Source organism: Acomys minous (genome assembly GCF_964271855.1).
Source record: "Acomys minous genome assembly, chromosome: 3".
Taxonomy (NCBI): domain Eukaryota; kingdom Metazoa; phylum Chordata; class Mammalia; order Rodentia; family Muridae; genus Acomys; species Acomys minous.
The window spans coordinates 115,720,417-115,857,053 of NC_140485.1; the positions used below are offsets into that span (position 1 = coordinate 115,720,417).

The window sequence follows — 136,637 nt, forward strand, 5'->3', positions numbered from 1 at the left end:
CTCAGTCCTTACCCAGCCACAATGTTTCCTTACTCAAGGTGAAATTTCAATCGCAGTCTCTAAGGGAAACAGTTATTTAGTTTAGTTTAATTTTTTCCTCAGCTCAAGAGATAGTTTGTTTGTCAGTCCTCTCTGTGCAAGCCTGAGGGAGGACCTGACTTCGAATTCCCAGAGTACACTTAAAACTGAGATGGAATGGTGCACGCTTGTTATCCTAAGGCTGGGGAGACAGAAAGGAGAAGATCCACGAGCTTGCTGGCCTCCTGGTCTAGCCAATCTGTGAGCTCTTGGTTCAGGAGGAACCCTGACATGAAAAATAAAATGGAGAGTAATATGGAGGAAGACACCAGACATTGATCTCTGGCTTCTGTATGCACATACACATGAACACATACACACTTATACGCACACTCTCACACACAAACACAAATAAATAATGTTTTTATGGAACCATTCTATTTTAAAAGTGGCATAGCAAATGATTAGCCAAGGAAACTATGCCTTTAAAGCTGACTTCTCTTATCTATTTAATGTGCGAATGTAGACCGTACGTTATGCAGTCTCATTTCTTGTGTGTTATTTCTAGAAAAGCAGAGCTGGGTCATAGCAGCACAATACTCACTTGGCATGCGTGAGGCCCTCACTTGAAGAAGCTCTCATGAGGCCAGAAAAAAGCAAGGCAAGATCTGGAATGACTTCCGACAAGAGAACTGACTTCCGAAGAAGGGTGAGTTGCCACAAGGAGTGTTTTTGCTTGTGTGTTCATTTGTTTGTTGCTGTTGTTGTTTTGTTTTGTTTTTACAGGTAAGCCATGTATGTGCCAGTATGTGGTAGGTGGCACATGTAATCACAGTAATGGAGAAGATGAGCCCGAAAGATGGAGGCTTAGAGACTAGTGAGGTCCAGGCCAGCCTGGGCAATAGAGTAATGCTGTGTGCCAAGTGTAACAAAACAACAACAACAACAACAACAACAATACAAATTACTGCCATTTAAAAAGAAAAGCATTAGAATATACTTATGTGTTAGACACCCTCACACAGCCCAGGTGAGCTTCAAACTCTCTATGAAGACACTTGACCAGAGTGACCTTGAAATGCTAATCCTCTCACCTCCTGTTAGGATTACAGGTGTCCACCCCTGGGCCTGCTTCATGCAGTGCCACAGGTGACCCAAGGCTTCGCATGTGGTAGGCAAGTGCTCTGCCGACCTAACTATATCCTTAGCCTACTACTGGGAGCCATGTTACATTCCTTGGGAAAACTTCTTGAGTCTTGAGGCAAGGCCCCTGGAGCTTTCCTCCCATTTGGCAAGATCCAGTGGCACTGATATCCAGAATGACTTTTGATAAAAAGACATGAGTCTTCTGGGGGTGATCTCCTTCAGGAAAGGCCCTTCGAGTTCTTCTTCCACTTGGCGAGATCCGGTGGGAGTAATACCCAGAATGACTTAGGTCAACCCTTGAGAGAAGGAGCCATGATCCCTGCTTATGATCCCTGATTGTTTATTAAAGGTCAAGTAAAGACATGATTGGCAAAGACCTTTATAATAGATTCCTTAGTAGATGGTCTTTAATGTTGATAATATACTTGAGGAAGAAGAGGGGGTTGGAAAGGTCAACTACTTCTTCTGAAGACTAAGTATGCTAACGCATCAGAGTGAGAGAAAGGTCAAAACCAAGAGAAGATAGAGTCTGAAGAGATAGGACCTACTGAGATGAGGCCCTAAAGGCCAGTAGTGAAGAGTTCATTATTAGGTCAAGTTAACTTAACTTCAGGACAAGCTAGTTAGTAAAAATTTGTCATGATCTGAAAAGAAATTGGATAGATTCATTCCCGCCTTGGACAAGGAAGAAAATGGATTGGATAATGACAAATGATAACTATTTCTGCTTAATGAGAAAATTGTAATAGAGTAGGATAATATTGTTTCATTACATAAAATGGTTTATAAGATAACTTAATACATATTATGAATATATTGATTCAGATTATAATAAGATGTAAAAGTTATTTTGCTGTTAGAGGCTTATTCTTGGATTTTAATTGTTTTTCCTTTGAAACTGCAATTTTGCTTCCAACCTGTGCACAAACCAAACTGGTTGTGTCTGGCTAGATATACTCATTTGGCTTGCAATACTTAGGTGTATTTAGTTATGACATAATCATTTGGATTGTAATACTATATTGCTTAGATATGGACAAAGGTCAATCACAAACTAGGAGGGAACAAGAGAAACCTAATACACGTTGAGATTTTTGGATAATAATTAAAGGTTAATCTGATATTGTAGATGTGTAATGCTTTAAAATTCTGTAAAATAAAGATGGCTCAAGCTATCGGGGCCACTTGCTCAAACTGCAACAAGTGGTCAGAGTTTTCCTTTTTGCAGACTCCACATCTCCGTCCCAGGTTACTGAACTCACCAAATACAGGCTCTGGTAGCCTACTGTCTTCTTTATTTCTTAGAACTCACTTTCATTACATTTTTAATTGGTGTGCATATGTTTTCTGGGCATGTGCACATCATAGTACATGTGTGTGCCTGTGGGCAACTTATGGAAGTCTGTTCTCTCCACCACATGGGTTCTGTGGTGGGGGTGGGGGTGGGGTCAAACTCAGGGCCTTGAGCCTAGAAGAAGGTGTCTTTACCCGATGAGCCATCTCATTGGCCCGAATTTCTAGTGTATATATTTTGTAAGTCTAAACCAGAGTTAAATGTAGTAAATCTGAACCACACATAAACATATCTGGAAGGGCGCTCAAATTTGAGGGATTGAAACACATGATCAAACAAGGGTAGATAGAGTTCCCAGGCTTGGGAACCTGTAGGGACTGGGATGACTTGCACCTTCGTTTTCTGGATGAGGCTTCTGGAGTCCCATTGTACCCTGACCGGGCCAGCTGGAGAATACGAAGGCCTAGTTAAGAAATAAACACTCGCTTTAAATCTCACCCTACTGCTTCTGAGAACAGGAAACTAACACAAGATCAGGGATATTTTCTGAAGCATCTAACAACGGGTAACGTGTTTAAAAATATATATTATATATCAGACTTTGTCCTCTAGAAAAGCACAGATTTTTGCTGGTGGGCACCCACAGTTTCCTTTCTTGGGATCCATGGCATCCGATCAGAGTCTCCATGACCAGAAGCTGCATGCTGTGGCCCCGTTCTTATTGGCCAGCTCTCCTCGGCCTGCATCTGCCTTCTTTTCCTGTGGAAATCAAACACACAAGCAGGAGAAAGGACATATTTGGTAATGTTACACTCCACGGCTTCCTCCTTGAGGCTGTCTCAGCTGCAAAATGTCAAGAGGAAAAAAAATCTCCCTCCAACTTGGAATGGCTTCCAGGCAGACCCCGATGCCTGCAAAGCTGTCAGAGGGAGCCAAGCGCAGGGGAGCCAAACATGAGGAAAGTTCAATACTCAACTTCAAGAGACGTTCAAGTCATCAGACGCTCTGGTATTTATGATTTCCCGCTTTTCAGATGGCCTGCAGCTTGCAGAGTGCCCCTCCCTGTACCACTGATTCTGAGCTTCCTTTTAAATGAAACCGCACCGGTTATAAAAAGACTCTCCCATTACTTGTAAGCCGCAAGGGCTCCAGGAGACGCTCTGTTCATACAGGCTGTTTAGGGCTGGAGAGCAGCCCCTCCGGATTATTAGTCTAGGGAGGGCAGGCCAGGAAGTCACCTTGACCACGCCACCCGAGTCCTCATCTGGTTCCCAAGCCTGTGCCAAAGCTTGCTGCCGATCACAGCTCTTAACTGTGAAGGTCTTTATTAAAAAGTACTTCTTCCTTTTCGTCAGGAGGGGGTGGGCTCCCCATTGTACCCTGACCCTCCCAGTTGGAGAATACACCTCCAGGAGTGTTTCTGAGGTTCACCTCGGGTAGATCTTCTTCCTCCTGGCACACGGTGTACGTCTGCTCTTTTCAACCATTGCCACATGCTGGCAGAAAAGAACGGAAGCTGGATTTCTGATCCAAACTTTACTAAGTCGCCGCATACACGTTTCCTCCCATTCCTTGGTCTTCATTTCAAAACGCCACAGTGTTTGTTTGTCCTTGGTCACTCTATGTCCTTATTTGGATTCCTCAAGAAGCTTGAAAGCTTCCAAGGATCCGTTTTAGCAACCGGTGGAAGTGTCCACAGGAGGGATGGGAGGCTCTGTCTTCACCTGTGGTCCCCATGAATAAGGGTCCTTTTTCTCTTTTCCTGCGGCGCGCGGCGTCGCTCTGTGCTGGTTTTTGGTCCTTCAACAGTCTGGGGTTTGTGCTACTTCCATGGTGATCCACTGTTGGGTCATAAACATTAGATGTGGCATCATTGAGTGAGCCAGTGGGGGAGGAAGCTGGCTGGAAATGCAGCTGGGAGCCTCTGTTGACAGATAGATGCCTTCTCAATCACAGCCTGCAGAGAGGGGAGCCTTGCCCTGCCCAGTTTTGACACTGATTCACAACCCTGGGCCGACTTTTCTGCAGGAGGCTTGGGGAAGCCCATCTGGGGGAGGGCTCACTACTTTTTTCCTTCCACACCTCTCTCTCACTGGACAGCCATGCTCTAAGAAGAGGTCAAAGTGAACACAGAGGTCTTTCTCACAAGATTTTGAGGACTTGCATATTTTTCAAAACCTTGTCTGTTCCTTCTGAGACAAATGTAAATGACATTTATGTTGTAAACCATTGCTTATAGTGTAACTATATAAAAATAAATTTGCACATAGTATAATTAACTTTGAAAAGTTGCTGTTTAGTTTCTCCATTCCTTATGGAGAAAATGGGTCTAAAAAAGAGTTTACCTTTTGGAAGAAGAGGGTGCTAGTGGATGATTTCATTAAAGTCATCTCATCATGTCTATAGGAAATTGGTTCTGAGACTCTCCAGGGATCAGAAATGCAAGGTGTACTCGTTCCTCATGGAATATTTGCATATAACCTATATACAACACTTCCTATACTTTGAGTAGTCTCTAGATCTGTCACTATCCGGCACAATGTACATGCCATGTCAATAGTTGCTATCTAATACATTTTAGGGAACCTTGACAAGAAAAGTGTTATACCTGTTCAGTATAGACAGGCTCTTTAAAATACTTGCAATTCAGAGTTTGCGAGTCCACAGCTGTAGAGCTGGTATCTGTGGAAAGCCACCCTGTGTCGGTGCCCCTTATCTGTGAGGCCTGAGGCACCAGTGGACTATCATGTATAATAAGGCAAAATTCCCCAAGCCTATGGAGATCTCTAAACTCAGAGAGCATGATGTCACGAGTCAGCACGTGGTAGGTTGTGAGGGGACAAGTCTGTGAGAAACAATGCCCTATCCTGTGGCCAGCATCAAGAAGCACTCAGTGTTTTGGCCAGCAGGTTAGCCTTTATCTTGAAGGCATGCTATACCTGAAAGCGAGCATTCCACGTTGGGATCGATTGCAATCTGTCGTCTCACTGGAATGCGGTGTAAAAAACACAGAAACTTTAGTACAAACACATTTACCATGGCTCAGATTAGTAGAAGATAATACTCAGATGATCTGCCCAGGGCACACTCCCTCTAGGACAAGGGTAGAATAAAGGAAAATAATTTAAAAACCCAATAGAGAGATTCAGGCAAGACACCAAGGAAGAGCTTTTGGCATCGGGTAAAAAGAAGTTGTGAAAATGATCTATGCAGCCCTTAGAGTGGGAGAAAGCTATGTTTTCTTCAAGACTTGAGACTCTGTAAGTCATCAAACAAGCAAGTGTACACTACTCAGGGTATCGTCCATTGGCTGGTGAGATAGCTACTGGCAAAGCGCTTTTCTCAAAAGCATGAGGTCTTGAATTTGACTGCCAGAACTCATGATATGAAACCAAACAAACACTGTGTCACACCTGTTGCCACATGCCACTGCTAGAGCGATCCCTGGAGTTGGCTGGCAAGCCAAGTAGCTTAGCATACCTCGTAAATTTCAGGCCAGTGAGGGTCTATTTCTCAAAGTAAATAAAGATACAATAAAAAAGTGTACTCAAGGAACACCTGAGGTTGGCCTCTGGCCTCCATATTTGTGAGCCTTCATTACACTACACATGAATCTACCTACATGAACACACATGAACACACATGAACACACACACACACACACACACACACACACACACACACACACACACACACAGAGAATTACTCATTATGAGGAGAACACTACTTCCACACAACTAAGTTAACTTCTCCTTCCTGGAGGCTAACTGGGAAGACCTTTATTCCTTCTCTCTTGTTTTATCCAGGAACACATAAAGGCACAGAGAGGTTCTTGAAGGCTGCAAGAGAGTGGAATCCAGAATGCACACAGCCGTGGCTCCCTGTCCTCTGTGCTTTCTGCAGCAGCCTTGCGCTGTTTATAAACCTGTCTGTGACAGAGCCCCCACGTCTGTTTTCACATGTCATTACAGACTGGATTCTAGAAATGCTTTTGTAAGGATTTTGTTTACTAAGTGGGGCAGTACTCAGACAGAAATATGAGGAGCCCTGGGGAGCAGTGTGGCCAAATATGTTTAAAAGAATAGTTTAGACAAAGGGCAGGAGAGGAAATGCTAGTGACATGAGCTCATTTTCTACTCACAAAAGAAGTGAGAGGGCTGCATTTGAGATCTGGCCTCTTTGTCTTTTACTCGGCCCAGCCCTGTCTGCTTGCACAACATCTTCCTATACCCACAGGCACTTCTCTGAGAGGGAAATTTAAGTTTGTTAGCATCTCTTAGAGAGAAAGCTCTAGCTCACATCTCAAATCTACAAATAAAAATTCGTACAGATTTGCAGCTTCACCATCTCTTCTGACTCCCAACATGGGTGACAGTGACTCATCTCAGATGAAAACATCTGTCATAGCCCTCTGTCTGTCTCTTCCTTTCTTTTGCCACAACAAGCTCCCATATGCAGGACCACAAGTAGCTAATAGTCTAGGTGACCTTTGCATTATCTGTATGGCCAGGGGCATCCCCAAGCTCCCACAACCAGGACTGGAGGTGGCCAATAGTTCAAATGACCTCTATGCTATCTGTATGGGGCCCCCCCAGATCCTCCCCCAGGCCTGAGGATGACACAAGCAGCCTATCTCTAGAACCCATCTTCATGGACGAAGTGACACATACCTTAAGAAGAGTTTTGATGTAATTATGCCTCCTTGTGCACAGGGGATTGTATTACAGCAAGATACTTTTTGTTTGCCAAGTTGTACTGCCCTTAAACACACCTACAATAAGTTGCCTGGTGTCAGAATCTAGAGGTTTGAATCAACTCTGGCTAAGTAAGTTTTATTGGCCTAGATTTCCTTGTTGCCTCCCATGGATTGTTGGTCTGCTGGCCCTGACAGGGACTGTTTATTTAGGCATACCTTTTGCTCCTCCCTCAATCCCTCCTCTATTTAGTTACTAATTTTTATTTTCAGTCGATGGCCCTGGCCAGCCTGGAACTCGTTGTATAGTCTAGGCTGAAGTTCATGGCACTTTTCCTACTTCAGCCTCCTAAGTGCTGGAATTAGAGGCATGCCAGAGTTAAGCGCAGTCCAGAGCTCATATCAGCACCGTGAAAGTGAGCACGGGGTCACCAGATTTCTTTATTTGTTCGCCTTCACAGTGCATTTAGTGAAATCTTCTCTCTACTTCTACCCATGCAGTATTGCTTGGCTGGAGTGCTGGGGCCAGTGTCAGAGCTTAGCCAGGGCTCTTTCAGTACAACTTCGGTCATGCTTGCCTGTTAGAGGTGGTGGTGGTGAAGGTGAGGATGTGGCAGTTTCTGAAATCATCTGGAGTGAGAGAAGTTGGGTGATGATGAGACCAAGAGATTAAAAAAAAAAAAGAAAACAAACAGACCCCTTCCTTTAATGTGAGACCGAGAAGGTAGAAGTTATAACTGGATAGCATCTATCCTGGTTCTGTTAAAAAATTATTCGAGACGCATCACAGAGCAGATTCTAATGTCCAGCCCTTTATAAAAACAAAAGAGTGGCTGTAACATCAAAGAACCAAAGAAGGCCTTGTGGCTTACTGTTTACCTGGAAATCCGAAGTCATGTTACCAACAGGACAAACTTGCCTCTTCCATTTTTATCCTACAAAGAACCTGCTGTCTTCTCCTCGTATCTAATGGTGAAGCACAGATATTTCCACTTATTTTTCCCTCCAGTATTATTCTGTTTGTTTGTTACGTTGCCCAGAGCTTGCGTTTTCACTTTATTGCACCTGTTTTCAAGTTCTTGGTGAAGTCACCCATCGTCTCTGGAAGAAAATGACGGAAGGTCATGGAATCCTCCTCAGGATGTGAGAACACAAATAGCTTTCAGGAGGAAAAAAAAAAAAAAGAAGAAGAAGTGGCCACACACAGGTGACTTCTTCACGAGGTGACTTGGTGACATCATAAGATAGGCCCTACTCCACCCATCTGGGATTAGCTTCACTCAGGCTGCTTTTCGGGTGCCTATAATTATAGGACAAGGATGAACTTGCATCGATGAAAGCAAACTTTGTCCAGGTCTCAAAGACTCACTTTGCTTTTCCAAATTACCTCACCTGGGAGAGCATATTAGCAGTCATGGAATGTCTCTGGAAAGATACATAGAAGACCGGGTGACATTGTTTCATCTGGGGTGAGGGCACTGATGCCATGCCAAGGCACCTCAAAGGCTTGTTTCTCCCAGCATGTATATGCCTTTCAACTGTGCAGAATTTGAAAGATCATATGGTATGCACATATTACTTTCTTAAAACTAGCATCTTACATATCTACCTGTGTCCCAGATAATTAATTAGTAAGATAAATCAATAAAGACAGAAGTGCAGAACAGCTGGAGACACCCATCTTTCTGGTTGCTGTTTTGTTAACTTTATTTTTAATCTTTTTTTTTTCTTTTCACAGATATTGAGTACCTAATCGTTTTCCTTTTCTTGCTAGGGGAATATGCCAGGCACATCTTTAGTGAAAGTTCACTGCAAAAACAATTTTTGATGCTTGGGTAAATTTTGTATATTATCTACAGACATGTCTAAATTTATGTCCATTTAAAGTCTGATTTACCCGCCATTTTCTTAACAGGACCTGTTATAACCAAACTGTTTAAATTGCAAGCTTAGATCTTGGAATCACATGCCTGTTTTATGCTTATGAAATCTCTTCTTTTGAAGTTGTTATGTGTGTATGCAGAATATTCTGGTTGCCTGGAGCTGAGCCCACAGGAACAAGGGTGTGAGTTTTTGCTTGTTTTGTTCACTTCTTTTCCTTCACTCCTAAGCACTGCCTGGAATAATTGCTGACAAAAATGAGAGAGGAAATTTCCATTTTGCTTTTTAAAAATAAGAAGATATATTTATTTATATTTTATGTGTATGAATAGTTTGTCTGCATGTACATATGTGCACCACAGGCTTGCAGTGCCCACAGTGGCCAGAAGAGGGCATTGCATATCCTGGAACTGGAATTACCAGAAGTTTATAAACTGCCATGTAGATTCTGATGGTCAAACTCAGGTCAGCTTGTGCAGTAAGCATCTTACCCACTGAGCCATCTCTGCTGCTTGCCCATTTTGCTTTTTTAAATTTGCTATGCTTGGTTTTCTTTTTTTTTTTTTAAACAAGAAAAAAAAATCAAACTCACTAGCCCATCAGTAGTTACTCTTCTTTTTCTTTTCTCAAAAACCTTCTTCAATATAGATGTTTTTTAAAAATTCAAGAATATATTTTCTACAGACAGCCAAGGGGTACATGAAAAAAAAATGTTCAACATCATTGGTGACGAAAGAGATATAAATAAAAAACTACATTGAGATCTGTTAGAATAGCTACAGTTAAAATTAGAATCACTCTGGATGTATAGAAAGGAAAGCCTTTGTTCAGTTTCACTTGAAATGTCAATTATTTAGTTGCTGTGGAAAGCTGATTAAACGTCCTCCTGTGTGATCTGGCAGTCTGCGTCTTGTGGACATGTCTGTTGTGGTTTGAGTATGAAACGTGCTCTTGAGTTCCTATATTTAAACACTTGGCCCCAGGTGGAGGCGCTGGGAAGTTTAGGAGGGAGGTGGAGCTTCACTGGGGGAGCTGAGCCATCGAGGGGCTTTGTAATCACTCCCTGAGATGGTTTGAATAGGCATGGCCCCTTAGAGACTCACACATTTGAAGGCTTGGCCAGTAGGGAGTAGCACTATTAGGAGGTGTGGCCTTGCAGGAGTGGGTGTGGCCTTGTAGAAGTAGGTGTGGCCTTGTAGGAGTAGGCGTGGCCTTGTAGGAGTAGGCGTGGCCTTGTAGGAGTAGGCGTGGCCTTGTAGGAGTAGGTATGGCCTTGTAGGAGTGGGTGTGGCCTTGCTGAAGGAAGTCTGTCAGCTCAGAGGTCTCAGAAGCCCAAGTCAGTACTCTTCTGCTGCCCTCAGATCAAGATGCCGTGCTCTTAGCTCCTTCTCCAGCACCATGTCTGCCTGCATGCAGCCATGTTTCCTGCTATGATGATAGTGGACAAAAGCTCTGAACCCTAACTAAGACAGCGCACTTCCAGTTTATTCATTTTTCCTTAGTGCAGGTATGTTGTGACAGGCTAGCCTCACCCTCCTGACACCATGCCTTTCTTGTCTGTTAGCGTATCTTGTCCTCCATGATGGACTATAGTCTCTGGAACTGTGCTGTGTAACAGTTTCCTCCTAGACTGAAACACTATACTGCAAGGAAGCTCATTAAGCAGGAAGATTACCTGCTCAACATTTCATCAGGAAGTCCCTGAAACCTATCCGATTCACTAGGCCTCGCCTAGCTTTTACTGGGCAGTCAAAGCTGAGTCACTTCGAGAGTAGTGGGACAGAGCAGCAAAGAAAACTCAGAAAAGCTCAGCTGTGAAGACGCTGAGACTAAACCAGCTGCCTAGAAGAAGCAGAGACATCTAAGCTGCCTGGAAGAGGATTAGATCAATGGGGGGCAACTGGAACGAGTGCTCCCCAATCTGTTGAGCTGTCTGGAGGCTATGTACGATGTTTCACATTCCCCAGGTTTGGTGAGCTGTCACCCAGCTTTGGTGGCTTTGGTGATGCCACCCACATCCTCTCACCCACATTCTTGTAAATAGCCTCTAATAAACTTTATCGGTTCACCACATCCGACTTTGGTGGAATCCATCCTTTGGTCTCAAGTGAGCTACCTATCTAGGCATCTTCCCAGGAGAAGTTTTATCACACAAGAAATTGCAAACCCTCCGGGCAGTGATGGCACATGCCTTTAATCCCAGCACTTGGGAGGCAGAGGCCGGTGGATCTTTGTGAGTTTGAGGCCAGCCTGGCCTATAAAGCGAGCCCAGGACAGTCAAGCAGTCAAGGCTACACAGAGAAACCTTGTCTTGGAAAAAAAAAAGAAAGAAAGAAAGAAGGAAAGAAAGAAAGAAAGAAAGAAAGAAAGAAAGAAAGAAACTGCAAACCCAAATAAACCCCATCTCCTTTAAGTTTCCTTTGTCAGGGTATTTTATCACAGCTTCAGAAACATAATTAAGACAATATCCAAAGGAAACAAGTGTCTGCTTGCAGACACATCTACAGTCTCCATTCAGTGAAGCGTTATTTACAGTAGTGACAAATGGATAAAGAAAGTGTGGCACACAATGCATCGCCTAAGAAGAAGGACACGCTGCCATTGACAACAGCAGAAATGAATGGAGAGGCTTTCCATTAAGTGCAGCGAGCCAGGCAAAAAACCATAATTATTACATTGCTTCACTAACATAGAAAGCCCTAAAGCATCAGAATGGTAGTTGACAGGTGCTAGGTGACTAAGGGAGGGATTGGCCAAGGCACAAAATATTTTATACAAGACAGAAAAAAAATCCTAGTCACCTACTATTTAAGTTAATCATACGGAACTGTGTTTGTAGAAGTCGGCAAAGAGAACAGATCTTATGTTATATTTCCCTTATGTAGCCCCCATGATCACCATCACCCTAGATGGACGACACGTCTGCAAGTGACAGGCTTATGGTCCACGTTGCGGCAACGGCTTCACAGAGGCATAGCTATCACCAGCTTGGGTTGTTTACACTAACTATGTGACTCTGACTTCTGTTGTTGTGACAGTGTGTCTCCTGAAGCCTGGGCTGGCGTCTAACTCATTACGTAGCCAAGGATAGCCTTGAACTTCCGGTCCTTCCTTCCACCACCACGTTTTATGTGCCGAGTCTGCAGGCACGTGCCACCATGCCTGTTTTGTATAGCTCCTTTAATGTAAGTTATCTCTTGAGAAAATGGTTGTTTACAAATGGGTGGTTTCTTTATAGCAAAGTATACATTTTCTTAAACTATATGGCAACTCATTTACCCAGCCAAATATTTTAGACTGTTAAAGTTACCTTAAAATCTAACTTATTAAGATGCCATCTTCTTTTTATAAAATGTTACCATCTAATGCTATTAGTAATGCAAATATTTTCCTTGGAAGATTTACCATAATTATGGAAAATTGTCTCTACTTACAAATTTTCAACACTGTCCACCTGACATGGGTTAAATTATCAAGACAAGGGAGGTAGGACTTCGAATAGAAGAAGCTGCAAACAAATTAGGCATGAGAAAGGTCCCTTGGAGGATCATAGATTAGAGAAAGCCACTGGGACCTTAAGGAGCTCATGGAATTTTAAGTATCCCCCAGGAAGCACCATGTTGTTCTCCTGGCCACAGCAACAGATGGAGGACAGGGCAGGCCATTTGCACGAGACTTCCCTGGGCTGCCATGAGCCCCGTGTCTTCTTCAGGGGCAGTCTCCATGGGAACCACCTCCACTGTGGTACAGCAAGGGGAGCTTTTCTGTAGAATTTATCACTCTAGTGTACTTGGATGTATAAATGGAAAAGGACTGCCATTACCATGGCACAGAAGCTATCTGCAGATTTTGCTAAGCCCCGAATCTACCAGAAACAAAAGGCAGAAAATATTGACTCACACATCACAGTGCCAGCGTGATATTTAATTTCTTAAACCCATTGGAAAATTAAAAGTTCTGGCATGAAGGGCGTTAGCCGGTTTGTTTTGATGGCTTCCTTGTATTGAGTTCCACTCACGTGTTCATTCTGGAGGTAAATCCTAGTGAGTGGCTCACGTTGCTGATCGTGACATAATAGTCTAGATAGCCTGTGATGCCTGCAGAACTGAAGGGACCATGGCAGGCACCTGTAGCACTTTGAAGCCCAATGCACACGGTGTACTTGAGCAGTGCTTCAAAAGTGAGCCACAGTTGTTCTTTTAACTTAACCCTCGCCATTATTGCATATAACTTTCTATGTTAGTGGCTGCGTCTATAAATGTAATATATTGTAGTACTCATTTTATAATGCTGTTGGGAAAATTAGAGGAAGTATCCTCTCCCACCCACCCCCACCCCCACCCCTCATTTCTGTTTTCTATCTTTCCCTTCTTCCCTCTCCCTTAAGAGCAATACCTAAACCATTACACATACGTAGTAAGATCTACTATTGTTATTGGCACCAGCATCGGCATGATGCCGGCACTCTCTCCTGGAAAAGTGGGTATGGAGCTGGTTGTACGCTGAATTTCTTTTTTTCCTGCCTTCATATTTTGCTATCTCCATGTGAAGACTGTAGATACGACTGTAGTTCTTACTCGCTGGAATGCAGACTTGGCCTTGCAATTTGTCTCAGACAACAACACAGCAGAAGGAGGGAATCCTAAAACCCTTAAGCTGTGTCCGTTTCCACTTGGACCTGGGCTCCTCTGCCACTGCTGTAAGAAGTGCAATTTCACATTGTTCCAGGCCTAGATTCCCTAAGTCACCCAATGCATGGGCCTACGCTAGAGCTTCTGTGATGAACTCACGGAGCTGCAGTTAGAAGCACGAGCTCCCTACTGAGCCAAAACCCATCCTCCCCACAAAAGGGAGGATTAAACAGTCGCCTTGTGAGGTCCCAAGTTCATTGCGACAACTGCTTGTGCCTTAGCAGTGTATGAATAAGGCCCATGTCTGTCGGATTTGTACTGCTTCCTTCTCTCACTCTACAACAAGCTATCTGACAAGGGCAGCTTAAGGAAAAAGGACTGGGTTTGGCTCAGGCTTTAAGAGGGGATACGGGACTTGGCAGAAGGCATAGAAACAAGACTGTGGGGCAGTGAAGTAGCTCTGCCCACGTTCAGGCGGGGTCTTCTCTCCTCGGTTAAAGCCCTAGGGAAACACCCTCACAGGTGCTCTCAGCTGTGTCTCCTACTTTATTCCAAACCTTTTCAAGCTGACAATGAAGATTAGATGTTTGTCATGCTCTGTAAAAGGTCTCAGTGACATGCCAAGGGATGGAACCTTCTCTCCAGCTGACCTTACTCCATCAATTTTACCCAAATGCTGGCTATGGCTCCCAGTGAGCATGCCCTCGAAAGGCGCTTTCCAGAGTTTGTGTTGGTATGGCGGAAGGTAAGGAATGCTGCCAGTTTCTGCTTTCTGCGTCTTTGCTTCCTTCGACTGCCAGCCAGCTGGTGCAGCTGCGCCCTTTGAACGAACAGTATTCTATCCCAGGCATTAGCCTAAGTGGTACCACACACGCACGAAGCCTCAGCTGCTGTTTGCTGCGCTTCTTGCTGTTCTTGGCTCTGTTGTATCGCCTGAGGGTAGCACAAATTTCCGCACACCAAGCATGGTTTTCCAAGATATGGAGATAGAAGCTTGGTCAATGCAGCTATTAATGAGGATGGTTGTGTATTTGGAAAGTATACTGGGATCATTTTTTTTAATATCTTCAAGTTTTCTTAGAATAAGAATTGTGCAAGTAAATTGATCATGCAAAATTGTATGATATACTGTTATATAATATATTCTTGCAGGGAGAAGTGTAAACCTTGCCCACATTACTACACAGTTTTACAATATTTATAACACAAATATCTACTTACATGATTTATAACACAGATATCCACTTAATGTCCCTGCTTTGCAAAGCAGTGTTCACATATCAGTATAGCGGAGATAAATTAAAAGTGCATTAAACCAGATCTGTGACTAGTACTATGGATAAGAAATGTTGGCTGGAGAGTTGGCTCAGTGGTTAAGAGCACTGTCTGCTCTTCCAGAGGTCCTGAGTTTAATTCCCAGTAACCACATGGTGGCTCACAGCCATCTATAATGTGATCTGAGTCCCCCTTCTGGTGTTCAGGTGTACACGCAGGCAGAATACTATATACACAATGAATGAATTGTTATAAAAAAAAAAGAAATGTCATCCATGGGCTCAGGTATTTGAACACTGGGTCCCCAGTTGATGTCACTGGGGAGGGAGAACCGTGCTGGAAGAAGCGGGTCAATGGAGGTGGCTTGAGAGTCTATAGCTTCACTCCACTTCCTGTTGTCATTCTCTTCCGGTGTATATATGCATGTGACCTCTGTGCTTCTTACTCCTGTTGCCATGGTTTCACGAACATTACAGTCTCCACCCCACTAGAACTGCAAGCCAAACCAAACCCTTTTCTCCTCTCAGTTGCTTTTGATCATACTGTTTGTTTGTTTGTTTGTTTTATCACAACAACAAGAAGGTAACTAAGGCATTAGCTTCCATGCTAAGTGAGGGGTGACTGATTGCTAATCAGGGGTAATTTGTTCTGCAAGCATTTCCTTTAGTACCTGCCACTGGTGATTTTGATAAAATTTAGGGACTTCTGAACTTGGTTTGAACTTGGTTTGAAACCTTCAGGTAAAAAAAAATTGGAAAATATGAATCTAATTTATAGTCTCTGGAAAAAGCATCCTATTTCTAGTCCACCTAAAATAATGGAAAAATGTTCATTTATTGACTACTTTTGCCAAAACTATGGGTATGGCAAAGAAACAAAGGAAGAAAAAAAAATCATACATATGGCCCTGTCACATGGCTTGTAACTTAGTACAATGAAAGAGTAGCCACCCTTCAGAGTTCTTTCAATGAAAATGCAAACAAATAATACATATAAAGTTTTAATTTTGGCACTGGTTACAAATCAAACAGATGAGGAGCTTTTCAAAATTATCAGTTCAAGACTCTATCCCAAACGCTCTAATGTATTTAGTCTCCGGTGGCAGAAATCAGTACGTAAGTATTTGGGAGCTTACAAGTGAGTCTACTGCATGGAGTTACGCTTGGGAGTACATGCTGTTTTGAAGTTGTCTCCATTCCAAAGGGATACTAAAATGCACAAAGCGACTAATTTCATATTTGTTAAGATGGCATTCATGGATAAGTGGAGATTTAATCAGAAGAAAAGAGGCCTAGCGTGACATAGAAGAGTGTGTTTATTTTAAAGTTCATTGGATGGTTGAAGATTTCCAGAGTAGTGTCATTCCTCTCAGTAAAACTTAGATTAATTAATTTGAGAGATGCTCATCTTTGCATAAGTGCTATTAGTGCTTACTTGATGTCAATCCAGATTACTCATCTCTCTCCCTTCTGTAAAATTGTGACTTTGCTTACTCATGTGCTGAAGCAGCTCACGATGATCTCAAAACTTAATTTGCATCCATCAGCAGAGCCAGGGGGTGGACTGAGATTAGACACAATGGAAATGTTTAGACCAAAGAAACTAGCAAAGGCTGAGCACTGGCTTCCTTCTTATCACACAGGTAATTACTAAATGGTTATTTACTGCCACGGAATTTGTTTCCATGGAAGAAAATGATGATGTATGCATTAGCCTTTTGAGAGTCATTTATGTTAGGACAGTTTAAAATTATGTCTTAACTTTCAAATATCTATTATTCTGAGGGAAGTCGAACACATTTCATAAGACTGTGGGCTGAGGCCTTGCTGCAGAATCTTGAAGGACAGAGTTTTTACCCGTAGAATCCATGAATAAGCCATGCAGGCCCCATGGCTGTCTGAAGTCCTGGTGTACGGGGAGGCACTCTTGGGATCCTCGGAGCCGGCTGACTACCTAGACTACAGAGAAGATGAACTCTGGATTTTGTGATAGACCTGCCTCAGTAAATTATGTGGAGAGAGATGAAAGAAGACACCCAAAGGCAAGCCCAGGCCTCCACCTACTGGTACACATGTGCACCCTCACATACTCAAGCATGCAAACACATGTGTGCACATGCATGTACACACATGTGTATATATATATATATATATATATATATATATATATATATATGCAAAAGTAAGACTGTGGCCTCTATGGTTTTGTTTCTTTCTTTTTACTTCTCCTTCTTCATTTTGTCCTCAACCACTCAACACAGACGCTCTCACACATTCTGGGCTCATACCAGGCGTACTTGTTTTGGCTTGAGGATCCCTTTGTATTTTCTCATGCCTGCCTTCACACCACCTCATACCACACAGCTCTCAGTCAATTTAAGCCCGACAGCAGTCTCCTCTCTGTTGGATGAGGAAGGATAACCAACGAAATAAATTAGGAGTCTTGTAACTGACCCTAGTGTTTGTTACTCAAGGGAACCCAAATGAAGCAAACCATCACCATTTTGCCAAGAAAAACACTTTCAAACATTTCAATTACTGTTTTAATTGGATGAGTCTGGCTGCCAGATTATCCTTTAATCTCCACAAGAATGTTATTTGGAAAAAGCTGAAATATGCCCAGCGTGGAAGCCATCCCCCATCCCTTCAGCACATTCTAGTTGGAACAACTTTCTCTCAGCATCCTGGGGATCACATTAGACTCAAGCCGCCAGTTCCTGGAAGATCGTAAGTAGGAGCTTAGCAAAGCCCAGGTTCCTATCAGCATGCTCTCGAAAAGTCTAGGAACTGCAATGCACTGCGATCGGACAGAAAAAGTATTGATGTTGGAGTACTTATATAGTAAATACATCACGTGTGCTCCTGTGTGTGCACGACTGTGCATATGAACATGATGCCGTGTGTGCATTTGTGTGCGTGCGTGCGTGTGAGTGTATTAACACACCAACTGAGTATAGAGAATGACTGAAATTATTAAGATGGATTCATAAAATCCCCTGCATTTCATTATGACTACAGTGATAAATGACACCAGCTGCTTATCAGACTGTGGATTCAGAGCAAGGAAACGACTTTTCTGTCTGTTTTAGTTAAGTATATCTTGAAAACAGTGATAGTAAAATAGAGTGTTTTTCAGATTGCTAGTTTTTGATGTGTTCTCATCTACTTGAGATAAGTAGTTACTGTATAGATCATTAACAACTGTAGTCTGATTCTACTGTAATACTCAAGAAAATCTGTTAAGAAATGTGTGGCTATGACAACTGACTGGTTAGTCTTACCATAGGTTGGCCTCTTTCTTAAATTTGGATTGCTTAGCTCAATATAGGAAATTATAAAATTTAGCATGTCATCAAAGTACCCTAGCATCTCTTTCAAGTGTTGGGATGAGGCCACCAAGAAGAAACACACCTTTAAAAATCTACAAGAGCTGGGTGTGCTGGTACACATCTGTAATGCCAGCACTCAAAGAGGCAGAGACAGGAAGATCTTTGCGAATCTGAGGCCAGCCTGATCTACAAAGAGAGTCAAAAACAGCCAAGGCTACACAGAGAAACCCTGTCTCAAAAGAAGAGAACAAAACAAAACCCCACAAGAGTGTCCCAAGGATGGCCTTTGTAGCATAAGCATATGTCAGTGATCCTTGAGAATCTTGCTTCTCAAAGGATGTGGCAGGAGGCGGCAGCAACAGAAACAGCCCCTGAGAATGCTCTGGAAATATAAAACCTCGGGATCTATTCAGGTGTACTGGATTGAAGTTTGCATCATAAAGAGATATTACTTGAAAACATGAACAATGACACCTGAGAAGTTTGTGTGTAACAGTCTTAAATCTTTGTGTAAGAGTGAATGTATTTAATTAGGGTCTATGCAAGAAATCTACGGAAATGACAACACGGCTGGAATAGTATCAATAGTTCAAAGTCAGATAGAACTTCACTTCCTTTGTGGTAGTTCAATAACTAGTAAAAAAAACACCTTTTATCTATCTGTCTGTCTATCTATCTATCTATCTATCTATCTATCTATCTATCTATCTATCTCTTTGTTCCTTTGTCACTAATACTAACTGCACAGGGTTCATGGCCACTCATGTGCATCAGAACTCTGACATTTGCACAGCTGTAGTTGTAGTTTCTATACTAAACTACTCAGTGATGTCGTAATGCTTATTAATGTCTTACATGACCAAGTTCCTGAGAATGGGGGTCAATTCATATTCTGATCTTTTTTTTTTCATAGAGATCTACATCAGAGAAAGAGTGCCTTAAAAGGTACCTTCTGCATCATTTAATTCTAGAACCACAACCGTAAAAAGCAGACATGGTAGTGCATACCTGGGACCCTCACAGTGAGGAGGCTGGGGCAGGAAGATTGTGAGGTTCAGGCCAGCTGGTGCTGTGGTGTAAGATCTTTTCTAAAGAACCGTGCACGCTTCAACCAAGAAAACCCACAAATGTAATGAATCTCTAGATCTGAAGTTATTGAGAAAGAGGATAGGAATATGGGAGGATATATAAAATGTGTGTGTGAAGGGGGTGTTACATGGAGAAAATGACACAGAACCACAATTTTCTACCTCAGAAGTTTCTTCAGCTAGCACCCAAGTTGGATCCTTAAGTACCGGTGATGAATAACCTGCAGCATTAATGAGACTGCAACTAAAGTTATCAATGTTACCAAATCGTTCTAAGTGCCAGACGGTTGAAAGGGATGTGTTGGATAAAGAGACCACAATGTTTGAGAACTCCCTCCCTTTCTGCTCCCACACTGAGGACAATGAAAGTCTTCTATTTTACATGGAGCTTTCTGAGTTCCGCTTCCTTCCCCTTCATAGTTAACTGTCAGGACAACTTGGAAGGAAATGGAAGCAACAGTGGAAAACTGCCTGGAGCCAGTTCTCTGCTTTCCCGTTCCTCAGCTCTCCGGAGCCAAGGGTCTTGTTTAAGCATGGCTCTCCATTACCTTCCAACATTCTCTCCTATCCTCAAAGGAAGAAGGGGCCTCTCTAAGAAGGGGCCTGAGGACTTCGTGATGTAGCTATTAGGAACTCAGAGCTCTGAAAACAGTAAGGCCGGGCTTTGGGTTCCAGCTTATAGCTCCGTGGCTTTGGCAAAACGGTTCAGGTAAATTCCTTCGTCTGCCCAAATGTGTAGTTTGCAAAATGCCATGGATGCACAGCTCAATTGCGGATGGTGCTTTTAATAACTGCCGATTCTTTCTTCCATCTCACCTCATCTTCTCCAGTCTTCCATCCTGCTCCCCGCCCTCTCTTTCCCCAGGCCCATGCTTTTCCTTTGTTCTCTACACCACAACCTTGTCCTTGTTTCTGTGTTGAGATTCTCAGGCTGCCTTATTATTCAGTGTTAGAGCCTGGCATTGTCTAAGGTGCTCGGTTCTATCCTCAACACTTGCCCTTACAAAAGGACACTGTAAGATGAAACTCAAACGATCAATGTGGGTTATGGTTTTCGAAGGTGGAAACATGGTGGAGCCCTCTTGAATAGGATTTGTGTCCTTATAAATGAATCTAGGGAAAGTCCTGCTTGACCATCATATGAGGATACCTGGCCGAGGAGCAGGCCGTGTGTGAGGTGGGGGGTCAGGCTTTCATAAGTTGCTCAAATCTGATGGCCATTTGACCTTGACCTCCTAGCCTTTGTACTATGTTAAATGAACATATTTTCTTGTAATCTCCCGAGTCTAAGACACTCTGTCATGGTAGCTCAATGTGCTAACGTATGACTCTCTCTCTCTCTCACTGCTTGCTTATTGCATAGAAGAAACAAAGGCAGCTCTTCAGAGTAAGATGGGGACAGTCTGGGAATGGGTGCCACAGTTTATTGCTCTTCGGAGTCAACTTTTTCTCACCCTTCATTTATCTGTGAAATCATGTTAGATGCTGTGAGCCATGTGGTTTTAGCTACATTAGGTTGTTCATGAGAACTACTTCTTTGGATTATAAATTGAGAAGCTAAATGGTACTTTGTAAACAGTGAAACTTTGGCTCTTTCCAGATAAACACTAGGAGAGAGAAAGTTAGAATTTGGAGCATGACAACTAATACTTTAAATCTAGCTCATAACAGTTTTGCGCTTTATATAACATGACATGGTAACTAGTATAGGAAATGCAAAAAAAATATTCATAATCTGTGTGAGCAGTGTTCTCCCAGCAGGAAATGATTATGGTCAGCTAAGTGGGGAGAGTCATCTTGGAGTTAGCTGACCTCAATAGATTAATTTTGCATCTGGCTAATAGAGGTATCCAAAAAATGATACTGGGCGTGCACAGAAGTGTTTGCCAGGTCTGTGACTTGTTAATGAGCAATGGCTGGCAGGACTTCATCAGTGCCCTCAGCAGGACACATTAGAGAGGAAGATTCTGTGCCACCAGAAGAGCTGGGACTGCCCTGGCACGATGGGGAGTGCCATGAGCATCTGTGGTCTGAGCATCCGTGATCTGAGCATCAGTGATTTGAAACAGTCAAATAGGAAAATGGCTTTCAGAGAGGTTCTTAGGGAATGAGAAATTGTTGGTTTGTGATCCATGTTGATATTCTTTAGTCAGACCTGCTCCTGAAAGGAGCAGGGTACACATACAAATCCCATACGGGTCCCACATATCCCTAATTCATGTGGCATCTGAAGGTAAGACTGTGGTGCCTGGTGCATTAATGCCAGTTAGTGTCACATACATGGACTGAGTACAACCTTACCATGGGACAGTGGGATGCATAAAAATTCATGCCTGCATCCATAAGGCTGAATGATTATGGTTTAATGGAAAGGTACTGTTTCACACACACACACACACACACACACACACACACACACACACACACACACGTCATAAACGCAATGCCTACTTACTTCCCCTATATCAATTCTTACAATTCTGCAAACATAAGGGCTGGTGTTTGAATCCCCAGTACCCACATAAAAGTTTAGTGCAGTAGCTCATGCCGATCCATAACTTCCGAGATGAAGGATGGAGGTGAAAGGGCATCAGGGGCCTGCTGGCAGGAAGTCTGTCTGAAGCAAGAGCCTGTCTCACAAAAATAAAGTGGAAAGTGTCAGGAGATGCCCGAAAATTGCCCTTTGACCTCCGTGTGTGTACCTGCACACACATGCAAGCACACAATCAAAAATGGAATTGTGTGTGCTTTGTAAACTAGGCTTGTTTCCTTCCATCTGTCTTTATTTTGTATTCCTACCACAGCCACAGCCACCGAATCTCCATTTGTACTTCTTCAGGCCAACTGAAAGGTTTGCTTTGAAATGTCCAAAGAGCGACTCTGTGTATAGCTTCTGGCGAGCACTTACTTCATTTTCACCTTTCACCTAACACTTCTGGTTTTCTATGTCACCATCATTAATGTGTGCAAGCAAAGGCACAGTATGTCCTCTAAATGTATGTAGAAATCTGGACATATTTGTCACCTCTATGTCCAGCAGGGTTGTCAGTGAAAGAGGCTTTTGCAGGTCTGTAATTTTATTAGTTAGCTTGGCTTTTGTTGTGTGCAAAGAAAAACTCACATTTTGTCAAAATGTGGTATGCATGTTCCAGAGACTGCTGATGTAATTAAGGGCTGGATAAAGAAAATGTAGTGTTTGGAAACTGAACCCAGTACCACAACCCTTCCTTTGTTCAACAGTGTCGCTGGAACCCAAAGTGAGAAAAGTGTCTTAGCTGATGGGCCACAAGGATGGTACTATTTGGTCTACTGAAAATATTGTAAGTAAATTAAATCACCTTGGAAGTTTGCATTATACTGAGTTAAATATTTGATGAAGGGAATCAAATTCATTGCATTAGCCTGACTTATTGACACAGTTAGTTCCACATCAACATGTTTAATTTATCAGTCATAACTAGAGTATGGAATTCTGTTGAAGGTATTGACTTGGGTGATGGCCACTTCTACTGACATATACTATAATTTCCATCCAATGCAAATGATATGAACTGGTTCCTGTTTTAAAAATGCTAAGCTTTAGGATACTGTCATTCTCTTTCAAGTGCTGCCTCACTGTCACATACATTACAGTGTAGTTAAAACCACAGTGACATTATGCAAAAAACGCTTATTTTTTTTTAAGAACCAAAAAATGTGCATTTTAGTTAGGTATGCATTTTCATATTCAACTCAAAATTTCCATAACAAATTACAGCTTGGTTTAACTCTTCCTTTGGAAGAAAAGAAAAACAAACACTGTGCCCAAGTAAGGATGGTTTCATTGACAGATGAGGCCAGATTGGTGTGTCATATAGCATGACTTTGAGCTAACACTTAGATGGCCAGGGCGATGAGACTAAATGCAGTAAATAGTAACGCCTCCTATCAAAGCCATTTTATACCATTACGTTTACTGGAAAGTGTGCACATATTCCGCTGGCAAGCAGTGTAGGCTCTTATCAAGGACATGGAGTCTGGCATTGGACAGGCTGAAATTGTAGTTTCAGTATTTAATAACTGTGTGCCTTTCATAGGGTGATGGTATTTTTAAAAGGGTTTTACTTACTCTTTGAGAATTTTATACATGTATGCAATGTACAGTGGTCTATCCACCCCCAGTTTCCCTTCTCAAGTCTTCCAAAGAGCCCGGATTACATCCATTCCAAATTCATGTCCTCCCTTATAATGTTTTTATATGACATTTTGTTAGTTCTTTGAGTGTTTTGTAGAAGGCATTTGGATCATAGTCACACCAACTCCCCTACACAACCCCTCTCAGGCCCACTCTCACCTTCATGCCCTGATTTAATGCCCCCTTGGCTTTGTTCTGTTTTTTAACAATAACCCACAGAGTCTAATTTTTCCTACATGTATTATCCTGACTGTTATGACAACTTAACACAGTCTAGAGTCACCTTAAGATCAGTCTGTGAGCAAGCCTGAAGTGAATTTTCTTAATCAGTGGTTGACAAGGGAGGGTCCAGCCGATTGCCGTGTACCATCCCTGGGCTGGCGGTCCTGGTGCCCTAAGAAAGCAGGGTGAGTAAGTCATGAGGAGCAAGCCAGTACGCCTCATTCCTCCATTGCTTTTGTGTGACTCCTGTCTACAGGTTCCCACCATGGCTGCCTTTGATGATGAACTGTGATGGGGAAGAGGAAGTGTAACAAACTTTTCCACCCTGAGTTATTCACGGTGTTTCATCACAGCAATAGAAAACATAACTAAGGCAGGCACCATTTACTAGAGTGTGGGTAGCCTACCAGGGGCCAGATCTTTTATATAAAAAGAAAAAAGAAAAAAAGAAAAGGAAAGAAAAGAAAAAGAAAGAAGAAAAAAAAAGAAACACACACATACACATACACACACACACACACACACACACACACACACAGAGAGAGAGAGAGAGAGAGAGAGAGAGAGAGAGAGAGAGAGAGAGAGAGAGAGAGAGAGAGACTGTCCTTTTCCCAGAAGCCATCAACTGCCCGTCACTAGCTCCCCAGTTAGAGTTTAGCGTCCCATGATCCTCTTCCCCTATTGCAAGAATGGCTTGGTCCTGTACAGGCAACCACAGCATCACAAATTCACAGTGAATTTGTGAATCCAATAGTCTTGTAGCATCCAGTAGACACTCTTTCTCTTTGGGCCTGCCTGATTTCTGGCTCATACAATCTTTCTGCCTCACCATCTGCAATGGTTCCTGAGCCATTGGGAGATATGGTATACATGTTCATTTATTTGTAGCTGAGCACCACAGATGCTCATTTTCTATCCATTGTCCACGGGTGTGTGACAATATTAAAACAGACCTCACAAGAGTCCCCTTCATAGAGCTTGTTTCATAAAGCACTGCTTGCCCTAGGGAGACTGGAAAACGGCCTCTGTGTCCAATCCTAGCTGTATTCATCAGCTAAGGCATATAAATGTGTGCACGTGTATGCATGAGCACACGCGAGCGCGCGCGCGCGCACACACACACACACACACACACACACACACACACACACACACACTGTCTTCGAAAACCATGGCTTGTTACAATGAGCACATAGTCTAATTAGCACCCAGGTCTGCAGCTGGGCAGCACAGCTGGGCAGCTCTGCGTTGGTGGGGCTTGGCAGCAAATTGAAATCTGGGTTCAAGTAAGTGCCCCATTGCTGAAAGACAATTGCTACCCAAGAGTGGTCAAGGCACTAGAGCCAAACTAATTAGGACAAGCAAAATTGACATCTCCACAGACTCTGGAACCTTCCATTAGCCAAGTAAGTTCTGTGGCCAAGTTCAACATCAACAGATTGAGAAAGTCTTTCACAGTTAGAAGGGGTGGTAATAAATGTTTGCTATATAATAACATAAGCTTCCTAGTTATCTAGTTGGCAAGTGACTTGGTTATTAACCATCATTAACATAACAAGCTATTTGTCTATTAAGATGTAATAAGAAAAGGTGCTGATAATGATCTACTTTCAAGGAGAAATAATGTAAAGATATGTTGTTTTACTACAATAAATTTAGTAATTTGGATGATATCTCTCAAAGTGGTTCTCTGAACAACCATCCTCTCTTGTATTTTTAGAAAGAAAAAATGTTGAGTCATCTTTTATATTATATGCTGATCTGTCAAGAATAACAGTTGGGTTTATGCCGATCCATGCATTTGTAGTCCTGACACCTAACTAGGCACATGGTCCACAAAAGGAACTAAGAGGAAATTAACAGTGCCGATCACATTATATGTTTGTATGATGTCATTGGAAGCTATAAGCCACTCCAGAAATATAGAAATACAAAAACTACATTCCTGTTTCCTCAAAGAAATGTTTGTGTTTTGCTATGGAGATTTCTAATAGAGGTTGCATAGCCCAGTGAAAGTCATCTGAAAAGTTGTATAAAAAATAATAAATGCACTGCTAACATTGACAATTTATACATAGCTGGTGAGTTTTTTAAAATATGGCAATTTTCAGAGCTGTAATCCATATTAAACCACTACATTTCTATTCCTTGCTTTTAACTTAATCATTCACACCCAAGAAAAAGAGGATCTCCTTACATCTTTATCCCCAACCTTTTTTACACAGAAAAAGCATCTTGCCTTCCGTGTAAATGAGCATTTAAAAGAAAACAGGAAAAACAATTAACAACAGAGACTCCTACATTTTAACATAGAGTCCCAGAGAAAGATCTGATATATTTTCATATATTTTCAATGTTGCTCTGTTGTTTCTGGCTTGTTTATTCTATCAGAACCTTTATACTTTCGTTATCTTAATAGGATATTCTCAATATTCATAACACCAAAAATTTACATAAGTATAAAATTCCATTTGCTTTTTCTGGACTATAAATAGACCTCCTTTTAAACTACACTACTGAAAACTCCTGAGACTGGAGCAGAGGTGTGCAGACATGCACATGTGTGTGCATGTGTGTTGTATCTACTTGTGTGTTTACGCATGCATGCTTGCTTGTTGGTGGCATGTTTATGGTTGGACTGTCTAAAGTGTGCTCCCTCTGTTCTGTGAGAACTTGCATTCCCAGATCCCTTGCCTGGTGCAGTAGTCCTCTGTGGTTTGCTTTTATTGTACATTTGAAAAATAATTTGGGAGAAACAGAAACACAGAATTTGATTTGGCCTTAGTTTTTTTTCTTCATTTCTTCTGAAAAATTGACTAGAGCAGCAACTTCTATATAAGGAGAAAGATTCAAGGGCAAACTAGCCCATGAAAAATGTCAAACTAAAGACTTTTTAAAATCTGATATTTGAGCAAGGCAATCTCTAAGTAACCTAGACTTATTCCCTGGCTCTGAGCATTTCAATGTCCTCGGCCTATCTTCTGCCCATTGTTACCATGTTAATACTTGGTATGGAAGCCTTCTTCTCAACATGACTCTCTAGAAGGGTTGGGTTTCTCTAGAGTGAATACTATAACCCCAAAGTCACAGTAGTACAAGTCGAAATTTCGTTTTCAGGTACCAGTCCAGAATATTGAGGCACAGAGGACTCTGCTCCATGATTAGATTCACATTAATATACATGTGTGGAGCCGGGGAATCTCATCCGATGGCTTGGCACCCAGGCACATTAGCAGGAGTGCTGAAACTGTGAGCTGTGTTTGTCATATAGTTAGTGAGAGACAGAATCTGACCTTATACGATGCCCCTTGGTCTGCTGGACTTCAACCTGCAAGCTGAAATCAACTCCTCCCTCCCCAAGTTGCTTCTGGTCCTATTGTTTATCACACCAACAGAATGCAAACTGGAACAATAAATGTAGGAATAGTCTGGGATTTTCTGTTTGCTTCTTGTAGTCACATTTGTTTTTTCCATTGTGTTATAACATATCTGGCATTAAAGTTGGTTAAAATGTCTAAATAGAAAAAGGAATCCCGAGCAAAAGGAACAAGTCTGTCGGCTTCTGAGTAGTCAGGCCCCAATACGCCATAAAGCCACAGTAAGACAGCAGCATGCTACCTACCTAAAAACTCAACTTGTAGACCAGTGAGACACGAAAGATCTGGGAGGAGATGGGGGAGGAGAGGCCATGGGCAGAATATATTGTACTGTAAGATTTATTTTCAATTAAAAAAGAAGTGGAAATTCCTCTGTCTATTCTGAACACCAATCCTTCATCGAATAAATGGTTATAAGGAACTTTGTTTTGGTCTTTTCATTTTGATGATTGCATTGCTGACAAAATTTTAGAAAATGAAGTCTTAATTTTCTAATTTCTTATTCTGTGGTTTATAGTTTTAATGTTGTGTTTAAGAAATATTGGCTAATAAAACAAAGAAAATTTAAAAGCAATGGTATCGTTATATTTAATTTTCCTTAAACTTGCTTTCACAATCCAATGTAACACGTCTTAAATTCTATGATAATACGCATGCCATTTTATTGATACTACTATTGTAATTGTTCACTCTCCATTATGACATGATCCTGAATAGAATTATCTCTTTCCACCAATACAACAGCTACTGTTTACAAAGAAATATTAGACTCTTAAATAACTGGTCATATTTAAAGATGACTAAGAATTTAAAAAGTATACATTGGAGAAAGGCCAGCCTCTGCTGTGAACGGTATTAAAAACTAGGTCTTCATATACAGACATATTAAATGAAACCTTCATACCTTACATTGTGAAAATAAAACTCAAAGTGTATTAAATACTCAAACGTAAGACTTGATGCAATGAAACCACTAAAAGAAAACATAGGAACAAAGTGCCATAACATTAGTCTTGGTAATGACTTTTGTAAAAAGGACCTTAAAAATGGGCAACAAAATCAAAACTAGACAATCAGGATCACAGCAAACTACACATTTTTGTACGGCAAATGGTATAAACAATAGAGAAGAGATTATTTTCTGAATGGGAGAAAAAAAGGCATGGGGTTGGTGTCCAGGATGTAGAGTGAATCAAAATAAAGAAACAAGCAAAAAGCCAATATAGTTAACAAACATCCAATTTAAAAATGGGTTAAAGATCTGAACAGACATTTTTTAAAAGAAAAAGATGCAGATGGCCAGATTCACAAAAACAAAACAAAAAACCGCCTTGGTATTGCTCATGTCAAGGGAATCCTAACTAAAGCCACAGCGAAATACCATCTCAGCCTTGTTAGAACGGCTATAATCAAACAGACCAAAAGTAACAAATGCTGGTGAGAATCAGAGGAAAACAACCCCATAGTCCACTGCTGAGGATACAAAACAAAACAGTCATGGTGGAAAGCAGTACGGGTGCCTTAGGAAACTGTGACCAGAACCACCACATGACCCAGCTGCTCCCTGTACCTAGGAATTTGATGTCAAGGAGACACCTACAATTCCTTGCTTTGTTTCTACAATGTTGGAGATAAAAAGTTAAGGCTTTTCTTTTTTATTATTATTATTAGTAGTATTTTATTTTATTTATTCAGATTGCATCTGAATAATTGTTATCCCATCCCTTGTATCCTCCTGTTCTTCCTTCCCTCCCACTTTTACTCTATTCCCCTCCCCTATGTCTGTTACTGAGGGGGACCTTCTCCCCCATCATATGGTCACAGCCTTTCAAGTCTCATCTTGGTAGCCTGCTTATCCTTTCTCTGAGTGCCACTAGGCTTTTCATGTGAGAGAAAAGTACTCACCCACCAAGCTATCCCTCAGGCTTTGCACTCTATAAATCTTTATCACATTATCTACAATTGCCATCAACTGAATGGTCCTTTAATTTCTTGACTAGTAGATTTTAAAAGTGTGATAATATACACCCAGCAAAATATTATTAATTTATCTCACACTAGGAATGGTGGCACATACTTAGAAATGCAGCATGCATTTTCAGTCCGGCCTGGGCTATACAGTGAGATCCTGCCTAAAACAAACAACAAATGAATAAAATCTTGTTGCTTGGGTGGAACTAAAGGACTCTGTGCTAAGTGAAAGAAGCCAGATGCTTCATTCTCTCACCAATGGGCAGAAGCTAAAACATCAGCTTTTCAGAAGGTAGAGAATAGACTGTTTGTCACAAGCAAATTAAGAAGGAGAGAGGGAGGAGGAGGAAGAGCGGGAGGTTAGAGTAGGCACCAAACACAGCTAGACTCGAAAAACAATCTCCGGAATTCACAACACAGTAGGACAAAAACTAGTTTAGAGAACCGGAAGACGGGAGTCCTGAGTTCCTCCAACACTTCAAAAGTTGAATAAAACACAAAGAAGTAACCCAGATTTGATCATTATACTTCACCCCCTCGAAAAATGACTTAATCAAAAATAAGAATAATAATATGAGGTAAAGATGACCAAAGGTCCTAGGAATGAATTTTTATGTATTTTGAGGTGATTTATCAGAGAGACACTAACACTCTAAAATTTCCCAGTCAAACAAGAACTCAGAGACATTTTTATGACAAGGCATGAGAAGCCTCCCCAAGGCTGGCATGCGGTTATTGTAAGAGGTCCCTTGGTCGCCATTCTGTCATATAAATTCTGTGAGAGGACTCTTCTTCTTTTCTTTCTTTTTGTTCTTGAGCATCATCAGCTAAAAGGATGGTTGCTCATGGCCTCCATGCCCCTATGTGAGCCCTCCCAAACACAGCGGGCTAGCTGGATTTCTCTTACGATGGCTTGCTTTATATAGAACATAAATAGAGAGCAATCGTTTGGTAGCAGTTAAGCAATCCAGGGGTTATGGGGCTGAATTAGAAACATCTCTTTAAAATGGTCATGATCACAGGGCCCGGTAAGAGTTCAATCAAAATTGTCAGTAAGAGCTGAGAAGATGAAGTAGATGTGCACAGAAGGATTAGTGGAGAGGTTTATAGTGCACAGTTGAAGGTTGTAGCAACAGTTGGTTAGATATGAAATTCAGCAAGGATATTCAATACCTTGAAATATTATCACAATTATAGGGTTGAGTGGAAATTTATAGACTTCAAGAACACAGGGAGACACCATATTCTTTAAGAACCTGTAGAGTACCATGGGCATATTATGGACAATAAAAAAAGTGCAACACACTTAAAGAAGTATTTGTCTACATGGAGCCAGCCCATATACTGCAATAGAAAGATAATAGGAGATTCCTCTAACTGGGTGGAAACTGAACCACTATTTCTAAATGTTCTATGGATGAAAGGAGATTTCTTAAGAAAAAGAAAACATTTACTGAATAGCATTAAATTAAAGCCATACTATATAAAGTGTGTAATGTACCGCTAAACCAGCTCTGGGGGAGGAAATAAAATGCCAAATGCCTATACTCCGATGGTGGAAACAGATCACCAGTAATAACCTCATACCTGAGTATCTAGAAAAAGAAGAGCAAAATCCACTCAAAGCAGCTAGAAAAATGATGATAAGAGCAGAAATCAGTAAAATTTAAAGGAGAAAAGCAAATGAGACAAAAGGCTGAGTCTTTGAACCTCTCGCTCACAAAGTGAACGGCAATTTGGTTGATAGATCCTAACAGCAAGACCAACATTACTGATACTAGAAACAAAACGGACCTACACAATGTCAAAGAGCTCCAAATGGCACATTATGGAGAAGCCTACACCCAACAGTGCGGTAACTTGGAAGTAATATGCAAATCTACACCACAGGCACGTATACAGGATAGAATAGATGACTAGTTCTAAAAGCATCAGCAACTGAACTGATGACTTAAAAATCACGTAGGCAAATGTGTAACAAATTAGCACAACGTCTGTGTTCCCTTTTCCAGGAAATGAATGAGTAGTAGTCATTGGACAGTTCATTTTATAAAGCAAACACTGTCCAGATACTGTCGGGGTTGGGGGATGGGGGTGGGGGGATGGGGATGGATGCAGGGTGAAAGAGACAAAATGCAGACAAATATCTCTCATGAATATAGATGTAAAGCTCCTTTATAAAGGACTAACCAATAGAATGCAGCAAGATATAAAAGGAATTACGCCCCATGACTGAGCATTTTATTTCAGGGGTGCAATTCTAGTGGAACATTAGCAAGCCCGTCAGGGAAATCTACCGTATGAACACCCTGAAAAAGAACAGTCACATGATATCACTGGATGCAGAAACAGAAGATGCCAAAAATTCAGCACCCATTTAAATTCAAATCCCTCTAACATCTGGGACTGCAGCGTCCTCAACTTAAGCAGCATCACAGCTAACATTGTACTTAGTGCCAGAGGCATGAATTCCATCTGCTAACATGAGACATATGCTAGGTATGTGAGCTCTCACAAGTTTTACTCAACCAATGCTGGAAGTCCCTGTTAGTACAATATGAAAAGAAATGGAAATAAAAGCCATACAGATAGTAAGGAAAGATAAAATCATACTTGTACATGACATGATTACCAATATGTAAAACCACAGTGGATCTATAAAAACCTACCAGGTTAAAGCAGGTGTGGTGGTACGTGCCTATAATTGCAGCACTTGAGAGGTCCAGGAAGGGAGACGCAGAGTTTAAAGCTAGTCTGGATTCTATAATAAAAATCTGTCTCTGAAAGTGGTGATAATTGCTGCATTGTAATTGAACGATATTGAATGAACATTCCGTTCATTTTAAACATTTTATAGGTCCCAGACATATGAAGAGACAAGTATAGTTTAATTTGGTGGGAAAAGAGGTGTATACAGAGTAAACATAGATACTAATTAGAAAAGATTATCTAGAAGGAAATTTGACACCAAACATAAAAATATAAAACCTTTTGGCCTGGGAAGATGGCCCAGTTAGTAAACTGCAAACTTGTGACCAGATCAATATATATATGGATGAGTGTGAGTTTCTCTTTGTCATTGTGGCCACCGAGCTTGTGTTATTCATTTAGAAGGATTCTCTAGTGGAAATACTGTGTCACATAGTTTACATCTAACAACTACAAATTTGGTTTATGCATTATGATAACAGTTGGTACAAGAAACTGAATGCAGAACGCCATCTTGGAAGGTTGCTATTGTGAGCACAGAGGGTTGTTTGTTTTTTGTTTGTTTGTTTGTTTGTTTTTGTGTTTGTGTTTTGTTTTGTTTCATTGCTTAATAGCATTGAAAATCCCTGGTGTAGTGATGACTTAGTTGCTCATAGTAATAATACAAAGCCTCTTGAGGAGCTCACAGATGAGACTATTAATAAACCCCTTGATCTTAAAGCAAAGATTCAGTAGCAGCCAATTTCTTCTAGAATCAAAATCACTTAAAATACAAAATTATGTTCCTTTTACAGAATGGCGGAAATAGGACAGATTTTACTCAATTCTCATTTTAAGGAGGATAAAAAAAAAAGGATAAAGAGCTGAAATAGGTAGATAGATAGATAGATAGATAGATAGATAGATAGATAGATAGATAGATAGATTCAAGTTGTATGCATGTATGCACAGGGCTCAGCAAAAGCCATGCCATGGCCTAAGTAAGCAGCACAGCCTGGTGGCCCACACTGCCATGTCACCCCTCACATCTTACTAAGCAGTATCTTTTCGGGAACATTTGCATAGTGCTATAGCGTCTGCTATATCTTCTGTATGAAGAGAGAAAAGGAAAAAAGTCATGTACTACAAGCTGTCCCTTCGGTCTATAGCAAGCTGAATATGAACAGGACTCTCTGTGAGCTCTCTCCATGGTGATCTCTGCATGAGAGAGGTCTCTCTTTAGACAGCACAACTAATTTCTTTTTGTTTAGAAGAAGAGTGATCCATGTCACAAATCCATGAACTGAAAAATAGTTGTGCAAGAGATAGATGGAAAGATTAGGGGCCAGGAGCTCTGAGATCATGGGATGTGGAAGGAGAAAATGGGAGCAGGAATAGAGTGTGAAGATGTTTGTATTTCATGTGCATGTCTAAGGAGGAGCACCAACGCTGGGACTGTCACCAAACAAGAAGTCACTTAGAGAAGACAAGACAAGTAGGCAGTGTCAGCCATCCGCTGACATCAGAGACTCCGATGTTTGAATGGGCACATGAACAGAGTGACCGTGTGTGGGGATGGAGGTTTTGCAGGGGCCCTACCACACAAGCTTCCCTTTACTAAGGCTGCTATAATTTCTATTACTGTCACATACCCAGGATACCAACCAACACTGACACTAAGCCCTCCAAACACAGTGCTATTCCTTCAAGACACCAACCAGACACCTGATAGCCTCTTGAGTGCATTGGTCTCCATCCTGCAAAAGGTTGCAATTGATTTTTAATTGAATTTAAATTGGCAAGTGTCCCATACATGGATTTACTTTTCCTGACCTCAGAACTTGAGACTTTACCATCATCCATGGGAATAAAAATAGTTCATGCCAGCAGCACGGAGTCATAGAGCCACAGAATTGCATCAGAAAGAAGCAAAGGGTCAGGGGCCATTCCAGAACCCTAGATTCTAACCCCCCAGATCCTGCCCATGTCTTCAGACCATGAGAGGATGCTACTGACATCTAGTGGCTAGAGGCCCGGGCTGTTTCCAAGCATCTTCTAACACTGAGATCAGCCTTTGTCAGCAGGAACCTGGATCTAAACATCAATCAATATCTTACTCTTCTAAAACTCTAAAGTATGAGGAATCTCTTCACTGTTTTCTACAAGTCCACATGAATTTTCATCCTCACAAACAATTCCCAAGGGTTTCCTATTCTCCAAAACCCCGTCAACATTTGTCCCTTGGCTTTTGGAAAATGCCTGTCATAACTGGTGTCAGATAATATATCATCATGGTTTCAATTTGCAGTTCCCTGGTCATCAGTGATCATGAACAGTTTTGCACCCCTCTGTTGGCTGTTTGTACACAACTTTCCACAAGTGTTCATTCTGGCCCTCTATTTACTTAAAAAATATTATTTGTTTTCTTGTTATTGAGTTGTTTACCCTGCCACATACTTTGAAAATTAACTCTTTTTTTAGTTATATAATTCATAAATGTTTTCTTTTTCAGGATAGACTGGTTCTTCACGCTGTTGACTATTTCCTTTTCTGTGCAAAAGACTCACTATATAGACGCAGGGCAATAGTAGGCCACTGGCCCCGTAGCATCCCATATTATCCTCAAATAGTCAGCATTAAAGAGCCATAGAACAGCTAAGGAAGGCCTGAGAATGCTGCTGTGTATGTTGCTTTCCTTGTTGCTTGCACTAAGTACCTGACAAGAAGCAACTTCAGGAAGGATTTGGTTTTGTTCAGTCCTATGGATGGGAATCCGTGAGGCTCTGTCCATGATGGTAAGAACATGTCTGCTGATCAAAACACAAGGCCTTAGGTTGGAAATAAGATGGTCATATTGTGTCAGCTCTACACTTGCTAGCTAGACCCCACCTCCTGAAAATTCATAACTTTCTATAGCACTGCCATTGGCTGAGAACCAAGAGGTCAAACACCTGAGCTCGAAGAGGACATTTTTACATCAGAAACTCAAATACTAGGTAAAGTAATCATCCATAACACTACAGATACTGAAATAGATTGTTGCAGCATAGTCTGGAGCTTTGTATTTAACTGCTAATTATTCCGTTCTCTGAGGTTTGCTTGCTGTCTTTCACAAGCAGACTATCGCGTACCTGAAATGATGTTTGTGAACTTTGCCTCCCAAATTATCCCTGATGGGCTAAATAATGTTGCTTACATACCTGGGCAGGGCAGAAGTGAGGTAGGTGGAGCTAAGCTTCAGGGGCTTGAAGGACAGAAGGATTATGGGAGGAGTAGGAGTAGATGAGAGACACACACACACACACACACACACACACACACACACAGAGAGAGAGAGAGAGAGAGAGAGAGAGAGAGAGAGAGAGAGAGAGAAACAGAGAGACAGAGAGACAGAAACAGAGACAGAGACAGAGACAGAGACAGAGACAGAGACAGAAGAGTTGCCACGGGTTAGTGGAGATAGCTTTGAGGATTGGTGATAGTGAGAAGCATGTGCAAATATTTATGGGAATTGTGGATGGGAAATAGCCCAGATGGGAGTAATTAAAGCAAGTGGAATGGGATGTGGGGCCGGGAGGTAAAAGATAGCTTAGGAGGCTATATTCTGCTCAGCTCCAGTGCATAGGCATATTGAAAGCCTAACAGGTGCCAGTGTCTTCTAATGATATAATAGCAGGTCATATAATAACTGCCATACTATGGCCACTGTTTGTTGTAGAAAATTGGCTATTGATATTTATTGTTATTTGTCATAACTATTATGACAGTTTCATTTAACCTGCTATTATATCAATAATAGCTTCAGACTCAACACAAAAACACTCAGTGGACAAAGAGGGGACACCATATTAATGGAAGCAATTGCTCTGATCACCAGAAGAATGGCTATCAGTGTATCAGGGAGAGGGACCAGCACATTTAGCACTTAGCTATCTCCTGGTACTTCCTTGCTCAGTCTTGATAATAAATTAATAAGGAGTAGCCACAGTTGGAGAAGGTGTTCAGGCAGTAGTGACATGTCACCCCACCAGGTAAGTCATCACAAAGGGCTGGCTGTGGGAGATTAGACTAACTCTGACATTAGAGCACTAAGAAAACAAAAGTTTCCAATACCTGTGGCCTCAGGTTCAACCTCAAAGGGAGAGCTATGGTTTACCCCATTTGCCTTCTTTTACTAAGCACACTCCAGGAAATGGAGATGAGGCAAGCTGAACAGGAGCACACAGTACTAGACCCAGTGTTGTTCTGTCCAGCTTGGCCTTCCAGGGAGGAAGGCCGAATTCCCTCAGTTGCTAGGAATATTGCTAACTGGTTACTTTCAGCTTTTAGACCACTCTGGATGTTGTGTCTTCCAACACTCTTGCCCAAGGGTACAAGATGCATCCAAACACAGGCTGGTTTTAGATGCAAGGCTTCAACCTCATTCCCCAGCTGCTGGGTGTATGTAAAGGCTGTCCTGTCCTAGAGCAGCCTTAGGTCATTGTTGCGTTGAGCCTTGCTGTCTCTCTTAGATAAATTCTGCTTTCTTTCCCCACCCCAGTTGCTGATCCCGGCAGCAATTTCTTTCAAAAATTCTCTATCCTAGATCTATATGTCCTAGTCAGTTTTCTAGGAAAACTGATCTTATAAATTAAAGTGTCTATCACAGTCCATTAATGATGTTACTGCTGTCTACTGGACAAAAATCTAGAATCATCTGGGAGAAGCCTCCAGGCAACACCTGTGAGGAAGTGCCTTGATTGTGTTAACTTGTGTAGGAAGACTTATTTTAAGTGTGGACCAGACCATTCCCTGGGTGAGAAACCTTAATTTTATAAATATATGCATGCTTATGCATGCATGCATGAACGCACACACTCTCACACACACACATGTGTGCACATTTGCAAGCACACACACATGCACACATGTTTGCAAGCACTCACACACACACATACACACACAATATGTGTGTATAGAGAGCTGAGTTAGCATTCATTTCTCTCTTCCAACTGAGAACATAGTGTGATCAGCTGCTTCAAGCTCCCGACGCCTTGACTTGTCTAACATGATTGACTGTCTCATGAATTGTAAACCCAAACAAACCTTTCCTCTACCAAGTTACTTTTACCAGAGTATTTTATCAGAGCAATAAGAAGGGATATGAAGATGCTATTCATTCAAAGATCTGTGAAAACATGTTGCTTACACATGACAGATTTTCCCTGTCCTTCTGTCATGTTTTTCAGATAATTGCTCATGGATACGTACCATTCATTTCAATATGCACTCTAACCAAAGTGTCCTGCAGCAATTGTTACAGTAGCGAGAAAACAAGTAACAGGCTGTCTTTTCTTGTTTCTTCCTTTATCTTTATGAAGTATGTTATTATAAAGGACGGATACGAAATGGAATTATCCACCACATATTTGGCCCAAAACATGCTTATATAAAATGCAAGCCACTTTTTTCTTGACTTAAACAGGCTGTGACTTTTTTTTCCTTTCTTCTCCTTTCCAACATGTTGCCTTTATGCATGTTGGCATGGATACTAGTCATGTTTAGGAAGACTGTGACTTTAAGTTATGGAGTTACTAAAGTATGGGCTTTATGCTTTTCATTTCTCTGTGTGTATATCAGTTAATGTCATGGTGACAGTGGCTGAAGCTAATGGCCAGTGTCAAGTGCTAACTAAACGACAAATGAGGACCCTTCACCAAGATTACAGCTTCATTGAAATTATTGATCAGACTCTTTTCTTTATTGGCCATACCTAAGAAAAAACTTTTACACTATATAATAAACTCAAAAAATCCTCTTAAATAAGTGAAAATTCCTGTGGAAAGAAAATGATAAAACAGACCACAGCAAGAATCATTGGAATAAATTCTTCTTTAATTCCTATTAAAAATCTCGACCAGTCAACTAGCAGGCCCATCAGATTCCTTTGGGGAAGGTTTTTAATCACAATTTTATTACATTAATAATACTTCAATTTTTAATTTCATTTTTTAAGTTTAGTTCATGTTTATCAAATTAAAGTTTACCGCTTTAGTATATTTTTCAATTTATTTTCATAAAAATTTAATATTATTCTTTATTGTCCAAGCACACACTCTGTGGCAGAGAAACAACAAGTCAGAAAACAACATTCAAGAATTGGTTATCTTCTTGCACCTTGAGATCTGGAGACCAAACTCCTGTTATGAGGTTTCCACAGACTCCTTTACCTGCTGAGCCCTTCAGCCAATCCTCATTTTATATGTCAGAAGCAAATTTCTAGCTGGTATCAATTTCCCCAGCAGAAAAAGTTTCTAAAACTTCTTGTGGCATATACATGATGATTAATGCTTTGTGAGGTTGACAAATTATTTTTCTTTCATTCATTTGAAGATGTTGTTCTGCTTTCTCCTCATATCCATTATTTCCATTAAGAATTCAACCTACCTTCTTTCTCATCGCTGGTCATATTGAATATGCCCTTCTTCCCTTTGACTCACTGGTGTTCTGTTGTACTTTAGTTTTCAGCAGCTTAGTGTAATGTGCTGGGATTAGCCTTGTATCTTCTTTATATTTTATTTGAGTCTTTCAAATGACGAATAAAGAAAGCTCTGAAATGCTTTATATATTTTTTAACTATTTTTCTACTCTTACCCTTTTTTCTAGCACCTCAATCATACACAAATATCAGCTCATTGCTATTATTCAATGATACTGTCATAGGTTTTTACTTACAAAAGAGTGGGTTTCCTTATGATATTTTCATACATGTATATGTTACTTTGATCTATTCGTAGTGTTGATGACAGATTTACACACAAATGAATAACTGAATTAATGAATAAATAAATGTATGCAATAATAAGAAAAAATAAATACTTTCTGGGAGAAGTCATATGAAAGGCTTGCATGAAACTATTTGTAATTTTCTGAGAAACCACCAGGTTTATTTCCAAAGTGGTTGTACAAGTTTGCACACCCACCAGCAATGGAGGAGTATTCTCTTTGCTCCACATCCTCACCAGCATGTGCTGTCACTTGAGTGTTTGATCGTAGCCATTCTGACAGGTATAAGATGGAATCTCAGATTCACTTTGATTTGTGTTTCCCTTATGACTAAGGATGTTGAACATTTCTTAAGTGTTTCTTGGCCATTTGAGATTCCTCTCTTGAGAATTCTGTTTAGCTCTGTACCCCATTTTTAATTGTATTAAGTGATTTGTTGGTGTTTAATTTCTTGAGTTCTCTTTATAATTTGTAATTAGCCCTCCGTTGGATGTAGGAGTGGTGAAGACATTTTCCCAGTCTGTAGGCTGCCATTTTGTCAAATTACTGTCATTTGAGATGCTTCATTCAGCAGCTAATTAAAACAGATACAAAGACCCACAGCCAAATAGGCTGAGCTTGGGGAGTCTGGTAGAAGAGTGGGAGGAAGGCTTGAGGAAGCCAGAGGGTTCAAGACCACCACAAGATGTAGAGAGTAAACTAACATGGGTCCATGGGGCCTCTCAAAGACTGAATCACCAACTAAAGACCATGTATGGGCTGATTTAGACCCTGTACACATATGTAGCAGATGTGCAGCTTGGTCATCATGTGGGTCCCCTAAACAATTGAAGCAGAGGCTATCTCTGACTCTGTTGCCTGCCTTTGGATCCCTTTTCCTTAGCTGGGCTGCTTTGCCTGGCCTCAGTGGGAAAGGATGCTCTTAGTCCTGCTGAGACTTGATATGCCAGGGTGGGTTGGTACCCATGGCAGGGGAGGGAGGCCCATGTTCTCTGAGATGGGGGAGAGGATATAAGGGTGTGACTGGGAGGAGAGAAGGGAGGAGGTGACATCAGGCAGTAAACTGATTAAATAACCTATAATCTAAAAAAGAAAAAATAATGAAGAATGGCTTGCATGGAAACAGCAATATTTAAACTAGGTTTGAACTTTGGAAAAAATAATGAAAAATTCTAGGCAGGGTCTATTGACTACATATAGTGTCAGGAAGACATAAGCATATTGTAAAATGAGAAGTTATATATTGTGGATTCCCTGGAACAGCAGAGCCAACTTGTAGAAATATGAGATTGGTTTCTGAAGAGAGAAGAAATACTGTATGGTTTTTAGAAGGTGGCTACTGTTGGCATTATGTTTAGGATGAACCCTGGGGGTGGGACACACACACACACACACACACACACACACACACACACACACACACACACACTGAGATGACTGTAAAGGTGAGGAGTTTTCATTGGTGGAGTGAGTCAGAGAGGAACTGGAAGAAGGGACCGAAAGGAAGAAATAGTTTTGGGGACTGCTGAGCTGTATTGCTGTTTACAGATGTTTATACCTGCCTGTGCTTTTCACTAGAAAATCCAGTACCTGTTATTTTGGGTGCCATATTAATATGGTCTTTAACAAGAACATTCTACTGGATAAACAGCCAAAACTCACTATTTTATATAACTGAGCACTGACTCAGTATGAGAATGTTTGTCACCAAAACCAAAAGTAAAAACACAGATGCCCTCGGGAGACAAAAGTTGGTAGTACAAACTTCTTAGAGTAGGATTCTTTCTTTCTCTTTTCTTTCTTTCTTTCTTTCTTTTTCTTTCTTCTTTTCTTTTCTTTCTTTGTGCTGCACAATAGGAAAGTTTGATTCAGGTGTATTTGTTTATTCTGGTAGAAGGAAAAGATCCTTCCGTAGAAACAAAAGTGCCATTATAAAGAGCTAGACAAAATCAACACCACCCTACGCTGCCGTGTCTGGCATGTCACTGAGGGGGTCACACGCAGAGACGTCAGCCTTCCTTTGTCTCCTTTCAGAAAGGCATCTCGCAGATTGTAATACTTCTTCATGTTGTAGAGCACCATTTGTAGAGGCAAGAAGTCGGGTGGGCATCAAGGAATGGATGGAGATCACGTGTCTTCTTACGTGGCCACTCCCACAATCACTTCCTAGTGTCCTCAGCAGCAGGCCTTTCTGCGGGGTCTGGGTTTGTTACCTGTCTCCGTGTTTCCGTTGCAGAGCACGGAGTCACAGGCTGAGTTATCCTCCTGTTTCTCAAAACACTAATGAACGAGCGCAAGACTTACGACGTTGGATCGTACTTTCAGGCAGGAAATGCGAACAAAGCTCGGAGACTGCTTGTTCCTTGACCCCGAATTCATTCCCATGTTGCTATAGCATCGCTCCTGAGAAAATGGGCGGCCCATTCTCCTCCCCATGGACACACTCAATGGGCTTTTGTCAGCTCTTGAATTATAGCATTAAAATTTAAGCACGAGAGATTTAATGGGAGGGGGGGCTATTATGACATGCCGGTGCATTCCTTCGGTTGTCATTAGCAACCACCCCAAGGATGAGAAAGACAGTTCTAAAAGCTGCTATTTAAAAAAAAAATAAGGAAAGAAAAGAAGTAGAAAGGAAAAGAAAGGTGCACCTTCCATTTTTAGAGTTACACACAGGTGTGTGTGTGTGTGTGTGTGTGTGTGTGTGTGTGTGTGTGTGTGTGTGTGTGTGTGTATTAACATGAGCAGAGAACTGACAGAAAAATAACACCAGGCTAGGGATGTGAGGGTTCCTCACCTCATCCCATAGCGGAAACACCCTATAAAAGTAAGTGGATATTTTCATGGGACCCAGAAAGATGAAATTCAACCTGCTGCCCCCAAACACATTCACCACTGTCTGAAGATGCACAATGCCAGTGAAGACACCGAGTTCCCCATCTCAGATCTTTCCACGGGTCCAGCTAAACCTTTAGAGAGAGATGTCTGTCTGTCTGTCTGTCTGTCTGTCTGTCTGTCTGGTATGGTGACGATGGCAGCTATTCCTGAAATCCCATGAATGGGAGGGAGAGCTATTTGACAGAATATTGTTTCTTTATTGGTCACACCATTGTATTTCGGAAGACGTGGGCAACAAAGGCTAAACGGTCCTTGGCTTTTGCTTGATTATATAATCTAAGAAGTTTCTATATATAATTTTGCAACTACATTTATTTTTTTTTCAACCAGAGCTTTAATTTCCTTGTCATACTTAATCTCCGTTCCTGTTCCAAAGCCAGCCCTGCATTTGCCTGCGGGGATCAGGCCTTCCTGTTTATCATCAGATATCACCGTTGCTCTTCCAGCTGCCAAAGAAAATGCAGGCTATCTTCTGGTTTTTGTTTTTTATTGTTTTTTTGTTTTGTTTTGGTTTTGGGGGTTTTTTTTTTTTGGATGGTGCTTTTCAAAATGTTTTTGTTTGTTTGTTTCACGTTTTTAATCACCCTTTGGTGTGAATGCAGTTTCATTGTGGGAATAATAGAAAACGAGCAACAGAAAATAAATCAGTAAATAATTCTGTGAATTTTCACCCCTGAGAGATAATATCTGTTAAGCTAAGTGGGACTTCATATATCACAGTGACAGCAACACATCTTTCACTGACGATGTCCCGGTACCTTTGCCCTTTCTGGAGAGCCAATCCCATTGCCAAGACCTCTGGGTTTTTTGTTTGTTTGTTTGTTTGTTTGTTTGTTTGTTTTTAGTGAATGCCACACATATCTTTATTTGTGCTAAATTTTATGACGTTTTCAGCAGCTTGCTTTCCATATAATCACCAATATTGAAATCAGAATAAGCTGTGACATATGTATTGGGGAAAGTAGGGCTTATGGTCTTGTGAGAGGAGAAATTTGAAGACTTGAGGAAGGAGAATTAAAGGCTTGCCTCAAAGCTGCCTCAAGTGAGGATACGGCTGCTCTGATTTGGATGTGAGTTGTTGGCTAATGAGTGCAAAGGATGAAACACATTTTAACACTCACTTTACAGAATTCTGAGAGAACACCAATTGGCATAAAAACAAAAGTTATTAGTAAAATTTCTGCTTGTCTCGGTTTGGATGGAGCTGCAAATGATTTGCCAAATTCACAAATGAGATGTTTTTAGGGAGTTCCTTCCTTGCTCTTTGCTTCCAAGCAACTTAACAGTATGTTTCTTTGCAATTAAGAGATTGAGACCTCCAGAAGAGCAGCCAGTGGTCTTACATGCTGAGCCGTCTCCCCATTTCCTACTGAGCAGTTTTTATGAGACCTGACAGAGAAGTACTTGGTTTTTCTGTTTACGAAGAGCAGAGGATTCAGAGCAGACCTAATTTTTGAGGAGTTAATGACAAAACCTTTCCAGAACTCATAACTAAATCAATACAAATCAGTAGCATATTTTTATTTATTGATAGAAGAACAAGTAAGTCCATGATTATGTACCTCCTGCTACTTATTAAAGCTTTAGAACTCCAGAGACAGAGAATGCTCTCCATCATAGCAGGAGGGGGAAAGGACAGTTTAGAATGCACAACTTGCCAAATTCTTCTTCAATAACTAGGGTCAGTGAAGATAAGGTGTCCATAAAAACTGAGCACTCCCACCACCAGCAGGCCTGGCTCTAAGGTGTGTTCTTCTGCATGGGAGAAAATAATTCCAAAGGGCAGATCAAAGGTGCATGGGGCATTGAGAAGAATGCATACAAATAGGCAGAGTCCTGGTGAGTTATTAGAGAAAAGTTTAGTGGAGAAATGGCCAAATACAGTTAGGAATAAGATTAAAAACAAACCACATAGCTAATGGCAGAGAACAGATTTTAAAGAGAAACGGCCAAATACAATTAGGAATAAGATTTAAAAATTATTCATAGCTAAAGACAGAGCAGAGATTTTAAAAGTTAGAATACAAGAATTTAAATTTAGATATAGAGAAACTTGAACCTTTTAGAAGAAAACTACCACAAGGAAGGAATGATATTATAATCAATAATACTCTTTAAACCTCAAGTTAAAACATAAGAAAAGAAACACGGGGGGAAAAGCTTCACAAGTATTTGGGGCTGTAGCTCAATTGGCACAGTGCTCGCTTAGCTTGCTGAAGACCCTGTGTTTGATCATTAGAACTTTGCAAACCAGGCACAAAGCTGCACGCTTGTAATCTCAGCACCAGGGAGGTGTAGGCAGAAGGACCTGAAATTCAAGGTTATCCTCAGCTTCAATACAAGTTAGAGGGTCCAGTGTAGGAGACAAGACTATCAAAACCAAACATTTTATAAAGCCAATGGGACACGTGCTATGTCACACACAGTGCTAGAGTTCATGAGTCTGACTCTGGTCTCACCAACATAAGACCAGACAGCAAAACAACTGCCCCACTTTGTTTTTAGAGGCCACTCACCTTCCTTGGATGATTTCTTCTGCCTCCGTCCTCAAAAGCCCACTCTGGTCAACTGAGTCTTCACAGAGCTTCCCTCTGGTTCTCCATATCTGGCATATGGCCTCTGCTTTTTACAATGGCTATAATTAGATTGTGCCAGGCTGCTTCTTCCATGGTCACCTTCCAACCCCACCGTCTTAATTTAGCATTAACAACATCAGCATAGGCCCTTTATCCAAATCCCACCTTCAGGGAATGGCCAACAAGGCAGTCCCCTCAAGTTCCCTAAGTTAAAATCTAATCTGAATTTAGTAGGATCTTCCTGAAAAGAAGCTTGAGAATCTCATCCCAGAATGTATGAAGGAAATAAAAGACTGAAGATCGGTGAAGGTAGGTGAGGAGACTGTGTGAGGGAATTTGTCTCAATGGGCGGAGCTTAGGTGATGGGGGTAGAGTTGGCTCGTGAGCAAACAGAAATGTCCGCAGGAGCTAAGAGAAGCTGACCACACATTAGTGGGAGGAGGAAAGTGTCTGGTAACTAGAAGACAGCCAATGGAACGTGGGATCCGCTCAATTCAGAGTGTCCACGCGATGCGTTGCTCATTTTGAAAAACGTGGAAGTAGGTCACTACCTTCCCCGGTTCTCACACGCAAACTCCAGCCATTTAATCTTTAATATTTGGAAAGGTTTCTTCAACAAAACTTAAAGGGTACAAACTAAGACGAAACATTTGACAACTTTTGCTAATTGAGATAAAATGTTCCTGCCCCGCATAAGGCCCTACAACGATTAGGAATCAACTCCCTAAACTGGAAGATATCAGCCTCCCATGAAACTGAACAGTCATAGCCTTAAAAACTCAAGCGACCATGGAGAAGTGATGAAAATGTGAGTTGCCTGTAAGACCAATGACCCGATGTGGAAAATGACAAAATGCGTACACAGGCATTATTTACATTTAACAGAAGAGAAGGAAATTATATGGCCATGTGTATTTGGTGTGTATTTAAACCATTAGTGAGAAAGGGGCTGCCATTTAATGGTACGACGGAAGATTGTTTTATGGCCACTAGATGTGCAGAACTCAGCTATGAAAACAACTCGCTGTGAAGGGTGTGAGCTATGGAAAGTCACGTAAAGCAATGTGAGGACAGTTAATTGGAGACCAATTTAGTGTTGCAGTTCCTGTAACAGGTGGTTTGCACAGGTCACATGATTTTGTTGCGCCATTCCAGGCTGGCGTCTAAGGAAATCTCACACGTGCTCTGGATCTTGAAGCACGCCCAGCAATTTTCGTAACAGCTTTACCTGCCTAAAGAAAAAAAAGAGAGATCTTTGGACTGAAATGACCCAGTAACAGGAAATACAGTAAGAAAACAAGTGCATAGCTTTGCAATGAGATTTTGTATAGCAGTAAAAACAACAGAGCCTTGAAATGTATGCTTGTGAGAGGGAGTTACGAAAAAAAAATCATGTGATGTATGGCAGTTTTCTAACACAAAGCAAGAAAAACGCAAACTGTACCTGTTGTGCAATATATTTGGGAAGCTTAAAAACAACAGCAAAGGAGCAATAAGCCCAATATCCAGAGCGGCTGGCTCCCTGCAATAGGAAGATGAAACAGAGAGACTATAATGACATGGTCAGCTCCAGATGTTGCCTACAGTGGTTCCTACGTCTGGAAATACGGGCCAGAGTGATGGTTGCTGCCCTGGCAGAGGACCAGAGTCATTCCTTTCACCTGCGAGTGGCCACTCATAACTGCCTGTAATTCCAGCTCCAGGGGGTCTGACACCCTAATCTGTATTCGCAGTCACTAAACTCACCTGTGCATACCCACTCACCAACACAACATACATGTACATAATACATAAGAATCTGGGGATGAATAAATGTGGAAAATTCATTGTTTTATTTTGATTCTTTAAAATGCACATGTGTATCACATGTGTTATACTTACACTGAAGGTAGAAACTTATTTTGTTGCTTTTATTACATATACATACCAAATACACACACACACACACACACACACACACACACACACACACACACACATATATCTGTTATTTTTTTCTAAATAAGTTTTCTAAGTAGATTTTAGTTTTTAGAGATTTTTATCTTTTTACAGGCAAGATTGTGTAAGCATCTCATTCACAGACACTGCATTCTAATCTAGTGCTAGAGAGATGCTCAGTAGTGAAGAGCACTTACCACACTTGCAGAGGATCTGGTTTGGGTTCCCAGTGCTGACAGTGTAGTTCAACACTATCTGTAACTCCAGTTCCAGAAGATCTGACATCCTCTTTTGGCCTCCGCTGGCACAAGATATGCATATAGTGAGTATACATATGTGTAAGCAAAACATTCATACACACAAAATAAAATATTTTTTAAAGATGTATTTATTATGTATACAGTATTCTGCCTGCATGTATGCCTGCCCACCAGAGGAGGGCACCATATCTCACTATACGTGGTTGTGAGCCACCATGTGGTTGCTGGGAATTGAACTCAGGACCTTTGGAAGAACAGTCAGTGCTCTTAACCACTGAGCCATTTCCCCAACCCCTCAAAAAAAATCTTTTTAAAAACTTAAAAAGATATAACTTCTAAAGACTGCACCCACCATTTTTTGTTATTTAAATTGCTCTAGTCCTTATTCTTTAAATCCTTCACAACAATTCCAGTGCTGTACTCATGCTTACTTTGCTAATCCCAATACATAACCTTAATTATCTCCTTGATATAAACTCTAGAAGTGGAACAGAATTAAAGTCGGTGAACCTAGGAGGTCACATTGACCTTCACTTTGACTGCTCCCTTATTTCTGTGGCAGGACTCCTCCTTGCCCACGCATGCAGTTTGGGAAGAATGGAGTGTCTGCCACGAATGATGACCCTAGACAAGGGGAAAGCCACATACGATTTCCTTGTCATTATTATTCACTCTTGTTTCCCATTCATAATCAAAGTCACATAACTGATGGGCCATGTCACCAAGTATTGCAGATAAATAGTAAAAAAAACAGATGGGATGTGATATCTGGGGCCCAAGAAGATAATTCTTATCGAAGATAAGTTTAAAGCAACCATCCTCCATAGGATTCCAGAGAGTATTTTATCAATAAAGCAAAGCATACTAATGCAACAAAAGGAGAAAAGCCAGAGACCAAATGTTACTTGAAATTAAAATGTGCTTCTAGAAATAAAAAAAAAAATATTTTTAAAGAATTGTTTTTATTTTATGTATGCTCTCTTACATGTATGTATGTGTCCCTATTGGCACCAATCTGTGCCAGAGAGGGGGATGGACTCCGAGGAAACACATGGTTGGGTTTACAAGCTGTTGTGCTGGTGCTGGAAATAGCACACGAGCCATCTCCAGCCCAATATTAAGAATACTATAAAACCAGCATTTTGAACATGAACTTATTCACAGAGGGACTGAAAAATGGAATGCTGGTGTAGAAGATCTAGTAGTTGATCTGAAAGAGAGAGTCACATAAGTAATTTCCGGGGCTGGGGAAAAGGTTCAGTGTATAAAGTGTGCAGACATGAGGACCTAAGTACCCCACGTAGAAGCGAGGTACAGCTACACATTTGTACCTCAGTGCTGGGAACTGAAGGTGGGAGGTCCCTGGATTTTCTGGCCAGCCAGTGTAGCTGAAACCACAAGCTTCCAGTTCAGTAAGAAACCACGTCTCAAAAATCAAGGTGGGAAAGTGATTGGTGTCAACTCTGAGCCTCCATACGTGCACACGGGTGAACACACAGCACAGCACACACATACTCATAGCCCTCACTCAACTCTCAAAATAAAAAGTTAAAAATGCAAAGAGGTGAATTTTAGATGATGCAGGTGGCAGTGTTTGGATATTGATATATTATGGAGCACACAATACACTCTACAGTTTTAGATATATAATGCATATCTACGAAATAATAAAATAGTGAAATGCAATATACAGTTGAATGCTTCTAAGTATTTGAGAACAGAAAATCCAAGCAAACATATTTACCTTACACAAATAAACATGTGAGAATATTCATGTATGCATATTACACGTGTGAATATGTTCTGTAATATCATCAAATGTATTTTCTCTTTCATTGGGCATATTTGGACATCATATACTTGTGAGAAATCCCTAGGTGGAATTTCATGCAGGCTGGAAGTGTGGTGAACATGGGGTTCCTCGTATGTTTTGACTCCCATGATTGCGCAAGGGACAGATTATGGTCGTTTGCGAAGCGTGATCAGTTTTTCCAATGTCTTCAACGGTTGATGTGAGTTCAGATTTACAAGGATTCTGCTTAGTTTTCATTTCATCTCAACCCAAAGTCCCTTTTCTGAGGTTTTGAAACTAGAGAGTACACTTTTCCTTCACATGTCAAACTCCCTGGAGTGCTTCTGGGTTTTCATTGTTATGCAACTTGGGTGTCTGCACATGGTTTTGCCTTAAAGACACATGCTTCTCTAAAAAAATGTAAATGCTTAATTGGCAGTCCCGAAGACTCTTAAAATATCACCCCAAGTACCACGGAAACCTCCCAGAAATGCCACAAAGACTGTGGGAAAAACTATTTGGCTAAAGTCTCACTCGTATTGACCAGAAGTCAGGTTGGAGTCACACATCATGGCTGACAAAATCAGGGTTACCCAACGTTTTGACTCCCCAAAATGGGGATTAGGTTATGGAGAAAACAAACATATTAGAGGAAGTGACCCTGATAAATATTGACTTTCTGGCAAGTTTGGATCGCTCTTCATGCTAAATAAAAATATGAGGTTTCTTAGTGACACTTGACCTATGAAGTCATCTCCAATAATATTATAATACCCTGGACAAGAACTGCAAAACACATGAATGCCTGAGTGGAGCCAAGTTATTACAACAGCATTGGACTAATTTTCTCCTTAGTAGATTTTCTTTTGCCAATTACCTCTCACCTCCCCAGCATACAGCTTCTGCTTTATAGGAACTTCAATATGTTCATGCCATGGACTTACAGCATAATGCTTACTGTGAGGAGTAAGTATGAACAAGTTGCAGTAATAGAGCAATATTTGAGTTCAGAGAAGAAGGTGAAGGACAGTACAGAAGGCCTGAGAGTGTGCGAGGAACAAGAGGTGAGTACTCTTGTCTGCAACTCCCTTAAATGCTACTACAAGAATTCGGATTTCTGTGCTTCGACTCAGTTCTGGATTCCTCTAAACAAAAGTCAGAGCCTGAGGCTTCCCTGCTGCTCTTCTCCTTCTAATCTTAATCTGGCCTAAATTCATTGCATCAGTATATTCTGTGGGAGAGGGCAGTTACTACGGAACTGTGCTGAGCACAGGCATGGCTCTAATAAACAACACTACCAATGTATACATTGTTACTGTGTGTAGGGCACAAGAAAAACATCTTTGAGGGGCGGGGGGAGGCACAGAAGAGTCTGGATCCAAGAAGCGCTGTGTGTCTCTGTGCTCAGAGGGATTTGCAGCTCAGTCAAGGAGAACGGCCCTTTTGTGGGACGTGGGTTTAGGACTGCACAAGTAGAGACAGAAGGAGAGAGTGCTGTCTGCTGGTATAGAACTAAATCTCAAAGTTTCTAATGGAATGAACCATTTACAGAGCCCCAGTCTCCATCCAGGATAGGGTATTCTTCCAGACCTGGGAGAACAGGACGCTGAGATAAATGAGCCATGATCCAGTTGATGAAGGATGCCTTGTTGGCGGTGACTTTCAGGAAAATTATCTGTGCATGAAGAAGAGAGCTCAATACAATTTAGAGTTCCTGCCAACTGGATGGGTGTAATACATAGTTCAAAAATGCCATCAACTTCATCTCCATAAAAATTCTCACTTTATCAAATATTGGCCAAATAACTGTTAGGTTTTTTTTTTAATCACTGTGAGGGAGCCCACCACAACCCTTTTCTTCAGATAATTAAGGTGATAAAAATGCTGGTTTGGTTGACCGGACTCACTTTGCAACATTGTGGTTTCATAGAGACATGATTTTGGCTTCAAAAGCCTTCCTTCCTTCTCCCGTTCAGTTGATGATTCATTTTAGGACCCTGAGAAGGCACTAGGCTCAAGCTCCACATGTCAGTGCTGTGTTGTAGCCATAATTCCCATTGGAACTGTGGATGAACTCACTGAACGAACAACTTATAGGCAAGAAGAGAAAGACGTTAAAACCCCAAACAGCCACACAAGTAAGCCTGGGGCCTTATGCCTTCACTGCAGCTTAATATCAAATACTTCAGTGTTAAGAGGAGTGCCTGGTGGTAAGTCCAAATTTCTTTCTTAAAAAATATGTATGTATGTATGTATGTATGTATGTATGTATGTATGTATGTATTCATTCATTTATTAACTTATTCACTTTACATCCTGGTCGAAGCCCCATCTATCCTCACCTTCCAGCCCCACCCTTACTCTCTCCCCCCTCTTTCCCTGCCCTATTTCTCAGAAAAGGGGAGCTCCCTTCGCATCCACCCCAGCTCATCAAGTTGTATCAGGGCTGAGCATGTCCTCTCCCCCTGTGGCCTGGCAAGGCAGCCCCTCCACGGGGGGAAGCAATTGAAAAGCTGGCAAGAGATCCATGTCAGAGACAGCTCCCACTCCTCATACTAGGGGACCCACATGAAGGCAGAGCTGCCCATCTTGCTCCTCTATAGCCAAGTTCAACAATCCTGAAACAACTCTTCTTCCTCTTCCTCTTCCTCTTCCTCTTCTTCTTCTTCTTCTTCTTCTTCTTCTTCTTCTTTTTCTTCTTCTTCTTCTCTTCCTCCTTCTCCTTTTCCTCTTCCCTTTCTCCTCCTCTTATTCTTCCCCCTCCTCCTTTTCCTTTCTCTCCTCCTTCTCATTAAATCTGGAACTCAGGAAAACTTAGATCCTTTCCTTCTCCTACATAACTACATGGTATCCTAGATGTCTCATTTGCTCTATATACCTGAACCTTTAAAAAAACCATGTGGGACTTGACATCTCCAGCCCTTTCTAGCTAAATTTATTTTATCATTGAAAAAAAGAAAAAGAAAAAGAAAAGCCTCCTGATTTGAATACCATGCTGCGGCCTGATGTGAATTAAACTGTCTGGGTTATAAACCGGCTTCGGTCTAAGCTTCCAATGGAAGCAGCCAGTGACCCTTGGCTGCAGCCGCTCTTGCAGTTCCCGCTATAGTATTCAGTTACGGCTCCCCTCCCTGGCCGGCATCTGCCTGTTATATAACTGTGACTGTTGCTGGATTGCCTAATCCCTTTGCCTCACCCTAATTGCATAGAATGCTTGCGGCTTCTGAAATACCTGGTCCTCACCAGCCACACACTCCAAGCATAGATGTGGTTGCCACCGCCAACCCCTGCTCTCGCTGATTTAAAATAACACAGTCATGTGTAACTTGCAAATGCCGCCCTTTGTGGAAGACATTATTTCTGCTTTTCCTTCTGTCTCTTTCTAGCTGGCAAGGAACCCCTGCCCAAAATGACCTAACACTAGGAAAAATTCTGACAAATAATAAAATTGTCCCATCCAGGTAGGTACAGTACATACTGTCCTCTGACTTGCTGCACAGACAAAGTGAGGCAGCAGCTGGAGAAACCCAGGGGAAAGTCACAGCGTGATGATTCACCTTAAATACAAGTCTTACATGGAATTGGGAAGCACAGTTTTTCCAATGTGCACAGCCTGCAAGCCCTTTAGTCCAAGCAAATCCTTCCACTCTACTCATTAGAATAGTAGATCTAGGAGATTAGCAACAATCTACCCATGTATTCCACAAAACGCTGCATTTCAAACTGTACTTCTCAACTTTATTTTATTCTGTTTGCAAAACTGTTGAATTCCTAATTTAAGAGCACAGGAAAGTAGAAAACAAACAAACAAAAAAATAAAAAAAACCCAAATAATCAAAATAGATTAAAAAAAACTTACAATCAACGTTTTTCAATATATACTCATATTCACTCAATAAAATCACATTGATTGTAAGTTTATACATTTTTCATTATTGTCATACCTATATTTTTATTTATGAATATTTTAAATTATATATTAATCATAATTATTCATTCAATCACTGCTTATCTGAAATTTAGATTATATCTATTTTTTTTAGTAGAAAGAATGTTATAAAAACTTTTTTATTTTTGAGATATCATTTCATTATGTAGCTCCGGCTGGCCTGGAACTCGTATGTAGACCAACATGGCCTTGGGCTCACAGAGACTTGCCTGCCTTGGCCTCTGAAGTGATAGGACAAAAGGTTTGCACCACCACACTGGGTACAAAAAAAAAATCTTTTGCAAACCCATTCTCTGAGCTTGTGATAGTTTGTTCCTTAATCTATAATACTAAAGAACCTACATACACACACACACACACACACACACACGTGTGTGTGTGTGGCATGACAACAAACTCTAAAAACTAGCTAAAATTTTAAATTGTGGAAGGAAATCTTAGCAAAGAAGTGATTCTGCATTACAATGGTAAAAATTATACAATGTAGAAATGCTATACAAAGTATTGGTATGTTGTGTTCCTTTTCTTCCCTTTCTATTTTTAACAAGACAAAAGTCTCTTGTTGCCAAGGGTGGCCTCGAACTCCCCTTGTAGTTAACAGTGACCTAGAACTCCTGATCCTCCTGCCTCTACCTCTCAAACGCTGGGATTATGGGCACGTGCCATTATATTTTGTTGAGAGGATGAAGATCAATCCCAAGACTTCATGCAAGCAAGACAAACAGTCTACCAGCTGAGCTACAGCCATGGGCCCCTCTTTTTGTCTGGGGAAATGTGGGGTGGTGAGCAGTCAGAACATCTACACTAAGAGTCACTGGGGCCAAGATTGTCAGTGGCCCTTGGGGCCTCCCAACTGAGTCCAGCTGGTGAAGCTGCTGAGACAATGCCCTGACGCCTTTCTTTCTTGGGAGTCAGTGTGACTGGTCAGAGAGTTCCTAGTGTCAGTTCAACTAAAAGCAGCTGAAGTGGCACATGCCTTTAATCCCAGCACTCGGGAGGCAGAGGCAGACATATCGCTGTGAGTTCCAGGCCAGCCTGGTCTACAAAGTGAGTCCAGGACAGCCAAGGATACATAGAGAAACCCTGTCTTGAAAATCCTATACAAAAAATTAAAAAAAAAAAAGAAAGAAAGAAAGAAAGAAAGAAAGAAAGAAAGAAAGAAAGACCAGGCTTCGCTGTGGTGCTTATGTCAGGTAAGTCTTTGAACCTGATCTATCAAAAAGTTAATTAAATAACAATTGATTTGTAAATATATCTTAGTAAACTTTTCTACAGTTAGGATGCATTCATTCTGTATTTTGCGTTGTTATATTCCCTCATGAACTGTGGTTCTCATGTTTTGTTAACCAGCTGTGCTGGCTAGAATATTATAATCTAAATCCATTTTCAAAGTCCTAGCATTTCATAAATAAAATGGCATGCTTAGAAAATGGGATTAAATATAAAACACTTCTTTCAATTCGCTAGGGGAAAATTGATTATTGAAAGAGAGTAAACAGAACCTATACACGGATCATGATTCATTTCCAACCAAAGGAAGCTGACCTTAATAGGCCTACATGCCTGACAGACTGTTCTGTTTAATCATAGGTGCCTGGTACTAGCATTGGTACTGGTATTGGCATGGATTTCTTTGTTTTATGCCTCATACTTGATTCCAAAGTTTTGGCAGTTGCTACCCATACACTGGCACAGTAAAAGATTCATGGGAAAGAAGCTTCCAGAAAATTTGAAAACTGTATTTTAGAGAAACCTAGACAATCAGTCCTAACAAGGATTCTTCCATCCCACGGCTCCCCTGAGAAGACTGAGTAGGTACTTGGTCATGTTTGACCAAGGCCTATAGTGTGCCTATGACTGACATACACCAAGATATTCCACTTAGACTCTTTTGGGAAGATGAAAACAGATACACAAAGGTGTTGCCTATTCTCCAGCAATGACTATTATCAACAGGATTTGGTCGTTCGCTTTCCTATTGAATGCTATACTGATGTAGCTTTAAGAGAGTTTTTTCTGTGCCTATGTGTTCAGAACTCTCTAGGTTGTATGAATTGCCAGGGAAGCATGAAGAAATTATCTCTTGTGGCAGATTCACTGTGTGTGTGTGTGTGTGTGTGTGTGTGTGTGTGTGTGTGTGTGTGTGTGTGTGAGAGTGCGCACTCTCCATTAGGTGCATGTGTGTGTCAATGGTTCACATTACATAGCTTCCTCTATCATTCATTTTATTTATTTAATTTGCTTATTTATATTTGAGACTGCGTCTGTGGCTGAACCTAGAGCTGACTGTTTTAGCTAGACTGTCTGGCCAGTGACACCCCATCTCCTCTGCCTGTCTCTGGTCACCCAGCACTACAGTTACAGGCACAAACCTCCATGTCCAGCATTTCCATGGCATCTGCAGATCTGAAATCAGGTCCCCACGCATACACAGCAGAGAGTGTGAGCCATTGTGACAAACTCTTCAGTCAGCAGAGAAGCACCCAGCTTTGTACCAAACAGACTTCCTTACTGAGCACGGTTCTGAACATCTGGATGCCCATCCTTGTGCATGTTTATTTGTTTGCTTGTTTGTTTGTTTGTTTTGCTTTGTTTTTCAAGACAGGGCTTCTCTGTGTAGCCTTGACTATCCTGGACTCGCTCTGTAGACCAGGCTGGCCTCGAACTCACAGCAATCCGCCTGCCTCTGCCTCCCAAGGCCTGGGATTAAAGGTGTGCACCACCACTGCCCAGCTGTATGTTTGTTTGTAATAGATTAGCTTTGTGGTGTCATTTAAAAGCCTTATCAAAGTACCACTGTCAGAACTACCCACATATATGTAAAAGTGAAAAAGTGCTGTAAACTACAATAAAAATTTTGGCTGGAGGCAGAGTGGAAAATAAACATGTTCCATGTAAAAACCATCTTCAGTGGCAGTGTGTCCAAACATGGAAGGGGTCTGGGGTAGGACCCACAGCTGGTAAGTTTCTGCCCTTATTTGGTCTGGGTCACGTGTCTCCAGAAGCTGTGCAGCCACTCGGTGGAAATCAGACCCAAAACAGCCTTAGTCACTGGGCGATTTCTAATTACTTATCCAAGTTTAAAAAGTACATTTTTGGGGCATGACAGACTGAAATGCAGGAGCATACAGTACAAACTGTACACTCATAAAAGTTTGTCTTGTGTGTGGGTTGGAGTCATGAGTCCCCATGGGCAGAACAACTCATAATCACATTCTTGGGCTTTGGAATTGCCCCCCTCATTTTTAATATTTCAAGGATAATTGCTATGTTGTAAGTTTAACTTTTTTTTAAAAGCTGGACTCTAGTGAAATATTGGTACTAATAATACAACAAAAACTCCGACTAAACGTTTGACAACATGAAGGCCGTTTTCCAAGTGATTCATCACAAGTGTACGCTGATTTGGAGTCTGCCTAAGACAGTGGAGGAAAAGCCACGTAAAAATCAAGAGCAAAACCAATAAGAAAGATACCAAAGGGACAATGTACAGCAGCACCTGGCACTATGTCTGTCTGTCTGTCCATAACAAGACTAACCGCTTATCAGCAAACTGGGTACATACAGAAGGTATAGGCCAAAGCCAGGAGGATGCCTTTTATAAAAAACCTCATGCATATGAGATAATCTGCCTTGGGGCTCTGTAATGTGAATGCAGCCTCAGACTTCATCAGCCTATCACCCCACTGTAGTTTAACCTCTCTGACTTTAAGACAGTAACATAGGGTTAGAAAACAGATTCACAAGCGGACGATCCCTCTATGTTAGAGTGGGCTTCTATAACAGGAACAGCCTCCTCCGGTATGCTGTAGTGATTAACCAACCACTCTGTGTGGGCAGCCTGTGCTTACACACACATGTGCGTGGAGGGCAGGAGCCTAACTTATTGATTTGAAACAGTATCTTTCACTGGGACCTGAGGCTTGTGGACTAGGCTGCCTGGTGAGGAGCCATCCCAGGGATCCTGCTGTGGCTGCCTGCCCAGCACAGGGATTACAGGCACACGCCATCATGCCTGGCTTCCTACGTGGGTGCTGGGGATAAAGTGTCACACTGTCCTGCTTATGTGGCAAGCAGTGGGCTTACTGAACTTTCCCCCTAACTTTCCCTCCTAGAGCTTAGTTTCATGAAGACCAAAGATCTGCTATAAGCCCAGCCGATATCATAGTGTTGTTCGCATTGAATTTTTAAAATGAAGTTTATTCAGTTAAGTTGCTCAGAGTTTGGATCATGTGCATAAATCTCAAGATGAGTTTAAGATAAAAATTTCCAAAGTGTATTTATATAACTCTTAGGACAGCTCTGGAATTTTAAGGAGTCATTAAGAGTAGAGTATAAGTCACAAACCGAGATTGGATGTGTCATTTAAATCAAGGTATAGCTGGAACATAAATAAAGTTAACACTCTTAGAATACTGTTTGTTGCCTCTCTCTGTGTATGTGTTTGGTATAGAATATGCATATCCACACGTGTGTGCGCAGGCTATAGAGTGCACATGTGCTTGCGTGCATGCATGTGACGTGTTTCAATATTCCTATGGAAGCCAGAGATTGACTTCATGTGTCTTTTTCTAGGGACATTCCCAAGGACTATTGAGTTAATCTGTCTCACTGAAGCCGGTACCACGGATGAGTGGGCTGGTGTGAGTTCTGGAGAGCTGTCTGTCTCTGATGCCTTCTCTCCTGCTGGAATAAGAGCCACTGTCCACTGCGTCTGGCTTTTTTTTTTTCTTGCGTGCTAGGGTTCTGAGTACAGATCCTCATTCCTAGCCAAGCCATCTCAGCTCTGAGACTGGGTGTACCCTTAAATCTCTTTGTTAAGAAATAAGGAACAGGGCTGGGCATGGTGGTGCACGCCTTTAATCCCAGCACTCTAGAAGCAGAGGCAGGTGGATCTCTGTGAATTCGAGGCCAACCTGGTCTACAAAGTGAGTCCAGTACAGCCAAGGCAACCCTGTCTTGAGAAACAAAAAACAGCAACAACCAAAAACAAAAAAACAAAAAACAAAAAACAAAAAAAACAAGGAACATCATGCTTCAAAGACTCTGAGAGTTACTTTCCTACGAATATGTTTCCAATTCACAAAACAAAGTTAGAATGTACAAGTAGATTCCTCAAATATTTGTAAATTCTCCAACTATTTCTTGAGGCATTACCTTATACTATCTACTGTTTCATGTAGAGATGTAGATGTAAATAAGATTTTAAAAAAAAGAACTTCTGAGTCTCTTGGGAACCCCAGTTTACTTTTCAACGAATCTGTACAAGTTTTTATTACAGATGTTTTCAAGCATACACTAATGTTAAGGAAATAGCTTGAGGGAGCTGATGAGCACAGTGCCACAACCGCTACTGTGCGGACAGTCGTGCTTTCGGTGTGCCTGTGTTCACTCTCTACACCACACCAATCACTGTTTCACCATGACACACAGACACACGCACTTCACACACAAGGTCACCATTAGGTCATTATGTCCATTAGATGCCTTTTCATTGAAGTGTCTCCTTATTACTACTTTTATGTGTCTAAGAAACAAAATTCTTTACCCAATAAAATTTTTAATTGTCTGGGTTTTGCTGGCGTATCCCCATAGCTCCAGCTAACATGGACTTCATGCTCTCAATTTCTTATGAATTGTGACTAGGCCCTAGCATCTTATTCATATTCAAGTTGACTTTTTCTCTTTTTCTTTCCTATCAAAGAGACCATAAATGATGTGATATAGTCACACATGAACATTTTCAGACATATTTTCTTAAGACTACTTTTATAATTCAAAAGTTAAACTAAAACAAGATTAAATTTTTAAATAATACAACATAATCATTGTATATAGGCTGCCTGGCTTCATTAACCTTCCAGGCCTATAGTTTCTGAACTATGTTACAGTTAGAAACATTAACCCTGAAAGCCCCGGATTATGAGGTCAGTGTCACAGTGTGAGACAACCATATCCTAGAGCCTTTTACCCCATCCTTCTGTGGCTCACAGGCACTTAGAGAGGGACCCTGAGCCACACACAACCACTTTCTTCCCTACAGAGCTGGTAACATCTCAGAAAGATTGATGCGTCCCTATTCTAATACCACTGTCTATGGGGAGAAACCCTGAGAGAATTGGATCTCCCAGGCATGTTTCATATCTCATCCTCATTTGTTTGGTTCTCTTAAACAAGTCTTGTGAATTGGATTCTTTTCTTACAAACAGAGGGTGCCTATCAAAGGATACTTAACTATTTGAAGTCAAATTGTTACTTGTATTTTGGTTGTTTTAGTACATTATAAACAAAGTCTCCAATGTTTTCATTATTGAATCATTAACACTAGGCAATTTTAACAAAATTTCCATTCTGTGAAAGAGTCTTTGGCCAAAAAGCCCAATTAAGCAAACAATTTAGTAATTTGAAACACTATGATTAGCATTTTCTCTATTGCAAAGTATTGGCCTTTCAGGTAGTATCAGTTTAGATAATTCCTTCTCTCTCTCCCTCTCTCTCTCTCTCTCTCTCTCTCTCTCTCTCTCTCTCTCTGTAGTTTCAGACAGAGTCTGTAGCCTTGGTTCATCTTAAACTCTCTCTGTAGTGAAAAATGACCTAAATTTCTCATTTTCCCAATTCCATCTTTCCAGTACTGAAATGACACCATGTCCCACTATACCTACTGTCCACCTTGCTTGATACCAAACCCAGAGCCTCCTGCATGGTAGACAGGGCATCCTATCTATGCGCTACATCCATCGCTGGCCCTCGTTTTCATGACAATGGTAAAAGTGAATAAGTCTTTACAGCCTTAAGCCGTGGTCTTATTGACCAATCTAATCTCCCTTCATTTCTGGATTTTGCAGTCTTGGCTTCTGAAGGGCCATACAAGGAAGAAACTTCCGTTGGTATGCAGTGTGTTGCGGGCAACATTACCTCATCACTTCATAGGTTAGAGATTTGCTATCAGGAAATCCAAACTGGTCAGCCCAAGGCACAGCAGCTGGTGGAGGAATGCTGGAGTCATCTGCTCTGGGAGGGAGTAGGTGGCAGGCTTGTTTACTCTGTGTGCTCCCGCTGTGAGACAGCAGAACTAACTCCTTAGGCCTTTCCCACAACAGTCCCTAAGGCCGTGGTGCTCAGCTTTGGAAAGGAAATTGGGCTCTTTAATTTCTTAACCATGCCCAGAAAGGAAGAAAACAAAATGCTCAGATGAGATGATGAAAAGAAGAGGCCTTTTAAGAGTCTTTTCCAGAATTGGCTTTAAGAAAAGCCATATGGGGCTGCAAGATGGTTCAGTGGGTAAACTCACTTGACACTAAGTCAACTGCCCATGAAGTAGAGGAAGACAAGTTCTCAGCAGTTGGCTTCTGACCCCCACAAAAGCACAGTGGTGTGTGCTCACCCCCAACACAATGTAAATAAGGAAAATGCCTCTTTTTTTAAAGCAATACAAACATTTTTGACAACCGTAACACACACACACACACACACACACACACACACACACACACACACACACACACACACAGAGTTTGTCGGTTCCTTAACAAACAATAATATATATTTTCTTAGGTTGGAATCCCTGAAATTTCTGATACTGATTCTCAGTTGTACCTTGTCTGACATTCACTTTGTCCGGAGGCTCTGATGACTCATGACTCCTCAACACTTATTGCTGAAACACTGATATTGTGACCAAGTTGTGTCCTGCTCTGAGTTACTCCATATTGTATAAGACAGTCTTTTTTTTTTCCTTCAGGCTTTGCCTTGCCCTTAGAGACTCCATTTTACAAGCAACTTTTGGCTCCGTTTTGACCATAAACACAAAGGCAGGATGACTCTGTGAGACCTTACTGGGCACATAAACACTGTGTGTCCAGCATGAGCTTATAAGGCACAGGCTGATAAATGACTTCTTAAAAGTAAAAAAGAGACCACTCCATAAACATATCAAAGTAACTTAGGAGTACCTGAACATACAGGCACATTTAAATCTACCATGAAAACTAGGCCCCCTACAACTTAGTGAACACACCAGACCCGGGGGAGGTTGTAACACCCTTATATTGATTAACACAGAGCAAAGATCTCCATGGACCTGAGAGATGACCCTTGCCTGCTGTGTAAGCATCAGCTCAGCTAGTTCCCACTGTTGACATGGCTTACTGGAACTGGCATCTGTCCATCTGCCCCATTTACCTGGAGAGATCTGGTCCTGCATCCACAGACCCCAACCTTTACTTCTGTACCTCTCCAGCAACTTGATCAACACTGTGGTCCCTCAGCCTGACTCAGAAGAGACTCCAGCAGGGTTTATTTTCTTATCCCCCTTCCTACTGTCCCACAAAAACTCTTTGCATCCCTGTCAGCTCCTCTCTCCTGCCTCTCAGTCAGATTTCTTTGGATCTCCTTAAACTCCACTGCAGAGTCCTTAATCTTTGATAGCCATTTGGTAACCTACTGTATTAGCCAGGTGTGCTGGTTTGGATGAGAATGTTTTCCCCATCAGCTCATATATTTGAATACTTGGTCCCTTACTGATGGAACTGTTTGGGAAGGATTAGGAGGTGAGGCTTTGGGGGAGGAGGTTTTGAGGTTTCAAAAAATCTCAACCCATACCCAGTTAGCTCTTTCTCTCTGCCTCCTACTGACAGATAAGCACATTAGCCCTTAGATGCTGTTCTACTGCCATGCCTGCATGTCTGCTGCCATGCTCCCTGCCACGACGGTCGTGGACTCGTACCCTGAAACATCCAGAGTCCAACAAACTATTTCTTCTATAAGTTGCCCTGTCATGGTACTTGTCAAGTAACTAAGATGTCAGGATGCTCCAGAGGAACAGAACCAACAAAGTGAATTCAACAGGTGTTTTGGGGGTGGGATGTATTACAGTGACTTACACGATTCGGGCTGGGTAGTCCAACAGCGGCTGCGTGCATGCTTGCAGGCTAAGAACACAGTAACTGTTTAGTCCGCAAGGCTGGATGATCCACTCATCAGTCCCAATAAGGCTATGATGCTGATGTTATAAAGGATTCCTGGTGAGTCACTAGGCAAGTTGGAAGGATGGATATCAGGGTCCTGATATCAGGGAAAATGGCAGCATTGGCAGCAGTGAGTGAAGGCATGCAGACAGAACCAGCCCTGCATTTTCCATCATGTGTCTTTATATATGGCTTCTAGAAAAAATGCTTCCCCCTCTAGGGCAGGTCTTCCCCTTTCTAAGAAATACTCTCAGACTTTCCCAGGGGTATGTTTCTTAGTCAAATCAACTGACAACCAAGATTAGCTTATGTGCCAGTAGATGATAGATAGATGACAGACAGACAGACAGACAGACAGACAGACAGAGACAGATTTACTGTGTTGTGTGATCTGAGAGTATTAGTACTTAAGAATGGAACAGAAGAGGCCATGTGCTCCTTGGCCTGCTATCAAATGGCTTAGAGCTACTTGGAAATCAACACTAAGCAAACCAACACATTTTGTGGATGTATTGTCGCTCAGTGAATATCATACTGTGAAAAGACAATGAGGTATTTGTGCCATTTCTGTCATATCATGCTCATGGCGCCGACAAGTCTCATTTGAAACCATACATATGGCCAGAGAGGACCATCTGAAGATAAGGACGCCATGCCCTCCACTCTGCAGAAAGCCTTTACTCAAAAACCATCTTGTAGAAAATACCACATGAGACTTGATCAAGTTGATGCTCATGTCCACTGCTGCACCACACCTGTTCAAGGCATTCACCTGCCCTCTGCTTTCTCCTTTTCTCCTTCCTACTCTATGATGCTATGGCCATTTCCACAAATATCTCCTTGTGCATACACAGTCTCTAGGTTTCCAACTGTATTTGATAAAGCTAGTCCTCCAGGTGGATGTAACATGTAACTAAATAAGTCTTTAAAGGCCTTGACTGCGCACAGTCTACATTTGTTATTGCTGTTGGTAATCCAGAATGCACTGTTTGCACTTCAGTTTTGCTTTTTCCTAGTGTCTCTTTTGTGGTTGTGGGAGGTTTTAAAGTGAACTGTGTGCCTCTGATACGGGGTAGGAGTGAGCTATTCTTTATGAAGATTGAGCCTTTGATGGATATCGGAGTGAACGTCTGGACCTTTTTTCACTGTCTGCGTCAGGACAGGGCAGGTTCCAGAGGTGCTGCTGAGCCTCACTGTCTCCTTGACAGCCACACTATGGGTCCTGGGGGTCAAAGGTCTCAGTCTCAAGATACCCAGACACTCACTTAATTATTTCTGTGTACATTGTGGTCCATCATGTCTGCACCTCCTGATGATGTGCAGGATTTTCCTTTCAAGTCAGTTACATTTTCTTTTTCAATATGAGCCTTAGTATTTTTCTGTAAAAAATTTTCTAAATACACTAAAATATAGGTAAAAATTATAATGATCATATATATATATCTTCAGCAATTATCTTCAGCAATTATTAATACATGGCCAGTTTTGCTTTATTTACAAGCAAGTACTTGACTGAATTTTAATTTTCATAATCTGTCGAGTTGTTTGTAATAGGATGGATGTTCACTTCTAGCTTTTCTGGGTTTCACAGATGGAAATTTTTTCACATAAATATATAAGATCCCTTTTACTGTATTCTGAAATGTTTGACAATACTTGTCTCAATGTTAATCTGATTTGATTACCTGCCACACGCTTGTATAACCCAGGCAAGGTGCATGGGCTGTGGTTACTTACAGGATTATGTGCAGAAAGGGTTTGTGGAGACACCCTGGGTGAAGCAGGAGCCTCCACTGGATGGCGTACGGCACCAGCTGGTCTCCAGAATGCAGGCACCACCCACCTCTGGATCTTGTAACTACTTCATCTTCTTAGTCTTTGACCCAAACTCCCACATACTGGGGCCTCCAGGATGCAGACACCCTGACTGGCCAAAAAGTAATGTAGCAAAAGTCAGCTGTCTTAGATTCTCTGGCTACTGAATCCAGTCAGTTACCCTAAGGGTTTCCATGGTTCCCGTCTCCTCAGTCACCTCATCTCCACCTCCTGCTCTTGTTTAATCTAATGTTTCTCTGTTTCTATTTGTTTCCCAACTTTCAAGTTTTTCCCACGGTTCTAGTTAGTGAAAGTTCCCCTCTCTGTTGTTCTAATATGGTTCTGGTTTTCTTTTTTCTTTTTTCTCTTAAACACACATGGCAATGATTAAGAATATGGACTCTGGTCTCAAGCTGTCTGGGTTGAGTCTGGACTATGATATCCTCCAACTGTGTGCCCTACAGTTAGTGTGTTCACTTCTCTGTGCTTCAGCTTCCTTGAGTCCATGACAACTGTCAAAAAGGTTCACAGGGTCATCATGAAGACTTTGTCCTCTGAGTGCTCAGAAGCTGCTTCTACTCTCTGTCTTAAAGGTGAACCACACCGAGTGTTGCCAGTCCTAGAAGATGGCAGAATTCACAGCGTTCTTTCAACTGAATGCTGCTATTTTTGCACCATCATTAAAGTTAAGCTCGCTGAATCTAGCTACTACAAATTGAGGGTCATCCGTAAGGCACTTATCACTGTCTGTTCAAGTTGTCATAATAAAAGACTACAGACCCAACGACTTAGAAACAACATACATTTATTTCTTATAACCAAGAGCTCATCTTCCACATCATTCCAGATCTTAACAAACTGACAACTGAGATTGACCATCCCATCTTTTAAGTATGAAAAAAAAATGAATATTACAACATCTGAAGGAAAGAATGTGGGGAAAAACAACCAAAAACATGAGTTCAAAATAAAGAAAATTAACAAACTGAAAAACTCAAGCCTACATCCATAACAAGGGTGACGATGGTAAAGTTGACTCTCCTGTACTTTTACATTTATTGGAATATTTAAAAAGGAATATAACCATTCTGAGATGGTATTTCACACCACTTCTGACTGTGTGCTGGACAATTTATTCTTCAAAAATGTTGAAAAGATGGAGCTTGAGAGATGGCTCCATACTTAAGAGCACTGGCTGCTCTTCCAGAGGATTCTAGATTCCATTCCCAGCACCCACTCAGCGGCTCACAATCTCAGGGTATCTGGAGCCATCTCCTGGCCCCCTTAGGAACCAGGCATGCACATGTTACTCAGACACACATTCAGGCAAAACACCCATACACATTTGATCACTGCCCCTTCGAGGAGAGGCCCTGTGGGAACACAGAGGAAGGGGATGCAGACCATCTGGATGAGACCTGGTAGGCTGTGGTCAGATGGTGGGGGAGAAGGACCCCACCTGTCAGAAATCTAGAGGAGGGGACTAGGGCAGAGGAGGGAAGTAGGGGTGGGAACAGGAAGATAAGAGCCAGGGGATTACAACTGGGATGTAATCTGAAATAAACTATAGTAACATAAAGAAAAAAATTTAAAATAAATATATAAGGAAGAAGAAAGATGTTTTAAAAGCGGGGGTGGGGGGTGGGGCAATGTTGATGTCCAGTTTAAATGCTATGGAAGGAGGGTGTTGTCTACAAACGCCGAGTCAGCACGGCGCTAAATAGATGTCACTGGAGGAGGGCAGAGGTGATGGTTTTCCAGCTCAAAGTCTATATTCTGTTGGATCAATTTTGGTTTATGATGACTTTTTACTTTAAGGGTGGAGCATGGATTTCGTAAGTTTTGTAAATACTTAATTCTTCATGTCAAAGAAAGGACTTTCTTGAGATCCAAGTGCCCGATATCCTCTTAGGGATATAAAATGGGGTGCAGGGAAGGCACGGTATGTAAGGTAATCACAAGAACCTGAGGTTGATTCCCGAAACACATGTAAAAAACCATGCATGGTGGCATGCCCTTATGATCGCAGCGCTAGAGAAGAGCAGACAGGCGTGCAATGTGTGGGGCTTGCAGGCAGCCAGCAATGCCGACTGAGTAGTCCCAGATCGGGAGAGACCTTGTCTGGAAAAAAGCAAGGTGTGTGGTATCTGAGAAAAAATTTGTGAGGTTGTCCTTTAGTCTCTCCATGCATGTGTGCATACTTGGGGACAAGCAAGTGTAGACACTAAACACTGGTATATTCACATGCACATGAAATGTGTACACACATACACACACACACACACACACACACACACACACACACACACACACACAGAATATAACAGAGAAATGCCTCCTGACCATTCATAAAAATTAACTTTTATAGAATCTCAAAGAAGAAAAGGTTGGTAATTCTGAAGTTACTGAAAACTTAGGGGAACAAACCCTGCTTTTGCGTTATCATTATTACACATTTTATTTGAAAACTACCTATACTGATCATTGAAAATCTTTGCATGAACACATGTGCATTACTCAGATCCAGCTGCTCTTTAGATTTTTGGTGCTGGGAGTGAATGAAACTGGTTATAAAAAGAGTGCCATGATTCTGATCACCCAGCTTCTCCTTTTTTTTAAATTAAAGATTTTTTATTTTACATATACATTTATATTATTACACATATATACAATAAACTACCTATAGCAAGAAGAACCGTGACACAATCAGGAATTATATAAATGTTCTATTCTTAGTGTTTTGGCTATTTGTATTTGACAGCCTTGAAGAAGATATCGTTCCTATCTTGGTGTGTCTAGAATTCTGAATGTAAATCAATCTTCCATCACATCTTGTCATTATCAACTTTACGTATCTTAATGCCTCAGTTGTCACTCACAAGGTTATTTTTAATTTTGTATATAGATGCAAAATAAGTTTAATTCTAGATTCAGTGGTATAGAAGTCAAATATAAGTTTATTCTTCACACACACTATATATATACATATATATAAATTTTACTCTAATACGAGGTATTGTACCCATATAACTAAATTATAATACCAAGTTTACTTTCAATACTTTGAAAGTGCTATTTCAGGCTGCTTAGGATAAATAAGTTATATAAGTCTACTTTTATCATCACTATTCTACTTTTATCATAAGAATATACATCTTAGGTGCAGCAGATAGATATGATTCTATAGAAAGATAAGGTAGGATAGTTAGATAAAGTCTTCAAAAACCTCAGTGACATGCAGAATATGGCATTTTAAAATGTTTTTATTATTTTAAAGATTCACTAACAGTCTTGACAACACCCAACCTATCTCAAAGAGGATGATGATCATCAAAGAACCTCCTTCTGGAGATTGCTTCAGATGTGGCAAACAAGCCACTGGACAAAATTGTCCTCGTTTCTGCCACAGACAGAATTTTGCCTAAAAAAGGGCAAACTTGGATGCAGGCAGAGTCGACGGCCAAACACTGCCAAGACAGGGTAAGCAAGTCCTCAATAGCTCCTGCCTCACAAATATGTCCGTCAGATATGCTGGGCCAGAAGGCTGAAGAAGATGCTCCAACATAAAAGGGAGTTTTGGGTGACTATTCAGGTAGAAAACTGTCTCTGTCATCTTCTCATTTGGAAAGCTACTAACCTGCACTCGCAGCATACTCAGGTAATCAAGTTTATTCCTTCTCAAGTCTCTGATGGAGTTGAAAACTCGGTAGCTTAGTTTTATAATGAAGTTTAATTGTTCAGAGGTTAAGATGTCTTTAGGTCTAGATAGATGTTTTAAGTTGATAATCACCCAGCTCCTCTTGTTGCAGATTTTCCCTCTTCTCCAGAAAGTCCTGATTGGAGGTAGGGGGCTGGGTCTCCACCTAGTGGTCAGTATGGAGTACTACCACTATGATGATGAGATCGAAACTTAGTGTGCTTTATTTTCCCCCGACTATATTGAAAACAACACTAAATATGATGGCACTGTCTATCAAAATCTGACAAATAAGTAATAGTATAGAAATATTAAAATATATACATTGAATCATATGGTTTGAATGCAATTGCAAATTTCCATGCAGCTTTTCCTTCTACAGAAGGGTGGTTGGTTGCCTTACTATGCAATTCAGTAGCTGTCCAGACATCTTGACATAGCTTTTGTTTGTTTGGTTTTGTTTGGTTTTGTTTTGTTTTGATACGTATTTCTCTGTGTAGCCCTGGCTGTCCTGGAGCTTGTTTTGTAGACCAGGTTGGCCACAGACTCAGAGATCCACCTGCCTCTGTCTTCCGTGTGCTGGGATCAAAGGCATGCACCACCACCGCCCAGTTTTAATTGTGGCTTTTAAAGAAAGATACAGTAAGAATGTTGATCTTGTCGTTCTAACAACCATTTCACTTTGAAAACTACAAGTAAAGGAATGTTGAGCACTGAAGGCGTGTGACACAGGGGCCCATTCACATCCAGCAAAGGAAACCAGCTTTGCTTAAACTAAAACACCACTCACCAACTGGATTAATTAATTACAAGATTAACTTACCAACTGGGTTAATTAACTATCGGCTCTCCTACTAAGTGACTCAATTCATTATCAGTGGGATTAATCCCTAATGCGTGTATTTATGACACTTTGCGGGTATTTACCAGAGAAGACTGCTTGGACATGTGTTTAAGTCAGTAGAAAGTCTTTATTAGCCAGCCAGTGACTACACTGTGTAGCACTCAGGGTTTCTCAGGGTGAGCTTCTAAACACAAAGCTAAGTTAACGTACTTCAGTTAACAAGAACAGTTAGAGGTGGAACTACAGGAGCCAGAAAGAAAGGCTAGTAGTACACTTAGAGGCTTTCCCAGAACTATGGACATTGATGGATTAGGTCTTTGTTTTAGTTTTGGCAGGTGGTGCTGTCTACGTGCTGAGTTTTACAGTCTGAATGTTTCTTCCAACCTGGAGTCAGCTGTGCTTAGGTCTGGGGCCCTATTAAAGCATATGGTACTTTCTTTGTAAAATGGGCTCATTTTGATAACAACTGCTTTCTTCCTTTTTTTTTTTTTTTTTTTTACTTTTCTCCACTCCACCATTTATTCCTTTAAGACTACAAATCACATACTTGTCCATTGTGCGTCACAAGAACAGCATCACCTTTCCATTTTGTAGGATGTCAGAAGCTGCAAAATTTCTGTGTTTACAGACTGTGTTTACAGTCTTATTTTCATCTTAAAAGGTGGCTGGAAGAGCCCCTCCTCGCAGGCGTCTTAGAAAGGTGAATCTGCACATTAACTCCTGATTTTAAAACTATGAAGCCCCTCCCCTGGTTTCTGCTTCCATCTCCCAAACCTGCACATTCTTGGGACTATGCATGTCTGAGCATCTGCGATCCTGTGGTGACCTGTGCTCTCATAGGGAAGTCCAGTACAAAACTCAGCCCACTGTTAACTCCCATTGATGGTGCCCACTCTGATATAGGGAAGGATATAAATTACTGTGAATAAACCAACGTTAAAATTAACCAAAAGAAAAAAAAAGGATTCCTTCAACCCTAGAATTTGTGGATGAAGTAGATGACACTGAGGATTGAAAGTAGTGGGGGAAGAGGGGAGAATGTAGACTGGGGTCACTCAGACTCCCTGAGCATCAGGCGGAGGGCTCTTCTGCCTGCCTTCTGCTGCAGAACCCACAAACACCTTTCTTGCACATGACCTCTACATGAGCACCTGTAGTGGATGTAAATATGTTTTTGTTTTGATCCCAAGTGTGGGATGGGGAACAGACTTGTGAGAGAACAGGTGATGTTTATCCACCAGAAGACGAACCACTTTGTGCGGGGGCTTGTTTTTTTGCCAGCTGAAATACATCTTAGTACAGATTCTGAGAGGAGATATATATATATATGAGCCCAAAACCAGAGGTGGGTTATTTTTTGGGGGTTTTGGTATTGTTTGGGTGTTCATCACTCCAGTTTGAGACACTCCTAGAGAGAATCACGCCAGAGAATACTTCGGGGCTCCGGGTTCCAGTTGCTGTTCCAGGTTCCAGCAGCAACTCTGGTGGAATTGCTGGTCTGCTGAAATCCTGCTGACTACACCAGGGGAATCGCTCCCAGGAACTGAGTCAAAAAAGGTCTCCTCTTTTTGTTCGTATTAACCTCTTCTCTCTCCTATCTAGGGTAGGTGGGTTGGAAGGGAGGTATAAGCATTAAAGAACCGCAAATAAAGTAGATTTGGAAAAAGGCGGAAGCCTACAAGCACCAAAGGCCTGTGTCAAAAAGGATGTCGTCCTTAGAAAGGAACTACAAACTTGCTTCCCATTTTTGGTTGAGAAAAGGACATTTTTGTTCAATTCAGATTCCTAGTTTGACAAGAACACAGGGGAGTGAAAATGCCACCCAGGCCTCAGGAGCTTGCATTCTCACATATTTAAACTTTTAGAGAATCACCAAACAGAAGAAAATTTATTTCTAATATAAACTCAGGGTGTGTGTGTGTGTGTGTGTGTGTGTGTGTGTGTGTGTGTGTGTGTGTGTGTGTGTTCAATGCATAAGTAAATCACAGTAGAAGTCTACCCAGACTAGAAAGGCAGACAATAAAAAAAATATTTGTTTTCTACAAGGCTATTTATGGCACAATAACAATCGACTATAATTTTATTTGTAGCCTATAAATTGCTTGTTTTTAAGACCTAAAATCTTTGGCAAAGGGGCCTTTTTATACCCAGACAAATGTTTGAGAATATTAAAAATGAAAGCAACACCCTGCCTTCACTTTCACTGGCAATAAAAGTAGGTGATCTCACATAAAAATTTTAGATTAGGTTTGATTTAAAAAAAATTTAGTTGTAATGTTTGGGATATCTCTTGCCCCCCCCCCATACACACACACCCGCTTGAGCTTCCTCAGATCTTTGGCCAAATTTCTCTTGGCTCTGATTGCCAGGGCAAATAAACAGGAGATTAATCAGCAGAATGAATGGCTAAGATTGGAGGTTTGCCCGAAGCTCAGAGCAAGACTTCACAAAGGTAACATGGTGTGCAGTGATAACAAACACTAGTTAATATTAGCTCCTTGTGTTGGTAAGGGCGCTGCATAGAGACTCTGTAAGCCTTTGTGTGGCATAGGATCAAGTGTTTACTCTATAGGCTAAAGCTGGCTTGAAGTACTGAGTGTAGCAAATCAAAGGCATCCTGAACCACCAGGACAAGAGCCAGATGGCATCAGGTCGTGGCCACTGGCTTCCACAGCTTCTTCCTCTCACTGGAAAACCCTTAATCCATGCAGAATTTTTAGGAGAAAAGTAGCTAGGTGTATTTAGAAAATCCTCAATAGTCATTGCCAAAAGATGGGCAGACTTTAGATGGGCAGACTTTATTTTGGATAAGGAGGACAGAAGGGAATAATGAGCCTTTCATTACCAAAACCCTTCACCAAAGCCCTGATATTGGAGAGATGTTTTTTTTTTCCCTTTTCTGTTTTCCTGGCAGAGTAGCTAGTGTCCATAAATGGCTCATGAAGAGTGTTGTACCCTCTTCTTACAATCTCCTGTGCCCTTTCCCTTGAATCTGGGTTTTCCATATGACTCACCTGGAACCCAAAAGAAGGCTGAAGGTGTGACACTGAGATCAATGCACTGGCGGATCGGATCAGAGATTTCCGCTGCCTCTTATAAAATATTGTTTGGAAACTTTGAGCTACTATGAAGGGAAGATGTTCCAGAACACTGCTGTCACCGTGTGTGGGATTTAGCCCCGGCGTACCGTGAAAACAAAGGAAGCAGACAGATGCAGAATTGCCCTGAGTTTGATCGATGGGTATGGTGGTTTGAATAGCAATGGCCACCCCCATAGTCTCATACGCTTGAACACTTGGTCCCCAGTTTCTGGGACTGTTTGGGAAGGATTAGTGGTGGGTGAGGTTTTGTTGGTGTGTGCGTGTCATTTGGGGCATGGCTTTGAGGTTTCAAAAGCCCAAGTCATTTCCCAGTTGGCACTGTCTGCCTCAACACTGTGCTTATGGATCAGAGAACTCCCAGCTGCTGTCCAGCACCATGGCTGCCTGCTGCCAAGATGGTCATGGACTCTAACCAGGAGTGCCAAACTGCTGTACATGTTTTTCTTTTCTAATTTGCCTTGGTTGAGGTGTTTTGACACAGCAATAGGACAGTAAGTAAGACAGAACTTGATACCAGAAAGTGGGGAAATGTGACAGACTTGACCATGCTGGGTTTTTGTTTTTTGTTTTGTTTTATTTTGTTTTGTTTTTTTGGAAGAATATAAAAGAGGTCAGAACTTTGGACTGGGAAATTTCACAAACACTCTATGTAGGGTTTAAGAAACCATCCTAGCACGTCCTTAGAAGACAGCAATGGTGAGGGCAATGTGTTCTACAGAGGCCCAGCTCACGAGGTTTCAGAGGGGAACGATATTAGCCATTGTGGTAGAGACAATTTTTGTGATATTTTGGCAAAGAATGTGGCTGGATTTTGCCTTTGCACTGAGAATCTGCCTGAGGACAAACTGAAAATTTTTGGACTAATTTCATTGGCAAAGTAGTTCCAGACAGCCTAATGCTGATGCGGCTGTGGTATTTTTAGTGGTCACCCTTGTACAGGCCTACAACGAAAAAGAGCAAATGGGACAAAAAGATACACAAAGTGTACAATTTGAGAAGAAAAGGAATATCAGGAGTAAATGTTACGGTCAAGGCTTGTGCGAAAAGAGATAAGGAAAGGTCTAGTGTGAAGGAGAATGAAGGAAGTGGTGCCCCTTTATTCTATATTTGCACTTCCTTTATTCTCTCATTACATTTATTTGATGCAAGGCCACACCCAGCTGGGCTTCCAACTTGTAAAAGGAAGAAGTCCTAAGGCATTATCTATTCCTAAAAAGTAACAGCATGTCAAAGCTTATACAAAGCTTATACATCTCAAGCAAGCAGCCTAATATGGAGGCATGAACCACAGATTTTGGCTTTAAAGCCTTGAAGGATACAAGAATAAAGGGTCATGGAACCTTTTCCCTGAGGTTAAGAGCATATCTGGAGAGTCCCTGCCTAAAGGCCCCAAGAGACCATTGCATGAAGCTGTGAAAATGAAGCTTTGGATTGTGTTGGATACCCTAAGAGGCTGGAGGAGCCATGTGTGCCAGCAGACATGGATGGAGGGGTGGAGCCATGGGATGTGTGCCAGCATACATGGATGCAGGGATGGAGCCATGGGATGTGTGCCAGCAGACATGGCTGGAGGGATGGAGCCATGGGATGTGTAATAGCAGACATGGATGGAGGGATGGAGCCATGGGATGTGTGCCAGAGACATGGATGGAGGGATGGAGCCATGGGATGTGTGCCAGCAGACATGGATGGAGGGATGGAGCCATGGGATGTGTGCCAGAGACATGGATGGAGGGATGGAGCCATGGGATGTGTGCCAGCAGACATGGCTGGAGGGAAGGAGCCATGGGATGTGTGATAGCAGACATGGATGGAGGGATGGAGCCATGGGATGTGTGCCAGCAGACATGGATGCAGGGATGGAGCCATGGGATGTGTGCCAGAGACATGGATGCAGGGAAGGAGCCATGGGATGTGTGCCAGCAGACATGGATGCAGGGAAGGAGCCATGGGATGTGTGCCAGCAGACATGGATGGAGGGGTGGAGCCATGGGATGTGTGCCAGCAGACATGGCTGGAGGGATGGAGCCATGGGATGTGTGCCAGCAGACATGGCTGGAGGGATGGAGCCATGGGATGTGTGATAGCAGACATGGATGGAGGGATGGAGCAATGGGATGTGTAATAGCAGACATGGATGGAGGGATGGAGCCATGGGATGTGTGCCAGAGACATGGATGGAGGGATGGAGCCATGGGATGTGTAATAGCAGACATGGATGGAGGGATGGAGCCATGGGATGTGTGCCAGAGACATGGATGGAGGGATGGAGCCATGGGATGTGTGCCAGCAGACATGGCTGGAGGGAAGGAGCCATGGGATGTGTGATAGCAGACATGGATGGAGGGATGGAGCCATGGGATGTGTGCCAGCAGACATGGATGCAGGGATGGAGCCATGGGATGTGTGCCAGAGACATGGATGCAGGGAAGGAGCCATGGGATGTGTGCCAGCAGACATGGATGCAGGGAAGGAGCCATGGGATGTGTGCCAGCAGACATGGATGGAGGGGTGGAGCCATGGGATGTGTGCCAGCAGACATGGCTGGAGGGATGGAGCCATGGGATGTGTGCCAGCAGACATGGCTGGAGGGATGGAGCCATGGGATGTGTGATAGCAGACATGGATGGAGGGATGGAGCAATGGGATGTGTAATAGCAGACATGGATGGAGGGATGGAGCCATGGGATGTGTGCCAGAGACATGGATGGAGGGATGGAGCCATGGGATGTGTGCCAGCAGACATGGATGGAGGGATGGAGCAATGGGATGTGTAATAGCAGACATGGATGGAGGGATGGAGCCATGGGATGTGTGCCAGAGACATGGATGGAGGGATGGAGCCATGGGATGTGTGCCAGCAGACATGGATGGAGGGGTGGAGCCATGGGATGTGTGCCAGCAGACATGGATGGAGGGGTGGAGCCATGGGATGTGTGCCAGCAGACATGGATGGAGGGGTGGAGCCATGGGATGTGTGCCAGCAGACATGGCTGGAGGGATGGAGCCATGGGATGTGTGCCAGCAGACATGGATGGAGGGATGGAGCCATGGGATGTGTAATAGCAGACATGGATGGAGGGATGGAGCCATGGGATGTGTGCCAGAGACATGGATTGAGGGATGGGGCCATGGGATGTGTGCCAGCAGACATGGATGGAGGGGTGGAGCCATGGGATGTGTGCCAGAGACATGGATGCAGGGATGGAGCCATGGGATGTGTGCCAGCACACATGGATGCAGGGAAGGAGCCATCTAAACCCTTTGAAGGGAACCAGGCTGTCACAGAATTTAGAGGTTACCCTGCCTTGCTTTGGTGCAGTATTTCCTCACTTTGTCCCCATTACTCCAGTTTGGGATGACAGTGTCTATTCAGCACCATTGTACTCTGAAAACATAATTCACCCTTTTATTTTATAGGACATTACAATTAAGAATTTTCCTTGGATCTCAGAAGAGACTTTGTATTTTTATTCTGGGTTCAGACTGTGAAGATCTACGGGGACCACTGGAGTTGAATGACATGCATTTTGTATCGTGATATGGTCACATGCCTTTGGGCCCATAGAATGGAATGTGGTGGTTTAAATGAGAATGCCCACCCCCTCCATAGGTTCATACGTTTGAATACTTGGTCCCCAGTTAGTGGAACTATTTGGGAATGACTAGAAGATATTGTTGAAAGACATATGTCACTAAGGATGGGCTGTGAGGTTACAGTTAGCACTCTCTGCCTCATCACCGTGTGTGTGTGTGTGTGTGTGTGAGAGAGAGAGAGAGAGAGAGAGAGAGAGAGAGAGAGAGAGAGACAGAGACAGAGACAGAGACAGAGAGACAGAGACAGAGAGACAGACAGAGACAGATAGAGACAGAGAGAGAGACAGAGAGACAGAGAGACAGAGAGACAGAGACAGAGATAGAGATAGAGACAGAGACAGAGAGACAGAGACAGAGACAGACACAGAGACACAGAGACACAGAGACAGAGAGAGAGACAGAGACAGAGAGAGACAGAAACAGACAGACAGACAGACAGAGAGTCACATTTAAGCTCTCAGCTACTGCTCCAGCACTGTGCCCATCTGCTGCCATTTGCCCTGACATGATGGCTGTAGACTCCAATTCTCCAGAACTGTGAGCCCCAAATTAAATGCTTTCTTTTAAAAGCAGCCTTGGTCATGGTGTTTTGTCACAGCCATAGAGAAGTAACCGAGGTAATGGCGGACGTACAGACAGAAGCAGGGTCCTCACTGGTGGCAAGACTCCTGGAGCCCTGAGAGTTTTCTCAGAAGTGAGGAATAGGTAGACATCAGGACAAGAGTGACTTCATCTGAGTTGGGTTGAGTCTATTTTATCTTAAGTTGATAACAAGGTCATCAGGCGCATTCCTAGGTCACTTGCTGTCTGTTGGGAAGCTCCACGCACCACTCCCACAATTTTAGGATTTACAGTATGTGAGGAGACTGTGCAAGGAAAACCAATCCAGGATTTTCGGAAGCAGCCTTAGCACCTACAGCTCAGGATAGCTAATGTCCTGCCAGTTGGAATCTAGTGTGGAATAGCATATAAGGCAAATGGCGCAGGAGATATCCCTGCCAAGTCCTGCCCTAATTTCTAACCCATGTAACTTTAAGATACAATACCATGTGTGTTTTAGGCCAATAAGCTTAAGAACCCCTTGCCAGACAGCAGTGGCTAAATAGAGCCCCAATTTCCTATCTCTTCACTTTGTAGTCTTTGCTATACAAACATTTTCACATATTTATTTCCTGATGTCACAACCTGGCTTAACTATCCCCTGTAGACGGTATCTTATTCTAGAGAACGTTTATCATACTAGGACTTTATATCTGCTTATTCTTGTCTGTGAAAGTCCTGATGGTGACAAAGATCATATCTGAATGGTTCCCCATTGTGCCTTCTGAACCAGTAGTGTCTTGTAGAGTGTGTACAATAAACAAACCGCTGAATTGCTGGATATGTTTCTTATGTGACTAAGCTTTTATCTCTGCTCTACCCAGAAACCTCTTGCCCATTAAGTGGTCATCTTCTAATGATGTCAGCTAAATAGGACGTGCCTCAGCAAAGTGTAAGAGCAGCATGTATTGCATATGCCGTTCAGTCACCTACAGTACAAAGTACATGGGAAATTAAGAAATAAACTTGTGCCTAAAGTGTAGCCCTGTGACAGTACCCTTCCCATGTGTTAGCCCTGAGCTCAATGCCCAGAAAAGAGTAGAGGGGAGAAAAGAAGAGAGAAAGGGAGAGGAGGAGAGAGAGAAGAAATGGGGAAAAAAGAAAATAAAAGAAAGAAAAAGGAGGAGAAAGCCAATATTGAAGCAAGAACTTGTTTTTAAATATTGAATAGACTGCATTTCTTTTGGATTTTCATTAGTCAAAGTTGGGTGGTCTCACATCGATGATAGTCTCATAACCTTTATGGATAAAGAGAATATTAAGATTAGGAAGGCCCATGTTCTGTTTTGTAAATGGATAAAAATGCTTCCCCATGGGCTATAAAGAAGGCATCTGCGAACTGGCCAACGTTACCACAAACAAGTTCATTTCATAACAGTAAAACTGTCAAGAACACGTTTGGCCTGAAAATATACAACTAGGAAAGTTTTACAGGAGACAGATGTCATGCAAGGCAATGGGTGGAGCCAAATGACCCAAAAGATGCAGGAATTTTCACAAAACAGAGGATCAGAAAAAGCATGCATACACATGTGGTATGTAGACGTGCGAGCGAGTACGCATGCACACACACACACACACACACACACACACACACACACACACACACACTCACTCACTCACCCTCATGTCACTTTGTAAGTTCCCACAACAGAATACATTCTACAGGTTTCTAGCGTAACGAGTAGTCACCAAGGAAATGGCTCAGGGCATTTTCAGGCACAGGCTTCAGCGGTCATTGGCAGGAAGGTCAGTTCATCTCCCAAGTCCTGCCAGTTCCTTATAACTTCTCCTCAGCCTACCTGTCTGCTCTTCTGTTGCCCAATCATGAATGAAAAGCCCCTTTAGCCCTCACACAGCAGCCCTCCAGGCTTTCCCTGCAGTCTCCAGCGTGGAATGAAATACCAACTTCCTGTCCTCCTCTCCAAAGCTCAGTGTTTCCTACAACATGCTCATGAGCAAGCATTTCCTGTAAAAGTAGGGTACAGAATGGGCATTGGGCCAACATGACTAATTGCATTTTTTCCTGATACATGACAAAACATGTTATCTTTATGTCATAATCTATTTTTCTATTTGCATTTAAGATTCGGCTTGTCGGTCTCACATTGTGCCATTTAAAGTTTATCCAGCACCACCCAGGAAGGAACCCCTCCCCCCCCCCCCCCGAAGTCATGTGTTGTTATTCTGATTTGCTTAAGGGTGAGATGGTGTGATTCCAATGAGAAAAGAATGCATGGCCGAAGTGCCACTCAATAAATCAAGGGTTCTTCTCTTACACAATTGTCCTGTCTTTTCTTGCTTCCTTTGGTTTGTGTTTGCCAGACAGTGTCTCATTCTGTAGCTCAGGCTGTCACGCACGATGTGGCCCAGGCAGGCCTTGAACTCACAGTGATCCTGGCTTCTCAGCCTCCTGAATGGGGGGCTGCAGACACGACCCACTGTACTCAACGGTGTCATCACTCTGTATTTCAAAGCTTGGAGTCAGCATGAGATTGGGTATCTTGTGGTCAGAACTCCTTGTTTTAAAAGCGAAGCCTGGAAAGTTCTGCTAACTTTGCTTAGGAGGCATCAACGTGGACATCATCTGCTTCTGCCATCCTAGCTCCTTCTCATCAGGACTCAGCTGAACGCTCGAACCCCACTGGATGTGAAGCTCCCAGCAAGAGGAGACGAACAAATGCTTTGTGAGTGCTCTGCCCCAGATAACTACATTCAGGATAAGGAGTTAGGATACATTTGATTTGCCCTCTAAGTGACACAGCAAGACTTTTTTTTTTCTTTTAGTGGAAATAGATTTTTTCCATGTATTACGTCATGATTATGGCTTCCCCTCCTTTTACTCCTCCTGGCGATCCCCTTTCTGGTTCCCGTTAGAGAACAAACAGGCTTCTAAGGGATAAAAAAAAAAAAAAAAAAGACAAAAACAAAAACAAATGCACTGGAATTGGACGAAGTGAACAAACAGAGGGAAAAGAATCCAATGAAAGGCATGAGACGTAGATGTAGATACAGAGATCCACTTGTTCACACACTCAGAAAATCCCATAAACACACACAAAACCAAAAGCAGTAACATCTATGCAAAGGGCCTGTAGGATTAAAGAAGAGAGAGGAAAAAAATAAAAATACAAAATCTAAATAAAAAAAAGGAAGAGGAAGAGAGGAGGAGAAGGGGAGGAGAAGAGGAGGAAAAGGAGGAAGAGGAAGAAGGAGCTCCGGCATGCTGTTATGAGACAGAGAATCTCCAAAGATGCCATTGAGTTGGTTTTCTGTTGGCTATCTGCTTTTGGGCATGCAACCTAACCTTAAGAGTAGTTTGTTTCCCCAGGGACACTCCCTTGGTGAAAACTAAATTTTGATTTGTACATGGTTATCAATTGGAGATAACTTCTAGGTTAGGGTTTATGTGCACTTCTTTCAGCTTTAGAACCTCAACTGGTCCAGACCAGTCTCTGTGAGTTATGGTTGTCTGGAAGATGCTGTTTCATTGACAGCATCCATCCCTTCTGCCTCTTACACTCTTTCTGCCTCCCCTTCTGCCTGGTTCTGTGAGTCCTGTTTAGGGTTGAGTGTTCCAAGGCCTCTCACTCTCTGCACATTTTCTGGCTATGGATCTCTGTATTTGTTCCCACCTACTGAAGGAGGAAGCTTCTCTGATGATGGGTGAGCAAATCATTGGTCGATAAGTATAGCAGAATGTCATCTGGAGTCATTTGATTGCTACGTTCTTTTAGTAGAACAGTATTTAGTTTTACCCTAGGCCCCTGAGCTATCTAGTCTCAGGCTCCTGGTCACCCAAGCAGAAGGAGGTATGGCTTCCATCTTGTGGAGGGGTCCTTAAGTCAAATCAGATATTGGTTGGTTAACCTCCCAAGCTTTGTGCCACTATTATATTACCATATCTTACAGACAAGAGGACACCAGCATAGATCCAAAGGTTTGTAGCTGGGTTGGTGTTTACCTTTTTCTTTTAATAGTGTTCAGAGTCCCTTCCTCAAGGACCAAAGATGCTACCACAAAGAGGTGAAGGCTCTATATAGACATCAGGTTGACTTCTCCATGTTCAATGAGTTGTGTGTGTGTTATCTTCAGCAGTGGGACCTTGTCATTAGTTTGTGGCAGAAAAAACCCTGTATCCTTGGCAACTGGCTGGGTTGTTTGGGGCATAAAATCTTTTGGTCATATGCTCAAGAGTGGTAGAGCTGGATCTTGCAGTAGATCAGTTCCCATTTTCCTGAATGGGAGCCACCACACTGATTTCTGTAGTGGCTTCACAAGTTTGCACGCCCACCAGCAATGGGTGTGTGTTCCTCTTGCTCCACATCCTCACCAGCATGAGCTGTCACTTGTGTTATTGATCTTAGCCATTCTGACAGGTATAAGATGGAATCTCAACGTCATTTTGATCTGCATGTCCCTGATGAGTAAGGATGTCGAATGTTTAAGTGTTTCTCACCGATTTCAGTTTTTCTCACTTGAGAATTCTGTGTTTAAATCTGTACCCCCTTTTTAATTTGGGTTCTTTGTTTTCTAGATCCCCAGATCTTTGAACTATTCTCAAATAACAGCCACCGAGAACAGGCACATTTTTCTCACCATGTATCTCTCCCAGCTAAAGGAAACACTCTGTTTCCACCCAGGGTGAGAAGAGAAAGGAAAAAAAAATGTCTAACTAAGAATAGAATGATGGATGAGAGCTAAGTTACAAGGAACTTTATTCTCTCACTTCAGTGAAAAAAGGGGCAAGGAAGTGATATTTTCAGATAGCAACAGAAAAAGGAAGGGAAATGGCCAGAGCAGGAAGGGGCAAAAAGAGGGAAAGAAGTAAGAGGCTTTTCCTGAAACTGGGCAAGTAGTTAGGTGGGGGCACAGAAGCCGAAATGAACTCTGTGGTGCGTTAATACATCTCGTGCTTTCTCCACTGTCACAGCTTCTGTTCACTGCATCTACGGGTAGGAATAAATATCCTTGCAGTTTAAGGGGGCATCTAAATGGGTCGAGTCCTTCCTGGGCAAATGTGAGAATCAGCGTTCTGAAGGCCAGCGCTCATGTAGGTGCTACATAATGTTCCCGACCTTCCTGCCTGTAATGGCAGGACTGGCCATCAGGAAGCAGAGGCAAGGCATCCTGGGAAGAAACTGGCAAGCTACACGAGCTGGGTTGGTTAGTCTTGGGTTCAAGTAAAAGACCCCATGTCAGTTTATATACTGGACAGCAATTAAGAAAGACACTCAGTGTCAACCTCTGGCTTACACACACACACACACACACACACACACACACACACACACACAAATATATCTTTATGGTGGCGGCAGATTAACTATGGTAGGTTCAACATTAATTAAAAACAACAGAATTTAATCAATGTCTCATGCCAAAGAAGAATAATGATCCCCCAGGTGTCTTTTAACAAGCAGAAAACACTTCATTTGCTTGGGACCAGCAGGGGTTTCCTCACTCCCCTTATCAAGCCCCACAGTAAGATATCCCCACAGGTCAAGGAAACTGACCAAAGAACTCATTCTTTAAGTGAGGTTTGGCAGTGTTCACTTTTCACTTCAGAGGGAACAGGAGTCATAGGTTTCTGTGGCTAATTGACAGGTGACTTATGAGGACCCAAGGGGCTTGAGATGCTGTTGTTTTATCATTTTGTACACGACTATAAGCATATACTGTCTTTAGAGATGAGACTGTTGTTATAAAGCTCTTCTCAGGGCCAAACCCAGAACACAGGATTGAAAACATCCTTGCTCAGAGGATGCTGAATTGGGAGAAACATTCCCACATGATAATGGATTTATTTGGATTCCCATTTTTAAAAGGGTCCGTTTACTTAGGCTTAGGAGTAATGTTAAAAGTCCAAATTTGCAGTTGCATTGGGGGTAAAGTGTTGGGTAAAGACCTTGTCACTGAGGACTTGAATTCAGTTCCAGGCTCGCTGGATAAAGTGCCTGGCGCGCAAGCGTGAAAACCAGAGCTGGATCACCATTGCTCATGGGGAAAGCAAGGTCGTGGTGAACCCTTGACCTCCCAACACTGTGTCTGAGCATTGGGCACATCCTTAGAACTTGTTGATGGCTAGCCTACTCAGCAAGCCCCAGGTCCCAGTGAGAGACCTTGCTTTGAAGAAACAAGAAATACCTCAAACTGACTTCTGCCCTCCACAGTTATATTTCATACATGTTTATCTATGCAGTAGTACACATGCATGCATATACAAACATGCCACCATCCCCCATACACATACACAAACAACCCACATGATGCCACCTGAGTTTTGCTACTCTTGGAGGTAACTGTGGATGGTATCTGGGAGGATTGTTGTAGATTAACGTGATATTTCTATTTCTTCTCCCATTCTCTTCTACTTTGTAACATAATCCACATCATCACAAAACCATATATAAACATAGTCCCTATCTGTCTTTCATATTTAAAGAATCTAGCACATTTCTGATAGACATTCGGACATATGTATGTACAGGACTTGCTGACTGATGTAAGTTTACAATCATCCCTTAAGGAATTGCCTCCATCAGATGTCTGTAGGGAACTCTCTTAACTGACAGTTGATGTTAGAGGGCCCAGCCCACTGTGGGCAGCACACAGTCCCTAGACAGGTTGGCCTAGGATGTGAGAAAGCTGACAGCAAACGAGAGAGCAAGTCAGTCAGTAACTGTGCTCTGTGGTCTCAGCTTGCAGTGATTACACCTCTATCCTCTACGCTAAGTTATGAACTGTGCACGACCTGTAAGTGTAAGATGAAATAAACCCGTTCAATCTGTGTTGGTTATGGTTTAGCACAGCAACAGAGAAGTCAAAATAGGCAGAATGACAGCTATTCATTTTTGTTCCTTGGGATTTTAAGATCCCTCAGTGTTAGAGTAAAGAGTGTGTTTGTCTTCTGTTTATAAAATTTAATTTATTGTGTCATAGGTTTTTCTTTTGGGTCTTTTGCGTCATGTCTCATAGAGTTTTATTGATTTCTGTGTATGGCGCATCACTACTTTAATTTCACGTGCTCCCACGGTTAGTGCTTACGCTCTAGCAGCACTTGCATCATCTCTGTCTTTTCTTGGTTGCTATGTCCATGTTATCCCCTTTGCATTTGAATTATAATGACATATTCGAAAGCCTCTTGAGAACTAGTCAGTGGTGAAATAACAACCAAGGCCTTGGTTCATGAAATACTTGCAATCTAATTGGAGTATGAAGAGAAACAAACGCATCTTTGTTAGAGGATTCTTGCTCACAAATGAGGCCTGAGCTGAGGGTGGCAACAGGGAAAGGATCACAGAGGACGAAAGCCTTAAAAGATGGCTAGATGGCGACTTACCAAAAAGAAAATGGAGAGGACCAAGGCAAACCAGCGAGAACCCACAAGGTAAAGGAAAACAAACATGACATTTGCGGCTCTGCAAGAAGAGCTGGGAAGAGCACGGTTTTTACAGAGGCAGACAAACGTGTCATGAGAGAGACTGGTTCTCAAACTGTGGCCCCTTCCTCTTTCCCCTCTTAAGGAAGAGAATAACACAGAATCTGGACTTTATTCCTGGGCTTCTGTAGGAAAAGCCCGCAGTGACGTTTCCTGCCCATAAACACGTGTGCTTTTCTGCACTCAAAACACAAGCAGCAAATTTTCCATTCGGATCAGACACTTTCTCACCACCATAGACTAAATCTTATCTCTAATGTCAAAGACAACGATAGACAATAAAATAAACATTGCCCAAATGATTGTTTCATTCCCACAAGATGAAGTCACTAGTATGAATAACCCTAGTGGCCTGCTTCAGTTGTTTTTTTTTTTTTAGAACAAAATCTAACAATTGATTTGAAATAACTGAAGTAGTTGTGTAAATAGCAGAGACCCAAACTCACAATCACGATTTGTCATTTTAATTACTTGCCAAGATAGAAACTGTTTTCTCTTCCGTAGGTATGACCTTTAAATTCTCAGCCCTGTTGAACATCTTAACACTTCAAAAAACCCACCAGCCCTCTCCAAAGATCAAATAATAATCACAAAAAAAGTGTCTGTTCTGTGGTAAAGCAAATTCCTGACAGGTTCCTCCCTAAATAAAAATAAATGGAATGACTCGCATAAAATTTATGTGGTCCACACAGAAATAGTTGGACTACATCAAGACCTCAAAAATGTCTGGTGAAAAAATACAAGAACCACATAAGGATGAACTTCCTATTGATGAGACCTTTCAGATTAAGGAATCCCCTTCAAGAGAAGCAAAGGGGACTCTCACTGCTGGAACCTTTGAAAAACATACCAAATACTGAACACTGAACGGAGCAGTTACATAGAGGCCCGAGATGGGACAAGATGCTCTAGATGCTCTGACCCTAAGAAACCCACATAATACTAGATCTTTGTTTCCTATCTAAAGCTGTTTTTCCTCAATCCTGCAATATGTTTTTGTCCTCATTTCTCTGACCCATCAGGCTTTTTAAAAATAGTTGTTGAAATGTAAAGAAAAATGTTCCTTTGTATAACTTATTGTCTCCATCCACAAAGATCCAGGGGGGTTGCACAGCATCTGTGACAGATCTGTATTTTAATTCTCTGTCTAATTTACTGCGGGCAATAGGCTTATCCAGGCTGTTTCTTTTGACCTTGGAAGGATGGGAAGTTAATTAGGTTGCTTAGGGATTGAACAATTGATTGATTGAATCAAAGCATCAAGTTTAGTCTAGTCATGGCATGATCTGTCAAACCAAGTTGACAGTTAAGAAGCTAGTACGTGTAAATGGTCACATTAAAAACATCTCATGCGCATTTAAATTTGAATGGTTGAAAGAACTAAGCTTTAATCACAAAATGGTTGAAACCAAAGTAGATTGTGGAAGTAACATACATTTTGAAGATGTCAGCAAGAGTGATGCTGCGCTATATATAGTCACGATACTTGAATGTGACCTCATGCTTAAAAGTAAGGAAGCAGCATCACCTATGTTATTAGCTTTGGAAATGGGGATTTCTTATGTGTGGATCCCAGAATCTCAAGCAGCTCTTTTATAGCTTTTAATGACCATACCATTCCTAAAGAGGTGAGCGTTCAGAGTCTGGTTTACTTTCTGATTCTTTTCACTGTTCTCCAAAAGAACACAAAGGGGGCAGAGCTGAAGTAACCAGCAGGGATAAAGCACAGTATCACACAGAGACGCTAATCAATTGTTACTGCACGAAGAGCTATGTGTGGCTCCCAGGTACTTTCATGGAACCCCTACCAGGTCAACGGCCACAGACTGCAAACTAGGAAATCTACCGATGTAAGTAGGTAGGGAGAGAGTGGCAAAGACTAGACATGAAGAACGCAGGTAATATCATCTAAATATTTCTGTAAAGTACGGTCTACTGGATTTAATTGATCACAAGGTTGCCATGGCTTCATTGGCAGACCTGCTATCAGTTGTGTAAGTCAACACTGCCCGCATATTTCTAGGGTTTTATATGTACTTGATGTGGTTGGCTGTGAGTCTCTTACCAACTGCCCGCCGTGGCCTTGGGTCCCTGATGTGGTTCTTGCGCTGTTCAAAGTATTTATGTAATCCAAATGTGGTCGGCACATGTCTTGAGGATTTTTATTTGATGCTTTAAGGGGAGATTCATTTAGAAGGACTGGCTGTGCAGAGTTTGGCCTTTGTTTTATTTTTTTATGGTTTGTAACATTTAAGATAAGTCTATCAGTGCGGGAAGCACAAAGCACAGCTTTGATGGCAGGTTGACAAAGGTACTTTGTCCCTGTGGCCATCTTATTTATAAGACTACTTTGCCCAGGAGGCTGGGACCACCTACCTGCACACTGAAAACACAGCTGAGAGCTGTCCCTGACCCAGACACATGCCCTCTAGACTTCCCTGTAACTGAAAGAAAACATTGCAGACCAGGCCAGAAGAAAACAAGCACTTTCCCCTGCTTTTTCTGTGGGAACGACAAGTTGAAACCCAAGTTAATATATTTGAAACATCTAGGGAGAAAAACAACAGATTTTTTTTTAAATCGGTTCCCTTGGCCTTTGGTAATGCCGCTCGCAGAAGACTTACAAAGAAAACTTCTGTTGTGGTGGCAAACACCAAGTGGGTCCTGAGCTGTGTGAGACCTTAATTCCCCTGGGCTGAGAAAAGTGAAAGAATCGGGTCCCTATTTTCCAGAACTGTTTCCTTTAGTTCCTGAGACTGTTTGCACAGCAGGTTCTTAAGGACTTCATTAGGAGGCACCTTTACCTGCTTGATACAGTTACCACAAGCCTGCTGGAGTGCACTGTACAGAGACAATTCCTTAAATATGATAGATTTTGGCACAGAGATAGATATAAAGCAGAGAGAGTTGATCTGTATTTATTCATTTTAATTTTTATTAAAAAACTAACTAGATGTATAGTGTGGATTTTGTCTACACAGACTTGTTGAAATTGCACTGAACACATGACGTCATGTGACCATGTCTCAGTGCCTTCTCACGAACCCTGCAATTGGTACAATGCATTGGATTTTACTTGAATTCTTTGTGTCAGCTCAATCTTGTCAAACCATTGGCTAACATGAAGCTAAGCCACCTGATATTTCTGTCAGTTGCCTTGCCCATATTTTCAGTCACTAAATGACTAGCAAACCCAGTGTACCAATACTAAAGTAAGAAAGTTCCAGGCTACTTGGTAACGTTTGCATGATGCTATCCTCCTTCCACTGAGAGCAGGGTTTCTCTCTTACTCGATTAAGATTGGAGTTTACCCCTGTGTTTTTTTCTGATTATTTAGGGTGTCAGTGTCATCAGGAAATACGGTTCATGGGCTTGAAGAGATGGCACAGTTGGTCAGATGCTGACTGTGAAAGCATAAGAACCGACTTTGGATAACCAGCACCCACAGGAAAAGCGAAGGCATGGTCCCATACATCTGTGACCCTAGCACTGTTGGGGAGAAAAGGAGGAAGGTGGATCCTCAAAGATCACTGGCTAGCCATACTAGCCCATCAGTGAGATTCCTTTCAGAGAGAGACTCTGGCTCAAAAGAAAACGTGGAGATCAGAAAGCACTAGCCCAAGACACAGGATGTCAACTTCTGGCCTCTACATATAGTAGCACACATGTGCACATGCCTGCACAAATGCACACACACAAACTACATAGGCACACACAAAATATGCAAATAAATAAGTAGGATAAGAAATATGCCTTATGTTAAGTTCCAGACAACCCAAGACAACAGTCTCATGCAGCAGTTACCCGATCTTGCCTATTTCAGGAAGAGCCCCTCAGTGTGCTTCGCTCAAGTCCCCTTTAACTAACTTGAATTATAAATAGACTTTCACTCCCTGTTTTAGGGTAGTGAATTGGGAGTTTAAATACATTAGCATAGATATCAACTAGTCTGGAACTGGCAGCTAGCCCTTAGGTATGATTGTACCTAAAATAATTAGGAGTGGGTAGCCAACTCCTTTTGAGAACCAATCCAAGGATTGTTTCCACTTATTTATCAGTTTGTAAATTCACATCATAATCTTATAAGCATTTCATTGATGAGCAGTGCAGAGGAGCAAACACCTTGCCAAAGGTTACATTGCTAGTTGCTGGCAGGGCTTTGATGGAAACCCAGGACTGTTCATGTTCTCTTCTGCTAAGCCAACACCCACCCATATAGGACACTGATTGCTGGGTTATCTTTGAGACCTAGGGCTGTATTATTGACTTAGACTGTCCAAATTCTAGGGATGTTTGAATTTGTTGCTTGGTTCTGAAAGTAGCTCCACATCTCTGGAATATCCAGATTCCTCATGTCCCGCTATCACGTTCTTCAGTAGTCAAACTATGTGTGTGCCCACCTAGTGGTAAATGTGTATCAAAGCAGGCACATGAGAATTCTTTGTCTGGGATTGGCCACATATGAAAGTTTGTTCGTTCTATGGTGTGAGAGAATAACGTCAAGGACAGCTTATTCCAGAACCAATAGAGGAAAAAAATCCAACTGTAATACAGGCCTTTGACCTATCTGAATGACAAGTCTTGTGTCAGATCATGGCTTCTTTCACTTAAATTTTTTTTATTTATTTACTTTACATCCTGGTCATAGCTCCATCCTTCCTCATCTCCCAGCTCCACCTTCCCTCCCTCTTCCATATCTCCCTCCCCTATTCCTCAGAAGAGAGGGGCCCCCTTCCCACATGCCCCCCTTCCCACATGCCCCCCTTCCCACATGCCCCCTTATCAAGTTGTATTGAAACTGAGTATGTCCTCTTCCCCTGTGGCCTGGCAAGACAGCCCCTCCATGGGGAAGTGATGGAAAAGCAAGCAAAAGGGTCCATGTCAGAGACAGCCCCACACCCCCCCCCCTTACTAAAAGACCCACATGAATCCTGAGCTGCCCCTCAGCTACCTCTAGTGTAACCATGGCACCATATTATTCCATATATGTGAAAAAGATCCCCAGCTGTGTGTGAAGAGACACACCGTCTTGTTTGACCTCCAACCTCTGTAATGGTTGGGGGACTGAACTTTTCAAAAACCCTTCTTCCATGTTAACAGATGATACAACAAAGAATAACTCAATTTTTCTTGAGGGGCAACCTTAGGCTGCTGCCTCAACATTAGCATAAATGAGGTTAAACATACTCTAGTGCGCTGACACATTCTGAGGTGATCTGTAAGTGAGCAAGTAATTAGCTGCCTCATCTAACAGTCAAAGCAACTGACACTTTCACAGATTTATTTAATGAATCACTATAGAATAAGTCATTATAAAATTATACTGCATTAAGCCAACCAAAACAGCTGTTTTAAGTAAGGATGATTGATAAAGGGACAAATAAGGCCAAAAGGCAGACCTAGATGTTGGGGTCAAAGGGGAAAGTGTAAACTTCTTATAGGCAGGTGCACACTGCAGTATCTTTCATTTATTTCTTAGTTTTGACTAAACAAAGGAAAAATGTTTTATCTTTATGGGCTGTTTTATAAAATGTTATCCAAAATGTCTAAAAAAAGGATTTTATATAATTGAGATATCATTTCTGTTCTATACTTTTTATGTCCTTGAAAGAAATACGCATGATAATAGTCAGTTTCATCTAGTGTGTGAGTGCTCTCAGTGTGAGCTCCATTCAGAAGGGCCCTGCCTTCTTGTCTTGAACTTTGTCCCCAGCCACTAAATATTTTCTCACAAGGATTTACCAGCTACATATAATTACAAATGGAAAATGTTAAGCAAACCTTTTTAAAGCTTTGGAAAGTTTAGAAGACCATTAAATGTTCTTTTAGGCCATTTATTTTTAAAAATACAAAAAATTAAGCTGGCCATGGTGGCATACACTTGTAATTTCAGCACTCAGGAGGCTGAGCCAGGATGAGTACTACAAGTCAGGGTCACTTGCATAGTGAGTTCAAGTCTAGCCTAGGCTACATCGTGAGTCTTTATCTAAAAGAAAACACAGAGAGAGAGAGAGAGAGAGAGAGAGAGAGAGAGAGAGAGAGAGAGAGAAACAGAGAGAAAGAAAGAGAGAGAGAGAGAGAGAGAGAGAGAGAGAGAGAGAGACAGAGACAGAGACAGAGACAGAGACAGAGACAGAGAGAGACAGAGACAGAGAGACAGAGAGAGACGGAGACAGAGACAGAGAGAGAGAGTTAAAAGATTAAAGCATATTTCTTGTAAGGTAATATTTATTTCTATGTTAACTTTTAAAATTATTCTAATTGAATACACACTTTGCACATCATTTTAAAAAATATCTTAAAATCATCAAAATACATACTTCAAAATGCTGAACTATTCTTTGCAATTTTAGAATCAGAGGTTTTTGTTTTTTTTTTTTTGAGACCATGTCTTATTATTAACTTGTGTTTTGGGGCAGAAAGTGAAAAAATTATTGACCCATAATTCTTGCAGGGTCTGTAAATCGTTTTCAAAATGGTTAGTGATGAAATAATTTGAAGTTCTGAAGCCAAATGACTCAACTATTCCCTGAAGTGGAAACGAGCCTCTGGGCAAGATCTGCTCTTCAATTGGACCTCAGTTATGGTGCTGGTCTCAGACACAGTTCCTTTTTAAATAAGTCACCGATCAACCAGAAACAAGTCTGCAGCCTTCCTGTGGACATGGGATTGTTATGTTCCCTACCCAGGAAAACAACACCCTGTACCAATATTCTCCTCTGAACTGTGAAGTGTGTTCATCATTGGCTCACATTTAAAGTTGTGAGGAGAGGCTGGGATGATAGCCCAGTGGTTAGCGGCATGGCCTGCTTTTCCAGAGGACAGGAGTTCAGTTCCTGGTACCCACAGCTGGTGTCTCACAACCACCTGTACCTCGGGCTCTATGGGGATCTGACACCTCTGGCCTTTCCAGGCGCCTTTCACTCACGTGCTCATACCAACACGCAGACACATACATGCATGTGTAATTGAAAACGATCAAAATAAATCTTTAAAGTTGTGAAGCACTTGTTTGAGAAATGTTAACATAATTTTCTTTCATTTACATAGATAATTAAAACAGAAGATCCTTTTGAAAGCTACAAAAGCAAACTCATGACTTCCTGATTGATTTATCATCCACAGATGTGTTGTTGAGGTCATGTGACTCCTAAAAGCTACATAGTGATGGTTAGACATTGTACAACTCACTTATAAGGTAAATTAGGGACTTCTTCTACATCTTGAAATAGTAGTTAATTTATAAAAGGTATTTGCTTTAATGAAGAATTCTATCACAAGAATGCCTTTAAGATATGCTTAAGTCAAAATTTCTGTGTATGTTATAAAGAGATTTATATGATTACTGATGTCTGTGTGTTTCAGATTTATATACTATTTTAAATCAGACATACATATGTGTTCTATAAACAGATATGTTGTTTACATATGTAAGTATGTTAGTATAAAATTAGTCATAATTTTAGTAAAGTATATAACTTTTCACCTCATAAAGAGTGTTGGGTACAGTTTGCTTGACTAAACTACTATAGAACAGGGGTGTAAATCTGTCAGGTTGAGTGGCCTATGCTCTGGAGTACGCACAATTGCGCATGTGTAGTAAAACCTTACCACGGCTTTCCCCGTAGCTAGGGGGAACTGTCCCCTAAACACTACAGAGACGACTGAATGAGCCTCAGCCATAACTTTTGCTCTGTGAGTTTGGGTTTCTTTATCACCCGAGTTTTGAAACGTTTTTTCCCTAACTGTTCACTTCTGAAGAGAATTTTACATTCTTGAGACGCAGTTTCATGGAGCCCAGTTTAGCTTGGATCCCCCTGCCTCCTTCTCCGGAGGACAGGAATTAGAAGTGTGCGCCATTGCTTCTGATTGATGGGGTGCTAGGGATCAGGTCAAATTCAGGGCTTTGTGGGTGTTGCACAAGTTCTTGACCGACCGAGCAGTTTCCCTCATCCTGACAGGAGACTTAAACAGTTACACAGCTAAGTTGCTGTGAGGCTCTAAGACTGCTAACATGTTCTTCACCATTGGGTCAGTATTTCTAAACTCGCTTTCTTTCTAGAGGGTGCAACATTTAGAGTTAGGAAACAGAACGCAAACAGGATTACGTAGGGGCCAGAGCCACAGCTAATGACCGGTGTGTGGTCCACAAACCCGCGCCTTTCCTTTGCCAGCCACATTCCATTTAGTGAAATGGTCCAGAATACTATTTCATCCTAGAGACTGCTTTACACTAATGACAAGATTAAAAGGGGTCGAAACGAAAGAGCTTCCTCCGCTTGAGTCCAACTCTTCTGTATGACCGGCCCCAGCTATCCTTAATCTCACCATTAGCCTGTTAACGTGCCATGTGATCTCGTCTATCGCGCGTTGGAGCTGGAGACGTGGCTCGCTGGTTAAGAAGGCTTGCTGTGCATGCAGGGGACCTGAGCTCAGCTCCCAGCACGTAAGGAGGCTCGCAACCACCAGGAGCTTCAACTGCAACTGCCCTTTTCTGGCTCTATAAGCACACATAAAGACAGACAGACTCATACACACACACACACACACACACACACACACACACTCACACACACACATACGCACAAACACACTTAAATTTAAAAGAAACACAATTTTATAATAACAAAATAGTTACATGTGCACCATCTGATCCTCTAAGTGTGCCACACACTTCACATGTCTGTGAGTACCTTCTCTCTTGTACTTCAAGGTACTGAGCTTGACACTTTGAACATAATATATAATATTATGTTTTATAGCATATTTAATAAATACTGTTATGTTTTATGGTGTACCTGTGCTATATTTAGTTATTCATATATGTTGAATCATATATTTAATATTTTTGCATTTTTAAGCTTTAAAAAGATATGCAAATAAAAAGTGCTGCACACGGATATTAACTAGGCCCAAAGCCTATTCGTCTCAGTGAACTCCTCCACAGTTAGAGCAGACGTTCAGCAGACAAGCTGTGCAACGTAACATGCATTTTATGTTGGTTCTGTTGAATATGCTCAAGCACTTATGTACCATCCAAAATGGAAACTCCAAGACAGAGTTAGAACTAGAAAGACAATTAGCTTTAGACTTTCATAATTCGGGTTCTTAAACTGCACTGAGTCCTTCCTCATCCTCCAGTCTTCAGCCTTTTTTGTTCCCTTTTCTACAGGTTATATCATAGACACATCTACATTTATTTACATATATGTGCACACACATATTATTGGATAGATCTGACATGTAATGGGGAATATGCAGGATTTTTTTTCTTGCTGAGATTATGCATATTATATGCTCTAATTCTATCAATTTTTACCATTCATGTTACATTTAATAATATGCTTTGATTTCCCTAAATTCTGATTTGTCTTACATTCCACATACTTTGGTGTAAATTTCTCATTATAATAGGTAACAGATCCTTTGGGCTCGTTGTCCTTTAAAAGAAATACTTTCAGGTGGGTTGGAAAATGGTAAACCATTTATGAAACTATTCGAGTAGTTTCACATGGTAAGCATTCTGTTGCTGATTTACAGTTCATCGGCTCATAGGCAAGGCATGTTTTGCATGAGGAGAAAGGTTGGATCACTTAATCTCTAAGATCTTTCTCAACTCTCAACACTGTGGTACTTCCTCTTAAAAAGACAGATCTGAGCTCATGCTAATGAACACGTCTGCATGTGTAAGTCTATGAAAGCCATAGGTAACCACTGATGACATTTCAAATACCACCTCCGCCAACTCTCCTGAGCCAGACCAAGGGGCCAGGATGTCCTCATCTTTCACTGGTGAAGGAATGTCTGAAAACCCATGTTTAAGAGCACATTCCTTTGCTGATTGTCTGCAGCCCTCACAAGGTCAAAGCAAGGAGTTAAGGCCTTAGGGGAGGGCAGAGGCAGTGGCGGGTGAATGAAGCCTTTCTCATCGTTCAAGAGTCATCCTCAATGAGGCCACTCTTCATGGGAGATGGAAAGGCATCTGCCGATGCCTGTTTGTCTTGGCTGCCCATGTCCTGAAGATGCTCAAGTCCAGAGAATGACAGAGAGTCATTTTTCCAGCCTAAGGCTAATTTGTGTTTCCATAACACTGTGGGAAGCTGAAAATGCAAGCCACACAGGCATGTCCCAGGCCTGCAAGTGAACAGCCTTGTGCTTTCAGAGATGCAACCCCTAAACCACCTCCCATCTGTTAAAGACTCGCTTAAAAAACGTAAGAAATAAAAATGCCAAACACACACACAAACACACACACACACTCACTCACACTTTATAAGTTCCAAATGATAAAGGTTGTCAAACAAATAAGACTTTATTAGTCACTGGTATCCATGGGGGCTAAGATAGCATCACAGAAATATAAGTTCAAAAGAGACATGAAACAATCAGGTTGAAGTGCCCTGAGCACCACTAAAGCTGTCTATATAGAACTTACAGTGGCCTGGAGATGCTGGGTACCACAGCTCAGAACAAGGTGCTAACTCTCTGGTTTTAGTTCTTTACTTTCAGAAACTATGCACTATGATCACTATATTACTGTTATTACTGATTTTTAGATGCATGTTACACATGCATCTTCCATCTTACTCAAACCACTGGTAGAGGTTGCCTGCGTTTTATTCATACATACAAATATCTTTCCAGTGATATTTGGACTTTTGGCTATCTCAAATAATTCAAATCACTTAAGCAGAGAGTGACTGGACTAGCCATTTATACAGCGCTCACTAGCCACATATGTTCTTCCCTGGGTAGGGCATAGAAATAAAAGTCACAGTAGGTAGTCTTTTGCTATCATTTAACATCATGCCAAGCACAGTGACATGTTACATAGATTCACTCACTTGAACTCCAAAATAACCATATGAAACAGACACTGGAATGACGTTGACATTAAAGGAGAAGTAAAGGGTAAGTAACTTGTCTCTTGCATGAAGTGAACAAACACAGGAAATACTGACAGAAAAGAATAATAAAGTAATATATATATGTGTGTATATATATATATATATATATATAATCTTTTTGAGGTCACATTTCATGTCTTAGATTTTTAAAAATCTACAGGACAAAACTATTGATTGTGGCATTATGGCAGACTAAGCTAACTTCTTGTGAACTTCCTACTGAAAAATGTAAAGTGGTGGGTAAGATAAAAATGTAAATAAGCTGACAGGAAAGTACAGCATGGATAGAAGTCAACCCCTAGGTGAGATGGAAACTCTAGTGGAAAGCTGAATTCTGTTTCTGGGTTAAGTGTCCTCACTAAAAATTGGGCTTTGTACTTGGTTCTGTGGCTTCATGGTACAAAAAGACAGGAGATAAAACTCAAAGACTAATCAGACTTGTTGACCTGAGAAAAAGGCATAAATCTGGTGGGTGTGCCTTCAGGGGAAAATTGAACCAGAAATAAAAGAGCTTCCATTTCCTCTGGGGCTGCAGGGAAACTCGGCTTTATCAACCTTAGTGCACGGCATAGGTGGGAGCTGGGTCTTGAGAATTGGTATCAAAGGTTTTATCTCATTGAAAGAGACTCTACGGTGGTAACAGGCTGACTGTGTCTCTAATGACAATAGAGAGCAAACCCCACCTTCTTCAGAAGAACTCTCATATCCAGAGTGTAATCAAAACCCTAGGTAGCTCTCTAAAAAAGCAGTCACAACAGTCAGAGTGAACGCAATGCACATGGTGAGGCAGCTGGCCACAGGGGTGCCACGCCCTTATCTGATAAAGCTAGAGACTACACTATGAAAAAAAGTAGCCAAGGATGGAAAAGCAGTATCACTTGAAGAGGTGTAAAAGAACTACTAAGCACAATGTCTAAAGGTAAAAATGTAACTTCCAGAAAACACTAAAGGGATGCCTTCTAAACATTCAATAGTGAGTGCTGATAGCAAAGGAGAGGTTTCATTAAGTGGAATATAAATCTGAAAAAAAAATCATTAAAACCAGAGTCAGGAACTAGAACATTTGAGAGGAAATTTAAGAGACATGAAAGACAAAGTGAGAAAATCTAACATTCATTACACTGCCATCCCAGAATCAGTTTTGCTGAAGAGATAAAGGGGCTCTTAGTTTTCTGAAACTGAAAAATTCTAAGTCATGACTTAAGAACTCAGTTGGATCCTTATTAGGATAAATTAAAAGACAACCTCACCTAGATATAACCAGATAAATTACAAAAAAAACATTTAAAAAGAATCAATACAAATAGCACATTGAAAAAAAGAATTAAGGTGAGAGAGAGCCATGTACTTGCAATAGGTGAGCTTTCTTGTAGCAGATTACACTTCAATGATGTTTATCTTTAAAATAATGCTACTAGTTAGAAAAGGCATTAAGAAAAGCTGTACACAACTAAATGCCAGCTCTATTGGAGTAAATTTGGGGAATGACACCATTAGAATTTGGAAGAGAGTGCAACAAATTCCACAAGTGTTTAGGAAAAAAAATCTCAGAATAAAGATATAAAACCTGCAGAAGTAACTTAAAGAAACACCTGCTAGGTATTGTGGTCCACGTCCTTAAAGTCCTTCATCCCTGGATGTGCAGGAGGAGGATGGTAAGCTGGAGGCCATCCTGATATGTACACTGAGTTCATGACTAGGTAGAAATACATTGCAATATTTTTTAAACCTGCAAGAATGAATATGTTCAAGTTACTACTTTCAAAAGTCATCAGATGTAATTTAGGAAAAAAGAAAATGATCCCAATGTGTACGTACAAAAGAAAATTAATAATTAAAAGTTTTTAAAAATTATATATGTAATTTTAAAAATTCATGTACATTAGAGACTGTGAAATGGCTCAGGGAGTAAAAGAGTCTGCCATCTGAGTTTAACCCCAGGACTAACATCTTGGGAAAAGATTATAGACTCTGATCTTTACATACATGCTGTGGCTCATAAGGCTGCATGTAAACACAGAGAAACACATACAGACCAAACTAAATGAAAACATGTTAAAAAAAATCAAACTGGGAACAGTGGCACATGCCTGTAATCCCAGCACTCAGGGAAGCAGAGGAAGGCATGTCTGTATGAATTAGAGGCCAGCCTGTTCTACAAAGCCAGTCCAGGACAGCCAAGACTACACAAAGAAACCCTGACTCGAAAAACAAAACAAACTAAAAAAGTTTTAAATTGATTCGCCACATAAAACATTTATAACAAACATTTTTAGAAATTAAAAAACGAGAGGAAAAAGGTACTGCATACTTTTTATGCATAACAGGCATAAAATATAAATAATAAAGTAGAAATAAATCTAAATATATAGTACAGATTAAAATTGAGTAACATTCCAATACAGAGAAAAACTTTTTATATAAGTAGATCTAATTGTATATAGTAACTACAGCTGTAAATATATACATAAAGATTAAAACTCACAAGAAAAGAAAATATAAATTGGAAAATACTAATTAAGTAAACCTATGGAAGCTACATTAATATATCAGATGATATGGATCTGGGGGTATTTATTGAATAAGAACAGAGGACTCAATTAATAAAGAAGGCATGTTGATAACAGTTTCACCAAATGGGGAGTTTTTCAAGAAAAGGCAGGAGTTTGGAGAAAAGAGATGCTTCCAGCCAAAGGACAGAAAACTTGAGAATATCCCTCCACATGGGTGGAAACATGTCAAAGGTCAACAAAAGTCCATCTGAGCAACACTATCAAGAAAAAGGTTATGCTATTATGGCACACAACATAAAGAATAATTATAGTTTGTAAGCAAAATGTCTAAAAACTAACCAGCTACTGGACCTTAAATCAAACTTCTCAAATGTCAAGGAATTGTTTACTTAAGGATAAGATCTATACCATAAAGAGTTCTTGCTGTTCTTAATACCAAGGGTATGGGAAAATAAACTTCTGTCAGATTTAAAATTAAGTCAATAATTTTTCCCTCTAAGCAGGAGACTACTATATAACTATGGTATGATATATATATATATATAATTCAGCTTAGTAACAACATGTATATCTTACAAATGTGAACATGAATGAAAAATATGCTATGGATGTAAAAGCCAAGCATGATTCCATTCATAAAATTTAGAAGTATGTAGAACTAAGTAACATATTACAAAGTGAGAGAAACAAATGACAAACTAATGCACTAATTCCCAGTGTTGTATGAAAAAAATATGTAACAAGACATGCTGTGCTTCCCAGCCTTCCTAGTGCTAAGACCCTTTGATACAGTTCTTCATATTGCGGCAAGCCCTCCGCCCCCAGCCATGAAATTCTGTTGCTACTTCACAACTGAATTTTTGCTACTGTTATTTTGGAAATATGTTTGGAGATAGAGGTTGGCCAATGAGTCATGATCCCCAAGTTGAAAAGCGCTGATTTAGATCATAGCAATATTTATTGTCTCTCTCAATCTCTGCTTGTTGTTCCTGAACTTACACAAGGCAGGAAGGACACTTTCTACAGTTCTGGGACCTTCATTTGAAAGACCGAAGGCTGTGTGATATGGAACGATGTGGCATATCTGGTATATGATACTAGTTTCCGCCCATTGCTAAACAAAAGTTATCGGCCAAAATAAGGACCTGTGACCTCACCATGTGCCCATCCCACAGATAAAGGCTGGGGTCTGAGTGCCTGCAGCCTTAGTGGACAAGCCAGGCTTGGGAGCTGCAGCCTTCTGATGGAGCATTGCATCAATCCTACAAGCTGTGCTGATCTGGGTCATCACAAGCCCCTGTCCAGAGTCAATCAGCAATCCACATCAATGCAAAACAGATCTCTCGGGGAGAGAATGGGGAAAGGGCATCTGAAAGGGCTCCTGCATGTCCGATTTATAAAATAGCTGATGCTCTCTTTTTTTTTTTTAAGCTAAAAGAGAGAGGTGTGGTATGATCCTCCTTCCTCATCTCTTCTGAAATCCCCCCAAATTCACCTCCTCATATCCACTGATTGCTTGAAAGGTGCCAAAGAAACAACATTGTTTGAAAACTAAAGCTTAGCTCTCTAAGTATGCCCAAAGAGAATATTCTGTATTCCTTAGTTCATCACTTTGATTTCACTTTGAAATCCACATCTGGTTTGTGTTGTACAGCAACTTTTTAGGAAATATTACTTTGTATCTCATGTGCACAGGTGTTTTGTCTGCATATGTGTCTGTGCACCATATGAGTGCAGTACCCTTAGAGTTCAGAAGAGGGTGTTGGATCCCCTGGCACTGAAGTCACTGAGCCCAGTGACTCCTATAGTGACTAGTTTCATGTCATATCTATTTATAAACATAGGATGTAATTTTACAGAAGAAAAGGCACAGAGGATAAAAGAAAAGCAGTAACCAATTTGCCTATCAAGAAGATGTGAAAATTTGTCAGAACTGTGTGGAATCTCATCCCCAGAGATGAGGTCCCTTTGAGAGTGGCAGCAGAGCCCTAGTCTTGGTTCCCAGTGGCAGGAGACTCCCAGAGCGAGCCTAGTTCCTTGGAGCCCATTTTATCAGCACTGTGATAGCTGAAGGGAAGGCCATAAGTGAGTCCTCCTGGAATATCTTTATCCTGACAGGATAGGCATGGCCACAGTATGGTAAATTCAACAAGTAGGCTTAGAAGGTCTGATTTAACTGGCAAGCAACCTTTTTTCTGTAACTAAAAATTTTACATTATGAAATGACTGAGTTCCTACGTCAGTGTTCTGTACTCTGTGTTTCTTACATAATACACATTTTGGACTGGATATTTTGACTTTTTTTTTAAAAGAAAATCCTATTTTCTTCCAACACATAGTCCATATAGCCCTCAGAAAATTATTTCCATAGCTGATAAAATATTGACACTTTTTGGCACTAAAAGACATTACCAATAGAGCCATATGGTGAAGAAGTAGCTATCCATGGCCAAAGATGAGGCAGTTTATGCTAGAAGTATCTGCAATAAGGATAGCTTATTGTCTTCAACACCAAGTTGGAAAAAAATGATTGTGGGGAAGGGAGATGTTGACAAGGAGGGAACGGAAGGTGGACTCTACTTACACACATTCAATGCATGTATGATGTCCTCTAACAATAAATATTTATAAAACTCTTACTTTCCAGTGCCATCGAACATCTATGCATCAGCTACAAAGTCAGGAAAATAACTAATTTAGACGGTTCTGACTGGCTCGCAGGCCTTCCCCAGTCTAAGGCAGCACTCCTGCTTTCAAGTGCTTTCGGAAGCAACGGAGGAAACAGTGGTATTCAACAAGGCTGCTTTGGTTGTCATTCTGACCCTGAATGTATCCATGAGTTTTCTGGGACTCCCAACAGAATAAGTAGTGTTTACAAAAACTTTGAAAGCTTGAGTGTTTCTCGCAAATTTTTCTCTCAGGTAAAAGTAACAGTAAAAGAGAAACGAAAGCCTTCTATAGAACACACCACTTGACTGGCTTTAGAAATGAAAACCTTGTATGGAACACCACTTGACTGGTTTTCATCTCTCATAAAAATGGAACACATAGGAAATTGACCTGAATCCAATGGCAAAGCCATTTTTCATATAGAGGTTATTTTCCATGGAACCCAGAGGCAATTTGGAAGATACTTACTCCTTAATTAATTTTCCTAAAAGTTAGGTGGAAACACTAGTCCTCATAAGCCAACATGCATGCCATAGTTTTCCACAGTTAAACGCCTATTTATACACACCGAGTAGATGTGTACATATGTGTGCACATGTGCATTATTGTGATATGTAAGAGAACATGGCAGAGCTGAGAGAGAAACACTGACGGTTTATTTTTCTGTCTCTCCTAAATCTATCAAAACATCCTCCTTTTGCTTCCTCTTTAAACATTGCAAATTCCTCAGCAACAAGAGTATATATTTGGGGTGTGTTTTTTTAGTCACCACATCAGTGTCAGGGATAAGAAATATTATCAGGCATGTGCGACTTCCAAAAATACCACATAATCAAAAATAATAATAATATTGTACCAAGTAGGTCAACCATTCATTAAAGGCTGGCCAACACAGTCACAGCCTAATGTCAAGAGTAGATCTGTGCCCACAGAGAGAAAAGCACTTTGTTTGCAGTAGACCAAACATGGACACACAGATATAAAGGAGGAAATTGCTTCCTCTTCAAAGGTTTTCTTTCCCTTCCTTTCCCTTTTTCACTCTTTAAGGTTTCACTCATTCAACAAACATTTATTAAGTGTCCACTACATTAAAGATGCTGTTCCTGGAATTTAGGATTTGGCAGGAACAAACTTCTGTCTGTATCAATCTTTCTTTCTAGTAGGGAGACAGAAAATAAACAGTTAGTCGCTTGGCAGGGACGTGTCACAACTACGGAGCATACATCTTCCTTTTATTTCATCATGACCCATGACACAGCTGTGGTGTGGATGTATTCTGATGGCCTCAATGAATAGCTCCTAGCCACGGGATACATAAAAGAACCTAGAAAAACTGTCTGTGGGCTGGAAGCTATCTGATACACATGAAACTGGCACCAAGTCCACAAAGGGACATCGAGTACAGCTGATACTTAAAATACAGCTCAAAGAACTATAAAATAACATGATTAACATATGCAACAGTTCATTTGTGAAACAATGTAATTATCTTTCTAGTTAGGCATATATTTGTATACATGCATATACACAAATCTATGTTATATGTGTTAATTCATAATAATCAATGGCTGGTAACGTAGAATGTGGAGCTATAATTATGGAAGTGATAAGAAGCTGATAAATAAATTGCGTGGAGCAGTGGTTCTCAACCTATGGGTCATGACCCCTTGGGGGGCAGAGGAGGTTCTAATGACCCTTTCACATGGGGTCATCTATGGCCATTGGAAAACACAGATATTTCCATTATTATTCATAACAGTAGCAAAATTAAAGTTATAAAGTAACAATAAAAACAATTTTATGGTTGGGGGAGGGGTCACCACAGCATGAAGATCTGTATTAAAGAGTCACAGCATGCAGAAGGGTGAGAACCACTGCTGTAGAGTCATGAGCAAACTGTTTTGTTAGTTTGGTTGTTGTTGTTGTTGTTGTTGTTGTTGTTGTTGTTGTTGTTGTTTTACCTCAGATTGTACCATGGGTTGTTTTTTCACCCTTTCCAATTATTCTCAGAACTCCGGTCATACCTTGACACCTTCTGCCACAGCTGAACCAGAGTTTGGTCCAAACAAGACAGATTTCCTTCCTGGAATACAGAACCAACCCGAGATGTGCATTGTTCTAATCAGTGTCCACCATGATGGGCCATGGGCTGAGATAACTGAAGCCAGAGACCAGTGGATGGAGGAGATGTGTGTAAACCAAGAACTGGGCATCCCAAGCCCCCTTGTCACAGCTACGTGGATACTCAATCCAGCTGGGTGACACTCGGTGGGCTCCTTATATAGCATTCCTGAGATCAAAACAGACGTGATGGGCATCAACAGCATTGTGTATGAGGTGAAGTCACAGAGTGCTGGTTAAACTCTTGATTGTTATTTACGTTCCACATTCATGCAGGAGCTAATTCACCATCTTAGTGCATTTCACAGCTTGTGTTGCTTGAGCTAAGTGCTGCGTGGGAAGTTTTTCAGCATGAGTAGTGAACAGGAGAGCAGATGAAAACAATGCGTGTCCATATTACACGAAATATGTTACCATGACTTGGCTACAGACTGCCTATTATATGTTGTAGTGGATGTACAACAAATGTGGGATGTGGAACAGACTTGTGAGAGAACAGGTGATGTTTATCCCCTAGAAGATGAATCACCTTGTGTGGGGGCTTGGTTTTTGCCTAGTATAGACTCTGAGAGGATATACATATATATATATAATGAATATATATCATATATATGCCCAAAACAGAAGGTGGGGCTTTCGCATCTTGGTATTGTTTGGCTGTTCATCTCTCCACTTCAGGGCGCTCCTAGAGAGCCCACTCTAGAAAATGCTTTGAGGCTTGGGTTTTGGCTGCTGCTCCAGGTTCCAGTAGCAATCTTGGTTGAATTGCTGGTCTGCTGAAATCCTGCCGACTATGCCAGGGGAATTGCTCCTAGGAACTGAGTCCAAAAAGTTCTTCTCCTGTTCCCATTTTCTCTCCTATCTAGGATAGGTGGGTTGGAAGGACGGTATAAACTTTAAAGAACCATAAATAAAGTAGGTTTGGAAAAGGCCTACAGGTGGCATTCAATGTACTTTGGGCATAATGGGTAACTTAACTTATAATGTTATGAAGATACAGGTTTTTAAAGATACAGAGATGCTATTTCAGGGTGTCAACAAAATCACAGCTGCTGTTACAAAGTTCTTTCCTACTTTATACCCAGAGAAAATTTTATTATTTTTTTTCTTTGTCTTTTTACTATATTACATTCTTTAAAAGATTGAGAAAAAGACCAATAAGATACAAAAACTGGAAGGGTCAGTAAATTCTATCATTCTAGAAAGGATTGCAGAGTTGGCTGTACAACTAGAGAATTTGCGGGTACAGGTTGAAGCATTTGGAAAGCAAAGAGCACCCTTCAGTAATGGGAAGACATCTGATAGCTGAGAGCCCATGTTTTCCACAACTGCTGCCCCACCCTGCTCCACAGGCCAGGTGTGTAGAGCACCAGCTTGCAGAAGGAGGTGCAGAAAAACCAAAAAAAAAAAAAAAAAAAAAAAAAAAAAAAAAAAACTAGAGAGGCTGTAAAGATTCAAGAGGACTGAGAAAGCAGACAGGCCAAAAGGGCTTTGGAGACAAGTGCTCCAACAGAGGAATTCTCTAGGGCTACACAGACACTATCAACTTTTCCAGTCTTTGTGCAACATGTCCCTGCTAATGATGGTGGTGAGGCTCATGATGAGATGGCATGGTATCTAGTAGATATGCTAGATCTAAAGCATTCTAAAGAGGATATTTTACAATATGGAATGCATTCATCTTTCGTTAAACAAAATGTTTAATAACTGGGCTATGCAGTATAGACTTATTCCCCAAGATTGGAAGAGATTGATGTCAGCTGTGTTAGAAGCGGCTCTATAGTCACAGTGGTTATTGTGGTGGAGAAATGAAGCCAGGAGAACGGCACAACAAAATATAACAAAGGGGATAAATGTTGTTAAAGATCAATTGCTTGGTGAAGGGCATTATGCCAAGAACAAACCTGATTTGAAGATGTAGTAATTGAACAAGGTCATGTTACAGCCTTAAGAGCTTGGAATATGGTTGAGGAGCCTGGAAAAACAACCACTTCATTTACTAAAGCATTTCAAGGCCCTGGAGAAGCCTTCACAGAATTCTTAGAGAGATTGGGTTCAGCTCTAGATAGAGCCATACTAGACCCTGAGACCAGACAGGCATTAGCACTGATCGTGGCATATGAGAATGCAAATCCTGAATGTTAAGAGAGGAACTAGACCAGTAAAAGCATGAGGAGCCCCATTAGATGAATGAGCTAGAGAGACAGTTAATATTAGCTCTCCAGAGCATCAAAAACAATATCGTAGGACAAGCTATAGCTAGAGGTCTCAGATATCAAAACACCTGGTAATTTTATTGTAGTAAATTTGGCCATTTACAAAGAAACTGTAAGGCTAAATTTCCAGACCTCAAAATAACAGGTGCACTCACTTTGAAGTAATTGGTACTTGTAGAAGAGTACAAGGATCTTCTGGCTATGGTGGTAATGATATGCTAAGACTTCCAGGGTATTGTAGCTGCTATGGGTAGGGAAAACATTGGTCTATGGATTGTCAATCCAAGAGAGATGTACGAGGTAATTTCATAATCCTGTTAGATCGAGGCCCCACAGCAAACAATAGGGGCCATCTCTCTTTGGTCAGCCAGGAGGCAACAAACTTGCAGGAAAATGAAGACCAGGTAGCAATGATTTAATGTGTGCCATGGAAGGGAGCGCAACTTTGGATCAGGCCTTAGATAAGTCTCTTACATTATCCCCACAGGTTGAATGTTACAAAATAACCACTGGTGTTTACAGTCCTTTACCTTCAGGACAGTAGGAATAATCTTGGGAAGAAGTGAGTTAACTTCTAAGGCTTTATTGTGCATCCCGGTATTATAGATGGGGATTGTAAGGAAATTAAAATCATGGCATATGTGAAGAGGGAGATGCAAATTAATGTAGGGGATAGAACTGCTCAGCTGTTTGTTACTGTTCCCTTACATCAAGGGCAAAGTGGCTCCAGTAGAAAGAACAGGTGCATCTGGGAGTAGTGGAAAATGTGTGTTCTGGCAAACAATGGTTAATAATCAGAGACCTAAATTAATGGTACAAATAAATGATGTTGAAATAAAAGATTGGGTGGACACAAGAGAAGATGTCAGGATCCTTTCTCAAAAGTGTTGGAAGCCAGATTGGCCACTTCAGAAGGTTAATACACAATTTATAGACCCATAAATTTATGGGAAAGGGGTCTTTTACAACAACAGGGTATTCAAATTAACATTCCTGCAATTACAGAGACAGACAATGATGAAGTTAGGGGTGAGATGGTAGATGCTTCTGGGGAAGATATTGATAAGTGTAATCAAGTCTGTTCCCCATCCCATACTTGGGATCAAAACAAAACCATGTTTACATCCACTACAATATGTCAAATTAATGAGGCTTCTTTACTGATGCCCAGTGTCCCCTGGCAATGAGAAGGACCCTGGTTTAGTTGTCATAAAGAAGAAAGATGTAGGGACAGGGTGATCAGCCAACCAGCCTAGAGAGAGCAGATTTGAGAGGTTTGTGAGTGAACGAGTCCTTGGGAATATAGTGATAACAACGGAGACCTGAGTCCATGTAGGAGGAGGGAGGAATTAAAATTTCACATTAACTGTCAAAACACAGTGGATGAAAAAACTCACATCTTCCTCCTTTATAGTTCTGTGGTGGGCCAGACCTCTGAATGAAACAAGATGGGAGGAAAACTTTTCATCTTGATGATTAACAACACAGAAGTAGGTAGGTAGGTAGGGGTGCGCGTGCGCGTGCGTGTGTGTGTGTGTGTGTGAGAATTATCTAGCAAGGAGAAAGAATAAAAGCATAAAATCCAGAAGCCAACAGAATCCTCCTGGGATGATGGAGAAGCAAACACAACCTAACAGGAATGGGCAGAACATGTCTTCCCAAGCCACAAGGTCCTCTCTGAACTCAAAGCCTCAACCCCTTGTCACTTACAGGAAGAGGGTGTGATGCCTGCCAGTAAAACCACTTAGATTGCACTCAAGGAGAGCCCTGCGCTTCCCCAGAGGGTCTGCCCCTGGCTCAAGAAGTACAAGGGAGAACAAACGATTTATGAAGAAAGACTGTTTAACGTCTCCCTCCTGAGGAGTACTTTCGGGCAATAAATGAACACACGCTCTGTTTATTTTCTTTGAAATATGTTTTTGAAAATATTCTGTGATCCAAAATATGTGTTTTCAATTTGGCTCGCCGTCCCCTGGACCGTGAGTGATGTATTTTATCCATATTCATAGCCAGGCACAAACTTTCTATTCATAGCTCACCGGGCAGTATAATTCCTGGCCTCCAACAGGGATTCCTGGTGTGGCTCCCATATGGTAACCCTTTACCACAGGCCTGGCTCCAAATGGGTGTTTGCATTCCTGTAGAGGCTCCTGTTCGATGTAAAGGCGCTTCCTTCAAAAACTTGACTACTTTTACACATCCTGGGAAGGCAGGACAGTGTGTTCCTAAACCCTTGCTAGTTTCAGGAATGTCTCACCTGATTTCCTGCCATAAATATTTTATTTGTAAGGGGGGAAAAGACTTTTCAAATATGCCAGTTCAAACTTGGTGCAGAGGCCTCTAGCATAGCTCTGTGGTGAAAGGAAACCAGCCCTGTGGTCCCCGGGGCCCAGCACTGGGAGGTCATGGACGTCCCCATGGGCATCCTCTTCATGGTTGGTGTGAGGGAAAAGGAAAAGCACCCACCTGGGGGTTTCTACTGGGTGGTAGAGGGAGAATTGTGGGTGGCAGCCTAGTTTGTGTGCAGAAAGCTTGGACAAGGACCAAAGGGTGGCTTCAAAGCAGCCTCAAAAAGCGCCTCTCTGTCCCCATGTCCACCTCTGCTCTGGAAAACAGACCTTTGGTCTCAGGTAGGAAGCCTGCTTGGATTTCCCTCTCTTGAGTGCCTGCTGCCAGGCTCTTTCCTTTACTCTTTGATGAGGTGACACCAGCTAATCACAGGTTCCCGCTGGTGCCCAGGCTTGGAGGGTTCCACGCAGGATGTGCTTGTGGGATGATATCTGGAGAGATCTGGACTTCAGAGGTGAGTTAAGTTGCTGCTTAGGTTAAACCAGTGGGTTCATGCAGCTCTTCTCTCCATCCTGTACTCAGTCACACTTTTCTATTTGGCACTGGTTCCCAGAGCTGCCAGTGAACTGACACTGAGAGGCTACGACAACAGAAGCAGGAGAGAGAGAGGTGGAGGAAAGGCATGTGTTGTTCCTCAGGGGCCCAAAGCTGTAACTTTCTCCAAGTTCTCACTCTTGTCTTTCCTCCCAGGGCAGTCCTGCCTTGGAGAAGATAAACCCTGGCTCCCTTTGATTTGCCTCTGTGGGAGTGGAGGGTACACTGTGGAGAGGAAGAGACAGGCTGTGTTGAAAGCCATTCGGAGGCAGCGCCTCCTCTGTGACAGGGGACATTCCTCTGTAGGAAAGTGGAAGCAGCATTGGGGTGTTTTTTTTTATTGGTAGCTACCCTAGATGCAGTCTCCACTTTCCCTCAAGTGTAACTCGGGAAGGTCCTGTTTTCACTATTAGACTTGGCCCCATTCATGTTGAGTTGCTGCAATCACTGTTTTGACTGTTCTCAAACCCGGCTGGCGCAAAGTTAGCAACATCGGCCAAGGCCAGCTGTGTCAACAGAGCCCAAGGTATTATTGAATGACTAATTCATTGATATTTTATAATGCTCTTGTGTGTGGATGGATTGGCGATTATAATCAACAACAGGTAGTGAAGAACAAATTTACAATCTGCGCATTCAGGAGATAACTTCACCAAGACTTAAGAAAGATCTTAACTTCTTTCTCACTCTGCTATGCACTCAGCCATGCATCTCGGAAAAAAAGAATGGCACCTAAAATTTCTGGGGCACTGTGTGAGACAGAACATGCAAGGCTGAAAGACATGACCTTCACCCTTAGCATAAAGGATGGGTAAAGAAGGCAATAAAATATAATACTAAACCTGCACTGCTGGTTCACTCAGGAATTTAAGTTTTATTCCTTCTCAAGTCTCTGTTTTAGTTGGTTAGGGGATAAGATCTTTTTAGTTCACGATAAAGAAGTTAAGTAATTAGAGTTGAGATAAGCTAGATATTGAATTTCATTCAGAAATTTAGACCCAACAAGACAGGAAAGACGTTTACTTCAAGCTGGACAAATACAAACAGCCAAACCACTATGACTGTAACATTTATAAAACTCATGACTGTCACATGGTTCTCCCTGCTGTATGTAGTTTGTTTTATACATGTGTAATAAAATAAATGTATTTTTTAAAAGAATATAATACTAACTAAAGAAAGTGAGAGAATACAATACTAAAGAAAGCAATAGAATACAATACTACAAGGTCAATGATTGGAAAGACACTTAAGGAGCAACAGAAAGCAAGAGACGATCATCTGAGTCAGTAGGGATGTAAGTTATCAGGAGCATTCTTGTATGTTGAGTCCTCACTGATGGATCAGATCTACCAAGCCTGGATGGAGTGAGCACGCAGTAGATGCCCCAGCATTGGTAAAGGTATGAATATGGACGAGCACTGAGGGTCTGAAGACTCCAGAGTTTGCTAAGTTTAGAGTTTGCTTGGGGTCATTAGGAGTTAAGGTGGAAGAATTGTGTGCAGAGATCATTTGTGAGGACTTTAATATCACCCCAATTAAATTTATGCTTACAAATCACCTTCCTGGAGAAGCTAAAGCAAGGAGGCTACTGGAGACTTGTCTGTCACTTTACTTTAGAAATATTTAGGCAGGGGCACTGAAGATGGCTGTAAAAGAGAGGTGGGTAATACTAGGAGGGGCCTCAGGGAGGCAATTAAGTAGCTACAAGAACAGGGATTCAAGGAACTAACAGGAAAGCCAGTGCAATAGACAGGCAAGCCATCACAGCTACTTATGAGGGTGAGGAAAAAAGATTGTAAGTTCAAGGCCACCCTGGCCTATAGTGAGTTCAAGGCCCACTTGTGCAACTTTGACCCTGTTTCAAAATGTAAAAAGTGAAGTGATGAACAGGGATACTGTGCTGAGGTAGAACACTTGGCTGACATTTACAGGGCCCAGCATTCAATCCTAAGTGCTAAGAAGGGACAGTGAAGAAAGAGGAGGAGATGGATGGAAAGAATGTTCTAGTACTAATGAAGAAATCTATACACTTCTATGCCAACTCAAGTAGGGACAACATCAAGACCTACAGTAGATCTAGACCCTGTCTGCAAGCTAACAATTCTTCCTGCTTCCGTTTCACTGGTGCTAAGAGCATATACATGTCCCCTGGGTCAGAGACAAGGTAGATCTAATTAGCCATGGCAGTTTGCATAAAGTGAGACTTAGAAATCCTTATATGTCACTAATATTTTATTCTCAGGCTAATAAAATCCCCCCATCACAGGAATACAAAATATCGAATCCTTGTAATCCGTATTTTTTTTTCTTGAAGCCATTTGTGGTTTGGCTTCTTGGGTGGAACCATTGGATGCTTTGTGAAGAGAGTAGTGACTTCATTGTATTAATTTGCAGGTTAAGTACACCCATGTTGTTGCTCTGAATTTTTAACAGCCCAATTAGCATTTGTCTTTCTGTTGGCTATTTTAAAGATAGAATCTACTTGTGTGATCTAATGCTTTGCAGTTGCTGTAGTTTGCCTGGGCCTCAAGGCTCTGTCACTAAAACCATTACAGCATTACACAGTAATGCTAATTCTGCATAGAAAATAGTCATTAGCTTTGTATCTGATGGTTGACTTTTATCTCAGAACCCAAGGCCCAAGAGTTTTCCCACACGGTGGTACGGTCATAATGAAGAACATTTGACAGCCAACAGGAGAGTGTGTTCAAATTCTAAGGGAGGTTAAGGATGATTAGAAGCAGTACTTCATTGACATAAGAAGAGTCTTGGGGCAGAGATGTGGCTTAGTGGGTTAAGTATCTGTTTCACAAACATGAGGACTCAACAATTCAATCCCCACAATTTCTGAAGGTCCCCAGTGAGTGTGGTGGGATGCCTGTAATGGCTATGCCAGAGGCAAGCCTGTTTCCCAGACTGGTCTTGTCTTTCAGCTCTGTGTTTGGCTGAGAGACCTTGCCTCAAAGAAAAAAGATGGGAAATGATTGAAGGAGACCTCCCCTACCCCACTGTCAGTCTCAGCCCCCCCTCACCCCCGTATATCCATACCAGGCACATATGTGTGCATGCATGCATGTGTATGCACACCATAAAAATTAGTAGAGAAAGAAAAAAAAGCAAAAAACCATTGGGTTATCAGAGGGAGAAAATGTGGAGTTGGGAGGTAAGGTAGTGTGTTTTAACAAAAAGGCTTACATTTTGGGACGAGGAGAACCACATTCTAATTTCGGACCCATAGTTAGTTTTTGGTTTTTTTTTGTTTTGTTTTGTTTTGGGGTTTTTTGTTGTTGTTGTTTTGATTTTTGTTTTGTTTTTGTTCTTTGACTCACTTTCAGTCTTCGTTTATGAGACTGCGAAACTGGAGCAGAAGCCCTGAGCATGTAGAAGGCTTAAGGATAACTTACCTCATTTGCTTAGCACATCAAAGTACTTTGTCCATCGGTGACTGATTTGTTGTCCCTTTCCTGATGTTTAGGACGAATGTTAAGCTTGGCACCTTGCTGCTGTCCAACCAGATGAAGGCTTCTCTTCGTGTACAGGAGCATCCTCCGACTCACCTCTTCCTTTAGTTTTGACTAACATTTAGGAAAGGCAGCATCTGGCTGGCACTGGACTACTGGTTTCCATCCATACATGACGTCATGTAAAGACTCTAAGAGACCCAAGGGGGAAGGAGCTCTTCAGGATCTCACAGCGAGGGTGCACAGGAGATAACAAGTTGCCCAAGGCTCACCATGAAGTCAGAATAGACTCAGAGTCCAAGTCTGACTCTAGAACTAGAGACACTAACCGCTGTGCCACCTTCCCAAGAGCACCTTGCTGCCGCGACCACATCTTTACTGGCGCCAGTGTCCTTGCAACAGCATCCTGTATGTTTTGCATCTAGCTCTTTTGTAAGACCCAGAGTTCCTTGAGATCTGTATCTGTCAACTTTCTGCCATCGTCACAAAAACAGCTGTGAGAAATCAAGTTCAATGAGGAATGGTTTCTTTTGGTCACCTTTTCAGGAGTTATAGTTACTTGGCTCCTGTGTGTGTTTGTGTGTGTGTGTGTGTGTGTGTGTGTGTGTGTGTGTGTGTGTGTGTGTGCTGATGTACAGCATCATGGAAGTGGGGAGTATATGGTGGATAAATCTGCTAATCACATGCATCCAGGAAGCAGAGAACAGGGGAGAGAGGAAAAGGCTGACAATGGGACATATCTGAAAGGCTTGCCTTCTGTCACTTGTTCCAACTAGCTCCCTCTCCTAATTTCTAGCACCTGTGATTCCAGTCGATTGTGAATCTAGTGGGATTGCTGCATTCTCAGAACCCACTCCTGCTGGAGGACCATGGTGGCCACACAGGAGTGCTGAGGGGTCGGGGAGGCAGTGAACACTGAAACTCTAAGGATGCCTCCGCCTCCTCTTCCCTTCAGCTGTGAGCCTCCCGGGGCAGGAGTGCATGCTCTCAGGGCTCTTGCTATCTGCTCACTTAGAATTCTTCTCCAGACGAGAAAAGAATTCTCTCTATTTCATCCTTAATATTGAACTTGATAGAGAGGTTTTTCCTGTCATAGAAAAACAGATACATTTATAGGAAGTTTCCTTCTAATTTTCATTTTACTACATAAACTTCCAAGAGTGACATAATTTAACTGCTGTTATTTAAAAAAAAAACTGGGGGAAATTGTAGTGGAAAATGAACAAGAAAAAACAGATTTTTAACTGATATTTGGATTCAATTAATGTAACTCACCAAGAAGCGCTTAATTTCCAAAACAAAGTAAGTCTCAGACTCAAAACCAAGTGCTGTGGGGTGGGGAGTTCTTCTGCAGTTTTGCAGATAAAGTGCTCAAACCATCAGTTCTGTCAACAGGCTGTAGCAAAGGGAAAGTTAGCAGGGATTTGCTTTGTTTTTTGTTTTTTGTTTTTTTTTTTTTTAGCAGGGATTTGTATCATGGGCCTTGAAGTGGTTTATAACTCTTATTTTCATTTATTTATTTTATTTGTACATGTCTGTCTATGTGTGTGTATGTGTGTGTAGGTATGTGTATAAGTGTGTTATGTATATTTATGTATGTACATATGTATGATTGTATGTATGTGTATGCATGTGTACACATGTATGTATGTGTTTATGTATGTATTTTATATATGAGTTACATGTATGTGTATCTGTGTGTGTTTGTGTGTACTTTTGTGTTTTTATGTGTATATCTGTGTGTGTGCATGTGTACACATGTATGTATGTGTATATGTATGTACATGTGTGTATCTGTATATATATGTATATATATGTAGTGTGTGTGCATGTGTGTGCGTCATTGTGTGTGTGCACCCATGCACAAGTGTGTGATCTAAGTTCTCCATGTGAGGTAGTCATATTTAAGTAGCAAGCACCTTCATCCAAGGAGCCATTTTGAGGGGCCCCAGTTGGTAACTTAAAAATTCATTAGGTATTTGCAAGACAGACTTAGGCTTGGTTATAACTACAACAACAACAATTCTGATGCCATCAATTCCTACTATGTGAGTCATATTCAATACTTTTATTTCTCTGTTATGATAAAAAATAAACTACTTTGCAGTTCTACAGAAGGAAACACCCATCCCACGGCCTTGCCTCTGCACCTGCACCTGCACCTGCACCTGCACCTGCACCTGCACCTGCACCTGCACCCGCTCTGCAACACCCTTTCTGCTTCCAGCCCTGACCCTGGATGAAGCTCTGTCCCTGGGAAGCCACTTCTCCACAGGTGCATCAGCCTGGCATTCAGGACCCGTCCTTCAGAAGCCTTGCTTTCTTGAAAAGGTAAAAATATTACAATTTTGGCTTTCAAAAAGCATTACCCAATTTGAACCAAACTCCATCTTCCTTTTAACATAGCATTTTATACTTTCATCCCAAATAATAGGCAAATAAAGTTTGAGGCATTTTTTAAAAAATGAAGACCAAGTACTTGTACATTTTCTTGAGGCATCGTGTGTCCCTGGAGATATGTTTCTTTGTCACTAAATGAGTTGTGTGACAATGCTTTGATGACTCTAGAGTCTATTAAAACAGGCCCCTTTTCTATGTCAGTGACAGTAAATTTGAATTCTTTGGGATTTGGAAACTGTGCTTTCAGTGACCATGGCCAAGGTATGAATTGTAAGAACAACAGATGTTCATAAAACACGAGTAATAACAGGAAGTATATCAGTACTGAGGGCCAGCTATGCCTTAGAGCAGTGGCTCTCAACTTTCCTAACACTGTGGCCCTTTAATACAGCTCCTTCTGCTGTGGTGACCCCACTGTGGTTGTTTGGATAGATACAGCCCCATAGATTCCTGTGCTTAAATACTTGGCCCATAGGGACTGGCACTATTAGGAGATGTGACCTTGTTGGAGGAAGTGTGTCACTGTGGAGGCAGGCTTTGAGGTCTCCTGTGCTCAAGCTAAGCCCAGTGTGGCACGCAGTCCCCTTCTGCTGCCTGTGGGACAAGATGTAGAACTCTCAGCCCCTTCTCCAGCACCACCTCTGCCTGCGTGCTGCCATGCTTCCCACCATGATGATAATAGACTAACCCTCTGAAACTGTAAGGCAGAGCCCCAGCTAAATGTTCTCCTTTCTAAGAGTTGCTGTCAACATAGTGTCTCTTCATAGCAATAGAAGTCCTAACTAAGACATCACCCAACCATAAAAATATCTTTGTTACTAGTTAATAACTGTAATTTACTACTGTTGTGACCCATCATGTAAATATCTGTGCTTTCTGGTGCCTTGGAGCCTTGTTTTGGGTCTGTTGAGTTGCTCAACCAATTTTGTTTTCTCCTTTCGACTTTCAGAATTGTATTACAAATCTAAAGTTTCCAACTGGAAGGGACCCTAAAGATAAAGTGCTAAGGTAATGAGCTGGTTTTATGACTGCCTGAGCAATTGTTTTCATTTAGAGCATTCCAAACAGAACTTGTATTATGTTGTCTTTTTTTTAAAAAAAAATGGCTAAGGCTTTGTAGCTTAAGAGCTTTTTATGCTATGTTTGCTTTAGCTTTAAAATGGAGGTAAATAAGGTAGCCGCTGGGAACCAGATATAGCACTTATGACAGACTCAGTGAAGGTTGGCTCTTGTCATTGCTCCCAGCCCAACCCCAGGGATCAAGGCTCCTCTCCTTGATGTGAAGTCACTACCTGTGCTGAATACTCATGACCATCTGTAGCTCTGCTTTCTGTCAGGCCCTCTTCTAAAAGCAATCCACGTTCTCTTTAAACTACCAGGGGGAGGGTCATCTCCTTTTCTTTGGGTGTGGATGGACTTGCAACCTCAGTCATGGGGCCACTGACTCATCCTGGTAGAGCGCAGAAACTCTGCAGAGGGCAAGACCTGTAGCCTCAGCCCAGGCAGAACACCCCAGCACCAAGGAGGAAGCAGACACTAGCTTTGAACTGGGAGAGGTGCCTGCTGATGTATTAGGAAGCTCTCTCCCTCAGCTACCCATGATACAGTTCTGGGAGAAAGTGGTTGATGCTGATTAAGGACATTTTTACAGAGCAGAACTTGTCCTGAGAGTGCATCACGTGTATTAGGAAAATAACGGTTGCTAAGTGCCTTTTTGGACTGCCGAATCTCCGATCTGTAAACCAGTAGAAAAAAAACAATGTCTCCAAAGCACATGACTCTCGGTAGGTAATAACAACAGGCCTTTCCTTTCATGCCCAGACTGTTCTCTGGGAAAAGGCAAAGCAGGGTAGCAAAGCAGTCCCCTGCAGGGAGGGGGGCTTTCCAGGTTGGTTTCCACCAACACTGCCCAGCTCTGGCAACTTGTGTTGACGAGCCAGATGGAAAATGTTGAAACACCGACAGGCATGTTCTTCCAAGAAGCCGAGGCTTGTGGAGTAGCCTTTTGGTATCGCTCCACGTTTCCATACTCATGCAGTTCAGGAGGGGCGGGATTGGATGTACTGTGCTGATCCAGCGGCAATTAGACTGACGGGGCGCTGAACACAGACTTTAGTACTTGGATAGTTTACCTTCTAGACTAGTCACGGAGCCTTATTAAACATTTCGTAGTACTGAGGTGGGGTGGTATTATTTTTTTTCTGAAGAGAAGGCTGGTCTTTGAAGCAAGTTTAGAAAGAGAACATGGTTGGTGTAGATTAAGAGAGAGATGGAAGATGTGAACGGACGCATGTAGAGGAGAGAGGGGGAACTCAAGTGTCTAAGGAAAGCTCTACAACCACCTCCCATAATCCCTAGCTTGCAAACACCCCCACTTCTTGCCCAGCTCCTCAGCCAGGCTACTCTCTGCTTCACACTCCCATGGGCAGTTTACCCATTGCCCTCCATTAGCTTCCCCTACTTGGTGCGGGACAGCCAAGCTAAAAGGCCCTTTCACGCCACCTAGTGGCCATGTACGGGAAACTTCTTAAAAGGCTGCTGTCCTCCATGTCTTTGTTTCTCAAGTAGCTACTTCCCTTCAAGTTAAATGATTTTTTTTTTCCATTTTGGAGAGATGGCATTGGAGGTAGAACTGAAACCTGGTCCTCACACATCCCCAGGAAGTACACAAAAAAACTGCTTTCCTGTGCAGTGACCTCCCTCCCCACACAGTCACTAGCAATTAGTGTGTCTACTCGCCCCTGTCCAGTTATTGGTATCTCCCAGAATCTTCTTTGCTCCCAGCGATTCAGTAACGTGAAAGGCACATAGTGTGCCTTAGAGGCAAAAATAAAGACCCCATAGAGAGCTCAGGGGCTCATTACAACACTTAGATTGAGTTCAAGGCTGAAAAGACATGAAGAAACAGCAAAAGCCACTTGTGAACAAATGGAACTGCCAGCTGTAAAGAAAATAGATTACTACTACTACTACTACTACTACTACTACTACTACTACTACTACTACTACTACTATTATTATTATTATTATTATTATTATTATTATTATTATTATTATTTAGTTTAGAAGATATCTATTGGTGCAACAAAACTTGTGACCAAATACCAAGCTGGGGAGGAAAGGCCTTTATTTGGCCTACCTTTCCAGATGACGGTCACTAGAGGAAGTCAGGGCAGGACGGACCTCCAGCAGGGCAGGAACCTGGAGGCAGGAGCTGATGCTGAGGCCATGGAGGGTGCTGCTTCCTGGCTTGCTCAGCCAGGTTTCTTATAGAGCCCAGGACCACCAGCCTGGGAATGGCACCACCCATAGTGGGCTGGGCCCTCCCCACCAATCACTAACTGAGAAAATGCCTTACAGCTGGATCTCGTGGAGGCATTTCCTCAACTGATGCGCCTTTCTCTCTGATGACTCCAGCTTGGGTCAAGTGGACACTCAGAAGCAGCCAGTACAATAGGAAATGTCTAAACTCTCATTGGAATCCTGCCAGTTAAGGTAGACCAGGCAGCGGTGGCAGTGATATTTTTCTAAATCTAGGCATTGCTTTAGGTTGTACAAATGTACAGGGCTCTACGTAAGAGGGAAAGATGTTGGTGGACCAAGCGTTCCCATCATAACCATAGGTAAGCCAGACAGTTTTGCCCAGTTCTTGCACATAGACCTGTGAGCCATCTGACAAGGGTTACATTTGAACTTCTTGCTAGTCCCAGGCGCAGGGTTCAGCAGATTAGTGATGTGAGTCCTGAACCTGTTTTATTCCTGGGGTTGTAGCAACTACAGACTCACTCCTCTAGTGTACAGAAGAAACTTCTGGAGGGGGCTCAGAACGAGATGCTTGATGGATAATCTTCTTGGCAGGCGTTAGTTCCAGCAATACAAGTCTTCTCCATGACCATTACCCGGTCAGATCTTCTCTGTCATGGATGTCAATGGAAACTCTAATTGTGTGAATAGAAAAAAAAAATCACATCTGATTTTTATCATACTGAGCTAACAGACTTTCCTTCTTGTCATGGTATAAGGAAAATTCTGTCTCCTTTGGATTCTTACTGTCTTTGTGTGGTTCAGTGTGCACTTGAAAAGTATGCCATGAGAAAGGCTCACTGCCATCTGGAACACACACAGCATGTGGTACCCACAGTCCACCATCACTCTTGATGATCAGAACTGAGGTAGACATGTCGGGACATCGATAGTTGTGTGGTGTCAAAGAAGCGATTGCTGCAGGCTTAGGCTTGGCATGCTTTGAAATGTCTCCCAGATTTTTAAAAGCATGGTTACTTTTTCCGTATGACTGATCCATTTTTTTTAATATTGCCAAAAAGTGACGTGTGGAAAAAACAACATGGTAAGTTCCTATACCTACAAGATGCTGGTTTCTGTATGTTTCTATGAGTCCTGTGTAGATGGTACTTGATGTTTTGAGCCTGACAGGAGAATAGTTTCTTCTAAGATGTCTAGTTGTCAGCTACATCCATCATCCCACAATACATCACTCAGAGGATGAGAGAAGAGTTTGGCTTTCTCAACTTAGCAGAACCTAGAACCTGGCTTGAAAGTGGGAGCGAGAATAATAACCAACGAGTTTGTTCAGATGGTCAGTGATGGCTAAATATTTAGATAATTTGATTAATTTGTTTTAATTTGAGAAGCCATAGGCTCATGTTAAATCAGAGTCTGTAAACACTGTTTCTTTTAAAACATAGAACTCTCAGAATAGTACATATAAACATGACTTCAGCCTTGTTTGGATAAAAGTTCTTAAGACCTGTAGGGATAAGTATTCTTATATAAACATGGTGATTCCTAGTGATAATTATGTTGACTGTAATGGTATCTCAGTATTGTAGAACACTTCACAATTTCTAAAATACCTTAACATGAAATACGTCATCACATTTTATAGGTCAAATAGACGGGGGCAACTGCCATTATATAAAAATATTATTTTATAAAATTGAATACTGTTTCGGGGAGGTTCTTTCTATAAGGCTATGATTTTGTGAAACCATACTGCCAGTAAGTGAAAAAGAGAAAAGTGTCTATGATTAGTTGGTGCTCAATACATGCTTTGTTGTTGAAAGAACAAGTAGATGATAGACAGATGGGGGAGCGGATGAAGGAATGAATGAACCAATCACAAATAATGTGAATCATTCCATTTTTACCACATTAAAACAAAGAGATTAGAGGATCATATATTCCTAGTTTGTATACCTTTTCTTTCTGCTTATTAAAAAATCATCGTATCTGATCAGCAAGTTCATCTATGCACATATAACTATCGGAACTGGATGTTGAGGTACTAGTTATTGTTTGAACTGGATGCTGAGGTACTAGTTATTGTTGGAACCGGATGCCAAGGTACTAGTTATTGTTGGAAACAGATGCCGAGGTACTAGTTATTGTTGCTACTGCAGGGAGTTAGAAAGAATATCTTTGAGGAGTTCAGATTTCCTTGGAGATTGGCAAGCACACAGGAAACAGTACATTCTAAGACATAATGTGATGTTTTCAGCTTTTGAGAACCTACAGGGAACATCAAATGGGAAATACAATGAAAATCGGGAACTTGGACATAGAAGGACGTCAGCGCTTTTCTGGCACTGACTGGGGACTGAAGAAACAGAGAAGTTGTAAGATGTTCAGAGAAAACCTTACTCTTTCCCTTGATAATTCATTGTAAATGGGTATGAGATTATCTATTGTGGTTTGCATCTTCACTATCACACAAAATCCCATGTACTGAAAGCCAAATATCAGTCTGTGGTGGTGTGGGAAGTGGTGGCATCTTCAGGAGTTAGTGGAAGGAACTTAGGCTGTTCAAGGCGCACCCTGGGAGAACAAAGTAGATGGCTGGCCCTCTCCCTCAGCCCTTCCTTTCCACCATAAGGCAAGCATACTTACTTTATCATCCATTCCTTGCAGTAATGTTCTCCCTCATCCCAGGCCCCCAAACAGTGAGGTGAGCTTAGCATTGACTGAAATCTCCAAAGCTGTGAGTCAAAATAAAACAAGCCCTTTTCTTTAAGTTGCTCTTTTTAAAAATATCTTGCCACAATGATGAAACGCCAGCTAACACAAGAGCTAGATATATACGCAAACGCACACAAAGTTACTAATTTTAAGTAGTATGTAGCAATTTATAGAATCTTTATACCAACCGCTATAATTATTCTATATAAACTTTAACACTTATTGCTAGTTCCTAGTACTTTTTAAACTGCTTACAATGATATTTTATAGCAAGGTTGTAGCCGACATTTAAAAATTCCATTGTATACTTTTCTATCTATACTCCTAGGGAGAGATTTAGAAATGGAAACTTTTCCTCTTACTCTTTTAAGAGATTCCATTCATCTCAAAACAATCTGATGAAAAGATTGACCCAAAAGCAACTGAAGAGAGGTTGGAGGAAGACAAATAGGCCAAGAAGGTTTAGGAGCAATGAGCATGCCCTTCCCCCACCCCCGCCCCAAAACATTAAACGGATATGGCTATTAGATTTTGCCAGGAAAAAAATACTTAAAGGGAAATTTATGACTCAAAAGTGGAATGCATGGGCAGTGTAGAACCTCTAGACATACTCACTGTAGCGGGGACATATGCATTGAGTGCTGAAATAGATGTTCAAGGCGGGTCTCGTAAAGAGTCTGAGAAGTAGATAGGTCAAGGGTGATATTAGGATCATCTCCTGACCAGCACACTGCTCCTGGCTGATGCATCGTGGTGGAAGTCAGTAGACAGAGTTCATGCCAAACATCTGCTGTGGATTTCAAGCAGAGGAATGACCTACAGATGGAGCCATCCACTCATGCCAGTCCATCAGTTTAACGGTGGGCTGTGAAAATGGCATTTGTAAGCTTCTAAACACACACTATACAATATTTAAATTGTGGGGAAATGAGCACTGATAGGTTTGCGTTCAGAAGTAAACAAGGTAAACGCTTGTATAATAGGAAACACACCAGGGAAAATTAGTAACTGAGTCAGATCGAGATCGCGTGGGGAAGGAAGACTATAAAGAGACAGGCATTTGTTCTCTTTATAGCTTAAAAATGTTAACACACAAGACTGAGGCTTCCCAAGGGTATTTGATAAAATTCAACGTTTTGATTGTTCACAATCTGCCAGGCACTGGATTAGGCCAGTTTTATCAGTGTCTTCAAGATCTACACAGTGTCTGGCATACAGTAGATATACTGTAAGCGTTGTTAGCTCCCATGTAAGTAGATGAAGTACTTATCTTAAGAGCCATAAGCTAAATTCACCTGTTCCTTTTAAAATCTGATTTCACTATTTATAAACGTTCACTTTTTTAAGATACTTGTGTGTTTGCAGACATCTAGGTGACTGACTGGCAGGTTCCCTACTTGGATAGTCCCTGCTATTACAGTTGGTAAAAGCTACCACACAGACTTTATGCTTGAAGAGACATTCCCTGTTCTCACAGTTCTCCAGCTTGGACTCTGCTCCACTTCAGGAGGGCTGGAAGCCAGATGCCCACTAGGTTGGGTTTTAGGAGAGAATTCTTCTTCAGTCACACAGAGGTTGATCTGAACTCAGTTTTCTTCATCTTGGAGGACCAAGGTCACTGTCTTCTTGCTGGAAGTTAGCCTTGTGTGTTTGCATCCTTCCAGGAACTCCTCACTGAGCCTCTCTGTCTACAACTGGTGATGCTGAGTCACTCACGTGGTTATACTGAATCACTCTCATGCTACAACTGAGGAGGTCTTGTGGTTAAACTAGGTCCTTAGATAGCATCCCTTTGCTGCATAACACAAAACATGACACGATATAAAATGACACAATGACATATTGGACTGTAATGTCAGGAACATAGTCCCCAAGAGGGAAGTGTCTTGGGGCCGCCCTTCCAATTCTCCCTACTGCAGTCTCGACCCAGTCTCATGCTCAGTGAGCTGTCGGACCCAGCGTTGTCTGTCTTTGCTTCCTTTGCATTATGACCAGACAGCAATGGATGAAATGGACAGAAGAGATGGGACCGAAGGACAGTGACTTCCACCCAGGCTAAACTCCTCTCAACGCTAAATTTTTATAAAAACCTTAAAAACACAAGATATGGAGGAAAGGCATTCCTATTTCAACCATATCAACAATTTAAAACTGTATCTATCTTTGTAGACATTCCTGCTAATTCTATCCTCTATCTTCTGGTACCAGTCTATGACCCATGGGCCACACATCACACATAAAGCTCTGCCTAAAGCAGGACCTCCATATCTCTAACTCTGGGAAATCTTCTGATACCTTCTATGCCTTCAACTAACATATTCAATAAACTACTTGATTATGTTGATATTTAATAAATAATGGAGTGACTGGGGGTATCAGCTGCCTCTTTCACAGGAACAGAGTAAGCGTCAGATAAGAATTATGTCCACGTAGATGAGTTACTGCCCTGACGTAAGATCACAGGCGAAAGAATATTTTCATAGGTGCATCCCAGGAGCAGAGAGTATCTGCAAAATATTTTTTTTAACTGTGTTCCAGCACTGAACTTACTGGAGGAAATCATTATTTTTAGCAATATGCACAGCACATCACTTGGAGACATTCCCTGAAGCACTCATCCTGGCTATGATGATGACACACTTTAAATTTCCTCTGAGTTATCACTTTGGATATTTTTACAGTATTCTTTTAACTTTACCAGAGGCTCTGACTTCAACTGTATTAGCCCACAAAGCCCCCTGAGTCTCTCAGTGGCCTCTGCCAGTGACACTTGTTAATCGACACTGTGCTTAACATCAACTTCAAAGCACTATCACAGACGTAAGTATTATATGTTTTTCAAAAAGTAAGGTAACATCCAGTTACCAGGGCAGATGTTGATGAGAGAAGATTACAGCAAAAATAAAGATTGATAGGTTACTAAAAATTAATGCTTGTATCAGTCATACAGATGACAAGCCCATCACCAAAAGAATGCACAAAATATTTTAAAATTCTAGGTCAAATAATATGCTCCATTTCCATGAACCCATGGGACATATTTGGTGCCATGAAAACAAAGCACATGTTTGAGAAGGCTCCTCAGGAAGCATGCTAAAATCATCTATTCTGCTGCCGCCCTGCCAGAATACATGCCAGAATACATGCCACACAATGGATTAGTAGTTGGGGCATTTGAAAGTAGACACTTATCAAATGCCACTTACTGTTGTGATGAAAGACTGAGTTAGATGGAAGATTTTAAAAATACCTTAAGATATTTATCTTTACAACAACGGTTGCACATGGATAGTGTCCAAGATAAATATAATTGTTACCTTAATATCCTAGTAGTATTCCTGTTATCCTGGTGGTGAGTTCCAAAGCAGGACAGCACGGATCTAGACGGATCATTAGTTTGCTCTCAGGTGTCAAATGACTTCCTCGCCTGAAGCGTCCAACATCCTATGACAAAAATGACATTTAGACACTAAGAAGAAAGCTTGAATTAAAAAAAAAAAAATAAAGCAGAACACAAAGATGATTAAACCACAGTCTGCAATAGTATATTATGACCTTTACTTTCATGATTATAAAACTAAATTTAGATATTCAACAATAATGTTCAATACTTGAAGCCAATTGAATTGAATTTCTGAGAACTAAGAAAAATTAATGAAATGAAATGGGTTGTTTTAAGGGAAATAACTTCTGCATCATAAAATACAGCCGCTCTTTAAGTTATACCAATTGGGTTAGAGGTTTGTCCTCTTCCCAATGGAGGTGGTTTCAGTTAAACATAGTAACCAGAATCTACAGTTTGGCTTTCCCTGCCTTAGGCAATCTTAGGTTCAATTACCACTATTTTTACTTTTATAGAGTTGTTCCAAGAACATACCTTTTCTCAAAAGCCAGTATGTCCTCTACCTTCAAAGAGGCAACTTAAGGAAAAGGTCAGAAAAAGCAGACTCCCTAAAAAAAATGTACTTAGTGTTCTTCTCAGAATTTGCACACAACTGGCTGTCTCTAGTTCAGTCTATTGGAAACTCTGAAGAAGAAAAGCCCCAAAGGATTTCATAGCTACAATGCCACAACCTAAACATTATATAAATTACCAAGCATAGACCACAGTCTACTGCCCGACACATCTCTATTGATCATCTTACTTGGAATGTAATATGTGCTTGCTCAATCTTTCTCCCTCCCCGACCTCTGTCTGTCTATCTGTCTGTCTCTAGCTCTCTGTCTCTGTCTTTGTCTGTCTCTCTCTCTCTCTCCCTCCCTCCTCCTCCAAGACCTCTGTGATATAATCCAGGCTGGCCTGAAACTCATGATCCTCTGGAGGCAGCCGTCGCAGCAGTCACAACTGTCACAGCCATCATCACAGCTGAACTGCCACACCTAGCTGTTAGATCTCTCCTCCTTCAAACTGGCGTTGGTAGTCTAGATGACATTAGCCACAAAGACTCAGCTGATCCTCTGAGGCTCACTTTGGGAGTTCAGCAATAAAATCCTGACTGTGTCGTGTCTCTAGTGGGAGTGGTTGGCACGAGATTTCTGGGAGGGGCTGAAGAAATCACACGGACCCTATGTTATGGGGACAAGTTGAAAGAGTAACAAGCGGTGAACACCTGGAACAGTGTGAGATCAAGAAGGATGAGCGATTCCCAGGGACTTTCAGTGGTGAGCATTATCAAAACCAAAACTGACTCTGGTGTCTCCCATAGGTATTTCAATAATAAATAGAACAATACGTCTTCTGTTGGAGAGAGAAGCTGGCTAAATTTTCAAAGCTCTGACCTACACCAAGATACTCAGTATAAAGCTCTTTGGTGGATGGTGCAAATTCATAGGGTTTATGGACGTGAGAAGTGGGAAGGAATGTGGGTGGAATTTAAGACAGCAGAAAAGCAGAAAAATGGAGGCATGGGATAAAGGAAGAGAAGGCAAAAGAAAGTAGAGAGGACTGGGTAGTAGGGCCAAAAGTATCAGGGCAACCCAAAGACCCCAGAAAAAGAGTGGGAACTGCTAATTAGGTGTGCTGCCACTCAAACCTACAGTGCCTTATAATATTGTACCTAAACTCTGGCGAAATCTGAAGTAAACATTGCCCTTGTGGAGTCTTCGCTATTTTCAAACGTTACCCCAAATCTCACCTCTCCGCTTGGTGCTTTCATCTGGTCACCCTTCTCCCAGAATATCCACCAGTGGGATGTAAGCTTTTCACACTTCCTGTTGGTGTTGTGCATCCTACAAAACTGGAACTTACCGCCTGGACCACAATGTCAGCTCAGGTCTCTCTGTCACGGGACTCTTGCCATCAAAATCTGACAGCCTGAATTTCACCCTTAGAATTACACGGTCAAAGGGTCAAAGGAGAGAACTGACTCCCAGAGACTTATCTTCTGACCTCTGCACGCACACACATGAATGCCCTCCCACAAACAGATAAAATATTTTAAAAAATCAAAATCCTCTAATGTGTAATGTCATGTGCTTTTTAGTTAGGGGACTTTCCAATTCAGTTTTGTAACCCCTAAATCCTAGTGCTCACCTAACACCTGATCAACACTTGCCATATGTTGGTTGATGTGAACCAGCCAAGTGAGCTTTATAAGAACTAATAAGGATTTCGGGAACAAAATAACAATAACAGTAAAAATTGCTTGTCAGGTAAGCAGGCTGATACGAGCATTAATACTATTATTGTAGCATTTAAAGTGTTTCTTCATGCTTTGCTGGCCATTGCCCAGGATACATGGCACTTCGTACATGAGCCCGTCCGTGGCTTTGGCACCGCTGTAATGTTAGTCATTGTTTTTTAAGAGTCAAGCCTGGTACCTGACACTGAGCTTAAGAATCTAGGAAGGGTTTGAAAAAGGATTTAGGAACAGAAGGCGAGGAAGGGGGGGGGCAAGTGAGGGGGGCGGGGAAGTCAATATTAAGATTTGAGACTGTGGTGAAGAAAATATTATTAAAATGTCTTGGAGTATTTTGATAGGGTTGGAAATATCTAGGTCAAATAAGGCTCTTAGACGAGCGTTTCCGTGTTGACCGTGATGGAGCCAGATGAGACTCTGATTCTTCTCTGTCTCCACCTTATTCCTCGGGTGCCACATACGCATCTGACTCACGTCAAAACAGAAAAGCTGGACTCCTCCTCTAAAAATGTGCTGCTGGCAGGCGATCTGGGTGACCTTTAAGAGAATCAATCATTCCAAACGGGCATCCAAGCGGAGGGAGCGGGAGCGAGCCTGGGCTGCCTCTCCTCCACAGATGTGGGCAGGCTGGCGGGCAAGGAGGCATGCGGCCAGTTAACAAGCAGCAGCGCAAGTTTTTGTTTTCAAACTGCCTGCCCAAACCTTCCAGTATTTTCCATAGAGCTGCTGCAGAAAATAATGCCAGCCTCAAGTTGAACAGGATGTGAAAACTCTCCCTCCCTGTCTTGAGACAGTCTCCCTCCCGTGCTACAACTCTGGCTGTTGGCTTCCTTTACTTGGCCCTGTGTGATTTGCGTAAATTGTTTTAGCAGCCAGATAGCAAGAGCAAATACTGGCGTGTCTTCTTCCTGGACCCATGAGTTACTCCTTTATCCCAGGGCAGCTGACACTGCACCTCAGTCAGAACTGGTCCCTACAGCTGGCTTATTGGCTCACTGTGGGTAAACACAGCTGACCAGCAGCCTCCAGTCTGTCCTTACTCAGCCTTTTTAAAAACCTTACCAAGATTAGGGTCTAACCGCCTATGTGCTTCCTGGTTCTTGGAGACCATGTGGAGTAGGGTGAGGCCACAAATATAGAACCTCTGTGGACTTTTAAGGCTAGATAGAAATTATGATTCTAGGCTACTATAACACTTTGGTATTTCTGAAAAGCTCCCACGGGTGCAATTTCAAGGCTTCCCTTTTGAATATTGGTGGAAATAGCTCTTATTTGAGTGCAGAGACACACACATGTGCCCACTCATGCTCGTGTGCATTTGCATGCTTTCCTAGAGAAACCTGGGTTTTGGGGCCAGGAGGGGCTGTTGCTTTCTTTATGGTACATGGTGTGTGTGTGTGTGTGTGTGTGTGTGTGTGTGTGTGTGTGTGTGTACTACATCATATGTGATAAACATTTGGTAAAATTTCTGCCATATTGTAAGTATTTAATACATATTAGTTACAACTTCTTTTACTTCAACTATTTATACTTGGAATATCTGTAATTAAAACAAAGAAAAATCATTTCAATATTTCAGAGCCAAGTGTTTCTCAGGTTGAAATCTCTTTGTCATGATGGGTCAATGCTGTGGGAAATGCACATTGGACAGGGCACAGTAATGGCAAGATCTTGGACAAACATCCTAGCAGAGAGACAAGAATAGGGAGCTAAGACCCAGACGAACTGAGTCTCAGGCCTCACTGTGTACCTTTTATGCTCTGGGTGAGGATAAAGGGAAGACACAGCCCTGTTCCACAATGCTTCCAGACACACAATGGAGGCCTCCTGAGATTCTAATGGGCCTGAAACACTCCCATCTCCAAGCAACACCATGATGCATGATGTAATGCAACATCACTCGTGTTCGTGGTGATCCTGGTGTGGTCCTAGTGATCCCAATTACTGGCAAGTGTAGCATACACAGTGAGGTATGGTACATAATACTGCCTCATGACGATAAACATGTGTGTGCCCATGTACATACTCACTATATTTTACAGTTAACGTATCACAAACCGCCAGCTGACAACAGTGTTACCCACTTTGTTGCTGCGTCTGAGTTGCACCAAAAGGCCACATCTGCTAATGAGTCTAAATCCGCTCCCCGGCATCCGCACAAGGATAAAACAGCCTAGTCACTCATTTTCCAGAAGCACGTTATCGCTGTTAAGTGACAAACCGGAACTGTAAGTGACACACAGGAATATTTCATCTTCCTAAATGCCAGACGTCCTTCTCGTCTACACAATGGTGACCTCACTGCCTCACAGTGCAGCTGCCTAGTGCAGAGAAGACACTGTGAGATCCACCATTTTGTTAGGATAATTACGTTGGTACAGTCTCTACCGTTACCTCCAACCCTCCACCTAGCCTTTGACACTGTTCACTGCTGTTTTCTACCTCCCAAGCCTATGCTGCATGCAGAAGAGAGTGGCAGAAACTCGGTATGGAAGGGATCCCAGAATGTGAGACAGAAAGGCAGTTGAGTGTGTAGGACAATTGATGTCTGAAAGCCCTCGTGTCAGAGCTGCAAGGAGAGGCTGTAAGGAAACACTCTTTTGGGCCTAGTGTTGCAGAATAGGCGCCCCTTGTGAAAATGAACAAATATAATTCCACATTCATTCTGAAAGTTCCGGGTTGAGGGAGCCAAATCCTAAGGTAATGGAATCCTGTAAAACTCAGTCCATAGTGCTAACATCTCCACCCTAGGCAGCCTCGGGAAGCTGAAGGTTGAGCGGCCTCTACAGCAATTGGCAATGAAGGAACCCAGTTCATGCTGAGACCTTGGTCCTGACATGAAGGCAGAAGCCTTACATGTCTGCATGCCTGTGGTCCCACATTCTGTAACTATTCAGATGGCACGAGCAGGTCTCAGAAGGCCGTGTTATATAAGTAACCTCAAGCCAAACTAAACTTCATCTGTCCTCTCTTTACTTTAGAAAGGTTAAAAAACACACACAAGAAAACTGACCATAACATTACATTTCTTTTGAGGAAAAAATGAAATTAAAATATGGCTTTAGACAAATCTACTTTGTGAAAATCAGACTGAGGAATATATATTTAGGCACGGCTTGGTTGCGTTATTACTCAGGCCACCCCTAGTGTGAGACCTTATCCTCTAATCTAACAAGACTCCCCGAAAACACATGTAAAACACTCTTAAAAATACATGGTTTCCACAAACTCACCTTCATATGTCACAAAAGGGCCATATGTGAATTGTAGCAGACAGACAATATAATGTGGAGTTTCTATTATTAACTAATAAATGATGTCACCAAAGAGTATTCCTACAGCCCAATATTTGAGAAGCATCAGGTTAAGACAGAAGAATTGTACTTAACAGCATATGTCACAGGTAGAAACGGATAACACCTTTGGGGGCGGTTTGTTAATGTCTGCTTCTTATACAGCCGCTTACAATGTCATTATTTTGAAGTGATTTCATTAATGTCCCAAAGACACTCTAAGGAAACATAGGTTCAAAGCCAACGGTTGTGTCATGGGGTTTCTATTGCTGTGACAAAACACCATGACCAAGAAGCAACTTAGAAGATAGGGTTATTCTGCTTACACTTGACACTGTGCGTCATCTAAGGAAGTCAGGACAGGAACTCAAGCAGGGCTGGAACCTGGAGGCAGAATCTGTCCCAGAGGCCAGGAGGGTGCTGCTTACTGCCTTTCTCTCCATAGCTTGCTCAGCCCGCTGTCTTATAGAACCCAGGACACCTGCCCAGGGATGGCCCCACCCACAGTGGCCTGGTTCCTCCTCCATTAATCACTAATTAAGAAAATGACTTACTGGCTTCCAGAAGCCGGGTATAGTGGAGGAATTTTCTTATTTGAGGTTCCCTCCTCTTAGATGGGTTTAGCTTGTGTTGAGTGACATAAAACTAGCCACTACAAGCTTGCACAAATTTTCTTTTCAAAAGCATATATTGGGATAAATGTATTGTTTGGCTTACAAAAGAATAGCAGGAAATTTAAATTTTCAGTTAGACCATGCATGGTGGTGTATACCTATAGGCATCTTACCGAGGGGTTGGAGACAGAGGACCAAGGTCAGCCTTGGTTACATTGCCAGTTTGACCAATTAAATAATATAGATAGATGGTGAATGGGTAGGCTGATAGATAGATAGATAGATAGATAGATAGATAGATAGATAGATAGATGGGTAGATAGTTTCATAGGCAGATATATGATTGAGGATAGATTAGAGAGAGAGAGAGAGAGAGAGAGAGAGAGAGAGAGAGAGAGAGAGATTGAGGCAGCTGATCATATTCAATTTCAATTTATAGTGAAGCCTCTCAAATGGTTTCTTGTTATAAAGATGTACAGTAAATTATCTGCAATCACCCTCTTTTTCAATAGCACACCAGAAAGTCTTGCTCCTTCCCTCTCTGTACCTTAACAATTCTTGTTGATTCCAGCCACTAGTCTTTCTTGTGGCAATGTAATATATCTGCCACAAGAGGGCACTGTGCTCCCTTCTCATGCAAAAGGAACCTAAATTCTGGATCATTCTGGGAAACGTTAGGAATTGCAAAAGAAAACTCTTGAACCTGTCTTTGTACTGGCATAGATATGAAACTGGTGAACCCATTTTGAGCTAGCTCAGGACTTCTCAAATCAAGAACACAAATGTATCAATTGGTCAACATAGTTGTGTTTTCTTCCCTGCCACACAATCAAACCTGTTCCTCAGTTACAGTTGCACTGCAGCATAGAGCCACTGGGCTCTCTCTCTCTCTCTCTCTCTCTCTCTCTCTCTCTCTCTCTCTCTCTCTCTCCTCTGTCTCTCATTTTGAAAGCAGAATGTTTTTTCAAAGAAAATGCTTTTTGTCTTACTTAGGGTTTTTGTTGCTGCCAGAAAATACCATGGCCAAAAACCAATTAGGAGAGAAAAGGGTTTATTTGGCTTACGCTTCCAGATCATAGTCCATCATTGGAGGAAGTCAGGACAGGAACTCAAACAGGGCTGGAACCTGAAGGCAGGAGCTGATGCAGAGGCTATGGAGGGTGCTGCTTACTGGCTTGTTCCCCGTAGCATGCTCAGCCTGCTTTCTTATAGAACCCAGGACACCAGCGTGGGGACGGCGACACCCACAATGGGCTGGACCATCCTCCATTAATCACTAATTAAGAAAATTACCGACCTGCTTTCCAGAAGGCATCTAATGGAGGCATTTTCTTATTTGAGGTTCCCTCCTCTTAGATGGGTTTAGCTTGTGTTGAGGGACATAAAACTAGCCACTACAGGCTTGCACAAATTTTATTTTCAAAAGCATATAATAGGATAAATTTATTGTTTGTCTTATAAAATAATAACAGGAAGTATAAAATTTCAGTTAGACCATGCATGGTGGTCTATACCTATAGGCATATTGCCAAGGGGTTGGAGACAGAGGACCAAGGTCAGCCTTGGTTACACATTGCCAGAAAGACTGATTAAATAATATCGATAGATGAGTAGGCAGACAGGTAGACAGATAGATAGACATATAAATAGGAGGATAGATAGAGGAATAATAGAAGATAGCTGAGAGAGAGAGAGAGAGAGAGAGAGAGAGAGAGAGAGAGAGAGAGAGAGAGAGAAATTTGGGGGCAGCTGATCATACTGAATTTTAATTTATAGTGAAACTTCCCAAATGCTTTATTATGTTATAGAGATGTACAGTAAATTATCTGCAATGGCCCTATTTTTCAATCACACACTCCAGAAATTCTTGCTTCTTCCCTCTCTGTACCCTAAAGCCCTTATTAATTCCACGCAATTGTCTTTCTTGTGGCAATGTAATATATCTGCCACAAGAGGGCACTGTGCTCAGTCAAAAGGACCCTAACTTCTGGCTAGCTTAAAGCCGTCCTGGATCGTTCAGGAAGGCTTCAGGTGTTGCCAAAGAAACCTCTTTCACCTCTCTTTGTACTGGGGTAGATATGAAACTGGAGAACCCATTTTGAGCCAGCTCAGGAGTTCTAAAAGCAAGAACACAAATGTGACAATTGGTCTACATCGTCATTTTTCATCCCTGCCACAAGATGGAGCCTGTTCCTCAATTACAGTTGGTTGCAGCAAAGAGCCAGCGGGGGCTCTGTCTCTGTCTCTGTCTCTGTCTCTCTGTCTCTGTCTCTCTGTCTGTCTCTGTCTCTGTCTCTGTCTCCCCCCCCCCCCCGCCGCGCTTTCTCCCCCTTTCCCCCTCTCTTCTTCTCTCTCCCTCCCTCTATCCCTCCAGCGCCTCTCCTCGCCTCTGTCTCTCCACACTCTCATTTTGAAAACAGAATGTTTTTTTTTTTTCAAAGAAGACACCTTTTGTTTTAGTTAGGGTTCTGTTGCTGCCAGGAAACAGCATGGCTAACCAGCACGTTGGGACGGAAATGGGTTATTTGGCTTACACTTCCACATCATAGTCCAACATTGGAGGAAGTCAGGACAGGAACTCAAGCAGGGCTGGAACCTGGAGGCAGAATCAGTCCCAGAGGCCAGGAGGGTGCTGCTTACTGCCTTTCTCTCCATAGCTTCCTCAGCCCGCTGTCTTATAGAACCTAGGACCCCTGCCCAGGGATGGCCCCACCCACAGTGGCCTGGTTCCTCCTCCATTAATCACTAATTAAGAAAATGACCTACTGGCTTTCCAGAAGCCGGGTCTAGTGCAGGCATTTTCTTATATGAGGTTCCCTTCTCTTAGATGAGTTAAGCTTATGTCAAGTGACATAAAATTATATACACACGAACATACATACACACACATACACACACACACACACACACAAACATCCAAACACACACACACACACACACACACACACACACACACACACATTCTCTCTATTATGAGGCATTGTACCCATACAACTCAATTATAATACAATGTTTACTTTCAATACTTTGAAACTGCGAGTGCAGGCTGTTTAGGATAATTAAGTAATAAAAGTTAATTGTTAGTTGATCAAATCATTGCTGTGTCAATTACTAATCTATTTTTATCACAAGAATATACATCCTAGGTGTCACAGATAGATATGGTTCTATAGAATGGTAAGTTAAAATAAGGTCTTCAAAACGCCCAGAGACCTGCAGAATATGACATTTAAAGATTTGTAAAAATTATTTTAAATAGTCTTTGACAACAAGACTCCTGGCAACACTCAGCCTATCTCAAAGAGGATGATGAGCCTCAAAGAACCTCCTTATGGAGATGGCTTCAAATGTGGTAAACAAGCCACTGGGGAAAATGTCCCCATTTCTGCCACAGACAGAATTCTGCCTAAAAAAAAGGGCAAGTTTGGATGCAGGCAGAGTTGATGGCTAAACTCTGTCACAACAGGGTAAGCAAATCCTCAGTACTTCCTGCCCCACAAATATGTCTGTCAGATATGCTGGGCCAGAAAGCTAAAGATAATGTTCCAATGCTAGAGAGAGTTTAGGGTGACAGTTCAGGCAGTAAACTCCCTCTGTCATCTTCTCCTTTTGGAAGCTGCTAACCTGCACTTCCTGTCTACTCAGATAATTAATTTTATTCCTTCTCAAGTCTTTGATGAGGCTGAAGACCAGACAGTTTACTTTTACAATAAAGCTTAGTTGTTTTGGGGTTAAGATGTTTTTAGGTTTAGATAGATGTTTTAAGTTGATAATGATGAGCTAGGATAAATATTGATTTACATTCAGAATGTTAGGTGTGCCAAGACAGGAAAGATGTTTTCTTCAAGGTTGTCAAATAGAAATAGCCAGAACACTATGAATGTAACATTTATGTAATTCCTGATTGTTTCATGGTTCTTCTTGTATGTAGTTTACTGTAAATATGTGTAATAATATAAATGTATATGTAAAAAAGAAAAATAATAAAAAAGAAAAAAAAGAGGTGAACACTCCAAAACACAGTATTTATTTAAATGACAAGATAGTTTATTGTAAGACAGAAAGAGTTTAGAGTGGAAAAAACACAGTTTCTCCGCTGATATTATTGACTTCAATACACAATCACTTGATTCTCCCATGGACCACATAAGACACTATACAAAACCTTAATCCCATTAAGTTTATTACTATGATCCAAACAGTCAGCTTAACGGATGAAGACAGGACATAAAACAAGATCTAACTAGATAATACAAAAGGAGCCAAAAGAATAAGAAGATCTTCAGTTGGTGGCAATTTTATGTTGTTTATTATTAACTAATATAAAAATAAATCTATCATAGGAAATATGTTGCAGATTGAGCCAGTGTGAAACACCCAGTGGTGAGGAACTCACAGGCCCCATGGCTTCCTGTCTGCTCACACTGTCCACTCTGCTTTGGACCCTCACTTCCTCTAGGACCCTTCACAGGAAGGTTTGCCCCGTCTGTATTTTGTTCTTAGACTACAATCAACCACCGTCATCTCTACCCATACCCAAATCTCTTTTACGAGAGTGACCGAGAGTGAGGAAATATTTTGATGTACACTTGGGTATCAACAGACCCAGACAAGCGAGGAAGCGAAAGAGGGGGCCCAGAGGAGCGCTGAGGTCGGAGGACCACGAGTAAGTCACAGAAAACACGGGGACTTGGAGATGTCAAAGAAATGGGATAGCCGGGGTTGGTGGCACACGACTTTAATCCCAGCAGTCGGGAGGCAGAGGCAGGTGGATTGATGTGAGTTCGAGGCCAGCCTGGTCTACAAAGTGAGTCCAGGGCAGCCAAGGCTACACAGCAGCTGCTCTCCTGGAGTGGTGAGTAATTCCTTTGCTGCTACTAAGCTTCTTTGTGAAACGAAGGGTGGGGGCCAGGTTGAACAGTGGGTGTTGAAATCACATGGAATGTAGGGGGGCAAAATTTAAAGATTCTTTTCTTTGCACTTGACTTGCCGCACTTTCAAAGCAGTCAAGTCGGGCCCGTTTTGGTCTACTAATTATACGCACGGAACATTGGCTTCTGTGAGGAAACTGAGAAGCGGAAGTCAGTGGCATCGCTCAGGTGGACCGGAAAGGAACACGGAAGGAGTGTGCGGACTCCGTTCCCAGGCTCTTCACACCCATCTCTTCAGGCCCAACACGAACAGGGTCTTGAACTTGACTTTAAAGGGACAGTCTCGGATCCCAGACTGTAGCGTCACCATGCACAGGAGTCACGAGCCCTGGGTGCTCAACATACTTCCAAGAAGGAGAGAGCACACGAGCAACCTGGGAGAGAAGATGCCATGCAGAGGAGAGGAAGCGGATGTCCTGCACACCAGAGCTTCCGCTTTATAAGGCCGCTTGATATCCGGAGGTAACGCGGTCATCCCTTGAATCTGAAAAAGAAAGAGGCAGCTCTTAGGAGCAGCTGTGTAAGAGCAGAGCTGTGGCCTAGCTCCCTCCAGCGGCCTGAGTGAGCACAGCCTCCAGAGCTCGTAAGGCTGACCATGTGGTCCCCAGCTAGCGGAACTGTTTAGGAAGGTTTAGAAGGTATGGCTTTGCTGGAGTATATGTGTCACTGGGAGTGGGCTTTGAAGTCTCATTAGGGTGTTCTCTCCCTCCCTCCCTCCCTCCCTCCCTCCCTCTCTCCCTCCCTCCCTCCCTCCCTCCCTCCCTCTCTCCCTCCCTCCCTCCCTCCCTCTCCCTCCCTCCCTCCCTCCCTCCCTCTCTCTCTCTCCTTCTTCCTGCTCCTACTTGGTTAAGAATGTGAGCTCTCAGCTACTGCTCCCAGCACCATACCGCGCATGCCTGCTGCCAGATTCCCCACCATGATGGTCATGGAGTCCCCCCTTCAGAAACTGTAAGCCCCCAATAAACTCTTCTACATCAGGGGTTCCCAGCCTTCCTGGTGCTACAACCCTTTAATGCAGTTCCTCATGTTGTGTTGACTCCCCGCAACCTTAAAATTATTTTGCTTCTGCTTCACAACTATAATTTTGATATTGTTACAAACTGTAATGTCAGTGTCTGATACGCAGGATATCCAAAGAGATCTCGACCCACAGGTTGAGAACCACTGCTCTATAAATTGCCGTGCTCACAGTGTCTTATCCCTGCAATAACGCAGCAACTGAGACGCGTGCCTAGGCACCTCCACTTCTGCTGGAGACCAGGGACTAGGATGGAAGAGACTGAGCATCGGATGAGGCAGAAACTCTAGCCCTGGAAGGGAGGAAGTGGAGTGACAGGGCAAGGCAGGCCTCAGAAAGGGCTACAAGCAGGTCCGCACGGTCTCTAAGGCTGCTGCTCCATCAAGTACCACTTCACCACAACTGTAGCTTCAGAATAAAATTCCTCTCTTCAAAGGGAGTTCTCAGGGATTAAGGATTGTCCACCATCCCAAGTGACCAATGAACAAATCCATAATCAAACGTCAAAGGACACCTGGACCACTGCCTGTACAGATGACTGCCTGGAGCTTAGGTTTTTTTCCTCTTTGTGATTCAGGTAACCATGACAATGAGGTTCCCAGATGATGACAAGCTGCACTTACCGACCACTCTGCGTTGTCTGTCTTGGAACATCTCACGTTCACGGGCAGGCTAAGGACGAGCTTATTGAAGGACAGTCCTTCTTTTTTGGTCCATTTAAATTTGTTCATCGCATCCATGAAAGAAAGGTTTCTGTACTGCTTAGGGCTTTTGATAATGAAGGGCCATGTCCTGAAATTAGGTAATCACAATTACATTCAGTATTTCACATTACAGTGCACTCCCTGTAACTGTCATCGTGGTAACATAGACTTCATACTTGCTCCTTTTCACATGCAATAATAACCCTGTATAAAACATTCAGGGACACAAGTGTTACTAGAAATCCACTCCAAATGGAGAGTCTTTTTTCCTTTTACATTTATTTGTTTTATGTGTATCAATGTTTTAGCTACATATATGTGTGTGAGCCACATGTGTGCTGAGTTTCAAGGGAGGCTGGAAGGAAGAGTCAGGTTCCCTAGAATTGGAGAGTTACGGGTCTTGGTGAGCTGCCATTTGGGGGCTAAGAATTGAACCTGGGTTCTCTAGAAGAGTAAGTGTTCTTAACCGCTGAACCATCTCTCCAGGGAACCAAAAAGGAGGCCTGTAAAAGAACAATACATCTAATTTAGACGCAAGTGGCTATTGGTTTTTTTTTTTTTTAATGCTTGAAGTGAGATCATAGTACTTTTTACTTCAGTTCCACACACCGATCAAATTGTGTTGCTACATGGCCTGTTTTGTTTAGCTTTGTTTTCAGAGTGATGCTCTTTGTTCAAATTCTCCTTATACTTGAGAATTTCATACACATATACCACAAAATATGATTATATGTATCCCGTTTCACCCCATTCCCCCAACACCCTCCCTCCCAACTTCCTGTCTTTTTCTTTCTGTTTTTTGTTTGTTTGTTTGTTTGTTTTTTAATAACTCACTAAATCCACTTCGTGCTGTGCCGGGGTGTGGCCCTCTGTCAGAGCCTGAGAACCAGGGGAATCAATCCTACAAGTGGTTATTATCTTTTAGGCAAATTACTTTTCTTCAGAAAGCTTTCCTAGGGTTTGAGAATTCCAGTGAACTTTATACCCTAACTGGTGAGGATTCAGGTCTGAGCTGGACGATGCTATCAGTGATACAATGAAGAAGAGTAGGTTCTGGGAAGTCGCCTTGTCAGGCGTAACATTTAGAGTGTCCAGTGGAAAGGCCGCCCCAGCAGCTGTCCTCCTGTGGTTGCTTGAGAGAATGAAGTCTAAATATTTAGTTCTGAATCAGTGGCCTAAAGTTTGCATGGAGGCCTCTGCCTATGACCCCAGTGCCCAAGAGACAGGCTCACGGCCCACCTTCAACACTAGCCTAGGCTACACATAACCCTGTCTCAAAAAAAATGTACTAAGAAAATTATACTTTATACCCAATATACTCTGTTTTCATGGGCACCTTAAAGAGAAAAAAAAGCAATTTTAAATGTTAGAGAAAGAGGAGGAAGCACAAAAGGGCCTCAGCCAGCTCGAAGGGCTGTCCATGAGACACTGTCTTCCCATGCTGCATACTAGTGATTTCTAAAACAAAGACGAGTAACTACTGATGTATCCAAAACTTGACGTTGACTAATTCACGGCTGTTACATGGGTGATCATGCGTGATCAATAGGTGCCCAACTCCGTGACAGCCAGAAGGATGCTTCGGTGGTTGCCAGTGAATGCAGACAATCATGCCCAGACGCTGAACGTGCAGTGTAAATACTGGGTACTGACACTCTGTTACTTGCTCGTCACCACTTTCTGTTGAACCTAAGCAGCCCACTCAGGTTCTACTGACATCATCTTTTTAAACAAGATAGACAAAATCCATTAATCTGAGAGAAAGGGTTATAAAAATAACATTTTCATGTCAAGATTGGAATTTTTGTATTTTTAATATCTTTTTTATTTTTATTTTTATTTTATTTTATTGCTGTTTTTTGTCTTTTTGAGACAGTGTTTCTCTGTGTAGCCTTGGCCGGCCTGGACTTACTTTGTAGACCAGGCTGGTCTCGAACTCACAGAGATCCGCCTGCCTCTCCCCCCCAAGTACTGGGATTACAGGCATGTACCATGAATGAGAAAAGCAGGTACTATCTGAGTAGACTTATATCCTGCAGCCCTCAGGCTGCTTCCTGGCCCTCTAGTTAAAGTCAATATATCTTTGTAGAGTCTTGAAAGCATTATTTCAAACAGCCTTTCACGTTAAGCACTATGACTTAGGAGCAATATGCATCACACTACATTGAATGTATCATGCAGTTTCCTAAAGCTTATGGCATTTTCTAGCCAAATTGTGGTAACATATGGATATAATCCAGAATTGCTATAGAGCACGCCTTGACTGGGAAGACGCCTATTAAACTTGCATATTCTGCCATTTAAAATTTGCTGCTAGATTTGTAAGGTATATTTATATTGTAAGTTAAAATACCATTTGCTTTTAAATAAACAAGGTTTCTATACTGAAAAAAGAAAAATAAACTTTGTAAATGGAAATGCAGGAGGCGCAGGGGTAGAATGGCAAGTATCTGCCTGCAATGCCATTAAAGACCACAAGGGGGCGCCTGAACTTTTAATGTGATTAATGTGGTAAATGTGACTTTTGTGTAGCTTTGGCTGCCCAAAGTGAACACTGGAAGCATTCTTCAGAGGTGACTCTAAAAGCTTTGATTCTATAATAAGCCAGTAAATTAGTATTTATGGAAATTTCACAGGGTAAAAAAAAAAAAACCTTGAAAGCTGTAACTACATGACTTGGAAGGACAGACAGGGAGACAAGAGCAAACTGAATGGTCCGTATTAGAGACGATGCTTGAGGATGAGGGCTAGGAACCTAAAACGCAGCACCAGTCTCTCTCTATCTGAGCCTCTCTGCACCATACTTTGTCTCTTCCCACCTCTAGTAATAAATGTCCTTTTTGCCACTTCTAACCTTTCCAGCTTCCTAAGATCACAGCTCAAGTTATTTCCTGGAGAACTAAGAGGAGAGGAGGAAAGAAGTCTTGCAAAAGCAAAGATGCTAATTATTTGTTCGAAGAAGACTAAGCTTTCCAGCAGAAACTGTCAACCTTAAAGAAATATGTGCTGGTCAGGCTTGGCATCTCACACCTGTGATCCCAGCACCCCGGAGGCAGAGGCAGGCAGATCTCTGTGAGTTCGAGGTCAGCCTTGTCTACATAGCAATCCAGGGCTATACAGAGAAACACTGTCTTGAAAACAAAAACAAACAAACAACTGTAACAAGTACCCCTGCTATTACTGAGGTAGGGGTCCAGTTAGAAGAATTAGAATGTTACAGAAACTAAAACGCTACATTTACACACACCTGGGTACTGGCTGTG

At 41.8% G+C, this 136,637-nt stretch overlaps 1 protein-coding gene and 1 long non-coding RNA gene across 3 annotated transcripts in view; both read right to left on the reverse strand.

Moving 5' to 3' along the window:
• Positions 1 to 44,296: 44,296 nt before the first annotated feature.
• Positions 44,297 to 121,617, reverse strand: LOC311593870. Of its 2 annotated transcripts, XR_014777849.1 has the most exons (5): positions 121,053 to 121,617; positions 120,493 to 120,619; positions 46,161 to 46,264; positions 45,470 to 45,547; positions 44,297 to 45,257 (listed from the first exon to the last, which is right to left on the reverse strand). It is a non-coding gene; the product is annotated as an uncharacterized lncRNA (long non-coding RNA). The 2 variants fall into 2 exon arrangements; XR_014777848.1 differs by lacking the exon at positions 45,470 to 45,547.
• Positions 121,618 to 131,762: 10,145 nt separating this feature from the next.
• MOXD1 (monooxygenase DBH like 1) overlaps positions 131,763 to 136,637 on the reverse strand; it is a 73,640-nt gene continuing 68,765 nt past the window's right edge. The window contains exons 11-12 of the mRNA XM_084775141.1: positions 133,294 to 133,462; positions 131,763 to 132,136 (exon numbers count right to left, since the gene is read on the reverse strand). Coding sequence (XP_084631267.1) covers positions 131,972 to 132,136; positions 133,294 to 133,462 — 334 coding nt within the window. The 3' untranslated portion in view covers positions 131,763 to 131,971. The remainder of the gene's footprint in view (positions 132,137 to 133,293; positions 133,463 to 136,637) is intronic.